Here is a 123,833-nt window from a genome sequence, read left to right as displayed (position 1 = left end):
TATAGATACAGATTATTCGGCCGCGATTTCGTCATGTACAACCTATATATCTAACTTCTTCCAAAGTCAATTGATGGTCTTTTGATTAGGAACAAAGGACATCATCTGCCAAAGATAGTTGGACCAAGGTTTTTGCTATTTCATCCAATTCTTTCCACTCTTCATAATTCATAGATTTTAAACGCTTCTCAACACTAAGGAGTGCATGTTGTAGCCCCTGCTGAATTAGGCCTCTCATCTTCACGTTTCATAGTTCGAAGTTGTTTTTTCTGAGGAACTTCTTCGTTACATACTTCATATTCAATCCCTTAATTGTCATGACGTCAATCCAAACTCAAATCCAAACGTTAGCTATAATACCATTTATTGGGAATTAGAAAAAGCAAACCTCGAATTTGTATCACATGACAATAAAGCAAACGTAAACAAGCATGCACAGGAACACATGAGTTTTATGTGTAAAATTTATTACGAAAAAAAAAACCACAGCATAAAGCGACAACGAATCACTATGAAAGCAAAAGTACAAGAGATGGATGGACTTACAACATCGAAAAACCATCATTTTCTCCTTCCCAAGCCCTAGAAATGTTTAACTCTCTATTAGAATTGCTTATGTTACCCTAATCCCGTAATTACACCCATACAGTACACTTACACAGTTCCGCGCATGTTGTCGATTGATTAACCCGATCTTTCGATCAATCGAGTAGAACATCGACCAATTGAGCACCCATGTTCGATTGATTGAACATACTCAAAATAGTCCAGAGAGTTTACACATGTTTCCAAATTTCTATCGATCAATCGACCCAACTGTTCAACCGATTGAGGATATCCAAAATTGTATAGAGACCAATCTGTATAATTTGGGGCTAGTTCAATCGATCAATCAGAGTGGTCGATCTATCGAACCCCTATTCCATATACAGATTTAAGACATGTCATATATAACATTCACAGCTTTATATTTATAAATTAGATAGCATATATACATCAAAATGGGTCCCACATAATGTGGATAATTTGATCAGTCTCCTCATCTCAACTGTTTTTAGTGGTGTAGTCCAACTGCACTTTCGATTGCCTAATTTTTTTGGACCATGTAGAAACACAAGATGTCACACGTTATAGATGGGGTAGACTTCATCAACATCGACAGGGAAGCACACCAGCGTGTGTCAACGCGAATAACAGGTCCCTCCAGAGTCTAGGGATGTGCTCCTCTTAAGATGTTAGCAATCATCAACGTCCACCAGGTGTGCACCTCGATCCTTAGGCCAAGGCCTAAAAAGTAGCCAGGTCCACAGCTAAGGTTAGCCATAAAATAAAAACTCCGTTTGGTGGATTTCACACATGACTTGTGGGGTCCAAAGAGCTTGGGTGCTCTCCATGCTGCGGACTGTTGTTGGAGACGATTTTGGATCCGTTAACAAAACAATGAGCTAGGTTTATTTAGAGTACTATGCACCCGTGACGCATTCATACAATCCATCAAATCGATCACATGCTTATGTTACCTTCAACGCTTTATAATAAGGCCGCATCAGTGAATTAGGTGGGCCACACTACAGAGAACAAGTTGAGAGGGAACGTTCATCATTGATTTGCATGGAATGTCCAGCATACTGTTTATGTCAAATCTCTAACATGAGATGAAGCATCTGATGAACGAGTTAGACTGCCTTAGTAGATCTCGTGGGTCCCACATCGACAGGTACAGTACCTCTTGAGCACGTTACTGATTAAAAAGGGTAGTTTTGTCATTTAAATAATCTTATTTTGACCACGCTCATATTTTTTTTTTTTAAAGTATTATTTTGATTGTCTGTTTCAATGCCCTACTTTTCTCTCCCTGAACTTGGATTGCGTGGCATAGAACATGGCAACTGAAGTGTTGACATCGCAAGCTTATTGATGTAGAGCGGGTTGCGGACAGTTTCATGGCCAAGATGGATCAGAAAAGGCCCGGTCGACAACAGAAGTGATCCGGACCATCGGACCTTAGATCGGGCGTATCTCGCAATCCGGAATGAGTTATCTGACGTAAAATATATGATTTTGGGGTAGAACGAGCTACTTTAGCCAACCAACCCCACTACGCATGGTTATGCAGCCCAGAATTGCGAAAAATCCCTAGATCGACAAATCCCTAGATCGACGGTCGTTTCCCTGTTTTAATTTCGTTTTTACTATAAATAGTAAGTTTTAGTTTGATTATAACTCTTCATCCGTCGGGCTTTAAGAGTTGCGCCCAACGTGAAAAGAGCTTAGAATAATTAGGAGAACGGTTTGGTGAAGCCAAATAGGACACTTACTATTTTTGGCCGAAAACCTTGCGCACTAGTAGACATCACGACCGTCTATAAATAGTAAGTTTACTATTTATAGTAAGTCGCGGATTCTAGGAGTTTGAGTTGTAGTTTGATTCTAATTTCTTTCTCATTACTTGGTACCCTTATTTAAAGGGTTGTGAACTCGTTTTTAATTATTCATCAATCAATTTTGAATTTATTAGAATTTATTTCTACTTTCGACTTTCTTTCCTCGTGGATTCGAGAAATCTCTGTGAGGAGTCCAGAGAAGTTCCGTGGATTCGGAATAGCTATCCTCTTGAGGATGACGGTGCTCGACCTCACGTCCTCCCCTGCGTCACTTATGTAGACTCCACCACAAGTATGTGTTATATCCACACCGACCATCCATTTTGTAAATTCATTTTAGCATATGAGCCTATAAATGAGGCATATTCAAAGCTCAAGTGGACCACACCACATAATGCAACAAGGACAATGACACCTACCATCGAAACCTTCTTAGGGCCCCATCCAACCTGTTGGTATAAGGTCAAAAAGACTTGAATGAAGGGTAAACAGGCGCCCCGGAGTGGGCTATTTCAGAAATTGGAGAGTTTCAAAGTCTCCTCATTGATAGGTCCCTAGGCATGAGTTCTTTTTCTGCTGCTAGGCACGCAATTGTGTCTTCGTAGTTTCTTCTTATGAGGCTGTTTGTATATTGGGTTGTGTTAATAGAGTTGTACATGAGTAGAGCCGAGTCGAGCTGTGAGCTTGGCACGGCTCGGCTCAGCTTGTCCAATAGCTAACCCCAGTTTGAACTCAGCTAAGCTTGGCTCGGTCCTCAATCTTGACTAGCTAGCTTGGCTTGGTTTGATCAGCAGCTTGGGTCAATTTAAGCTGAGTTCAAGCATGTGTGGCATTTTTACAAAAACAAAATGCATTTTTAATCTCTTACTTAATGCAAAAAAAGTAACATTACTTTAAATGTATTTCATCAATCAATCCATGAGTAGTATTAAAATTAAGATACGAGGATAGTCTTATAATATAAAGTTTTTTTGTAGTGATTTATTTCGTATTCATTCCTTCATTGCCACCAATCAATCCTGCAGAGAATGTACGCACTTGAAACAACACTTCATTAGGTCATTTCATCAAACACTCGGCAAATAACATCAATATCAAAATAATTGAGTCACAGAGCCGATTCAATTCAAGTCGAGGTTCGATTCAAGTTGAGTAGAGCTCATGCAAGCTTGAACTCAGCTCGACATTTTTCCAACCTCCAAAAACTAGCTCGGCTCAGTTCTAATACAATATTAAACCAGGACAAGACAAGTTTCTTTAAGTTGAGTCAAACGAGATGACCAATCTAATTCCACTCATGTACAGCTACAGTTGTTGAGTGATTATAAAATAGGCAAGGTGCGTTGTTTTTTGCAGAGCTGCACCAAGTAAACGAGTGTATATCCCTTTTTATCAATAAATTCCAGGTAGGTATCCCCACCTTTTTTTTTTTTTTTCAAGCTTTTGTGGCCCCGTGAAGTTTTCAATGGTAGGCATTCAATCACCATTGCTTTCTATGGTGTGGTCCACTTAAGCCTTGGATATCCTTCAATTTTGGGATCATCCCCTAAACTGAGTTCGCAAAACGGATGGATGGAGTGGATAAAGCACGTAAATCATAGTGGATCCCACATGGTCCTTAAACGACCAGAACGGAAGGCCTGTTTGGCCAGCAATCCCAACACCATCCAGTTAGCTTGTTTCAAAGCTCCGTGGAACACATTATGACGTAGGTGTTTTATCCTCACCGTCCATCCATTTTTTCAACCAGGCATAAGCCCAAACATGATGCAGAAGCGAAGCTCAAGTGGACCACACCATTGAAAACAGTGGAGATTGAACTCCTATTGTTGGAAATCGGTATTTTTTTTAGTTTTCTCAAATGATGTCAGCCGATGTCATCAGCTGTGGCGTGGACTTATGTCACAGGAATTCTCTGTGAATTCACACAATCCGAGCATCTATTAAATGTGTGAACCGGAAGGGCCGTCAAAAGTGGGAGCGGATTGGATCCTGAACGCTTCAGTAGCCAAAACGCTACTGAAGTGATGCGGCAAAACCCCATTGGTTAGATACCAATGGCATGTTCCCTGGTTATAAATGCCACTCCGTTAGTTCCCTTAACGGATCTTTCTCCGTTTCCGCCGTGCACCCACTCGGCCATGAAATCGGACGGTCATACTCAGAAAATTCAGTTGGGCCCACTGTGAATTTATGTGATCTATCCACACCTTCCATCTGTTTTTCCATCTAATTTTTGGTGTTGAACTCAAAATTGAATCTTATAAAAATCTCAAGTGGACCATACCACAGGAAACAGTGGAAATAATGATTTCCACCGTTGAAACCTTTCCAAGCTCCACAGTGATGTTTATTTTTCATCCAAACTGTTCAAAGGATCAAAAAACATGGATGAAAGTAAAAAAAAATATAATCTTGATCCAAAACTTCTGTGGCCCTCAAAAAATTTTCAACAGTATAAATTCAATTCACACTGTTTCCGTTCAATTCATACTGTTTCCGTTGTGTGGTCGATTTTAGCCTTTTATCTGCTTAGGTTTTGAGCTAAGGCCCTGAAATTATCTTATAAAATGGATGGATAGACCGGATAAAATACATAAATTACGGTGGGCCCCACATAGTTTACTCAGTACGCAATCCGCTTCCCTTGCCACGTATTGGTAAAATCCGCGTACATTTCTTATGGACGCAGAAGTTCTTGGGAACCTAGGTGGGGCCCGCTGTAATATTTTTGAGAAATCTTCCCCTTCCATTCGTTTTTGGAGTTCATTTCATGACATGATGCAAAAAATGAGCCGTATCCAAAGCTTAAGTGGGCCGTATTAAAGGAAAAATGTGGTGAGGGGAATTCCTACCGTCAAAATCTGCGTGGGTTAGACAGCGATGTTTACAAGCCATCCGTGACATTAATAACTTTATCCTTATGGGATGAACTGAAATAAAAAATATTAGCATGACTCAAAACTTCTATAACCCACAAATATTTCAACTGTTGACATTCAATTATCACGTTTTGGCTCACTTGAGCTCTGGGAACGGTTCATTTTTGGCGTCATGTCTTGAATTGAACTCAAAATATGGATAGACAGGTAGGATTTCTCACAAACATTACAGTGGGCCCCACTTGGGTTCCCAGCGCTGGCAGGAAATCCACGCCCTTTTTTTCTTTTTCTTAAGATAAACAGGAAACGGATTGGCTACTCCCCCTGACACCAGCACCGTGGCTGGTGGTCAGTGCTTTGTGGGCCCCACCATGATGTATGTGTTTCATCCATTCCGTTCATAGATCTTTAAAGATCATTTTAGGCTTGATCCAAAAAACTAGAGGTATATAAATCTCAGGTGGACTACACCACATGAAAACAATAGTGATTGGATATCCACCATTAACATCATCCTAAGGCCCACTGTACTGTTTATTTGACATCTAATCTGTTGATTAGGTCATAAAGTCCCAGATGAAGGGAAAAAAAAAAAATCAGCTTGATCCAAAACTTTTATCGCCCCCAAAATGTTTTTAATGGTCGATGCTCATTCAAAACTGTTTCCTGTAATGTGTTCCAATCGAGATTGGGATATACCTCATTTTTAGTCTCATATTTTAAAATGATCTGTAAAAACATATGGACAGAATGGATGAAAAATATATATCAAGGTGGGGCCCATAGAGTACTGACCACCGGCCATTGGTTGGTGCCAGAGGAGTAGCCAATCCGCTTCCAGATAAACATACCTGTGCGTGGCCGAGTGCGTTAACAGCCTAAACGGAAAAACTTCCGTTAACGGATCTCCTTTTGAAGAACATTTATTGGAAGGAAACCGCCTGTTGATATCCACCGCTGCCATTTTGCCACGTCACTTCAGTAGCCAAAAGCGTTCAGTATCCAATCCGCTCCCGTCAAAAGTGGGCCCCAGTTAAATATCTTCCACTCATTAACAAGGATAGACTCTGGTGATAGTTCACAACCATTTACTTCAAGTGATGATGATTCATTCACCCAGCATATCGACCCCGTAAATGCAGTGATCCTGTCCGTCCAAATTATAGTGTCCATCGTGGAATCAGCAATGCCCGAAAATCACACTAACTATACTATCTTAAAAATCTAATCACACCCATCAACCATAAATCTGATCAGCATGACCTTCGGCATGCATGCTCCCTTCAAAATGAGCACCAATAATACAATGATTATGTTGACTTATTTACGGTTATGCCACGTCGAGAGCCCGTTATAAGAAGGCATAGTAGGGAGAGTGAGATTCAAGAAAGAAGAAGCAGCAATGATGGCTACAAAGCTCTTTCTTTTCCCTCTTCTGATATTTGTTTCTTCTTTCATCCAAACACCCTCATTTGCTAGCAATAAGAAATCTTATGTGGTGTATTTTGGAGCCCACTCTCATGGCTCCAAACCTTCTTCCATTGACTACGAACGGGTAACGAACTCCCACCACGAGTTCTTGGCGTCGTTTGTCGGGAGTAAAGAGAAGGCGAAAAATGCTATCTTCTACTCCTATACGAAGTATGTGAACGGTTTTGCCGCGAAGTTAGAAGCAGAGGAAGCTGACGAGATATCAAAGCATCCGGATGTTATATCGGTTTTCAGGAACAAGATGGCGAAGCCACACACGACTCGGTCCTGGGAGTTCCTAGGGCTGGAGAAGAACGGCAAGATTCCTGAAACATCGTTGTGGCAGAAAGCGAGATTTGGCGAAGATATAATCATTGGGAATCTTGATTATGGGGTTTGGCCGGAATCGGAGAGCTTCAATGATGATGGAATGGGGCCCATTCCAAAGAGGTGGAAGGGATCATGTGATAGTAAGGGTGGAGTTCGTTGTAACAGGTAATTTTCTCTCTACTATTTTTTGACTACCCTTCCTAATCAATGTGGTTTTGGGGTTTACCGCGGATTTCCGGCATAAGGCTTTGGCAGGAAGCTCCTGCGCTGGAAGCCTAGGTGGGGCCCACCGTGATGTTCGTGAGAAATCTACCCAGTCCATCCGTTTTGTGAGCCCATTTTAGGACTTGACACCGAAAGTGAGTAGGATCAAAAACTAAGTGGGCCGCACTAAAGGAAAATGCTGGTAGGGAAATTCCTACTGTCGAAATCTTCCTAGGGTCGAAAGTGATGTTTAAATGTCATCCATACCATTCAACGTAATTCCTGATGAGATGAACTGTTCAAAACTTCTTTGGCTCCACGAATATTTAAACCGTGGACGTTCAATCCTCACGTTTCGGCCCACTTGAGTATTGGATGTGGTTCATTTTTTTTCCCGATTTCTAAAATGAGCTCACAAAATGGATGAACGGCGTGAATTTCTAACAAACATCACAGTGGGCATTCGCATCCGAAAAGCGAAACGCAAACTCACTCCGCTTGGGGCCCACCATGATGTATATGTAATTATCCACTTCATCCACATGTTTTTTCAACTCGAGCATGGCCGAAAATTTTGAACGGTATCCAAAGCTCAAGTGGACCACACCAAAGAAAACAGTGGGCATAATGTCCACCATTAAAACTTTTATTTGTCATCCGACCTATCCATTGTGTCACAAAGATCTATAAGACGGGAATGCACAAATATCAGCTTGATCCAAAACTTCCGCGTCCCAAAGAAATTTTCAACTGTTCACATTTCATTCCTTTTTTTTTTTTTCTTTTTTCTGGCAATCCATGGTCGTACCATACCGCGACTCCTGATTTTACCAGAGAAAGCTTTCACCTTTTTTTTTAGACGTACACGGATTGTCTACGCCCTTGGGCACACAGAGATATTCATGTGCCCCTGTTGCCGGAAGCTGTGTGGGGCCCACAGATATGGGCGTGATAAATCCATTCCGTCCGTCAGTTTTGCGAGAACAAAGCAGAATGGGGAATTAAAAAACAGGCAGACACAAACTTAGGTCCGCCAAACCAATCCAAACGCGGTGGAACAGTTGAAACTTTACAGTAGCTGACCATTATATTTTAACGCCATCCAAACCGTTCACGAGGTTATTAACCCTATGATAAACTGTAGGCACAAATATAAACCTAACATAAAGGTTATACATGTTGGCTGATCGGTTTGATTTTAATTATGCGGGCAGCGTAGAATCAATACAACGGCTCAATCTACCCTATCAACTTTGACCCTAGGGGCATAAATAAGCATATAGGCAATGAATGTATTTGAACAAATTCTAATAATCCGCCACTTGTAGAATTTGACATTGATCATATGATAATTAAAGCGTGGGTTCTTCCTAGGTTATTTCGTGCCTTTCAGTTTTTTTATTTTTTTAAAGACTTTCAAAATGCCAGTACAAATCAAACAAAAAGAAAAACTCACAATCAATCATTAGCAACATGTGTCTTTTGAAAGAATTATTTAATATTGGATAGGCAAAACATCAAGTGTATGAGCGTAGAGTTGGATTACAATTAAAAATTATAATTAAGAATTATTACTCATTGATTACAGTTACTTTTAAGATAAGCTGAGATAAAGTAAATTGATAGATTTATTTGTTTGATTTTATTGGGGTGAGATGATATTGCTCTCTTAATTTCCTCTCCTATTTATAGATTTATGTTGCATAACTTATTCTTCTAAATATTTATATCATTAATTACTCTAGCAATTAAGGTAGTTGAAAAGACTTTGTAGATCATTCTCTTGTTATGTTTATCTTTTGTGATTGTTTCTCTTTTGAACGCCTTTCGGCCGCTCACTTTACCTTTTTCAGTTAAGGTTTTACTTTGATTGCCCTCTATCATTTTATATCTTAATCAACTCGATTGCACTTTGTGTATATTGTTAGTAACATTCTGTCAACCATCTATTGACTTGACATGTAGAATTAGGCTAGCACGCTGTAAGTCTACAAAAAGCACTCCAAATCGTTGAAATTCTTTTTATCCACTTTTTATTTCTCATACAATGTCACATGTCACTCTTTTACTAGTTTTCTCATAATTGCCAAAAATATTGTACGATAGTACGATCCTAACAAAGTTTTTAATGGTTAGCATTTAATCCTTATTATTTTATGTTGTATGGTCTACTTGAGTTTTGGATCTTCTTGATTTTTAGATTCATGTCTTACCATAGTCTTAAAAAACTGATGGTCAGAGTGGATTTGCTACAGGCATCTTTATGGGTCCCACAACTTCTGATAACGAGGGCATATGAATATTTTTGTGCCCAGGCCACATGCAATCTACTTCCCGGGAAGACGTGTTAATTAAATCATTGAGATTCTCTTATCTTACATTATTTTTTATAAAAATAATAATAGTCCAAGTGGTGTGGGACCTTTCTTTTGGCATGTTAAAGTCATTGAAATTCCCTCATCCACATTACTTTTCTAAAAGAAAAAGGTGATACAGTCAGAGTATTGCCAGATGTAACATTCTCATGAGGTCCAACACCTCCAATAATTCCATCCTATCATGATGTCCATATAAATCAATGTGGAATCTAATAATTGCTAGAGGACACACATGGGTCCTTATTTCAGCTAAAAGACAAATAACACCCTCACATAATCATTCTGCTTTCCATTTTCAATCAAAGGTAACACAGGGATGTGGATAGTGCATTACCCCTCCTGTCCTGTGCACGGCACAAGTTGGGGCTCTAAGTGGCCACCGTGATGTATGAGTTTTATCCACACCATTTATCCATTTTTTTCATATCATTTTAGGTCATGTGTCAAATAAATGAGACAGATCCAAGACTAAAGTGACCCTCAATGTAAGGATTAAATGCTTACCCTCGAAAACTTCTCGGAGGCATACTATTTTGTATCAAGCTGATACTTGTGTTTTTCCTTCATCCAGGTCCACATGGCTTATATGAACATGTTGGATCCCAAAAAAAACATTACGACTGGCCTAGGAAGGTTTCTATTTGGGCATCATTATAATTGACGCTTTCCATAGTGTGTTCCACTTGATTCCGGCATATTCCTCATTTTTGGGCTCATGGCCTAAATTTATATGTAAAATAGATGGACGGTGTGAATAAATCCCATACGTCATGGTGACCCAGGGCCCTAGCTGATGCCCAACTCAGGACAGGTGAGGATTGTACCCAAGCCTTGTCTTTTGAGTAGCAATTTGGTTGCACATTTAGAGTAGATCTCACTTAATTGCCCATGTCCAACAAGTTCCAGGCCCAAGGCCTGCCCACAACAAGGCCCAAGTTTAGTATTAAAAAAAAAGAAAAAAAAGAGAGGAGAGGCTTGGGTTAAGTCGAGGCTTGGAGATTTGGGTAAGACTTAATGCCATTTGTTCAAAATGTTGATAAACGCAACCTTGGCTTCCTAGAAAAATAATAATAATGATGTTGCCCTCAATTCGATCAATCAAATTCACTAGTTTGATCGAATGTCTGGATTGGAAGTATGTGTGTAGTTGATCAGCGTGTCAGAGTTTACTCAACTCAAAGGTATTGATTAAGTTGGTCGGTACGTTTACATAGAGACGAATAGATTGGATACTAGAACGGATCCCAGGGTCCTCTCAATCACCAACTATTTTAGAAGTGTGCACCATACTTTGGAGATTCGAGTAAGGGAAGAGGTTACGCCTCACAAATGAGTTCATTTTATCATGTACGGTCAATCATGATGTATTAAGGACTTTTACCTCACCACTGCTTTAACGTGATATTTCCCAATTATAATAGAAGATTCACATATAAAAAAAGGATAAATACTAGCCTTACACCATCAATCTTTATTGATATATTGGCTATGTTATAATCGTTGTGTCATGCACTCTTAATATTAACGTGAAAAGAAAAGAAAAGAAAGATAAATACCTAACACACCTATCGGAACAGGTGACCAAGGCTAATGATTAGTAAGATATGACTAAATTATGAACAATTTAATTAAAGGTCAGATGAACATGGGGATCTAGCAACTTAAGGTTGCAAATATTTAATCTATTCCTATGATAAGCGTATTGCCGCGGGAGTCACTAGGTAGTATCGAATTAAGCTAAGAAAAGTAAAATAAACATAAATGTAAAGTAGATATGTAAATTAATGTATTTTGTATGGGGCCCAAACTCTTCTTTGGAAGTTCATTTTATAACTTAGGCAGTGGAAGCCCCTCGCTAGGCTTGAAGATCCTTATGGATTCTTTGTATGGGCTTTTCGAACACATAATTTTCTTAGCAAATCCAAAGGATCTCAACTATGAAGGTCTTCGAAACATTAGTGGTAGCTGAATCTCATGTTTTCACTCCTACACATAGATGTTCTACTAGAAGACTCTTGTTCGATTAAGAGAGCATCTTTCGCTTAATCACAATTATTTATGGTGGTAACCTGATGTAGATTACACAAGCCTTGGTAGGAGTAGGGTTTGACACCTACTACTAATCTATCAATTGGACCCATTCTCTTAATTCCAATCATCATGCGGAATGTGTCTCAATATAAATCTAGCCATTCCTTTTCGATCTTGATTCGAGGTTGTGTCCAAATTGTCTTGCATACTAATTCAATCTTTCAACCTTTGAAATCTTCTAGATTGTTGTTGGCTCCTTTGAACGTCTCTAGGAAAATCTTCTATTTTGAAAGGTTTGTGAGAGCCGACCTTCCAGATAATATCATATCCACTTATGAGATAGAATACGCTTGTCCAATGGGTAATTTATATTTGTGCCAGCCACGTCCCTCATTTAAATAGACACTTTTATCATTGCCATGTGGCGTGCGACAACTTGCTCTCCTAATAAGGCATTGTAGGAGTCTGTAACGTCGCAATAATAACAGAATATGTAATGCTAAGGAAAATCAAATACAACTCTTCTTCAGGTGCAAGTATATAATTTTGACTATTCCAAACTCATGTGTCGCTACATGGCATCTTCCCGTTGGTCTATGTTAAGACACTGAAAATGATGATAAACAAATGACACATGGCCAAAAGTGAGCTTTTATCATAATTAGAAAATGCAAACTGTTATTTAGGGAAATATAAGACGATATTATTTATTACTGGGGTAATAAGGGAGGGTATTATATACCAAAACTTTTTTGGTAATATAAACAGCAATTGTGACCTTCTTTTTAATGATGATATTGGTTATAGGTGGTCCCACTTTTTGGTAGGTGGGACCTATTTATAAAGGAAAGATGGCTGTAAGAAACAGATGGATGCAATAAAGAAAATAAGCATACACAAAACACTATATTTACATTATCTGACGTTATGCGTATCTCCACAAAATAAGTTCGTGTTGAAATCAATATCTTATTAAAAGAATTATAGTCCTAATACGCTCTAGTACCTATAATCCTTATTCACCTCTCATAGAGAATATATATATCCATACATTAAAAATTAAATAAAAATAAAAATAAAAATAAAAGTCTCAAAAATACCCTATTCTTTGAATGAGGCTTAAGATCATCTTCAAAGACATGTTCCACGTGTGATACGTTTGTGAAAAAGTATGTTCCTTAAATTATGATATAGCCACTGTATCTGATCATTCCGACTAATTGATTCACCAGGAAGCTAATCGGAGCGAGATACTTTAAGGAAGGGCACGAGGCCGAACATGGCCCAATCAAAGCCACACTCTCGGCACGTGACACCGATGGCCATGGGACCCACACTCTCTCAACGGCTGGCGGTCGCTCCGTTCCCGTAGCAAACTTCTTCGGTTATGGCAACGGTACAGCAAAAGGCGGATCACCCAATGCCCGTGTGGCCGCATACAAAGTCTGCTGGCCCGGGTGCTCTGACGCGGACATCCTCTCAGGGTTTGAAGCAGCAATTAGCGATGGCGTCGATGTGTTATCGGTCTCCCTTGGTGGTGTTGGTTCAGCTGTTGAATACTTTCAAAGTGGCATCGAGATTGGATCCTTCCATGCTGTCATAAATGGTATCACAATCATCTGCTCGGCTGGGAACTCGGGCCCCACGAGTGGTACGGTTGATAATGTAGCCCCTTGGATCATAACTGTGGGGGCCAGTACAATGGACAGGGAATTCCTATCATACGTCCAGCTCGGCAATAAAAAGCTCATCAAGGGACAGAGTCTCTCCCAAACAGCCCTTCCACCCAACAAATCATATCCATTGATTATATCCCGCGATGCTAAATCTGCCAAATCAACGGTTCGCAATGCCACCTTCTGTCTACCTGGTTCACTCAATCCTAAGAAGGTAACAGGAAAGATTGTTGCCTGTCAAGTTGGATTAATCGAGAGTGCGGAAAAGGGCGATGTAGTGAAAAGGGCAGGAGGTGTCGGTGCCATCATTATGAATGTGCCCATTACCGATGCCCATGCCCAGCCTCATCTCCTCCCGGCTACTGATATCGCCTGGGATGGGACTCTTGTATTATTATCCTACATTGGATCCACTCCATCGCCGACAGCTTACATTACCGGACCCACAACACAGCACGGAACTAAGCCCGCTCCCATTATGGCTGCATTCTCATCACGGGGGCCCAGTCGAATCACACCAGAGATCCTCAAGGTACGTACTAAAGTGCTATGAATGTGGTCGAGTTTCTTAGATACTCAATTCAAAATCTCACCAAATCGGGTCGACTTGGCCTACTTTCAAGTCCTAATGAGATTTAGAACTATAGGCTGGATTAGTTGAAAATCATATTTGGAAAAATGAACAAAAAACAATTTGGTCAAGTCGTCCCATGAGTATCTTATCTTACTTTCCATTTATTTAATAAATAATAAATAAGCATATTGGGTTAACAACACACTTATCAGCTAAAAAGTAGAAAAACATGTTTGGTTTCCCTCCCCCCCCCCCGACACTTCCACCATTCATCATATGGGGCCAACCTTTGATGTAGACCATTCATTGCGTGGCACCATCTTCAGTGTGGGTCATCCATCATGTGGCACTCACCTTAAATCTAGAGCATTCATCCCCAGGGGCAACTTTTAATGCGCACCATCAATTATGTAGGGTGCACCTTTCATGTTGGTCTTCCATCATGTGGGGCCCACCATAAATTTTATTGTCCATCATGTGGAATCTAACTTCAATATTCATCACCCATCATGTGGTGTGGGCCTCACCTGTGGGACGTCCATCATGGATATAAGTCACTCATCATTAAGGCCAACCTTTAATATGGACTCTCCAACATGTAGGTTTGATGCCAATCATCCATCATATGTGGGGCCCCTCATTGTTAATTGCCCATCGCTTGGAGCCCACCTTAGATATGGATTGTCCATCATGTAGGCCCACTTTCAATGTGTGGTGCTTGTCATGCAAGGCCTACCTTGGATGTGGGCCATTCATTATTAGGAGCCAACCTTTGATGTGGATCGAGGAGAGGATTGGCTAGTGTACCACACACCAGCTATATAGTTGGTGTATTGACATAAGCAAGTTTTGTAGGTCTATCCAAATTGTCCATCCATTCTGTGAGCTTCTCTTAAGGCTTGAGCTAAAAAATAAGACAGATCTAAAGATCAATTGGACCACACTGTAAAAAGCAGTGGGGGATTGAATGTCTACCATTGAAACCCATTTGGGGGTCACAGAAGTTTCGAATCAACATGAAATGTGGTGGGCCCTACGAATTTTTTAACGGTGAAAATCATTATCCTCATTGCTAATTTTGGTGTGATCCATTTGAGCTTTGGATGTGATTCATATTTTGTCTAATGCTCTAAAATTATCTCGAAAAATGGATGAATGGTGTGGATATAATAAATACATCATCATGGGGCCCATGTAACTTTAATCTACTTTAAACCATTCATACAACTCAGAGCTCTAGGAGCGTTAGCACTCATCTTTGCACGACACGTATCTACATTAGCTATATAGTTGGCGTGTGTTACACTAGCCGATCCGCTTCCTGTGGACCATCCATCATGTGGGGCTAGATTCAATGTCTAATGTCCAACATGTGGAGCTCACCGTTGATGTGGAGTGTCCATCGTGTGGGTCCCACCTTGGATGTGGCCAGTCCATCATGTGGAGCCTCCTTTGATATGCCCTGTGAGAGTGAAGCATATTTCAAATTAAATAGTTGAAAGAGTGATGGACAATTGTAAACACCTTTCCACTAGTTTTGGTGGTTCCACATGCATCCCTTTCACTTGGGATTCTATGCAACTTACCCCTACATAGTCTATAAGCATGATCCGAACTGGCCCCAGTTGCTGACTGAATCGAACCAAGCTGGCCACTCAGGCTAGGGGACCGAGCCGAGCTCACTCTAGTCTATAAGCATGATTATCTTGAGAAATTGACTATTTTGCCCCTATCTCATTGATATTAATTATAGGCATGTGGACCTACCATATTGTGTGGGTTATCTAACTCAAAAGAGAGACCCCAGGAATCTAGCTGATTTGACCATCAAGCATCACACTAATTAAAATATAGAGATTTTTGGCATTTGAATTTTTATGAAGGGAACCAAAGTGGAGGGGCTGGAAACATTTACACCCACAAGCAAATGAAATATACTCCTCAATATCAAGATACTTTTGGCATTGGGTGGAAATTTCTTTAATGGAGGAGAGTGTTTACAATTACTTCAAAAAATAATTGCACACAAAATAAAGGAAAATTGAAATCGACCATAATTTCTTGTCATTTTCTTTTCTACTCTCCAAATAAAAACAATGTTTTTTTTTTTATTTTTGTTAGTGTGAACCGTTAATTTTCCATGCCATACATTAATGTTTTTTTTTTATCTTCTTCTATTTCTTTTCTATAGCCGGATATTACTGCACCAGGAGTGGATGTCCTTGCGGCTTATACCCAATACACTGGGCCCAGCGATCTCCCTTCTGATCCACGCCGAGTTCCCTTCAATATAATATCTGGGACGTCCATGGCATGCCCTCATATTGCTGGCATTGCTGGCCTTCTCAAGGCAGTCCACCCCAAATGGAGCCCATCGGCAATCAAATCAGCAATCATGACCACTGCACGAACAAAAGACAATGTAGGATTGCCCATGAGAAACTCTACTTTCTCTAAGGCCACCCCTTTCAGCTATGGTGCAGGACACGTGAATCCTAACCGTGCGGTGGACCCTGGCTTAGTCTATGATCTAACTGTTAAGGACTACTTAAATTTCTTATGCGCCATCGGATACAACAAGACTTTTTTTGAGGGTTTCACCGGTTTACCCTACTCATGCAATCGGAAGTCTTTAAATCTCTTAGACTTCAATTACCCTTCAATAACCATCCTGCATCTCTCTGGCCTCACCACTGTAAGTAGGACCGTGAAGAATGTGGGCCACCCAAGTACCTACACAGCCAGGATCCTTGCTCCACCAGGAATTTCTGTATCAGTCAAGCCAATGAGCTTGAAATTTGAGAAGATTGGTGAAGAGAAGACATTTAAGGTTAGCCTACAGGCCAAGGAAGGTAGTGTGGCTGGTGAGTATGTGTTTGGGAAGCTGATATGGTCAGATGGCAAGCACTACGTGAGAAGCCCTATAGTTGTGAAGTTAGCAAACACTAAAAAGGGTTGAATTTGCTTAATGGCTTTGGATTGTACGTGGCTTTTGGTATTGTACAAGTTCATGACTAGCATGAATTATTAAGCTAAGGAAGAAATTATCCTATCTATATTTAAGTAAAAATTTCCTTTTAAGGGGTCGTTAGACAAATGTTTTATTCTTTTTTACAAAAATCCACTGGCTATCTGGTCAACCAAAGGGAAATTGAGGCAAACCTCGACAAGATCCAAGCTCTGCTAGACATGATCTCGCCCAGGTCAACGAAAGAGATCCAGTGCCTCATTAGAAGAGTCACCGCCTGTTGACAACCCCAAGTGCAAGGTTGCACTATAGTAATAATTCGGTAAGACCGAAGTCGAATCCACAGGAACTTACCTTATACATATTTTGAAAATAATTAGAACTAGAACTAGAATATATAATAAGAGAGATTAATTGTGAATAAACTATCAATAATAAAAGTGAAATTAGAGCGCCAAGGATCCACTTGTATCTATTAAGATGCCTTCTTACTTGATTCAACAAACACAAATAGAATCAAAGTCTTATCTTATCCAGTTAGATGACACTACAAGAAAAGGGAGCTTTAGCCTGGGTTCAAAACTGTGGCTAAAAAGGTTAAAAACTGAGGCTAAAGCCTTCAGCCTCAGTTTTGCCTCAGTTATCCAAACAGAGGTTGAAACCCCCGTGGCTAAAGGCTTTAGCCTCAGTTTTAGCAACCGAGGTTAAAATGATTTTTATAGCCTCGGTTCTTCAAATGAGGCTAAAAGAACCTTTTTAGCTTCAGTTTTCTCGAAATGAGGCTAAATCAAAATTTTAGCCTCCATTGTTTCCAACTGAGACTAAATCTAAATTCTAGCCTCAATTGCCTCCAACTAAAGCTAAATCTATTTTTAACCTCGGTTCTCAACAACCGAAGCTAAAACCTTTAGCCATAGGAGTTATAGTACCAGTTTAGGTAACTAAGGCAAAACTGAGACTAAAGATAGATTTAGCCTTTCTTAGCATCAACTAAGGCTAAATTCAATTTTTAACATCATTTATCAATAATCGAGGCTAATCTAGTTTCTATCAACAAAAGCTAACAATATTTTAATAAACCAATGATTGAACATGTGCATGTTTCACCCATTTAACATCCATCAAGACAACAATCAACAAAATTAATGGCCTATTTAAAGTTTTCAAAACAAATAAACTGCCACATAGCCTTCCACATGAATTGTTTCCGTAAGGTCCCCTTCCACGTGACTATTTTCTCTCAGATCGGATCAATCGGTGGGTTTGTAACCTGAGTAAACATCTGCTTGAAATACTCAAATGTAAGTTTCTCTCTATTGGACATCATAGCCAAAGGAGCATCATTTCCCTTTGAGCCAAGAGCCTGGGTACCATCTTTTACCATGGGCAACAACAGCATCTCCAGGGCTTCTACAGTGTATCTGAAAAAGGAAACTCTACAAAAGCAATTTCACTCATTGTCAACAATAGAATAATGAGAAAACATTTTCCCATGATGCTAAAGCAGCTAAGAATTGTTGCTATTTTAATGAGAAGAGAGAACTAACAATGTTGAGAGACCAGTTAGTTGTCCACCAAATTGGCCACCCAATTCGCCTTGAAGTTGATTGCAACTCACGTTTCTACACTCACTACCAATACCACTGCTTAATTCTCAGGTTTTCGATATAAATTCATAATAGAATTAAACAAAAAAGGTGCCAAACTTACAATCAGTGTTCGAAGTATTAACAAATCTTCCAAGACAATTGTTTAGTCGTGATAAAATGATGTTGAAGAGAATATTAACAAATCTCCCTTCCTAACGTAGCGATTTTCTCTATCAGTTTTGCCCAATCATATCTGCAGTAGTGCCAGTCCCTGCCCTTCTGGTACAAGAAAGATCATGAATTCATCTTTTCTAGGCCATTGCTACCTATAAATAGTAACATACAGATCAAGCACAGAAATATGTAGCCATCATACCAATCAACTAACTGCATTTTGCACAAACATAGAAATATCATAGAAAGTAACATTTAGGTGAATGCCAACAGAACACCCAACTGCAATTAAATTATGTCGTATGACATTCGAATTACATTTCGGCAACTGCCATTATGACAAGAAAATCCAATGAAACATTCAATCTGCCATTTGTCTATTGATAGTCACTGAAACTTTACCCTGATTTGAGTTTAACTGCTATATTTAAGTACTGATACATTCTGGTTTACTAAAATAACAGGAATGGAAAATGAAAGAAATTGATAAAAACAAAGTCGAAATGTGGGAGTTACAACAATAATTGGATAATAAAATCACCACCTCAGTGCCATCAAAATTACAATGACCAAGAAACGGGAAAATTTGGATTCCTATTGCAACTAATCTTTATCTGTGAATTTACAGGAAAGAGTACACTGAAATTGCCAAGGTTTGGAAGATTAGACTGTCAATAAAGGGAGGGACAGAAGGAGAGACCATCTAAATTGTAGACAGAGATAGAGGCCTGTCGGTGGTGAAATAGCCATGTTGAAGGTGACATTCAACCTAACTGGAGAGAGAGAGAGAGAGAGAGAGAGAGAGAGAGAGAAGAGACAAAGTTTGTACCAAAGATAATTAGTTATTGGTAATTACCCACAACTACAAACAGGGATGACAAATATAGATGAATTCCTTTACTATTTGTGATATTCATATAGTCACCATTCAATGTAACGGCAACTTCATAGGACTCAATTGCATATCAGCCAATATTTTAGATTCTCACAGAATATTGTTAAGAAAACATGATTCGAGAATCCCTCACCTCGATAATCCAATTCACCATCAGCAGCCGCTGCTGGAGCACAACATCTCCATACTCCGTCGTCGGGCCGTATTCCTTGGCATAGTTGTGTCGATACTCGTGTCTCCTCTCCCTGTTCCTGAGCTTTTTGTAGCTCTCTTCATGCTCTTCATTTTCGAACCTCAAAAGCTAAAAATTACAATATCGATTTAGACAATATAAATACAAAACAACTAAACAAATTAAAATTTTTTATGGAAATTGAAGATCTGACTGTAAATTCATCAGAGTATTCGTCTTCGATTCCATCAGACACTCCAAATTCCAGACGCGAGCTCAACCTCGACAATTGCTTCGTGTATTGTAAAAATAGTGAAAAACAGACTGATGGAGTGGAATTACAGCCGGATGTTTCTGAATCAACCAACGACTCTCTTAGGATCGACGAAAGCAATGGCTGATAAAACTCAACATACTCTCCATCCGAATTTTTACAGAGATTGAACATCTCTGACCATCCAATTGTCGCGAGTTTTGTAGCTGAATGGAGACTGCTGCTCATTATTTGAGCTAACCATCTCCCTTTTAGGCAACTAATCAGATGACTATGAGTTTGATCGAGTTACATTCTGAGGTCCAGCCATCCATGATCCATGTGGTAGCCACCAAGCTGATAGTCTCGGTTGCCATACACAAGTGCTCTCATTTTTCAGGCCACTAAAAGGATGACCATGATAGGCAATCAACTTGCTTTCTGAGCTCTGGCCATCCACAATCCATGTGGTAGCCCTTCAAATTGACAATCTACATTAACACACATAAATGCCAGGCATGCAATAGATGTATTATGGTGTGCACTTGGAACTCCATGAAGCATGGACATCTTGCAATCAATCCTCATCACCATGTTTTGCTTCAACAAGAGAAGGGGGGTGTCTACTCGGTTGAACAAGGAGGATTTAAAGAAATCCTTATTCAGCAGACATGTATGGAACACCAAATAACCTTTAATTTGCAACAAATACCTGGCTTTATGAGGCATTCCCACCAACATCTAGAAAATTGGCGGGTGTACCCCCATGCAGCTTAATTATATCCATCATAGCCATCGCCAGCCCAGCACCATCCACCATGCATCCAATTTCTCCATGTAAGCCAATATAGTTCAAATCTGCTTTGGCGGCAGCAACCTGCAAAAGTAAAAGAACGTGAGAAGAAATCACATAATCAATATGCAAGGACTATCTCATTTTAATTACTTCACCCCATGTATGTATGAACTAGAAAATCCAAATCAAGATGTATGTATAAGAAAGGGGTTTTCTAACATCCACCATGCAGGTGAACAGCATTAATGTTCATGAGACAACATGCTCATTCATCTGGACCATCCAATATCAATTTGCTTCTTAGATAAGGCTTGCGATTCATGCAATTTAGATGCCTCTTAACTATCCGATCAGTGATCTTTTGTGGATCCTTATTGAACAGCCAAGAATTGGGTGAATGGTAAATATGATAATCCAACAACTGCCACATTTAGGCTACGATCCATCAAGAGGTGGCCTATGAATTGGACAATCAAAGCTTGAAATACATTTGCCCGTGTCAACCCAATTTTGACGCATCAACAAATCACACACACACACACACACACACACACACACACACACACACACACAGAGGAAAAAAAAAGAAAGAAAGAAAGAACAAACAAACAAACAAACAAAAGAAAAGTTCCATTGGATAACTTCAATCAAAAAAATACTACATGTCTAGTGATGACTAGTCTAGGTCAGGATAGTTAGCATTTTTTTTTAAACGAAGGATTAGTATATGTTTTGGTTCTACCAAACAGACCATAAACAAATAGAATACCATTCATGTGACATTTCTATCATCCCTATAACCGTTTATGGTGTTTCACGTGGCCAGTGCAAAATCTATACGATAAAGATATAAGAGCCAGCCTGTCCTTTGCATCCTCAATTCAACTGAATGGTAACACAATGATAATCCCATAAGACTTACCTGACATTTCCTGGCAATGCAATAGAAATTTATCAGGTATCACACTCTGGAAGATGAACTGAAACCCACTCCAAGCTCATGAAAACCCACAACAATCTACACTGGAAAAATAAAAAATAATAAAATAATAATTTAAAAAAAAACAATAGAAGCAACCAAACAAATATTCAAATGTTAATATTATAATAATAATAATAAAATCAATGACTGAAAAAACCAAAGAAAAAGAAAAAGAAAATAAAGAAACGAAGAAGAAGAAAACAAAAACAAAAACAAAATAAAATGCCAAAATCCACACGTCTTTTTGTATCGTTTAACAAGAGCAGGTCATGTTAGGAATAAACACCGAAAAAATAAAAATTAAATTGAAAAAATATTTCACCAGGCTAAATCACGTATAATATACACTGTCCTTAAAGCATGATTCACCCCCTTATTAATTGCTGATGGATTACAGGCGAATTGCTTCCAGGATAAGAGAAGCCTTATCTAGATCCAGTGTGCAGCAATCACGATATGTCCACTATGGAACAGTTTTAACGCAGCAAATGTCTTCTGGTAGACTTTAGACGGTAGAGATGATCAAAGTATTCTATAATGGAGATTTGCTTTGTATCTAAGTTGATGGGAGAGAGGTATGTTGAGGTGATGAAATCAGACTGGAATGGTCCAGTTTATATAGGCATCAGGTATAGCACCGTTGCTGTGTGGTATTCAATGGTCTAGAAAGTTTGAAAAACGTTTCTGGTCGTTATCCATTAATCCCAAACGTTTCTGGTCATTAGATCAGAAAATCTGACCGTTGGATCATCCTGACCCGTCCGTTTTCAGACCGTTGTGGCTTTCAAGGTAGCTATCCGTTTTTAGAAACGGCTGGACGTTTCGGATTTAAGATCCGACCGTTCTCAGTCACCTATAAAACCCGTGCAAAGTGCAAAGTGAGCCATCTAGCGCCACTACAGCCACACTGCCTCACTGCCCACGCCCGAGCACGAGCCCGTGCGTGTGTGCGCAACCCGAGTATCACCTCCTCCAAAAACTCCAAGTAAGAATACTCTTCACAAGTCCACATATAAACCACAAAAGGATTTCAACCATTTCCAATGTGAGACAAAGCACACACCGCACTTTTGGATTTAAAATTTTCGGTAAAGCATTTTGGCGACAAAATTCTAAAAATTTGAAAATTTTTAATTTTCTCTTTTTATTTTTCAAAAACCACTAATTTTCTACAGGTCATCAAGAAGAAACATCACACTTCTTTTCTTTCATCAGTTCTTTTCTTCTAAAAATTGTGTTTTTATTTTCTATCAAACCAAGGGTTCCGAGAAATTTTTAAAAAGAAAAAGAAAACAAAAAAAAAATGTTTTCCATAAATCTAAACCTACATCTTCCAATCCAGCAAAAGATTCAAACAATAGCCAAAGGAATCAAACATACCTCGTCAAAAATTTCATGATCCAGCAAATATTGTGAACGTCCAAACCTAAACCTGCATTTCTCAAATGATTACTCAGATCAGCTCACCATTAAATAACCATAAACAGAAGGCATTGTAGTTGTTAACTCTCACTAACTCTTATAAGATTGGATGATTCTTGGCAGTGAATGCATAAAAATGGTTCAGCTGTGCATTTCCTTTTTTAATCAATGTGTCCTTATGCAAAAACATTATCTCAAAAAAAGGAGAAAAAGAAAGAGCATATCCATTGGGCGAATTCAAAGCCAAATTTCAAGCAGAAGTAAATAAGTATCACGACATCAACAAGCATCCCAAAAGGTTAATTCCTGCAACCAAATATTGGAGCTAAACCTACAATACAGCAGTAGTAAATCATTCAAATGCAGTGAAAATTTAAAACACTACTCAAATCCTCACTATATTTTCTTAAACTTGGAAAACACATTATACATTTTGCTAATTCTATGATTTTCTTCTTTTTTTTTTCCGTCAAAACAAATAAAACAGTAAAGATTCATATATCCCACCCTAAAACAAGATCGAAAAATGAAAAATATTCCATCAAAGAAGATCTGAAGCTAAATTCCAAGTAGAAACAGAGAAAAAAAATACCCTAATTCAAGTGTGGAAATCAGCAACTTCCAAACACAAAATCTTTCAAACCCACGCTTTCTTAAACCATTACTAGACGTTATCTTTCCAGAAGTAGGAATTGCATTAAAATTTCCCTAACTCCCGCAAAATCCATTGAAATCTCGGCATTTGAATCCTCTCAAAACCGAGAAGGAAAAAAAAAAAAAAAGCAAGTGCAGATCCGCATTTAAGTTCTCAAATCGAAAGAATCTCCTTTAAAAATGAGCAAACCAAAAGAAACGTTTCACAAAACCCAAACCGGAGAGCAACAACCCCGATTCAGGAGCTGAAACCCGCAAATTAGATCTTAAAACTTAGAGAATCTCCAGAGAAAAGGGATTATGGGCTAAAATCCGATCAGAAAAGACAATTATTTGAAAGAAACCTCTCAGAAACAAAATTCTAAGAGCGGAATCGCCGGTTCCAGAGCTGAAAGCGGAAATTCGTCAGAAAATGCTCCACTGTTTTACGTGGTGTGGCCCACTTGAGTTTTGGATATCCTTCGTATCTTGTATCATGTACAAAGATGGCCGAGTTATTAGGAGGAACGTGGGGAGTATTTAAGGTTCTGTGGTCTGCAAGCTATTAAAGTAGTATATTTTTAGCCTCAGTTTCTATACAACTAAGTCTAACAAGTAGACTTTTTTTAAAAAATAGACTTTTGGCCTTGGTTTCTATGCAATTGTTGTCAGTTTCTATGTAATTGATGCTAAAAAATAAACTTTTTGCCGAGGTTCCTGTGCAACTGAGGCTAAAAAAAATAGACTTTTGGCCTCGGTTCCTATGCAACTGAGTCTAAAAAGTAGACTTTTTGCCTCGGTTCTTATGCAACTGAGGCCAAAAAATAGACTTTTCGCCTTGGTTCCTATGCAACTAAGGGTAAAAAGTAGACTTTTAGCCTCGGTTCCTATGCAACTGAGGCTAAAAAGTAGACTTTTGGCATCGGATCCTATGCAACTGAGGCTAAAAAGTAGACTTTTAACCTCAGTTCCTTTGCAACTGAGGCGAAAAATGAATTTTTAGCCTCAGAAATGAATTTTTAGCCTCAGTTCCTTAGCAACCGAGGCTAAAAAACACATTTAGCCTCCATTTTTCAACTGAGGCTAAAAAATTGTGGCTAAAGGCCTATTTTCTTGTAGTGTGATAAAGCAGTTAAACCATAATCTCAACTTTCCATTGAATTAGCTCCCATATGAAGCACCATTGCGTTGATCATAAGAAATTAAACCATCCCCACCATGCTTAGGAGACAATCGTGGATCACTAATTTTATAGATCTGACAATTACAAAACAAGATAAGAAGATATCAAAAGTGTTCTAAGCATCTACTGTAATTGAAGTCATAATAAACCATTAAAAAAAAAACAGAAAATATTCCTTCACTCAAACTATAAATCAATAGAAGTTTCATATAAACGTGAATCAAAGTAAGATAACTATCTAAACAAACTATGAGTTTCACCTCTTAGTTCTAGGTAAGATGTTTAGCAAACCAAAGACATAATTGAAACTAAAACTCTTAAAGAAAATATAAAAACTAACTAGAAGAAGAAGATTGGGGAAGAAGGAAGGACTCATTGAAGTTCTCGATCAACTTGCTCCACTCTTGTAACCATAATTTGTGCCTAGAAACTTCTAAAAGACTCATATTTATAAGCATTGTTTGGACCGACTTTGAAACCACCTCAATTTTGCACAAAAAGCTACGCTTCAGTTGGACCCAATTAAGGCTGAAAATCTCACTTTCTCGCTGTACTATTCTGTGCAATTTCGGTGGGACCGAAATTGAACTTCGGTGGGACCGAAGTCTGTTTTGGAATTATTTTAGGACCTTTTGTTTTAAACTTAGAATTTCATAATACGATTTTTCTGGCCAATTTTCAGGATTCATTTTCTTCACTTCAAATATTTGATTCTCTTCATTTCTCACTTAGTTTCTTTGGATCTTTGGTATATGAATTCTTCATTAATGACTTTCAAATATCCAAATCTTCATTTAGTAATCTTTTGAGCATAAATCTTCTCTTTAAGCATTCTTTTCTCCATGGCTCTCAAAATCACCTCACAAGAGAAAACATGTGAAAATAGATCAATTAAGCGTATTTATGTTTCCAAAACCAATGAATAATAAGGCAAAAATATGTAATATTTGACACTCAATACACCTACCAACTAACATTTTGCTAGTCCCGAGCAAAACATGCGTGAAGCTTAATCCTCGAGTTTGAAAACCTCTCTTGGAAAAGAACATTTTGTGCAATCAAGTATGAATGAGTAGGATTTCAAAGACAAGATAGTAAAAATTAAAAACTTAGAGCTAAATGTCATGAGTAAACAATTGAAGCAAGTCTTCCTTCATTAATTAATAGTATAAGTTCATATATCAATTTCTTATTGTGCTCAGTTATTCTCGACTTACTTTCAATAGTGAACAACTATTGTTTCGTAATGTTAGTAATGCACATCGTTTCAAGGCAATTGGATTAACGCAAGTTCTAATTCTGAACTTATCCCATTTTTCTTCTTTTTTCAGTTTTTTGATTTTATATCGACGACTCCTTTTTATATTAATTTTAGTCTTTTTATTCTTCTTCAGAGAATTTCTCATTTGAACATATGGCCTTTTTGTCAATCTTACTGTTATATATATATATATATATATATATACACTGGTTTTTCTCTCTTTTTAAGGTGGATGAAGATATCCAGACTTGGTTCTCAATGCTTATCAGTGACATAGATAATAACAATCAGAAATTCTAGTATTCTTCAAAGAAAATAGATCAAGTGTGAATGTATGAATTAGATCAAATTAATATAGGTCTTATCAATGGTCTACTCAATTGTTCGAACTCCAACAATTCAATGTTCAATTTTATATCATATCATCATACTCAAAACATTCTTAATTACACAAACTATCACTTTTCAAATAAGTTTTTAACTTTGAAATTTTGAAAATTTTTAAAATTTTTGCTAGAAAAATAATAAAACACTGATTAGTTTACCTAATCCACACCCACCAACCTAAAATCTACATTATCCTCAATGTAACAGATATAAACATGTAATGCATATGAGACAACAAAAGTAAAGGTAAGTGGTGGAAGTATAGTACGTGAAGAAGAAGAAGTTGAATTTTTTTCAAGCAGCATGTAATGGGTAAGCGCGAAGACTAAACAAAAATTAAAACAGCTATCCTAATCCTAGAAAAGCAAGAAATATAATCATAACGTAAGAATTATCCAAATGCGTTGATTCTTCCTTTAGAAAATATCTTAACAAATATTTCAACAAAGTTTTCAACAAGATCATCCAATACACATGCGTTAGAGCAAGTTTGGATGTCCTGGACCAGAGAAACTTGATCACCTCATTAACGAATTTCTTCTTTATGTCGTGAGGTGTCCAACGAATGTATAATTCACCTGTAGCAGACAATTTCTCAATATTAGTAGGCTGAGGTGAATGAGAGACTAGAAACAATTGAATAATAGAAATTTTGTTTGTCGTGGTTAAAATCTGAAGTCGTAGGCCTCAGTTCAGAATGCATCTCCTCCACCTGTAATGGTGAAAATTTAATGTTAGTGGAGGGAATGTTATCAACTTCCCGAGAAATATCAAGTACCGGAACACAATCTCACTAAGCATTCACTATGTCTTGTATTATGGGATCATTTAAATCCGCAAAGTGAGCCAAGTAGCCTTCTAGTGATTTAGGAGTTTCAATTAAAAGAGGCTCTTCTTGAAATGTTTTCATCAAGTTCACCTCATGACTCATGTCCTCATCCTCTTGTGGTTTGTGCAAGTTAAACACATTCAAATCTACAGTCATATTCCCAAAAAATATTTTCATAATTCTATCCCGGCAATTAATTATGGCATTAACAGTGGCTAAGAATGGTCAACCTAATATGACAGGAATTTGAGTGCCCACATTTGTAACCAAGTATGTGTCTATGACAATGAAATCTATCGGGTAGCAGAATCTATTAACTTGAATCAACACATCTTCTACCATTCCTCTTGGTATTCTAATCGAGCGATCGGCCAATTGTAACATTGTTTTGGTGGATTTCAAATTACTAAGGACCAATTACTCGTATACCAAGTATGGTATCAGATTAACACTAGCCCTAAGGTCTAAAAGTGATTTATCAACCCGAAATTTCCTATCACACATGAGATTGTGGGACTTACAGGATCCTTACATTTTGGGGGAGTGTTTTGATTCATGAAGGCACTCACTTATTCAGTCAATAATGCTTTCTTATGTATGTTCAGCTTCCGCTTCACTAAACATAAATCTTCTAGGAATTTTTCTTAGGATGTGAATTGTTTAATTGCATCCAACAAGGAGATGTTGATCTTGACTTGTTGGAAAACTTCTAAAATATCTTGATTCTCACTTGGCCTTTTTGATGTGATGAGACGTTGGGGAAATGAGGCCACATGTTTGTGTTCCTGCAATGGCTCTTTGTCATATGGAGCATTGTTAGATTCATTCATCCTTTGAATTTTTGGCTTCCTTAGGTTTCTCAACCTTCCTCGGAATTTCTTTGTCAATTTCATTTCCACTTCTTAAGGCGGTGATGGCTTGAACATGTTTCATATGTTGAGTTGAAGAGTTGAAACCACTTGTTTGAACTTGACTTTTTGGGTTAGGTTGAGGCTGGGCTGGAACGGTCCTAGTCTCCCTAACATTTAATCGTGTCTCAAGTCTTGCAATTGATGTTCTAAGTTCATTCATAGCCTGCAGTTGCCCTTGCATGAAAGTGTCTAAAGTATCCTTGAGGATTCTCTTGGGTGGGGGTCCATTAGGTGGCCCTTGGGGACAAATGTTTACATTTGCAATTGGTCCATTTCTTCAATTAAATTTCTGCCAATTAAGAGTGTGCGTGTTGGAATTTGGTGCACTAAAGGGTCGTTGGTATGCATTTGTAGCACTTGCTTGAATGTGCAATACCTCTTGAAAAGCTGGGATTGTAGGACAATCTTTGGTTATGTGTACATCAATCTCACAAATTCCATATATAGTTTCAATGATTGTTTTAAGTCGAGTTGATTCCTTCCTATATTCCAAGTCCTCAATTTTCCATGTGAGGTTATCCAGCTATGCACTAATGTCATCCTCCTCCTTGAGTAAATGAACTCCTCTCTCTCTCTCTCTCTCTCTCTCTCTCTCTCTCTCTCGGCACTTCCTTGGGATTACTAGCTCAGTTTGATGTGTCCCATGGTAGGTGTTGCTATGTTAATTGCTATAAAACCGAAATCAAGGTTAGTTTCTAAAAACAAATTGAGAAAAATCTAACCTAAAAACACAGAAAAAAGTTAGCCTTACTCCTAAACTAATTCCAATACTAATCAATCTCAGAAAAACGTAGTCAAAGTCCCCGGCAATGGTGTCAAAAACTTGTTAACAACCCCAAGTGCAGGGTCATATTATAGTAATAACTCGGTGACACCGAGGTCGAATCCATAGGAACTTATTACCTTGTACGTATTCTAAAAATAATTAAAACTAGAACTAGAATAAGATCTAAACTAGAATCTGGATTAATTGTGAATAAATTATCAATAATAAAAGGGAAAATAGAGTGTCAAGGATCCACTTGTAGCTATTAAGATGCTAGCTTACTTGATTCAACAAACACAAGTAGAATTAAAGTCTTATCCTATCCATTTGGATGATAAAGCAGTTAAACAATAATCTGAACTTGTCCTTGAATTAGTTCCCACATAAAGCACCACTGTGATGATCGTAGGGAATTCAACCATCGACCATACCTAGGAGATAATCATGGATCACGAATTTTACAGATCCGACAATTACAAAACAAGATAAGAAGATATCAAAAGCTTTCTAAGCATCTACCGTAATTGAAGTCATAATAAACCATAAAAAAACTAAAAATATTCCTTCATTAAAACTATAAATCAATAGAAGTTTAATATAAACGTGACTCAAAGTACGATAATCATCTAAACAAACTGCAAACTCACCTCTTAGCTTTAGCTAAGATGTTTAGCCAACTAAAGACATGATTGAAACTAAAACTCTTAAAGAAAACATAAAAATTAACTAGAATAAGAAGATTGAGGAAAAAGGAAGGACTCCTTGAAGTTCTCCGACAACTTGTTCCACTCTTCCAACCCCAATTCATGCTTACAAACTCCTAAAAGACCCATATTTATAAGCTTTGCTTGGACTGACTTTAAAACCGCTTACGTAAAAAGTTACGCTTCGGTCGGACCGAAGTTGAACTTCGGTAGAACCAAAGTCTTTTTTTGGAATTATTTCAGGACTTTCTATTTTAGAGTCGGAATTTCATAATATGATTTCTCTGGCTAATTTTCAGGATTCATTTTCTTCACTTTAAATCTTCGATTCTTTCATTACTTGATTTTCTTAGATCTTTGGTATGTGAATTCTTCATTAATGACTTCCAAATATCCAAATCTTCATTTAGTAATCTTTTGAACATAAATTTTCTCTTTAAGCGTTCTTTTCTTCATGGCTTTCAAAATCACCTTGCAAGAGAAAACATATGAAAATATATCAATTAAGCGTATTTATCTTCCCAAAACCAATGAATAACAAGGGGCAAATATATATGAAATATTTGACACTCAACACCACCCTCAATCGTTTCATCTCTCGGGCCACTAACAAGCGTTTTCCTTTCTTCTAGCAATTGTAAGGCAAAAAGAAGGTGGAATGGATCAAAGGACTACGAGCAAGCATTTCAACAACTCAAGCAGTAGGTTCACCTCCTTTACTTTACAAACCCGAGCAAGGAAAACCATTACTGCTCTACCTATCAGTTTCTACCATGGTGGTCAACTTAGCCTTTATCCGGGAGCAAGGGAAAAAGTAGCTTTCAGTGTACTATGTCAACAAGGCCTTGGTCCCATCTGAGACCAGGTACTGTTGAGGGTCAAATATTGCATATTGGACCCCCTTTTTTACTTGGTTTTAAGAACATGATAATGCTTAATGTTCTATTTTAATCATGTTTGTGTTTTAAGGTGAATTTAAGAGCTTGGATTGAAAAAGATGCTAAAAGCATGGATTTAACGCTCAAGAATCACCAAAGCCAAGGATGGATCTTACGAGATCAAAATTGAAGAATTCATATGCCAAAGATCCAAGAAAACCAAGTGAGCAATGAAAAAAATTGAAGACTTGAAGTGAAGAAAAGGGACCCTAAAAATCTGCCTGCTTCGACTAGTCTAAGTCCTTCTTCGACCAGTCGAGGATCCTGCTCGACTAGTCGAAGCTTCCTCAACTCGAACTCCAGCCACAAGATCCTCTAATTTTGTCGTCATCCTCAACCAGTCAAAGGAAACCCTCGACCAGTCGAAGGTTTTCCTTGACCAGTCGAAGGTTATGCAGACAGCACACAGACTGCATAAATTTGAGGCGGTTTCCGGTATTTTCTAACTTGGTGCAAAAGTTTGAGTTGCAAAACTATAAATACGGGTCCCTATGATGTTCCTAGGCATCTTTTAAGGTTTGAGGAGTGGAGCAAAAGTGTAGAGAAGCCATCGCCAAGAGTTTTTCTTTCTTTTTCTTAGTTATTGTTATGTTTTTCTTAAGAGATTATAGTTCAATCATGTTTATGGTTGGCTAAACCTCTTAGCTAGGGCTAAGAGGTGAAGCTTGTAGCATGATGAGATGTTTCTTTTACTTTAATTCATATTTATGTTGAACCTTCTTTGATTCTAGTTTGATTTTAAAGGAATACGTTCAGTTCTTAATAGTTTATTGTGACTCAAATTACAGTAGATCTGCGAAAGCTTTGAGTATCTTCTTTTCCTGATTTTGAGATTAAATTATGTTGTTAGCCATCGTCTCATTGGCATGGTTTGGTGATATAATCTCCTCCAATTATCACAATTCTCTTCCATTAAGAATTAGGTCAAGGAAAGTTTAGATTCATCTTAATTATATATCTTCCAATTGGATAGGATAGGACTTTAATTCCAATCGTGTGACTTGAATCAAGTAAGAGGGCTCCCTAATCTCTACAAGTGGATTCTTGGAAACCCTAGTTACCACCTTTGAATTTGTTAGTTTTAATCACTTTAATCATAATTACTCTCTTAATTAATTCAGATTTAGATTCACATCTTCTTTTAGTTCTAGTTCTAGTTATTTTCAGAATACAAACGAGATTAGTCCCTGTTAGAACTGTACATGAGCAGAGTAAGCTCGGTTACTCGCTTGACTCAACTCAGAATTACTTGACTCCGCTTGACTCGTCATGAGTTTGAGCCGAGCACGAGCGGTTTTTTAATACTCATTTTTTATTTCGAGTAGAGTACGAGCTGGGTAGTACTCGACTCGGTACCCAACTCGATACTTGACTCGGTACTCGACTCGATACTTGACTCGTACTAGAGGGTATATATACGCACCCAAAAAAAAAAACAAACCCTACTCGACTCCAGTCGTTTTCAACAGCCCGCCGAAACCCAATACCCCTTTCCTTCCCTCCCAGCGCCCGTTCGAAAAAAAACCCCCTCTTTCTCTCTCTCCTCTCATTCCCCTCCCCTGTCCGGTGTTGTCCGTTGTTTGGCATGTCCCTCTTCTTCCCTCTCTCTCTCTCACTCCCCTGTCCGGCGGTGCTAGACCTTGCCGCTCGTCCCTTCAGCCTGCCCGGTGCCCTTGTCCGGTGCCGCAACTCGTCCCTACCACTCGTCCGTCATCCCTACCCTGCACGCACGGTGCCGATCGTTCCTACCGCAGCTCGCCTGGTAATGTGTGGTATTGATTTATTATTATTATTTTATATAAATTGTTAATATATGTCAGAAATTGATTTATTATTATTTTTTAAATATTGTGTGGTGTTGATTTATTATTATTATTATTTGTATAAATTGTTAATATATGTCATAAATTGATATCAATATCATATATTGCTAATATAGCTAATATATGTTAATATAGAAATTGTTAATATGTTAATATATGTTAGAAATTGTTAATATAAAAATATGTTAATATGCTAATATAGGTTAAAATTGTTAATATATGTTAATATATGTTAATATAGAAATTGTTTATATGTTAATATGTTAATATATGTTAATATTACTAATATATGTTAAAATTGTTAATATATGTTAATATAGCTAATATATGTTAATATAGAAATTGTTAATATGTTAATTATTGTCCTCTACTATTTAAGTGTCATGCCTTAATAGTTATTTTTTCTATGTTTCTTAATTTACTTTATAAATGACAGTTTACTTGTTACTTTGTTAGTGTTGAATGTTAACACTTTAAGATGCCTTTGGTTTTTCATTTTACATTTTGTTATTAGTTAGCTAGATGATGAATGTCAATTTTAGCCTGCTCCTTTGTTTGCATAGATATAAATTATTTGTATTGTTCTACTTGTAGTATAGGATAATCAGTTGCCCATTTGAGGATTTCTATGTTGCCAGACATATATTCAGTGTGTTCTTGGATGCATAGAAATTTTCAAATTGTCCCTTTTTGGGTAATTCAGGGTTAGATAAATTGTAATGTCTTCATTTATTTCAATTTAAATACATATGCCGTTTCGGGTTTCGTCTCTCCTTTTTCTCTCTGGATATATTTCATGTATTTATTTCCATCGTCAAATGTCCACACTTTATGTTGATAATTGACATAGGAATCAAATACAAATTAATATATTCTAGAGAGATAAGGGGAGATGCTCCCGAAATTTCGATGTAGCATTTAAATTGGAAAATGAAGGCATTACAATCTATCAAACCTTGAATGGGTGACTGATTTAGACAGTTAAGTAAGTATGCCCGTCTACCCGTCTAGCCGTCTAGGTATAGCCGTATAACATATCGAGAACTTTATTTTATAGATGACTAGCCAAAACAAGAGCTCCAAATACCCCTGGAATAGGTGCATCAACCACATCTCCTTTAATCATAAAGGGAGACACAAACACGTCAACCGTATACAAAAGGAATAAGAAGAGATCAGTAATATGGGATGATTTCGAAGATGTGATAGTTAACGGTGTACAGAAGATAAAGTGCAATCATTGCAAAGGGTTATACAACAAAATTTCAGGAGGATCTACGGCACATCTAAATAGACATTTGAAGACGTATCCTAAGAGACCAAGACATCCTCCTCCCGGCCAACAGTTGCTGTCATTTACGAAATTAGAAGGGGACGACTCCTAAGGCATAGTGTCCACTCATAAGTTTGACAAAGAGAAGCTGAATGAGTGGTATACTAGATCAGTGATTCTGCAAGAAATTTCAAATGATAGAAAGTAAAGGGTTTAAGGCTTTCTGTCAATTCCTTAACCCTTGAGCTGAGAATGTCTCCCGTATCACAGTACAGAGAGAGTGCATGAAGATGTATGCAAAAGAGAAGATTAAACTGAAAGAAGTTTTGGCTTCAGTGTCCAGAATAACTTTGACGTCTGATTTATGGACGGCGTCCAATCAAAGAAAAGGATACATTTCATTAACCGCTCACTATGTCGATAAGGATTGGAAACTATGCAAGAGAATTTTAAACTTCCGTAACGTTCCTCCATCACATACTGGTTTACTTATTTCAGATTGCATCTACAGTTATCTAGAATGTTGGGGCATTGAGAAGAAAATTTCAGCAATAACTTTAAACAATGCTTATGTAACCAGTTCAGGGCTATAGAAAATTTATTTTTTTAAGGAAAAATATTCCAAGTCAGATGTTGTGCCCATATTATAAATTTGATTGTACAAGAAAGGCTGAAAGAAATTGACAATACTATAGAGAACATAAGAGAAAGTGTAAAATATATAAAGGGGTTGCCATCGAGACTGAGTGTATGGAATGACATCATCCAACGTTTGAATGTGCTATCTAAAAAAACGTTAAAGTTGGATGTGTGAACACGTTGGAACTCGACTTATGAAATGTTAAATACGGTAATGGAATTACAGCTTGCATTTCCTGAATACGCGGCGCGTGGCAGAACATATTCTTGGTTGCCGAGCACAGATGATTGGGCCAAAGCAAAATAAGTTCACACATTTCTCAAAGTTTTCTACGATTACACGAAGATTTTTTTTGAGAATCGGTATCCAACCGCGAATCTATTTCTTCCGTCTCTTTGGAAGATTAAGGATGCTCTATAGAAAAATGCTAGTGTGGGTCCAGATTTCATACACCAGATGACAGTTGGTATGAAGACGAAGTTCGATAAATACTGGGACGAATGTCATCTGCTGATGTCTTTAACAGTTGTTCTTTATCCTCATTGTAATATAGGGTTGGTTAGCTTTATTTTCATAAAGCTTTATCCTACTGAAAGAGCGGTAACAGAGATGTCCAAGGTTCGTCAAGCCCTTGAAGATTTGTACAAATCGTATGTTAGTACTTTACCTGCAGCGGGTGTTAAAGAAAGTAGAGATGCAGATATTTCTATACCTGGTAATCCGGATGTGCTAAATGAATACATATCATACTTGGCACAAGAACGAATGAGAGTTGATACTAAGGAATCAGAGCTAGAAATGTACGTCAATGAGCTCATCGTAGTGCGATCCAAATTTGATGTGTTGGAATGGTGGAAGATGAGGGTTAGTGAATCAAAATACCCTACATTATCTGTGATGGCACGAGACATATTATCAATACCAATTTCAACACTGGCATCAGAATCCGCATTCAGCACAAGGAGCAGAGTTGTGAGCAAGTATCGAAGCTCACTTTCGCCAAATACAGTTGAAGCGTTGATTTGTACGGAAGATTGGTTGCACCCGATATGGGGAGGAGATATGAATGATGATGATGAAGAAAATGAGGTTAAGATTTGTAACGAGTCTTTACCTGCAGATCAGTAATTATTTTCAATTTTTCAATTCTTTTTGGTTGAAAGTTGAATGATTTTGATCTGTAATATTATTTCACCGCAACTGCAAACATGAAAGAGTTGGAATGTGGTTTGGAAGACTTTGAATCTTTGATATTTATTTACATATGTCTGTTCATTTGCTTTGATTTTTGATACATTTATATTGCTTTATTTTGTTTCTATATCAAGTTCAAATTATTTATCAATATTCTGATTTTTTTATTAAAAATTGAGTATAGATATGTCCTCATTTGACCCATCGACAAACATTTGGGACTACGCTTCCCTAGTTGAATCACCTCCAAGGTCTGAAAAAATAAAGATTAAGTGTAGTTTGTGTGGCGTAAAGTTTGTGAACAAGACTAATCGGTTTTAGTTACACTTGTCATGTCGAGGTGGTGATGCAAAACCATGCCCCAATGCCTCAATGATGTCCAAATTCTTTTTCAAGCCCTATTAGATTCGAACCAAAAACCTTCCACTCCATCCAAACCTTCTACTTCTTGATCTAGTATACGAATGGCATGCATAAAAGATGCAAAGGAGGAAGTCAGATTAAAAGCTTTAGAGGAAGAACAATTCCAACTCGCCTTAAAATGCAGTATAGAAGAAGTTTCTAAACTTTAGCGATAATCGAGTCAAAGACAACATGATGTTGAAGTAGGATCGAGTATGACAAATAAGAAGAAAAAAGAGAGTAACAAATTCAAATTCCTAACCCATCTTGATGAATTTTATAAGGCATTGGGTACTACATACAATTCTTCACATAAAGAAAGTTTGAAAAATCTAGTTCAAAGTGTAAAAGAGCACAAAGGAAATATCTCTTCGCCTTCTGACTCAGAGGAAGTGAACCAATATGTATATGAAAAAATAGATAGCAGTTCTGATGGATCAGATGACAATACAGGAAGGCACTCCTCTTATGGAGGTTGTTAGTTATAAATTGTTATTTTGAACAATGTAATGTAAATATGTAATTATCGAAGCTTTTTAATCATAAATTATGTGCATTTTATATATTTTATTGCTTTGTTCAACTTCGAATTTCAATTGACAATCGAATTGAAATTCAAATGAATATCAATTTATAACTCGAACTTGGCTTAAAGCTCGAACTTGTTGCTCGAAAACCCTACTCGAATTGGGCTCAAATTCGGACTCGGACTCGATCTTCACTCGAAAACTCGGACTCGACTCGACTCAATTTCTGCTCGTACTCGGACAAGTAGAGCACAAGCAAGGAATCCATGCTCGATGCCCGAGCAGAGCCAAGTACGAGTAGGACTCGGGTAGTGTGAACCGAGCATGAGCTGGGCAATACTCGACTTAGCTCGACTCGTGTACAGCTCTAGTCCCTGTGGATTCAACCTCGGTCTCACCAAGATTATTACTACATCGCGACCTTACACTTAGGGTTGTGAACAGGTACCCAGACATTGAGAAGCTCGTCCTAGATTTGGTCGTATCGTCTCGTCACCTCTGTCCTTACTTTCAAGCCCACACAATCATAGTCCTGACGAATCAACCTCTCTGTCAGGTACTCTAGAAGCCTAAGGTGCTAGGGAGATTCACGAAATGGGCAATCGAGTGTAGTAAATTCGACATCAAATATCAAGCTTGGACTGCCATCAAACATCAAGCGGTGACTGATTTCATAGTCGAGTTTGCCTATGGCCAAAACTTAGAAACTTATCCCAGCAGAACTCACCCTGATTAACTGGTCGAGGCTGACCCACTGACCTAGACATTGTATGTACATGTTAACGGCTGATTCAATTCTAAAGATAGTGGGCCCAGGATATTCCTTGAGGCACCCGACTAGACCTACATATAATATGCCTTAAGATTTGGATTTCAGTCATCACATAACGTAGTAGAGTATGAAGCACTACTCACCGGGCTCAAGCTAACTACAATAATGGAGGCCTAGATTCTAAAAGTCCACAGTGATTCATAGCTCATTGTCAACCAGGTCACTAATGAGTACCAGGCAAAAGAAGAAACAATGATTGCTTATCTTCAGAAGATCCATGAACTCATCAGAAAACTCTAAAAATGTGAACTCTCCCTAGTCCCTAAAGCAGAGAATTCTAAAGTTGATGCACTGGAGAAGTTAGCCATGAAGACCGAGGATGACATTCCGAACTCAATCCCCATCTAGTTCTTGTCTAACCTGGGCATTAACGGGCCCAACCTGAAAGTCGTTTGTCCTGTCAGCTCAGCCTCGAGCTGTGTGAGGCCCGTATCCTAGCCCACACCATTCAGTAGATTCCCACAGTCCTCACGGTCGAATTCCGGTGACCCGCAATCTGTTATCAACGTTTGCGCGTGATCCTGAGCCATGTCCCGTTATCAGAGTTGGCTCAACTCGAAACTTATACCCTTGCGACCGCACCGTCGCAGCGTCTCACACGCCGAGGCGATACTCAGGCCAGGAGATGTGAGCCCGCGTTCAATTCAAGGAGAAACACTATGCGTTACAATCCCTAGAGAGCATCACATTAATCACATCAATCAAGTACACATCACTCCCATCACTCACACTCATCCTCAAGTACAACCACCCTCCCCAAAGTCAACTTTCTCTTACAACAAAGTACACCTATCACTCACTCACCCATCACACCCCATCCCTCTCTCTCTTACAACCTCTCTCTCTCTCATCTCTCTCTCTCAATCTCCAAGCAACCCACGTCCAAGCTTCCATGAGAGAAGCTAGTGTGGCTCACCTTCCTACCTCCCATCTCCACCATCTAAGCTTCATCTCGACCGTTGAAATGCATTCCATGGAACTCTAGGACGCATCGGTGGGAGAAGAAGTCCAAGAAGATGATCAGTGGGTGATTTTATTAATTGATTTTGTGATTTAAAGGCCCACATATGTGGGACCCATCTTGAAGTATACACTATATAGGGAGGGCGCATAGTGGTGGGGTCCCTCTCTCTCTCTCTCTTTGTTTTTGAGTGGTATTAATGTGGCCCACCTGATCAAGAAATCCAGGACGTCCAATCCCTGGACGTGGTGTGTGGACCCCACCTTAATGTATTTTATATCCCAACCGTCCAGTAGTTGTTAGACGGTGGGTACCTTCCATGATGTGTTTGTGATCCACACCATCCATCTGATGGTGGACCCCATTCATATGGGATGCACCTTAATGTTTATATGTCATTCACCCTGTTCATACATGGGACGTGGGGCCCACCTTGATGATGTGCTGCTCAGCATGTGGGCCATCATACTGTATGTGTTTTATCCCCACCGTCCATTTGTTTGGACGGTGGTAGGTGAATCCACCATGATTTACGTATTTTATCCCCTCTGCGCATCCGTTTTCTAGGTGAGGGACCCACCTCACACGTGCTACACGTGTGAGGGTGGGGCCCACCTTGTGATATGTATCCTGCCATCCACATGGGCAGTGGGTCCTAGCAGCAGCAGCTGTTGGATGGACGCCAATAAGTTCTGTGATCCCATCACGATGTATGTGTTGATCCAAACCGTTTGTTCATTTTCCTGGTGGGCCACACGTGTGGCCCCCACCATGAGGTGTGGGTTTTATCCAAGCTATCCCACAGAAGGAGTCACCCCACGTGTGGGTTTACACTTAATGTATATGCCTTGCATCCAGACCGTTCGTCCAAGACGCTGGATGCTAGCTGGCGTTTAAAAAAAGAAGTAATAATAATAAAATATGATATTATATAATATAATATATTATATATATGGTATATATAACTTATATATCTGATGGGCCTCACGTGGGACCCACCTGCTTTTGAACCGATTGGCTGGTGTCAGTGCACCGTCCAAATGGTTGGACGGTGAGACCCACCTGTATGAGTCTCATCCACATCGTCCGTTGTATGGGACAGTGTGACCCCTGTGATATATGTATCTCATCTCCACCGTTCAGTGATCTGGATGGTGGACACTACCATGATGTATTTATTTCATCCACACCATCCAGATCGTGCTAGACAGTGCTGGACAATATTTGGACAGTGCTAATGAGCTAGACAGTGTCCAGATGGTGCTGATTTACATGGGAAATGTTTGGTTGGTGCTGATTTACATAGACAATGTTTGGTTGGTGTTGATTTACCTGGATAATGTTTAGACAGTGCTGATCATCATTAGTGGGTCATGTGCCCCATGGAATGATAGTGTACAGTGATACACATGTTACACCTACAACTATTGAAATGATTTTTTGTGTGGTCCAAGCCCACTTGAGGCCCATTGGTGCGGCCCATTCATAAGGCCCATCATGATGTATATTTGAGGCCCATGTGATAGGACCCACCAGCCTTATATTTAAGGCCCATATGATGGGGCCCACCTGCTTGAATCTGAGGCCCATGGGCAAGGCCCATTGTGATGTATTCGAGGCCTGTGGACAAGGCCCATTGTGATGTATTTGTGGCCTATAGGCAAGGCCCATTGTGATATGTATTATGCCTATGATGTGTGGCCCTCTTGATGTATTCGAGGCCCAGATACGTAGCCCATTTGATGCATATGAGACCCATGTGTAGGGCCCACATGTTATGTATTTGAGGCCCATGGGTTGCGACCCATTATGATGTACTGAGGCCCATGGGTCGTGACCCATTGAGATGTATTTTCAGCCCATATGATGTGGCTCAATGTGATGTATTTTTGGCCCATTTGGTAAGGCCCAATGAGATGTATTTTCGGCCCATATGCGTGGCTATTGTGATGTTTTTGTAGGCCATTTAATGAGGCTTATTATGATGTGCATTAGGCCCATGGGTTGGGCCCGTGTGATGTATTTGAGGCCCATGTGTAGGGCTCACCTGTTGTGTATATAGCCCTTGTATGAGGCTCATTGCGGTATATATTAGGCTTTTGTGTAAGGTCATGGGCCCACTTTATATTTGGCTCTATGTGGGCCACTGCTTGGGAGCGATGTTGGTTGAATGTCCACATTGATAGGCAATGATGGTTAGATGTCCACATTGTGACCTTCCCTTATGCCTTATTAGGCCCATTGTTGAGACTCAAATATTGCATAATTTTCCCCATTTACATCTTGGTTTTATGAACATGAATCAGCTTAATGTTCTATTTTACTCATGTATGTATTGCAATGTGAATTTAAGAGCTTGGATTGAAAAAGGGTGCTAAAAAGTATGAATTTGATGCTCAAGAATCACCAAAACAAAGGATGGATCTTAGGAGACCAAGATTGAAGAATTCACATGTCAAAGATCCAAGAAAACCAAGTAACGAATAAAAAGAATCGAAGATTTGAAGTGAAGAATCCTGAAATCGTCCTGAAAAGTGTATTCTGAAGCTCTAAAGTCTATTTTGGAAAACTGTGCAGCGAAAAATATATTTTAAACAAACTGTGCAGCAAAAAGTCTATTTTGAAAAACTGCGTAAATTTAATGCGGTTTATAGGGTTTTTCAACTTTGTACGAAAATTGGAGTTCCCTACTTATAAATGGGGCTTCCTAGGGCATTCCTAAGCATCATTCAAGGCATCTCAAAGTAAAATTTAGGGTTTTTAAAGAGTTTTTAATTTTATTAAAGTTTTATAAGTTATTTTTTTAAATCTTTTCTATTTGCATTTATTTCTTTCTTCTTATTTTTTTCTTTCTTATTTTAATTATGTTTTTTAAGTTCCTTCTGGCCCAAGCTAGAAGGGAAGCACATGGGTTTAATAATTCTTTAAGATTATTTTAATGATGAGAAGAATGATGTATGCATGTTATCTATTATTTAGGTTTTGTTTTTTATCCTCTTGTGAGATCCATATGTTTCTATCATATGAGATCCACATTGATGGGTAGGCTTACCCTAGATCAATCAGATTTTCTAGATAGGAGAGGTTCTCAACCTGTTATATTTATTTGATTTTCATTATATCATAGACATTGAATTCTTAAAATCACCGACGCTTGAGAATATATATCAATGGTGCAAATCCATGATTTTCTAATATTTTATATCATTTATTAAAATATTTAAACTGTTTTTTTTTTCTGATTAGGCTAACCATAGTGCTCAGATCCTAGTTGTGTTATCCAAGTCATCATGATTTTGAAACATTAACTTATGTGTGGAACTTTGAAGCATGAGTGTTATTTTATTCAGTTGAATTACATCCATTCAAAAATCTCACAATCAAATCATCAGTTTAGTTTTTATTACTTAGTTTGTTTTGCATTTGATTTTTTCCTTCTCACAATTCATCTCCCTGTGGAATCGACCCTGTATTCACGGGATACTACTTACGAATCTCTACACTTGGAGGCAAGCAATCACCCATTCTCACCGATTCTGATTGTCAAGGCGATTTCAATTATCGAGGCTGATTCCGATTGTCGAGGCCGATTCCGATTCCGATTGTCGAGGCCGATTCCGACTATCGAGGCCGATTGTTGAGGCCGATTACAATTTCAATTATTGAGGCCGATTTCGATTGTCGAGGTCAATTATCGAGGTCGATTCCGATTGTCGAGGCCGATTGTTGAGGCCGATTCCGATTCTGATTATCGAGGCCGATTTCGATTCCGATTTCGATTGTTGAGGTCGATTCCGATTATCGACACCGATTCCGATTGTCAAGGCCAATTGTTGAGGCCGATTCCGATTCCAATGTCGAGGCCGATTTCGATTCTGATTGTTGGGGCCGATTGTCGAGGTCAATTATCGAGGCTGATTCCGATTGTCAAGGCCGGATATCGAGGCCGATTGTCGAGGCCCAATGTGATGTATATGCGGCCCGTATTTAAGGCCCTTTGTGATGTGTTTTCAACCCATGTTTAAGGCCCAATGTGATGTCTCAATCGGGGTTCAGGTTTTAAGGGTGGGCATAGAGAAATATTTTCAATCTTCGGTATTGTCCCATTTCTCTGTTTTAAACAAAGGGCCATTGATTTAAGATCTTAAACTTTATGCTAAGGCTGGGGCATGTCTCACTTGGCAAGTGCCGATTGGACGGTGCAGATATTTTATTTCCAGGCATCCTCTGAGTCCGTAGTCCGTGACGGACCATAAGCCCAGTGAGGCCCACGGCTTCCCCAAATTTTAGATTTTTCTACCCTTCCTTGGCCGTTACACGGTCCGCACAGGCAGTTGCCAAGTACAATCAGGCGAACCGGCTTTATGGCCAGTGCTCGGTCCCAACATAATCGAACTCGCCTGCATTAATGGGATAACCTAAGTTAATTTATTGGTGGTATCCCTCACACAAGTGGTTTTATCGAGCGGTCCTACGGCAGTTCCCATGTGGATGCCTTAGGACACTGTTCTGAATGGGCTGGGCGTTACATCGGGTTGGGCCGCTTTGGTTCGCTCGACGAGATTGGGTGGTGGTGGTCTAGTGGAGACGTGCGGGCAGCCGACGCCTGTAGGTGGTGGTGGTCCGATGGATTGATGTTGCTCATCGGGCAGACAGGTAGTAGGCTGGGTGGGGTGGAGATAGAGAAGAAAGGGAAAGGGAGAAATGTAAAGGCGTCTAGGTGCAGGTGAGATTTTTAATGTTTTAACTTCTTTTATATATATATATAAATTCCTATTTCTAATCGAGCCGAGTTGAGCTTGAGTTCGAGTTTTGAGTTGAGTCGAGTTCGAGTCGAGTTCGAGTTAAAATGACCCATGGTCGAACTCGGCTTGAACTCAACTCGAGCTACAAGAATTAAGCTTGACTCGGCCCGACTCATCCATTCAAGCTGAGTTAATCTGAGATGACTCGAGCCGAGTCGAGCGAGTTATTCAAGCTAGCTCGACTCGTGAATAGCCCTACTTCCAATCCCCTCCATAACATCCTAAAAGAGAGGAAGCAAGAAAAAGATTCGGCGTTTGCCGATCTCTCGCACAAAACAACTGCATTACTATGCAGAGCTACGGAGGTCGTAACCCATTCGACTAGGAGTCCCTTTCGTTGGACCAAAAACTATAAAAGCTAGCATGGATTAGTAGAGAGAAACATAATCCGATCTACGAGAAAGAAAGAAAAAGGAAGCAAGAATGAAAGAAAGGAAGAAACGAAAGAAGGATGAGAATGAGTGAGAAAGAGAGTTGCCTCATCAGCTCAACTCGCCAGGTTCGAGCGGAGCTGTCATGACCCATTGCTAGTGTATCCTAGGAAGAAAAGAGAAAGAGAGAGAGATAAAAAGAAAGAGAGAGAAGAAAGAAAAGAAAAAGGAGAGGAGAAGACAAAAAAAGAAAAGAGAAAGACGCTAGAACGGCCGCCTGAAGCCACTGAGTCGTTGACGACATCGGTCTGAGTCCAATCAACCACCTAGATGCGGTTCAAATCCGACCTCCCCTAACTTACTTAGGGTGCATATCTTTTTTTCTTTTCCTTGCTAAAATCCATTAATAGGATTCCATCTCACAAAAACAAGTGGACTCCATAGTAAGATGGACCAAAACGTGATCGATACCTAACTTATATAGGGTATAATATGAATTAAGTTCCTTAAGACTTATTAAACCTGATTGAAATCTAATTTAGACATTCTGAACTAGGTAATTTAGAAAAGAGAAGACATCCAACAAGCTAAGGTGAGGGCTTTTATCCTTTAAGCTTATTTGATTTAAAATGTTATTATTTTACCATTTACAAGTTTTGATGACACTGTGATACTCTCGGCACTGTTTAAACCTCAATTATTTATCCGACTATTAATTATCACTAAAATAAATGACCAAAGCCAATGGCCTTGTAGTGATTTCCCGACAGCGAAAATATGGAGTCTTCTAACTTTTTAATGTGGACATTCAATCGCTATTGTTTTCTATGGTGTAAGTCCGTCTGAGATTTAGATCTGAATCATTTTTTGGATCAAGCCCTAAAATGATCTTGAGGAATGAATGGATGGCATGGATAAATCACAGAGATCATGGTGGGCCCTATAAAGCACCGACCCAAATGCTCTCTGGGAAGCAGATTGGCTGGTGTACCGCACACCAACAATGCGGCTGGTGCTGGAGTCGACGTCACCAAGTTCTGTGGGTCCCATCATGAGGTATGTGTTATATATCAACCGTCCTTTATTTTGGCGAGATTTTCCTAAGTCTTGAACCGAAATATAAGATAGAATCAAAGATCAAGGGGACCACACTACAAGAAGCCATGGGGGATTGAACGTCTACCATTGAAACCCTTTTGGGGGTAACAGAAGTTTTGGATCGATGTGATATTTGTTTTTCCTCTTCATCCAGGTCCGTGTGACCTTATGAACATATTGGATGGAAAATAAACGCTATGGTGGGTCCTACGAATGTTTTAATGGTGAGAATCATTGTCCCCACTGCTATTTCTGGTGTGGTCCATTAAGTTTGGCATATGAATCATTTTTAGTACCATAGTGTAAAATGCTCTCAAAAAATGGATGAACGGTGTGGATATAATAAATACATCATTTTGGGGCACATGTAACTTTGATCTCCTTTGAACCGTTAGTACAAACCGGAGGTCGAGGAGCTACCACGAAATCGGATTGCGTACTTACTCGGTATGCTTTTATTGTACCGAGTAAACTCAGTTTGGCCTACCGTGAATGTTTTTATGTTATCCACGCCGTCCATCCGTTTTTACAGCTCATTTTAGTGGTCTACCCGAAAATTGAAACATGCCCAAAGCTCAGGTGGACCACACCACAGGAAACAGTGGAAATAATGACTTCCACCGTTGAAACCTTGGTAGCGCATCCAACCTGTTCATAAGATCACACAGAGATGGATGAAGGTAAAACATAAGTAACAGAACGATCCAAAACTTCTGTGGCCCCCAAGATCTTTTCGACGGTAGAATTTCAATTTACACTGTTTCCCATGGTGAGGTCCACTTGATATTTGGATATACTTCGTTTTTGGTATAAAGCTATAAAACTATTTGTTAAAATGGATGGACGGAGTGGATGAAATATATTAATCATGGTGGACCCCACTGAGTTACTCAGTACGCAATCCGCGTCCAGCTACCACGGCGGTCTGATCCGCTTCCCTCTCCAAACCCTTTCCAAAAAATGATCTCATCTTTTGAAAATCTATCCGTCAAAACCCCTCTTGCATTCCCTCTCTCTCTCTCTCTCTCTCTCTCTCTCTCTCCCTTTCTCATTCCCTCGCTCTGGATCTGATCTGACCGTGATTCGTGTCGTCGGGCACAAACGCGATGTCAAGAAGGACGACGCCGAGATCAACCGGAAGGAAAACCCTCTCCCATTCGGAGAGGCCGTCATCTGAACTTGCCGGTTGCTCGAAACCGAGGAGAGGAACGAGAGAGGCTGCAGAGATCGCCGCAGTTTCAGCGAGAAATTGCCGTCGACTCGAGGAAGAAATAGAAGGAGAAGCAGAAGAAGCTTTGGGAAGGAAGCGAGCTTGAGAGGTGCGTAAATGGCGATTTGTGTAGATGGAAAAGGGATTTAAAGAGGGTTTGAAGCGAATCGGGTTTGAATCCGTGAGTTGCAGAGTCGCCATTGCAACTCAACTCTCTCTCTCTCTCTCTCTCTCTCTCTCTCTCTCTCTTATCCGTTTGGTTTGGGGATTTAATTCTGAAATTGTTAACTCTTGATAAATAAATAAATAAATAATCTGAAATTGTTAATCTCTAATTGGATTGGGTATTTTTATTTATTTATTATTATTATTTTTTAATTGTTAGTCGCTAATTAGATTGAGTCTTTTTTGAAATTCAAAATCCCTAATTGTAGGTGATTTAGCCTAGAACTTTAGTCATACTCTCATATTCCTATTTGATATTTAACGTAATGCGCTTACTATCCCATTACTATTTGATTTATTAGCCAATATGCTTCTCATCGTTGCTATTTCTATAGGTGTTATTATTCTTTTGTAAGGGAGCTTTAAGAAAATGATGATATACAAGCTAAAATTAACAAGTAACAATGAAGTATTACAGATGGGACTGTAAACTTGAGATTTTATGTTTCAAATCTCAGTAATGATTGGAGAAACATGATTCATAAAGCTGACCCCAAATAGTTGTGACAAAGCTAAGATGATGATACACATATGTAATGTGTAGGAGTTTGAAGAGGCTTCACTTCATGAATAAATTCATAAGTAATTATAACTTGATTTCAAACACACGCCTGCTGGATTTGGAAGATCCTAGCCTTCGATCAATGGCCTAGAAACACACAGTCAAGACAGTATGGTAACACAGTGAACAGAAAAGGCCAAAGATAAGGGCTAATACATTCCAACCTGGGGATTTTCAGGCCGACCGTTATCGTAACACATTTCTTGATTCTTGTTTGTCAGAGAGTGCTGTCTGTAAAGATCTAGTGTACTTGGTGCTTTGGCCCTTGTTGCACTCTTGCAAAGAAGTTTTCAAGCTTTAGTTTTTCTTCTTTAGAACCGTTAAAAACTTAGCATACAACATTCTAATTCAGCATTCAGTCTTTTATAAGCCTTGACTTTTTGTTGCTTGCCAGAGAGTACTGTCTGTAGCTCAATCTCCAGTTCCAAGATTTTCATAGAAAGCTCTTCATTTCTTTTCATGTGATTGGCCTCACCTCTCTTTAGATTCTCAATCTGATCAAGTGCATCTTGCAATTTCAATAGTTCATCTTGCAGCTTAATTTCACATTGTTCTCTAATAAAAGTAACCTGCATTGCAATGGCTGATTCTCAATCTGTTTCGGTTTTTTTCTTGTCTTTTTTCTGATTTTTTCAGTGCTTCTTTTTGTAATTGTTGTGAATTTAATCTTTTAAGCATGCCTGTTTTTTTCCCCCCAAAATCAGCTTGGGTTTTGTGGTTTTCTCTATTTTCTTCTGTTTTGGCTTTTCTTTTGGTATTGAATTTTTTCTTTTAATATATCTAATTTCTTTTCTGTTTTTCAGGGTTGTAATTGACAATGATGCTTGTAAGAATGCAACCATTATTCAGGTAATCTGGAATTCATTTTCACTAATTACTGGCTTGGTTTTGTGTTGGGAATTTGAATAAAAAAAAGAGAAATATTCAGTTTTTCTGTTCTTTGATTTTCCAAAAAGTTGTTTATATATAGAGTGCATCTGGTTGCACCAAATATTGTGAAATTTCTTGATGTTTTGCACCAAACTAGACTGATTAATCATGAAATATTATGATATTTGGTACACCCAAAGACACCGTTACTGATTTTTTGTTCTTCCATGTATTAGAAACCTTATTAAAATGATACTAAATGGGATGTTTTGTTTTTAGGTTGATAGTGTAAAGAAGCATGGGATTCTACTGGATTTTACTATTCAAGATCTGTTGGAAACAAATTTCAGCCCAAAGCTTGCTTGCTTAAATAATTCAAGTCATGTTCTACACCTAGCTATATATATATATTTTTAAAAATATGCATAACGAATTTAAATGTGGTCAAAACCTGGATTAAGGTGTTTAAGTGGCAAGAGTTGATTTGATTGTTCTTCTAGAGAAATCTTGTTTTACTGTCGGAAAAAAATTATCCTTAAAGACGGCCCCAAATGGTTGAATAAAGGCAATGGCATGTGGGATCACATAATATGTCTTATAGAACTTTGTGGTTTTCATGTTACGTAGGATACCTTGAAATGTTGTTACTGGAGCTTGCTACTAATAACATCTGTGACAGATAATTTGTCAAGGAAATTTAGAGAACTGTTTACCGTATTTACATTTGTTATTCCATGATAAATCTGCATATAACTTGTTGCAAATTGACTCATTATTTTTCTTCTTCTTGTTTGTTTCTTAGCTCCGGTTTTACTGGGATTATTTATTTTCATGAAGATCCAATGAACAGATTTACAAATAACATCAGGATCTTCTTCTTTGGTAGAAACGATGAAGGAAATCATAAAAAGGTATTAAGAAAGAGATGAAAAACCATATGATTTATTTCTTATGAGAGACCATTTATTTGGTGGTTAATCAAGCTTCAGTTGTTCATGAGAAATCCAGCTATAGGCACTATGACAGTTTAGTTGCAGCCAAACATCTGGTGAGCAAAGGTCATTTTCAAAATTCAACATGATACTTGTTTTTTAGTCTGATTTTTTACATATTTCCCTTCTATGATACTCCTGAGTTAAAGGAGACTGTTTCAGTGGCAAACAATGCATGTTGGGAAATTGGAGATCTGGAAGTTAACATCAGTTATCTTGCGCTATGAAATTTCCAGTTAACATCTCAGATTTGGAGCTGCTTAGAAATGAAGTGCGGGTCATACATCCTTGTCTTCAATTGGGACACATTTACATCGAATCGTGGCTAGTGCCTTTTAACTATCCACTTTTTACATACACGTCGTGCATGTGATGACCTGACAGGCTTATTTTGGTCATTGCACATATACTGCAGGGCCCACCTGATGAATGGCCCAGATCTTACAAACAGGTCACATGTGTGGGAGAGTAGGAACATAGCCATCACATACTCTGTTGCTTATTTGTTCTATAGACGGTTCTTTTAGTAGCCCCTTAAGCTGAAGTAAATTGAACTTGTGAAGTAATGCTGCAGGGCGAATTACACCTCTTGCTGAAGGATGCAGAGGTTCATTATCTGAGGTATGCTCTATAATGATTTTCATGATTAATGCAAGCATGGCTGTAGCTTTTACTTTTTCCTCCAAACTTTTCAGGTCAATATTTCAATCCTAACTCATTAATTGAGTGACACTTTCTTTCTTATGATGTTTGCAGAAAATAATCAAAGACCACAAACTGTGAGAGAAGGGGCATGCACAACATCAAACATATGCTTTGGGTATCAAAGACGTAACTGGTAACTGTTACTCTTTTTTTTTTCATTTATACCACCAAATGATGCAAATCCTTTCTAAGATCTTGTTTTCGTATGCTCTTTTAAAGTTGATTCAATGCATCTGTGATTAATGTCCTGAATCTCCTGATAAATCCATACGAGTGGCCTATGTCTGTTGATGTGATTGGTCTTGCCATGCACAGGATTCCCCCCGAAATCTTCCAATCTGGAATAATCTAGATATCCAATATGTTGGCTATTTGCACTCTTTTCTTGCTTGAGAGTCGAGTTGGTGAGTTCATCTGTAATCAAAGGCATGACCTGAAATGGAGTCCTGGTTGGCTACACAATATCCTATGGGAGAAAACAAAAATAAAAATCACACTCGTATAATTTTCTTCTCGAGAATGAAGATAAATGCCTTTCTTATATCTAGAGAATGCCTCTCTTCTTTATATCTGTAGCTTAGTATTCAATTCACACTAAAAAAGAAAAAAAGGAAAAAAAGAAAAAGAAAAAAAGAGAAGAAACTATATGAGGATGTGGTTTTTGCAGGTGTGGGAAATTGATGAAAGAAAGCACAAACCTGGCTTCATGCTTCACACATTGGGTTGGCCATTGGACAGCAAGACATATGGGGGATCCTTTCTTTACCACATGAAAGATAGGCAGGTAGTCCCGTTTTCTTTTCTGCCTTTTCTTTTTTCATTTCTTAACTGAATAAGCAATGAAAATCTCAACTAATGGAGCCACAAATAAATCAACATAGCATTTTGATGATTGATTGTCCTCATTATTGATAATTCCTGGAACATTTGCTTGAAGTTTTATGGAAAATTGGTGAATTTGGGCCAATGTAAGATTATATAAGCATGAAACGAAATCTTGCTTAGTGTTGACTATGCCTTACTCAACGATAGCCTTATTGAGTTGTGAATAAGAGAGCCAACGCAGATGCTCTTGCGATCCTCTTTTTTTTCACACTAGTAGAATAACCATGAATGTGAAGAGATCTCTCTCCAGTCTCCATTGCCATTGCTAAACAAACTCACACTGTAGATATATTCTTCAATGTATTGCATTTTTGTCACTTGTCTTTTGATAATATAGTTATTTGTTTTTGGTAGTGCATTGCTCTCATAAACATGATCTGAACGTCGATTAGATTTGTCTGTTTTGGGTGCATGCACATACAATAATGCCCCATATATGAATAGATAGGTGATGTCTGTAAAATGGGGAAAGAAACTTTGGTATTCTCGTGCCAAAATGTGTTTTCCTTCTAACTCCTCCATCTTTACCTTGAAACTAATGGTTTTTTATGGAAATACAAATTTTATATGTTTGGAATTTGGATGATATATCTGATTTTGATTTCTTCATTTTCTTGTGTAGACTTATCTTCTCAAATAGGTTGGTAGGTTTAGGGCTTTGGAGAAATGGGTATATCTAGTTTTGGATGTGTGCGTTGATTAGGCAATTGATTTTCATTATTTATTTTTTAAATTAATGAGAAACACTGACGATTTTAGATTTGGCCGTCGAACTTAGTCATTGGAAAGGTCGACAGCTTTTGTCGTCGAAAACGCCGACGTTTTTGGCCGTTACCCCTAGCAATCGGAAACGCTGACGCCCCCTTTCCCGACGGATTGTCCGACAGCTTTTAGTTGTCGGGAAAGGTCATTGCTAACAGTTTTTAGCTGTCGGAGTTGCCCTGTTTTTTGGTAGTGATATGCGTGATCTTTCTGAATTTACGTAAGGCGATGGATTCAAGCCTTATCCTTGTCTTTACCAATTTTATTGACTTGGCCGTTGCCGCTCTTTTCTTTATTGAGTTGGCTATTGTCACTCACCCCTTTATTAAGTTAGTCATTGCCGCTCTTTTCTTTGTTGAGTTAGCCATTACTACTCTCTTTTTTGTTAAGTTGGTCATTTTCACTTTTCTCTTTGTTGAGTTGACCATTGTCACTCTTATCTTTATTTTATTAGCCTTGTGCTATATACCTTTAAGGCTTGGGTAAGTGTCTTGATATTCCAGAACTCTCGTGATTCAGTTTATATTATCTATCAATGCAAGTGATGTGTTAAGAGGTATTACAACTAGTGACTCAATATTTATCATGGTCATAATGCGTTACGGGTAGCGACCCTTTTGGTTGGCATGTAATTCCATGGGTTGGTTGGCGTGGTGCATAATCGAAGTAAGTAAATCGCTATGAGTGTTACATCACTTTTTTTGGATTGGATATTGCCATGAGATGTTCGTATAAATCCACGTCAGCGTTGTCCATGTCGGCAAATATTTGTAGTTATAGATTGCGGGTCGAGTCGGGTTTTTTATGATTACATTTTACATTGTGATAATCACTATGTATGATAAGCCGCACACACTTTGTTAGGCATGCATCTCATGTAGGTTGTTTGCACATATTGATACCCTCGTAGTAGTGCAGTACGAGATGCATTAGAACCCTTACATTACTTTTATGAATATCTTGAATTATTGTTAATCTTAAATGATAACGATCACTATGAGTAGGGCGTTGACCCTATCCAACTGTATAGATGATGCAGGTGAAGTACATATTGAAGACCTAGAGGACCATCTCCTTATGGAAGACTATACTGAAAGAATATGAAGATAATTTTATAATTTAGTTTTATACTTCTGCCGCAAACTCAATAAATGTAATAAGCTTCCATTGAGAAGGTGTTTGATTATTTATTGAATTCTTTTACTCTGATAAACTAATCAATGCAGTCGATTTTATTCTCATGAATGTATCTGGATGTTATATATAACACACGGTTTTCTCGTGCATGAGTACAAACTCTGACCGTGAAAATTCGGGGCGTTACACATAAGTCGGGAACCGAAAAGGTGCCTTACGAGCGCATTGTTGAGAAGTGGAGCTACATCTATGGCCGCGCACGACCGGTCGTGGGACCTTCTCGACCGGTCGTGGCCCCCTGCTCAACCAGTCGTGGATTGGCACGACTCGAACTCCAGGGAGCATCAGTTTTTGTAGGTCCGAGGTGCTTGACCGGTCGTGGGGTCTGCTCAACTGGTCGTGCAGTCTGCTCGACTGGTCATGGTTACGCAGATTCGTTTCCGAATCTGATGCGAACTGCGGATTCCTGTGTCGCCTTTCACAAGGGTGCGAAAGGGAAGTTGCCAAAATTATAAATTGGGGTCTCTAGGGCTATTCTAGGATCAAGGTGAATATTGGAAAATATTTCTAAGGTGTGGGCAAGAAATTTTCTATGTTCTTCCAAGGGAGAGGTTAGTATATTACCTTGTAATCTTTGTTCTTCATAGTGGAAGTTTGCATCCGTGGTTTTTTACCCTAGTTTAGGGTTTTTCCATGTATATCTTGTCTTGTGGTTTGTTTGTATTGCTTTGATCTGTTTCTAGTTTATATTTCTTCTTGTTTATCGTTTGTAGGTGAGGCCTGAGATTGGATTTAGGCTCACTGTGCTGTTGGCGTGCTGCGCAACAATTGGTATCAGAGTTATTGGTTTAGTTCTATTGGGAGCGATGACAAAAGAAGAGAAAACTAGAATTGAGAAGTTTGATGGTTCAAACTTTGCCTTCTGGAAGATGCAGATAGAGGATTATTTGTATCAGAAGGACCTCTATATTCGTCTAGGAGGAAAAGAGAAGAAACCAGAAAAGATGACAGATGATGAATGGTTTTTACTAGATAGGAAGGCTTTAGGAACGATCCGACTCTCTTTCTCTAAGAGCGTCGCCTTTAACATATCCAAGATGAAAACTACAAAAGAATTAATGGAAGTCATAGCCACCATGTATGAAAAGTCCTCAGTGTCCAGCAAGGTTCATCTTATGAAATAGTTATTCAACATGAAGATGTCAGATGGTAGGAGCATGGCTGAACATCTAAACGAGTTCAATATAGTCACGAGCCAGTTGGAATCCGTTGGCATTGTTTTTGAGGATGAGGTCAGAGTGTTATTGATCTTATCCAGTTTGTTAGACAGTTAGGATGGTTTGGTGATTGCTGTGAGCAATTCTTCATGGTCAACAAAACTGAAATTTGATGATGTGGCCGGTCTAATTCTCAGCGAAGAATCTAGAAGAAAGGCATCAGGAGTTTCAGGGGATTCAGGGAATGCTCTAAACATTAAAGGAAGAGGAAGATCGCTGAACAAAAGAGGCAATAAACACGGTCGTTCTAAGTCAAGGAAGAAGTCCAAGGGACCGAAAGAAAAAGACGGGTGTTGGCATTGCGTCAAGAAGGGGCATATAAAACGTGATTGTAGGGCGCTCAAGAAACAAGAAAGAATCTCTCAAGGCGGGAAGGATTCAGTGAATTTATCTGAGGAGAGTGACACAGAGGCGTTGATCTTGTCTCTTAATGTGAAAAATGAGTCTTGGGTTATAGACTCAGGTGCTTCGTTTCATGCCACTTCGTGTAAGGAAGTTCTGCGTAACTATGTATCAGGTGACTTCGGGAGAGTCTACCTGGGTGATGATGAGCCGTGCAGTATTGTTGGAAAGGGAGACGTTCATATGAATCAGAAAGACGGAACGACGTTGAAATTAAAGGATGTCAGACATGTACCGAGTTTGAGAAGGAATCTGATCTCAGTGGGGCAGTTGGCCGATACCGGTTATGTGACGACATTCACCAGTGATTCCTGGAAGATCACAAAAGGTGCCTTGGTGATATCTCGAGGCAAAAAGGAAGGTACTTTGTACGTGACTTCAGGATCGTATAGTTCACTCGCAGTTGCATCAACTGGAGTGAATGGGCAGTTATGACATCAGAGGTTGGGACATATGAGTGAGAAATAGATGAAAATGCTATTGTCAAAAGGGAAGCTACCAGGGCTGAAGTCTATTGACTTGGAATTCTGCGAGGACTGCGTGTATGGCAAGCAGAAAATGGTAAGTTTCAAGAAGACGGGACGTGCTCCAAAGACGCATCTGTTGGAGCTTGTACACACTGATGTGTGGGGACCGGCACAGGTATTATCTCTTGGTGGCTCACGTTATTTTGTTTCCTTTATTGATGATGCTAGTAGAAAACTGTGGGTCTATTTCTTAAAGCATAAATCTGATGTATTTGATGTATTTAAGAAGTGGAAAGTTGTGGTAGAAAATGAGACAGGTAAAATAGTAAAATGTCTTCAGATCTGATAATGGGGGAGAGTACTGTGATAAGAGGTTTGAGGAGTGTTGTACAACAAATGGAATCAAACATCAGAAAACGATTCCAGGGACACGGCAGCAGAACGGTGTGGCTGAATGCATTAACAGGACCATCCTTGAGCGCGCCAGGAGCATGAGGTTACATGCAGGGTTGCCCAAGACTTTTTGGGCAGATGCTGTGAATACTGCTGCATATCTCATCAATAGAAGTCCCTCAGCACCATTAGATGGTGGGCTACCAGAAGAAACGTGGACTGGGAAAGAAGTGAACCTTGCACATCTCAGAGTGTTTGGTTGCACTTCATATGTTCACATTGATGCAGAGCACAGAAACAAGCTAGATGCGAAGTCCAGGAGGTGCACGTTTATAGGCTATGGGCAGCATGATTTTGGTTACAGGTTTTAAGATGCAGAAAACAGGAAAATCATCAGAAGCAAGGACGTAGTCTTCAATGAAAAAGTGATGCATAAGGACAGTGTGCAAGGAAATAAGGCCGAGGAAAAGGAATTCGTAGAGTTGGAAGAGTTACCGGACACGGGTGTTACAGCGCCACAGGATGATCATGCACTGGAGCACTATGAGGCAGAGCCGCATACACCAGGTGTGAGGAGGTCTACTCGGGAGAGGAGATTCACGGTCCGATACTCACCCTCCTTACATTATCTACTGCTGAAAGATAATGGTGAACCAGAGTGTTTTAAAGAGGCATTACAGTCGGATACACGGGTTAAGTGGGAGCAGGCCATGGATGAGGAGATGGACTTTCTTGAGTCTAATCGTACATGGGAGCTAGTCACTCTATCCAAGGGTAAGAAAGCTCTTCATAACAAGTGAGTTTACAAACTGAAGGAGGAGCACGATGGTTCGAAATGGTACAAGGCCAGATTGGTTCTGAAAGGATTTCAACAAAAGGCAGATATCGATTTCACTAAAATATTTTCACCTGTGGTGAAAATGTTTACGATTCGCATGGTCTTGAGTATAGTGGTTATAGAGGACTTACATCTAGAGCAACTAGATGTTAAGACAACCTTTCTTCATGGGGACCTTGAAGAAGAGATATACATGCATCAGCCGATAGGATACGTGACACCAGGAAAGGAGAACAAAGTGTGCAGACTGAAGAAGAGTTTATATGGCCTGAAGCAGGCCCCGAGGCAGTGGTACAAGAAGTTCGACAGTTTCATGTCGGGAAATGGTTTCAGGAGATGTCATGCAGACCACTATTGTTACTTGAAGAAGTTTGATACGTCGTTCATCATCCTTCTTCTGTACGTTGATGATATGCTTGTGGCTGGTTCAAGCATGAAGGACATCTCAGATCTCAAAAGACAACTGTCTAGAGAATTTGCCATGAAGGATTTAGGAGCTGCAAAACAAATCCTAGGCATGAGGATAAAGTGTGACAGGGAAAACAAGAAATTAGTTCTGTCACAGGTGGAGTATATAGCCAAGGTAACTGATCGATTCAATATGGGAGGTGCTAAGCCGATTAGCACTCCATTAGCCAACTACTTCAAGCTATCTAAGGATCAAGGGGCAAAGACGCAGGAGGAACGGGATTACATGGCTAAAGTCTCATACGCGTCAGCTATTGGGAGTCTCATGTATGCTATGGTGAGCACGAGGCTAGACATTGCTCAAGCAGTGGGAGTTCTTAGCAGGTTCATGAACAACTCCGGGAAGGAACATTGGGAAGCTGTGAAGTGGATTTTTAGATACCTTGTAGGTACTAAGGATATAGGGGCTGTGCTATGATGGATCGGAAATCAAGCTACAAGGCTACGTGGATTCAGATTTGGCAGGAGATATCGACAGCAGAAGAAACACTACAGGTTATGTCTTTACTCTGGGTAGTGCTGCAGTTAGTTGGGTCTCTTAGTTACAGAAGATAGTATCTATTGGTACGACGAAAGCAGAATATGTTGCGGCTACAGAAGCATGCAAGGAGATGGTGTGGATGCAAGGTTTCATGGAAGAGTTGGGTAAAAAGCAAGCAGATTGCAAGCTGTACAGTGACAGTCAAAGTGCAATACACTTGGCTAAGAATTCAGCCTTTCATTCAAGGACCAAGCATATTGCCATCAGATATCACTTCATATGTTCGTTACTAGAAGATGGATCGATTGCTCTGGAGAAGATTCATATAAGTGAGAATCCTGTAGATATGCTGACCAAGGCGGGCACACGGGAGAAGCTGAAGCTCTGTTCAGCTTTGATTGGTCTTCAGACTTGAAGACGGGGAGGTGGTGCACTCCGGATGAAGAAGACGAGGTTTATGGCGATGTGTCTCTAAGTGGGAGATTGTTGAGAAGTAGAGCCACATCTAGGGCCGTGCACGACCGGTCGTGGGACCTTCTAGACCGGTTGTGGCCCCCTGCTCAACCAGTCGTGGACTGGCACGACTTAAGCTCCAGCAAGCATCAGTTTTTTTGGGGTTCGAGGTGCTCGACCGGTCGTGGGGTCCGCTCGACCGGTCGTGGTTACGCAGATTCGTTTCCGAATCTGATGCGGACTACGGATTCCTGTGTCGCCTTTCACAAGGGTGCGAAAGGGAAGTTGCCAAAACTATAAATTGGGGTCCCTAGGGCTATTCTAGGGTCAAGGTGAATATTGGAAAATATTTCTAAGGTGTGGGCAAAGGATTTTCTATGTTCTTCCAAGGGAGAGGTTAGTATATTACCTTATAGTCTTTGTTCTTTATAGTGGAAGTTTGCATCTGTGATTTTTTACCCTAGTTTGGGGTTTTTCCACGTATATCTTGTCTTGTGGTTTGTTTGCATTGCTTTGATCTGTTTCTAGTTTATATTTCTTCTTGTTTATCGTTTTTGGGTGAGGCCTGAGATTGAATCTAGGCTCACTGCGTTGTTGGCATGCTGCGCAACACGCACGTCTCCTCGAGTGCATCGTACCATCATTGCATATCCTCCTCGATCTTTGTGTTTGCCACCTCACTCTGCATTAATAATGAACAGCCTCGACCCCTCATGCGTAATATAATCTGACCTCACTATACCGACTTTCTTCCTGAGCTTACGTAGTCAACTCAGAAGTAGGGGGTACTGTAATGGGTAAAAATGGACTGATCAGAAGTGTGAGGTTAGCTCAAACATCTGTACACGTCCTGTGGTCAGTTAGTGCCAGTCATGACCAAGGAGCTCCTTGACGACCAGAAGACAGTAATGTGTTGTGCAAGATCATCCACCTGATGGCCCTACTCGCCAGGAGATGTACTTCCATGTCCGAGATGCTGTTCAGGTCTCTTAGAGAAGCCTCCAAAGCGTGATCCCATACATGACCGAGCACGCCTTGCTCGGATACTTGTAAAGGGGTCCCTGTTTTGTATGATAAGATGAAGAGGATGGTCATCCGCGATGTCACATGTTTCATCGAAGAAGGGAACTCGAAAGCTCGGCTCGATCTTAGTGCCGGGAACAATCTTCACGGGCAAGTTAGTAACCTACTCAAATGTTGAAGGGAAGCTCAACCATAGCAAAGAGCCCAGGTCGAGATGACTATGAAGATCAGCTCAGTTGCTCGACTTGAACATCCTGGTATACGAATCTTCTGACCCCGACCACTTGATCTTGTTGTTATGGGTAATGAGGGACCGACTGAGGATGATATGCCCGAGAGAAGGTGCAGAACCCCAAGGAATGGTTCGGCTCTGGTTGCCAGACTCGAGCCCTGCGAACGACTGGACACTTCGACTATCAACGAAGGGGTACAAGCTTCTACCTAGCTCGGGCTAGCTAATAGACTGTCGTCATGATGCATCAAGGCCGACCTCAGGTACTTCAGGTATCGGTCTTGGCCTCAGATCTTCAATCTCAAGGTCGTCTTCTCCTGTTCGACCTCAACCGTGACCCGACATCCACCTTAGGACGGCCTCGGATCTTCGACCTTAAGGTCAGCCTTGTCTAATCAAGCTCAGCCATCTAGCGCAACCTCCTCCCGCTGATTTCGACTTGTCAATCTTATCACTAAGGTTGTTCTAAGATCGGCATCGAGGATTTCGGATCCGCACCGAGGATCTCAGAAGACAACTACTAGCTCAAACGGGAGAGCTTTCCGTCTGAGGAGGACATTCCACATATATAAATAGAGATCCATTCTATAGAGAAATGTACGCACCAGTGAACCCTCGACTCTACTGGACCCAACTTGCTTGATTCTGACTTTGGCATCAGAGTGTCCTACTATAGACAGGGTTTCCTTTATCTTCTTCGTAGGCAGGTATTCAAAGTTCCAGCGATAGTTAACTAGATTTCTACATCAACATTACCTTTAGCGCTTTACAATAAGGCCGTATCAATGAATTGGGTGGGCTACACCATAGAGAATTAGTTGAGAGGGAACTATCATTATTGATTTGCATGGAATGTATACTGTTCATGTCAAATCTCTAACCTGAGATGAAGCATCTGATGAACGAGTTAAGCTGCCTTCGTAAATCTCGTCGGTCCCATATCGACAGGTAGTGTACCTCTTGAGCGCATCCCTAGTTAAAAAGGGTAGTTTTATCATTTATCATCTTATTTTGACCGCAACAAATAAAACAAAGTATTATTTCGATCGTCTGCTTCAATGCCCTACTTTTCTCTCCCTTGTCTGGGATTGCGTGGAGTAGAATATGGCAAAGAAGTGTTGATGTGGCAAGCCTATACGGACTCCACCATAATATATATGTTATATCCACACCGACCATCATTTTACAAAATGAGTGTAAAAAGGAGGCAGATCCAAAGCTCGAGTAGACCACACCACATAAAACAGCAGGGATAATGACACCCACCATTGAAACTTTCTTAGGGCCCATCCAACCTGTACATGAGGTCAAAAAGACCTGAATGAAGGGTAAACAGACGCTTGATAATGCTGGAGTGGACTGTTTCAGAAAGGGGAAGGGATCAGGGTCTCCTCTTTGATAGGTCCCTTGGCGTGAGTTCTTTTTCTGGCCTGCTAGGCGCGCAGTTGGGTCTTTGGCATTTCCTCTCGTCTTTGTATATGGGCTGTGTAGTGATTAAAAGGTACGCGAGGCTCGTTGTTTTTCGTGGTGCTGTACCAACTACATCAGTGTATATCCCTTTTTTATTAATAAATTCCAGGTGGTGTCTTCACATGCTTTATTTAATTTTATTTTATTATTTTTTTTTAAAAAAAAAAAAAAAAAAAAACTTGTGTGGCCCAAGAAGTTTTCAATTCTAGGCGTTCAATCACTATTGCTTTATGCGGTGTGGTCCACTTGAGCTTTGGATATTCTTCAATTCTGGGATCATCCTTAAACTGAGTTGGCAAAACGGATGATGAGTGGATAAAGCACATAAACCATAGTGGATCCCACATGGTCCTTAAACCACCAAAACGGAAGACCTATTTGGCTGGCAATCCTAACACCATCCATTTAGCTGGTTTCATAGCTCCGTGGGCCGCACTATGATGTATGTGTTTATCCACACCGTCTGTCCATTTTTCTAACCAATTTTAAGGCATGAGCCTAAACATAGTGTAGAAGCAAAGCTCAAGTTGACCACATAGAAAACTTTCGAGATTGAACTCTCATTATTGGAAATCGGTATGTTTTTTTATCTTAGTTTCCTCAAATGATGTCAGCCGATGTCATCAGCTGTGGTATCGACTTATGCCACGGGAATTCTATGTGACTTAGACCCACACAAAAAAGCATTGTGGTATTCCCAAATGCCCTTAATATTAGAAGTATTAAACAGATGTCATACATCGTTCACCTGGCACCTTTTTAAAAAAAGTTGGAACGAAAATTATTCCTGGCTGCTTTTTGCATTGAGCCAACTTGTGAGAACTGCAGGAGCGATTCAGATAGGTAAACACTGTGGCCACTATGGTGTTTGTGAGAAATTCACACCGCTTACATGTTTTGTCAAATCAATTTATGACATGAGCTCAAAAATAAGGTAGCTAGATTCAAAGCTCAAGTAGTCCACACAACGGACAATAATCGAGATCATATGCCCACGGTTGAAATATGCATGGGGCTGCAGAAGCTTTAGATCAGGCTAATATTTTTATTCTTTTAGTCCATCCCTATGGTAAGGAGTTTATGAGCATTTTGGGCAACTTTATAAACAGTTTGAATTGCATGTAAGCATCATGGTGGAGCCTAGAAAAGTTTGAATGGTAGGCAATTTTTTTCCACTATTTCTAGTCGTGTGGTCCACCTGAGTTTTAAATCTGTCCAATTTTTTGTCTCATATCTGGACATTATCTTCCAAAATGAATATACAGTGGATTTGCCACAAACATCATGGTGGGCCCAACATAGCTTACTGTAGTGGAAACCCCCTTCAAAATTCTCTTCTGCGAAATCTGAGTTTTTAGACCCATGCCATAAAATGAGGTTACAAAACAAATGAACAGTTTAGATATAACACGTGTTATTCTCCATAATTTCAAATGATGGTGGGTATATCCATTCAATGTACCACCGTATTACCAATAAAACATGTAATTAATCTTATCCCATGACAACAGGGGACAAACCCTGCCATGAGTAATAATTATGTTTTTTAAATCCTATCCCACGTGATCCCTTCTAATCCCACCGCCCAAACACGCCATTAGCGGATTGGCTGGTGTACCACACAGCACCTGGCTTGTGTGGGTAGGTGTCGCGCGAAGACGAGCGCTGCCTCTCCTCGAGCTCCAGCTTGTACGAACGGTCCAAAGGAGATCAAAGTAACATGGCCCTGCAATGATGTATTTATTATATCCACACGGTTCATCCAATTTTTTTCGAGATCATTTTAGAGCATTATCCAAAAATGAGTCATATCCAAAGCGCAAGTGAACCACACTACAAATAGAATTGGGGACGAAGATTCTCGCCGTTAAAACATTTGTAAGGCCCACCATAACCGTTATGTTATTCATAAGGTCACACAGACCTGGATGAAGAGGAAAACCAAATATCATATTTATCCAAAACTTTTATGACCCCCAAAAGGGTTTCAATGGTAGACGTTCAATCCCCCACTGCTTTTTACAGTGAGGTCCACTTGATCTTTGGATCTATATTATTTTTCATCTCGGTCCTTACGATGAGCTCTCCAAATGGACAAATGGTTTGGATATAACAAATACCTCATGATGGGACCCATATTATGGGTCAATGATTCAAAGGCCTCCGCGCCTTTTATCCACGTGGTTCTGGAACCGTGTACCTACACGTTCCAATTTCCCATAAAATCAAGTCCAATCAACAACTGGGGACCATCATAGATTGCCATTTTTGTTAGGCAATCTTAACCATCCACATATGACATGAAAAAGGATGGCTACAAAAATAAGGACAAATGTGTTGAGAGCTTAACGGATATTTTGGACCCATTGATTGGACTGTACAAGTGGTCAGACGCAATTAAGAGCACTAACAATGCTCGAGAGGATTCACTCCTGAATATATCCTTAGAAGTTACTCATTTATCCCCTTGCACATTCTCTTGCGTATTCTCCTGCTTGTATGCCATGGCACTTGCTTATTCATTCACATACCCAAACATTATTTCCTTGTGTGGTCCATTGTATTGTATACGTGCCATCGAACCCTTCATCAGTGAGCCATGCCATGATGTGGGGTGCCCTAAAAAATCTTCAAAAATCAGATATATCTAATTATTAGTTGAATCAAACCTTAGAGGTACAGTTGCTACATGAGTTCCACCGGCGCAAAAGTGCATAATCTATCGGGTCCGAAAGTGTATAATCTATTGTCAAAGAGTTTTGAAATGTTCATTCACCAACTTATCCCTGTTTCATCTTCAATGTTAATGTTACTCATGGAGAACATGACATGGCCATATTTTTTTATGACTAGCATGATGATGAGAGGTGCCTGCACTTACTCATCTTTTATCTTTAATGTTACTCATGGAGAACGTGATTTGACTGTTTCTAATTAAATGCAAGTTTGGGTTTGTCAGCTTGCACCTAGCCAAATCATGATTATCATCATCATATTGTTGTCACGGCAGTTTAGGGTTTGGTGAATGGCTGCCCCCCTGATATCAACACACCTTTACCCAGGCTAGTGTTGGAGGCAAGCCAGCCTTTAAAATCTTGTACAACGAAAATATTAAAAGAAAATTATTGCAAACTATGAAAAATGCTACAATTTACCAATATAGTATCTAATGGTATACATACTACAAAAGCTTGATATACAACTTAGCTAAAATACTCAAAAGAACTGAAAGGGGTATTGGATGAAGCATTTCTTCAAATGGCTAACGTGCATATTTCAAATCAAATAAGAGACTTGAAAAACACATTAAAAATTCAGCAAAACTGAAAAGAACAATTCAAACCTCCAATTGGGAATTAGATGTCCCAAATTTTATAAGCAAATAAGAAAAAGGAAAAAAGAGAGAGAACAAAAGAAAACAAAAACTAAAAATTCTGAGAGAGAGAGAGGGAGGGAGGGAGGGAGGGAGGGAGAGAACAAATGGTTATTTAAAAAAACCCAACTACATTACCCAAAATCACTGCAAAATCCAGAGAACAGATCTACACTCATTCAAATTAGTCCTTGCATTTGGGTTTTAGGAATCCCAGCCACAGATTGAGGTTTCATTGGAATGTAGTGAATCGGGAAGGAGATGAAGAGACATGAAGCCCTAGGGCTTTATGCGAAAATGGAATATCCAATAACGTACCTGTATCAAAGGAAGGAGAAACGAAAAGATTGCAACTACATGAGAGGGAGGGAGGGAGGCAGAGGGAGATCAAGTGGAGAGGGAGAGGGAGAGAGGGAGTCAGCGGTGGGGAGAGGGGAATGCATCGAATGAGGGTTAGGTTTTTTCTTTTAAAGCATTTATATCAATCCTTTGCCGGCGGCCGGTTTTACCTAGCGCCAACAAAAGATACCCCAAGCTGTCGCCTAATCCCTGTTTTGTTGTAGTGTCAGTGACTTGCAAAAAGACAGTTAAAACCGTTTCACTATAGTATGCATGCGTGTTACAGAATCCTCCTTACCCATCATAGCATATTTATCGAGTGGGTGCGTTTGGGTAATAAACGTCGTAGTCAGAAACTATCAACGATGGTTGTTGGTTGTTTGTAAGTGGTCGTTTCATTGATGGTAAATAGTTGTAATCAATAGTTTAAAATAATAATAATATTTAAAAAAAAAAAAAAAAAAAAAACTGCTTTCATCTATTTTCGGTCGACAAATGGATAGTTACAAGCATAATTGTAAAACTGCATTTTATTTTCTTTTAAGAAGGAAATTTTATTCACAGAAGGGACTGTAAAAGAAGGAGAGACATTCTTGCAGCCCAAAGGAACAAAAATCGCCACAAGTTGCCTATCGTAAAGACTCTATAGCCACTAAACTAAGGCAAGGCAAAAGACTCTCTAAAATGGCCCAAGCCTCTGGTTAGGGGTTTGATTTTTCCAGATAAAGTAGAGCTAGGTTCCAATAGGAAATCCCCGATGAGATCCTAAGGTGGGTCGACCCACCTTAGATACCCACCTAGATTTTCTGAGTCAGTCGATGCATTTGCATGACATATTCATGATTTGCATGCACATGTTAGACAGCGAATAAATGTGAGTAATGATAATTATAAATGTTCAGCTGACCAACATCTTAGGTGGACAAAATTTAATGAAGGGGATTATGTGATGGTTAGGATTAGACCAAAGCGGTTTCTTCCAGGTTCCGCTTACAAACTCGCAGTACTGGATCATTCAGAGTATTGTGTAAAATTGGTTCTAATTGTATAGGGTAGACCTTCCACCTGAAGTGAGAATAAATTCGACGATCAATGTGAAAGATCTAGTCCTCTATCCTAATTCTTCCATTGTTTCTTCTTCCCACCATTGGCCACTTTCCGCCTTTACTTCTCAACCCACTCCACCCCTTCTACCATCAATTGACTGTAAGGAAGAAATTGAAGGGATAATGGATGAGGAGATTGTTTCCACACGAGATGGGAGATTCTAAAGGTACCTTTTCAAATGAAAGAACAAGCCACCATCCGATTCCACATGGCTTACAGAAGTGGAACTGTAACGGATTGATTCGTACCTTCTTGAGATGCATAAAAGTTTTAACTCATCGGAGTCAAGTTCTTCTCAGCCGAGGGGAGTTGATGAGAAGATTGGACCCTTCAAAGTTTATCAAAGACAAAGGCGGCTGATGAATACATCTTTATGACTCAACGATGGTTCATGGCACAACCAATGATGATTTTAAAGATCTGGTTAATTGCACAACTAAGAATGATTTTGATGACCTGGTTAATGGTACAACTAAGAATGATTTTGAAGACCTTACACGTGTCCTTGGATTAATTGAAGGCCCATATTAGGAGGACACACGTGTAGAATGAGTTATACAATTGATCTATTACGCATGATTTTTTTTTTAGAAAGTTTTTTGCACGGTTTTTTTTTTTTTTTTTTTTCCTTTTGTTATAGGGGTAGTTTAATCATTTTCTTTTAAATCTGAATTTTATAAATAGGGTGCTTTTACCCTAAACCTAATCATGTTTTTTTCATTGAAAGCGTGGTACCTTTTTTCCTTTTCTCTTTGTGGTAAGTTCTTCTCTTCCCCTAATGTCTTCTCTTCTTCTAACTTCTATTTCTAGCCCTCCAACCTTTTTATTATCTTTCTATGCCTAGTCCTTTTTTTTTTTTTTGTTATTGACCTTGAAAATTTGAGAGTTGATCTCAACCCTCTCTCAGACTTTCCAACTGTCCCTATTCCAGAAATCTTTTGATTTCTTAGACTAAAGAAGCTGCATTGATTGTTAGATTAAAACCATGTAAGATCGAGAGGTCCAATCCATTGCCGGATTCAATCCACACATGATTTAAATACGGTACCGCATAATTGTGATGATGGTCCGCAACCATTGCATGACCTATCTATGAGACGTCTCGTAGATAAGTGACCATTTTTGTTTAGTCGTTATGAAAGGCTCCCTCCAGGTTTTGCCACTGGGGTAGCCCAAATTGTTCAAGTGGCTGTAGAACAATATACATGAAATGAAATTACCATTTAAAAAAAAAAAAAAACAAAACAAAACAAAACTTGGCCCAAGCCTAGGTGATCCACATAGAGGAAACCATGGATGGATCCAGGGAGATCGCCTTCCCTATCAATGACTACAGGCTTGTAAATGCACTACCATGCCTCGCCAAGGTGTCTGTAACCGAGTTCACCTCCCTCCGGGTGAAGGCAACTAACTTAACCGTGTCAACTAGATTATGAGATTTTGAGCTGAGTCACCAAAAAACTCGTTTCTTGAGCATGACCCTGATCATTCGGCAAGACTCATCATGTCCACTTGTTGATTCAGTGCAACAAGGATAACCCAAGTTGAGTCACTCGCAAGTTCAATCTATTTGTTTATTTTAAGGGAATTTAAGATACCCTATTGATTTAAGTAAATGATTTTATAAAGAACTACCTATTTAATATGGAATTTATGTTCCACTACCTTCCATTATGTTTGTTACGTTAACGGCTGGTTGGGTGGGGGTGCAGGTAAATGGGTCAGCTACTTGAGTGAACCCCACTATGATATTTATGTAAAATCCACCTTGACCATCTGGTGTATCACCTCATGTTAAGCAAAGGGCCTGAAAATCACTCCCATCTGTAACTAAGTTGGACCACATGATTGACAAAAGTGTACAGGGCAACGATCGCCCTCAAAGCAATTTCCTTTGATATGGTACACCTGAATCATGGATGAAACTGAGTTATTGAGAACATGCCTAAATTTCAATGTCGCATCTAATGGTTGGAGTAGATTTCATATAATCATTATGGTGGGCCTACAATAATCAAAGGTGGATGTCTCTTCCCCAACTACTTTCTTTTGTGGCCCATTTGAATCACAAGTCAGCCTGATTTTTTATTATTATTCTTATTTTTATTTTTTTTGTCTCTGGGTCTAAATTAGGACTGCCCATCTAATGATCCGAGTGGATTTTGCATACACATCACCGTGAGCCCCACGAAAAATCAAGGCTTACACTCCAATATGTAAAAAGAGAGATTTGGTTAAAATGGAATTCTATGCTATTTGGGTATTGATTTTGATGGGTGCCACTGTGATGTTTATGTAAGATACACTCCAACTATTACATATCTAGCCTCATATTAGGCTGAAATATAAAAATTCAGATTGACCTGTGATTTTGGTGGGCCACACCAAAGAAAATAGTGAAGAGAGAGATGTTCCCACTTGATTTTTAGAGGACTGTCATGATAATATATGAAATCCACTCCAACCATTAATTTAAACATAAAAAATTAGGGTTGTGATCTAAAAATATACCCATTGGTGATTTAAGTGAGCCACACTAATTGAAACAATTGGAGGGCGAGTATTGCCCTATACATTATTTCAAATAAGTGGTCCACCTTAATCACAAAAGGTACTAATTTTTTGACCCTTAACCTAAACATGTGGTGATGCACCTGATGGTCCGAGTCAATTTTAAATAAACATCACTTGGGGCCACCAGAGCCATTGACCTATTTATTGCATGACCACTATGATGGAATGTAGTGGAATGATAACTATACCAACAAATGAGGTAGCTTTCTAGAAAGCATTTTAAAAAGGTACTAAATTGTAAATTCCATATTAATTATGTAGTTTTTTTTAAGATTCACTTTAAGTAATTATCATCTAAATACCTTGGTTAGATTTCTTAATGGAAGGTGGGGTTGGGCCGTGCAAGCAAAGGGTTGACAGCTTGGATGGGCCCCACCATATTGTTTATGTGAAATCCACTCTGACCTCCAGGTCCATCACCCCATTTTAGTGTTAAGGCTAAAAAATCAGCCACATCCATGGTTCATGTAGACCATATCAATGAAAATAGTGTAAGGGCAATGCTTAACCTCTGAACTATTTCCCTTTGTATGGCCCACCTAAATTACATATAGATTTGATTTTTTTGAAGGGACCAAAGTCTAAATTTTGTTTGCAATTTAATGGTTGGAGTGGTTCTTATATAATCATTATAGTGGACCTTGTACAAATCAAGGGCGAATGTTTCTATCCTAACTATTTCCTTTTAACGTGGGCTACTTGAATCATGTGTCGGTCTGACTTTTTGTCTTGTTGTTAGAGGGTCAAATATTGCATATTAGACCCAGCTATTGCTTGGATTTACGAACATGATACCGTTTAATGGCCCGCTTTAATCATGTTTGTGATGCAGAGTGTATTTACGAGCATGGACTGAAAAGGGAGCTTAAAGCATGGATTTAATGCTCTTATGACATTAAAGGCAAGGGACGGACTCCAGAGGACCAAGATCGAAGAATTTACACGCCAGAGATTCGAGAAAATTGAGAAACTGAAGCTCAAGTGGCCCGAAATTGGTCTAGAATGCAAGATCACAGGGTTCTCACCATCTGCTTGGCTCGAAACTTCATACATGGCCTGAGGGCCATAAATTAACCGTACATGTCAAATTTTAGCCATTGGATCCCTCTGAAAGTGGCCCAACGGACAGATCAGACCATAAATCAGTTATTTGGGGCCCGCCTGGTATCTGAAAATGCTTCAATTTTGTTCTCAACGCCTTAAATGAAGTGACGCAGCGAATGGACGGAGCAGATGTCTCACGAACATCACAGTGGACCCTACATGTATAGTGCGTGTACATAGTGTACACGCACCGGTCGTGCACTGGACGGTCAGCCCGGTCAAAGACGGGCTGACCCGTCTTCTTCTTCCGCAGCAACAGCGAACGGATGTTGTCCATCCATTTTTCATCAGTGGGCCCCACTCGCTCTCAGATGATAAATCTGGACCATCCATCAGATTCCCACGATCTATGTTACCATGGCCTAGGTGACAGATTTCAAGAAGGAAGCGAGGAACGATTTCCAATCGTCCAAACAGAGGTTGGATGGTCATATGATCAATCACGTGGGCCACACCGAATACAAACAGAAACTAGTCATCCCCTACTGATTTTTCGTCATGATTTCAATGGACGGTGTGGATTTCCTAATTGAATTTAATCATGGGACACATTTAGATGGGTCCCATAAAAAAGCAAGGGTGGGTGTCCGATAGTGTTTTTTTTTTTTTTTTTCTTTTTAAAAAGATTTTTTCTTTTTATAAAGAGAATGTGTCAAATCCGATGGAGTTGCACCACAAGTTAGGATCCACCAATGGATAACTTCCAACCTATTAATCGAATGCAACATCCCATCCTCCCAATAGGTTCACCCCACAATAAAGATCACCTATTAAAAATCAACCCCATCTAATTAACCAATGGGAGATGCCAGAGAAAACCATTCTTACCATTGATAAATAGTAAAATGCAAGTGAAGTCCAAAAATGAGTAGATGTGACTAATTTTTGCATGGATAAATCATCATGGTGATTCCAATCTATTGACGGGTTGGACATTGCACACATATGAAAAGTTGGAAGGTATCTTTTGGATGAACTGTAATTTGTGGTCCAATTGATTGGGTATGAGACCTTTTCATTTCTAAATATATCAGCAAAAAAAATTAGTAGTGCAATTGATTTTTTAAGAGGCCCACCGTAATTTATATGCGTAGTCCACTTCAGCCTTTAGATGTGTAATCCAACATTAGGCCTCAAATAGAAAAAAATCATGTTGACTTGGGATTTCAAGTGGGCCACATCAAACAAAACAGTTGTGATAGAGACGTCCACCCTCTATTTTTACAAGCCCACCGGTATGGGTATATAAAAACCACTCTAACCATTAGATTCTAAACTGGAGAACTTAGGCCTTGGGCCAAAGATTAATCCAACCTATATATCTGTGATTCAGATGTGGTGATGCAAAGGAAACAATTTTGGGTAAACATTGCCAGTGCATTGTTTCCAATTGTATAGTCCACCTAAATCATGGATGGAGCTAGCTGTTTTTTATCTTTTTGACTTGGGCTTACATTGGGCGATGCATTGTTGTTGGTCAGAGTGGATTTCACATAAACATCATGGTGGAGCCAACCCAAGTCACCCAACCCCTTGCCCACACAGCAACCCCAACTTCGGTTAAAAAATCCAACAGAAGCTACTCTAATGATAATTATTTAAATTAATAGAATTGCTTATTCAAATCCTTTTTTAAAAAGGTGGCAGGATGTAAATACCGAATTAATGAGGTAGTTATTCCTTATTTTAATGGAAGTTAAAAAGTGTTAAATGAGTTTCAAGCTCATGACTTTAGCCATAGAAACAAGGTCGACAACTCATATGGTATTGGTGGGTCAGGATCAAATCCCTCATGGATAATATGGAAGTTTCTATCTCGTACTCCCCAAGGGAAGCCAATGTTGTGGCGGATAGGCTTGCTCCTATGGGCAGTGGTGGCCAACTCCATTCGTTTTTCTGGTCCATCCCCAGGTTTCCCCCTCTCAGCAGAGGCCTCCTTTTTCTAGGCAGAGCAGGCTTAGGATAATTGAGAGAATCTTAGTGCCTGTGTATTCCCCTTCTTGGTTGGTGGGCCTGCTTATTCCTTTTTGTTAACAGGCCCATCCTTGCAAATATAAAGCTTCTATTCTTCCTATATATGAAAATACCTTTTTTGAAAAAAAAAAAAGGTCGATTTACACTGTACTATGCCTTCAATGGGCCTAAAATTTCAGAAGAAAGTGAATTTTGTGACGGCGGGTTTGATGATCGGTTCAGATTTAGAGCTATGGCCCAGGTTTGGATGTGTTTGAGATGAAATAGTTCACAAGGGTGGCCCAACATCCAAATAGAGCCAAGTAAAGACTTGGTCGACTCTTCTGACTCACCTGTGAATACCATTGGGCTGAGTTTTTGGGTTTTCTGCAGGAGTAAAACAATAAATAAATGGGTGCTGCATTCAATGCATGGACCAGATGGTTAGGATTGCCAATGGCCGGAAAGCTACTTAAACACATTAGACTGGCCTTTCAATCAAGAATAGTACTGCTCTGGTTACTACTAATGTGATTCACGTTTCCACTTGGGATGTGTGATCCACTGCGACAAAAGACGGCCCTATCATATTCGTCTTATTCTAGCTCTACCACATATCTAGAAAAGAAAAAGCTAATGCAGAGCAAGAAATCCACTCCAAAGAAAATTTAATACCACACAGGTGAGAAAACGATCAATGAAATGATTGATTACAAAGGACACTAGAAGTATCCAACTTGGATGTGTAACCACTATCGATGAATCAAATTTTGGAAGTTGGATTGGTTAAGAAGCAGCAACCTTTTATTCATGGACTTTAGCTTTTTTGAACGAGGTCATTGATGTTTTTTACTTTGACCTTTCAATTATTGATTACATAGGACACAAGAAGCAAATGGCTCGTGCGAATCCTACAAAAGAAACTCCTCCACATACGGCCAACAATAATTACGGCCAACAATAAGTCTTCTGCAATTATGCTTCATAATAGCAGGCATTTCAAAGGTCCATGATCACTACCACTTGAAATGTTATCTTATAGGCCTAGAAGTGTGGATAAGAACCATATCTATGTACTCGGCCATCATATAACTAAATGTTTTTTTTTTTTTTTTGTCCAAATTTGGATCTTTCAGCCTTCCGGTGTATTCACATTCACTATTTTTTTTAACATCTCGAGTCATTTTGTTGAAGAGACACAATTGTACACCAGCATATTCTGACATGCCCCAAAAAAACTCTGGAGAAGCCTATCATATTCCTCCCCACCACTGCACAAAATAGAAAAAAAAACCAACTAAAAAAATAACCTTATTTCTTCACATGCATGAAAGTGGCCACCCTAGCTGAATCTGGATGCAGTCAGAACATCACTAGTGCCCACGTCCTCACTTGACTCCGCTGCGTTGGCCTCTTTTGACATCATATGCTTTATCTCCTTTTTGGGCTTTAGGATTTTGGTAATCCTTCTTCATATGTCTATGTTTTCCACAATTCTAACACTTCATCTTTCCCTTGCCCTTAGACTTGGACGGTGAACGCGATAAATTTTCATTCTCCCACTCTAAATTCATTCCCTTATCTACCAAAGCATCCATAGAGGAACCTGAACCGTTGCCCTTCTTTCTCAACACCCTCGACCGAAGGGCTGAGATGACAGTCTCAACATCACTGGTCTCTCTATCATTGCACATAATATCTACCAAGGTATTATAAGACTCTTGAAGAGATTTCAACAAAATTAGAGCATGATCTTCCTCACCCATCTTCACTTCCACATTTATCAATTTGCAATGGATCTGATTGAATGCGCTAATTTGTTCATTAAGATCTGACCCTTCTTCCATATTCAGATTATAAATTTTATTTTATAGATACAGATGATTTGACCGCGATTTCGTCATGTACAACCTATCTAACTCCTTCCAAAGTCAATCGGTGGTCTTTTGATCAGGGACAAAGAACATCATCTACCAAACATAGTTGGACCGAGGTTTTTGTTATTTCATCCAATTCTTTCCACTCTTCATTATTCATAGATTTTAAATGCTTCTCAACACTAAAAAGTGCATGTTGCAGTCCCTGCTGAACTAGGCCTCTCATCTTCACCTTGCATAGTTCAGAGTTGTTTTTTCTGAGGAACTTCTTTATTACATACTTCACATTCAATCCCTTAATCGTCATGACGACAATCCAATCTCAAATCCCAACGTTAGCTCTAATACCACTTATTGGGAATCAGAGAAAGCAAACCTCAAATTTGTATCACATGACAAGCAAACATAAACACGCGTGCACAAGAATACATGAATTTTATATGTAAAATTCCTTACGGGAAAAAATCACGGCACAAAACGACAACGAATCACTATGAAAGCAAAAGTACAAGAGATGTATGTACTTATAACATCAAAAAACCATCATTTTCTCTTTCCCAAACCCTAGAAATGTTTAGCTCTCTATTAGAATTGCTTAGGTTACCCTAATCCTGTAATTACACCCATACAGTACACTTACACAGTTCCGCACATGTCGTCGATTGATCTAACCCGATCTTTAGATCAATCGAGTAGAACATCAACCGATTGAGCACCCATGTTTGACTGATTGAACATACTCAAAAATAGTCCAGAGAGTTTACATATGTTTCCAAATTTCAATCGATTAATTGACTTAACTGTTCAACCGATTGAGGATATCCAAAATTGTATAGAGACCAATCTATATAATTTGGGGCTGGTTCAATCGATTGATCAGAGTGGTTGATCTATCAAACCCCTATTCCATCTACAGATTTAAGACATCTCACATATAACATCGACGGCTTTATATTTATAGATTAGATAGCATACATACATCAAGATGGGTCCCACATAATGTGGATAAGTGGAACAATCTCCTCCTCTCAACTGTTCTTAGTGGCGTAGTCCAATTGCACCTTTTGCTTGCCTAATTTTTTTGGACCATGTAGAAACACAAGGTGGCACACGTGATAGATGGGGTAGACTTCATCCACATCGACAGGGAAGCACGCCGGCATGTGTCGACGCAGGTAACGGGTCCCTCTGGAGTCTAGGGATGCACTCCTCCAGGGATGTCAGCAATTATCAACGTCCACCAGGTGTGCACCTCGATCCTTAGGCCGAGGGCTAAAAAGAAGCCAGATCCACAGCTAAGGTGAGCCATGAAATAGAAACTCCGTTTGGTGGATTTCACACATGACTTGTGGGGTCCAAAGAGCTTGGGTGCTAGCTCTCCATGCTGCGGACTGTTGTTGAAGACGATTTTGGATCCATTAATAAAACAATGAGCTGCGTTTATTGAGAGTACCATGCACCCGTGACGCATTCATACAATCCATCAAATAAATCAATGCTTTACCTACGACGCTTTATAATAAGGCCACATCAAATCAATCACATGCTTATGTTACCTTCAACGCTTTATAATAAAGGCAGTATGAGTGACTTAGGTGAGCCACACCACAGAGAACAAGTTGAGAGGGAACGTTCATCATTGATTTGCATGGAATGTCCAGCATACGGTTTTTGTCAAATCTCTGACATGAGATGAAGCATCTGATGAACGAGTTAGACTGCCTTAGTAGATCTTGTGGGTCCCATATCGACGGGTACAGTACCTCTTGAGCACGTTCCTAATTAAAAAGGGTAATTTTGTCATTTAAATAATTTTATGTTGACCGCGCCCATTTTTATTTTTATTTTAAAGTATTATTTTGATCGTCTGTTTCAATGCCCTACTTTTCTCTCCCTGGACTTGGATTGCGTGGCATAGAACATGGTAACTGAAGTGTTGACATGGCAAGCTTATGCAGAATCCACCATAAGTATGTGTTATATCCACAGGACCATCCATTTTGTAAATTCATTTTAGGATATGAGCCTATAAATGAGGCAAATTCATAGCTCAAGTGGACCACACCACATAAAGCAGAGGACAATGAAACCCACCATCGAAACCTTCTTAGGGCCCCATCCAACCTGTTGGTAAGGTCAAAAAGACTTGAATGAAGGGTAGACAGGTGCTTGATATATAATGCTGGAGTGGGCTATCATTTTAGAAATTGGAAAGTGTCAAGGTCTCCCCATTGATAGGTCCCTACGCATTAGTTCTTTTTCTGGGCTGCTAGGCACACAATTGTGTCTTCGTAGTTTCTTCTTATGAGGCTCTTTGTATATTGGGTTGTGTTAATAGAGTTGTATATGAGTAGAACCGCGTCGAGCTGTGAGCTTGGCGGCTCAGCTTGTCCAATAGCTGACCCCAGTTTGAACTCGGCTAAGCTCGGCTCGGTCCTCAATCCTGACTAGCCAGCTCGACTTGGTTCGATCAGCAGCTTGGGTCAATTCAAGCCGAGTTCAAGCATGTGTAGCATTTTTACAAACACAAAATGCATCTTTAATTTCTTACTTAATGCAAAAAAGTAATATTACTTTAAATGTATTTCATCAATCAATCCGCAAGTAGCATTAAAATCTAGATATGAGGACAGTCTTATAATATAAAGTTTTTTTGTAGTGATTTATTTCGTATTCATTCCTTCATTGCCACCAATCAATCCTGCAGAGAATGTACACACCCAAAACAACACTTCATTAGGTCATTTCATCAAACACTTGGCAAGTAACATCAATATCCAAATAATTGAGTCACTGAGCCGATTCAATTCGAGTCGAGGTTTGATTCAAGTTGAGTTGAGCTCACGCAAGCTTGAACTCAGCTCGAAATTTTCTCGACCTCCAAAAACTAGCTCGACTCGGTTCTAATACAATATTAAACCAGGACAAGACAAGTTCATTAAAGTTGGGTCAAGCAAGCTGACCAATCTAACTCCACTCATGTACAGCTATAGTTGTGGAGTGATTATAAAATAGGCAAGGTGCATTGTTTTTTTGTAGAGCTGCGCCAAGTAAATGAGTGTATATCGCTTTTTATCAATAAATTCCAGGTAGGTATCCCCACCTGTCTTTTTTTTTTTTTTTTTTTTTTTTTTTTTCTTTTCTTTTTTTTAAAAGCTTTTGTGGCCCTGTGAAGTTTTCAATGGTAGGCATTCAATCACCATTGCTTTCTATGGTGTGGTTCACTTAAGCTTTGGATATCCTTCAATTTTGGGATCATCTCCTAAACTGAGTTGGCAAAACGGATGGATGGAGTGGATAAAGCACATAAACCATAGTGGATCCCACACGATCCTTAAACGACCAGAACGAAAGACTTGTTTGGCTAGCAATCCCAACACCATCCAGTTAGCTTGTTTCAAAGCTCTGTCGACCACACTATGATGTAGGTGTTTTATCCACACCGTCCATCCATTTTTCTAAACAAGCATAAGCTCAAACATGTTGCATAATGTTGGTTTTAAAATATTTTTTAATAATAAAATATAAATATATATTATATAAAAGTTTGAAAAAATACTTTTTTTTGTGGGTTTTGGGAATAGTCCCACATTGGAAAAAGAGGAGAACTTTTTTAGGTTTAAATGAAAACAGTGGAGTATTATAATATTTGCTTACCTAGTCCAAGGACTATGGACCTTGTGTAACTGGAACACCTGCAAGTGCGCTCGCGCTCGGGCTCGGGCACGGGATCGGTGCGAGGGTGTGGGCATGTGAAGCAATGTGGCTGTAGAGGCGTTAGTGGTGCACTTTGCACTTCGCACGTCCGCATCGTGTCGCTCCTTCGTGAATCAAAGCGAGACGTGTGCGAGTCGCGGTGTGACCAAGTGGCTAAGGTGAGTAGCTGGTTGGCAGAGTGACTAGAGGACTGAGAGAGAGATCCCTCAGTATATATAGAGAGGCTGGAGATGATTGTTGCAGCAGATGTGTAACAGCTATTCAATTCATTATAGAGTCATGCTGTAAATGCTGCATGACTAGCCCAAAAACTAGAAAACGGCTAGCCAGCTCTCACAACAATCAGCATGCAGCTGCTGTTATGAGCCATGCAAAAGTTAGAAATGACTTAATGAAATTTGTCTCTGGACCATAACCCCCCAGCCACCATAACCTATAAATAGAGAGTCTGGATGAGTTTCAAACCATCTCAACTCACTCTAGGATACCTATACAAATCAGAGCCCATTGACCATACACTCTAGCAATATAGCAAGGTTCTTCTGAACCATTGCCTAAAGATCAGACCAACAGAGTGGTCTAAGAACGGTTCATCTAAACCAACTTTTGAAGAACAGACCAATGCAGTGGTCTAATATCAGAATTCTTCTTCTCTCTTTTCTAGGATTTTTCCTTTTCTTTATTTCTGCTGGACTGTGTAATAGAGTTCCATTAGTGGGCCTTCGTGTTTGCTGAACGCAAACCCACATCAGGCTTGTCGTATTCTAGAAGCGGTTTGCCTATAACCTTTCAACATACTTAATTCATTTGAGTAGGGGCAAATAACGCTTTAAGGACAACTAGCATTTCAAACGTGCTTCAGCCTGTCCTTGTTTTATTTTATCTTGAATTTTCGGTTTTCATATTTTACAGAAAATATAAATCTATAATTTTTCAACAATCTTAAAGCATTATTTGTGATGGAAGCCGATAGTGTATCATCTATCAAGTTGATGAATCAGGACTTGATTCGTCTTGACCAGTTTGATGGAACAATTTTACAAGGTGGCAAGATAAGGTCAATTTTTTTCTGATGGCGCTGAAGATCTATTACATTTTAGATCCAAATCTGTAATCATTACCTGAAGCATCCGACAAAGATACGCCTAAACAGGAAGCTGCCCGCACTAAACGAGCTGAAGACGAACTACTGTGTCGTGGACACATTTTGAATGCACTCTTCGACTGTCTGTACGATCTGTACATACAAATATCATCAGCAAAGGAAATCTGGACCGCTCTAGAGTTTAAATACAAGGTTAAAGAAGAAGGTACTAACGAATTTCTCATCGCCAAGTATTTTAACTTCAACATGGTAGATAACAAATTGCTACTACCCAAAATCCAAGAACTGCAGCTAATAGTAAACAAAATCAAAGCTATAAAAATTGATCTTCCTAAATCATTCTAAGTCGAGGCTATAATCGCCTAATTGCTACCGATGTGAAAAAACTATAGTAAGAAGTGAAAAAACTATAGAAAGAAGTTGCTGCATAAGACTGAGGACTACATACTGAAATAAATCTGGAAACATCTCAAAATTGAGAAAGAATCCCGCAATCGCAACAAAAAGAATGACAACGGGAATGCCTCGTCCAAGGTATATGTAGTAGAGAACACTAATAACAAGAATCCCGAGAAGGACGATTCCCTGAAACCCAATAAAGAAAAATTCAAGAAAAACACCTAAAAGAAGAACGGAAAGTTTAAAGGCCTATGCCATGTCCGTGAGAAAAACGGGCACTATGCTCGAATATGTCGATATTGCAAGTCTAAAAAAGAGGCAACTGCAGTAGAAAAAGGTGATATTGTGGCCATGATCACTGAGATGAATACTATCCAAGGAAAGGTTCCTGGTTGATGGTATGATACTGCTATCACCGTACATGTGTGTTACGATAGATCAGCCTTTAAAACCTATGATGAATTGACCGATGGTCAAGAAATCTAAATGGGTAATGAAGTTATATCGAAGGTTGTTGGCAAAGGATCCGTCGAACTAATATTCACCTCTGGAAAGAAAGTGATTCTGACAATTGTCCTGCACGTCCCAGACATGAGGCGAAACTGGGGACCTTCTGGGTAAAGCAGGAATAAGGGTAGTGTACGAGTCAGGAAAACTGATTATATCTAAGACTAAGAACTTTGTTGGAAAGGGATATTCTTATAACGGTGTAGTCAAATTTTCTCTAAATAAAAGTAGCACTTCTGCGTATATGGTTGAATCCGTTGGACTGTGGCGTGATAGACTAGCCCATATACGGTATAATACCTTGAAGTTTATGGCTAATAATGGTTTAATTTCATACACAGATAATGAAACCGATAAATGTGAAGCGTGCATACGATCCAAAATGATGAAAAAATATTTTCCAAGTGTTGAAAGATCGTCTTAAGTATTAGATCTTATGCACAGTGATATATGTGAGTTAAACGGCATTCTTACTCGTGGAGGTAAAAGGTATTTCATAACATTTATTGATGATCGCTCTAGATATGTATATGTATACCTATTAAAGAGTAAAGATGAAGCATTGAACATGTTTAAAATATATAAAATAGAAGTAGAGAATCAATTAAATAAAAAGATAAAAATTCTCCGTAGCGATAGAAGAGGAGAATACTTCTCCAATGAATTCGATAACTTCTGTGAAGAACATGGACCAATACATCAATGTACTGCGCTATACACACCTCAACAAAATGGAATAGCTGAAAGAAAAAAATAGAATATTAGTAGAAATGATCAACTCAATATTAATCAGATCAAAGTTGCCACTAAGTCTATGGGGTGAGGCACTGCTTGCAGCATGTCATATACTAAACAGAATTTCGTCTAAAAAATATAAAATATGTTCATATGAAACATGGAGAGGAAGAAAATCTAACCTACGATATTTAAAAGTGGGGGGATGTCTTACATATTGCAGAACCCCTAATTCAAAAAGAACTAAATTAGGACCCAGAGCTATTAAGTGCGCCTTCTTGGGGTATGCACAAAATAGTAAAGCTTATAAACTTCTAGATCTAGAGTCTAATACTATAATAGAATCAAGAGACATTGAGTTCTTTGAAAACTCACTATCCTTGGAGTCAAAGGATAATGAAATTCAAACTCCTGATAGAGAACCAAATACTACAGCTCCACAAGTAGTGGAAGTTCCTGTTGAACCTCGTAGGAGTCAAATGACAATAATAGATAAGAGTCTAGGAGATGACTACATAGACTCGTAACACGTCATTTTTCATCTTATAGAATGAGATAGAGAAAATGTTATAAGAAAAATACTTATAGTAATGACTGTATAAGATGATCCTAAAATATATAAAGAGGTTGTATCCTCTAAAGACTCAGCTTTCTGGAAAGAAGCTATAAATGATGAAATAAAATTCATAATGTCAAATTAAACATGGGAACTAGTTAACTTACCTCCAAGTTCTAGACCCATAGTTGCGAGTGGGTATTTAGGAAGAAATATCACATTGATGAGACTATCCAAACCTTTAAAACTTGACTAGTAGCTAAGGATTTTAGACAAAAAAGAAGGGATATATTACTTTGACACATACTCTCCTATAGCTAGGATAACATACATTAAGATATTATTTGCGCTAGCTTTTATACATCATCTTCACATCTACCAAATGGATGTAACGACTGTATTTCTGAATGGTGACCTCAATGAGAGGGTATATATGGAACAACCTAAAGGATTCGTTGTACAAGGAAATGAAAATAAAGTATGTATATTAATCAAATCTTTGTATGGATTAAAATAAGCACCAAAACAATGGCATGAGAAGTTTGATTCTAAAATACTTGGTTTCATACATAATGTAGCTGATAAATGCATATATTCTAAAGTAGATGGTAGCTACATGATTATTATTTGTCTATATGTTGATGACATATTAATAATAAGTAATAAAATGGAAGATGTGAACGAAGAGGTTTTTATCTTTCATATCTAAAATAAAGGATCTTGGACAAGTTGATACCACATCTTAGGTATCAAAGTTAAAAAACAGTGTGGGGATTATGCTTTAAATCAATCTCATTATATTGAAAACAGACTAAATAAGTTTAACCATCTAAATATAAAAGAAGCAAAAACCTCATTTGATCTAAGTATCAAGCTAAAATAGAATAACGGAAGGACATTTGCACAACTAGAATATGCGAGTACTATAGGAAGTCTTATGTATGCTATGCAATGCACTAGACCTAATATCGCATATGCTTTGAGTAAATTTAGTAGGCTACTAGTAACCCTAGTACTGAACGTTGGAATGCAATTAGTAGAGTCCTTGGTTACTTGAAAGCAACCAAAGACTTAAGATTATTTTGTTCAGAGTTTCCTACCGTATTGGAAGGATATACTGATGCGAGCTGGATATCGAGTGCAATGGATAACAAGTCTACTACAGGGTAGGTATTCACCCTAAGAAGTGCAGTTGTATCTTGGGATCCAAGAAACAGACCTGCATAACGCATTCGACTATGGAGTTTGAATTTATAGGCCTGGCTACAACAGGTAAAGAAGCTGAGTGCCTAAGTAGCTAAGAGATCTTCTATTAGAAATCCCTTTCTGTGTAAAGCCTGTATCGGCTATGTCACTACATTGTGATAGTGAAGCCACATTAGCTCGATCCTATAACGGCACATAATGGTAAGTCTAGATATATAAGTCTTCGACATGATTATATCAGACAATTGATTCGAGATGGAATCATTGTTATTTCCTATATGAAATCAAGTAATAACCTGGTAAACCTTTTATCAAACCTCTACCGAGAGAGGTAGTAAAGGCTACATCTAGATGGATGGGGTTGAAACTCTTCAACTAAAGTTCCACCAGTAATGGTAACCCAACCTAAAGTTAGAAAATCTCTAATTTCGGGTTTAATGGGTAAGAACAAGTCACTGATATGTAAAAAGTTTTTCAGTACTAAATTATAAAACCTCATCCATAATAAATAAGTGTTGAGCATTACGAAAGAGGGTTGAGTCTTAGAACTCTTAATGAAATCCAGTCTAAAGGACAAGTGTCTTATAGTAACGAAGACACTAGAAGGATTTCACCTATATGAACGTAGAGATGATGTCGTCTCTCATGAGAGTTAAGAGTTTTCTCTCGGAATCGTTCACGAATTAGGGTAAGCACATGGCCATTAATTGTGTCGAACAAGATTGTGGGAACTCTAATAACACATAGCGAATATGTATGTAGTTTCCCCGACTTTGTTACTAGGAATAACTGGAGTTTAACGTTGCAGCTACCAGTCATTTCGATAGAGTTTTGAGATACTTACATTAAGAGAAGATTAAAATCGAAAGATATCTTTCTTTATGCATATAAGCTGATTATTCTGGTAGAAATGTTTAATCGAAAAAAATATATTTTTAAAAATCAAGTGGGGGATTCTTGCATAATATTGATTTTAAAATATTTTTATTAATAAAATATAATATATATATATATATATTATTTTATTAATAAAAATATTTTAAAATCAATATATATATATATTATAAAAGTTTGAAAAAACACTTTTTTTGTGGGTTTTGGGAATAGTCCCACATTGGAAAAGGAGGAAAAGTTTTTTAGGTTTAAATGAAAATAGTGGAGTACTATAATATTTGCTTACCTAGTCCAAGGACTAGAACACCCCCGCGTGTGCTAGCTCTCGAGCTTGGTCTCCGGCACGGGCACAAGCTCGGTCTCGGTCTTAGTCGCGTGATCGGTGCAAGGGCATGGGCATCTGAGGCAGTGTGGCTGTAGTGGCGCACTTTGCACTTCGCACGTCCGCATCGTGTTGCAGAGGGTTGCTGCTTCGCGACCTTACGCGAACCGAAGCGAGACATGTATGAGTTGCGGTGCGACTAAGTAGCTAAGGCGAATGGCTGATTGGCAGAGAGACTAGAGGACTGAGAAAGAAATCCCTCATTATATATAGAGAGGCTGGAGATGACTGTTGCAACAGATGTGTAATAGCTATGCAATTCATTACAGAACCATGTTGTAACTGCTGCATGGCTAGCCCAATAGCTAGAAAACGGCTAGCTAACTCTCACAACAGTCATCATACAGTTATTGTTATGAGGCATGCACAACAGTTAGAAAACGGCTAGTTTTCCAACAGGTAGAAATGGCTTAATGAAATTTATATCTCTGGACCATAACCCCACAGCCACCATAACCTATAAATAGAGAGTCTGGATGAGTTTCCAAACCATCTCAACTCACTCCAGCAGACCCATACGAATCAGAGCCCACTGACCATATACTCCAGCAATATAGCAAAAGTTCTTTTGAACCATTGCCTGAAGATCAGACCAACAGAGTGGTCTAAGAACGGTTCATCCGAACCAACTTTTGAAGAACAGACCAGTGCAGTGGTCTAATATTAGAATTCTTCATCTCTTTTCTGGGATTTTTCCTTTTCTTTATTTCTGTCAGACTGTGTAACCGATTTCCATTAGTGGGCCTTCGTGTTTGCTGAATACAGACCTACATCAGGTTCGTCGTATCCCAGAAGCGGTTTGCCTGTTACCTTTCAGTATACTTGATTCATTTGAGTAGGGGCAAATAATGCTTTAAGGACTGCATTTCAAACGTGCTTCAGCCTTTCCTTGTTCTATTTCATCTTGAATTTTCGGTTTTCATATTTTATAGAAAATACAAATCTATAATTTTCCAACAAAACATGATGTAGTAGCGAAAGCTCAAGTGGACCACACCATTGAAAACAGTGGAGATTAAAGTCCTATTGTTGGAAATTGGTATTTTTTTTTTCTTAGTTTTCTTGGATGATGTCAGCCGGTGTCATCAGCTGTGGCGTGGACTTATGTCACAGGAATTCTCTGTGAATTCACACAATCCGAGCATCTATTAAACGTGTGAACCGGAAGGGCCGTCAAAAGTGGGCCCCACTTAAAATGTACTCCACTCATTAACAAGGATAGACTGTGGTGATAGTTCACAACCATTTACTTCAAGTGATGATGACTCATTCACCCAACATATCGACCCCGTAAATGCAGTGATCCTGTCCGTCCAAATCATGGGGTCCATCGTGGAATCAGAAATGCCGGAAAATCAAACTAATTTTACAATCTTAACACTCTAATCACACCCATCAACCATAAATCTATCAGCATGACCTTCGGCATGCATGCTCCCTTCAAAATGATGCGCACCAACAATACGGTGATTATATTGACTTATTAACGATTATGCCACGTCGAGCCCATTATAAGAAGGCATGGTGGGGAGAGAGAAATTCAAGAAAGAAGAAGCAGCAATGATGGCTACAAAGCTCTTTCTTTTCCCTCTTCTGATATGTGTTTCTTCTTTCATCCAAACACCCACATTTGCTAGCAATAAGAAATCTTATGTCGTGTATTTTGGAGCCCACTCTCATGGCTCCCAACCTTCTTCCATCGACTACGAACGAGTCACGAACTCCCACCACGAGTTCTTGGACTCGTTTGTCGGGAGCAAAGAGAAGGCAAAAAATGCCATCTTCTACTCCTACACGAAGCATGTGAACGGTTTCGCCGCAAACTTAGAAGCGGAGGAAGCTAAGGAGATATCAAAGCATCCGGATGTTATATCGGTTTTCAGGAACAAGATGGCGAAGCTACACACGACTCGGTCCTGGGAGTTCCTAGGGCTGGAGAAGAACGGTAAGATTCCTGAAACATCGTTGTGGCAGAAAGCGAGGTTTGGCGAAGATATAATCATTGGGAATATCGATTCGGGGGTTTGGCCGGAATCGGAGAGCTTCAATGATGATGGAATGGGGACCATTCCAAAGAGGTGGAAGGGATCATGTGATAGTAATGGTGGAGTTCGTTGTAACAGGTAATTTTCTCTTCTAATTTTAGATTGCTTCTCTTCATAATCAAGATGTTTTTGGGGCAGGGGTTTATGTGAGCTTGGGGACTGCTCGAAGTTGAATATCCTGTATAGCTTCGCTTTCTTTGGCTCAATAAAGCTTTTTCTTTCTTCCAAAAAAAAAAGAAGCTGTTTTTGGGTTTACTGCAGAGTTCCTCGCAACTACTGACTTTACCAAATGATGTCCGCTTTCAAATGCTCCAGTGTGCTTTTTGGACGTGTAAAACAAGTGCTTTTGGACGAGTAAAATGAGTGAGATTCCCTCCTCCATTATCTTTTGGGATACTGACTTTGTGGTATTTGAAAAACGCACCAAAAATTAAAAGGTTTAAACAAATGTCCTAACTAGTTTCTTGACACTTTTTTTTTAATTGAGATGAAATTACCCCTCACTATTTTTTTAATTTTTTATTTTTATTTATTATTATTATTATTTTTTTATTGAGTCACTGCCCCATCTCACCATTCCATCGGCCACCATATTAACCTCTCTCGGAACTACACTGACCCTAACGTAGGTACCACTGGTACCACATCTCTACATGGACGGCCACGCTCTATTGATCATGTCTACCACCAAAAAGAAACACTTTCCAGCTCCACTTTGGAGCAGCCCCTGGTCACACAAATAGATAGCCCCTCCACTAACGCTTTGATTTCGGCCCAATTGTTAGAGCCGAACCTGTACCCTGAAGAAAACGTAAACTGATATCTTCCCTCATGATCCCTGCACACACACCCACCTCCTGGGAGCCCCGAGTTACCCCGTGATGAGCTGTCAACATTCATCTTAACTCAACCCTTGGTGGGCTTCTTCCACTTGACAATCTTCAAGGAGTGTTTCATTTGATGGACTTTTGCAATCCCTATTGCTTGAAGAGTGATATGCCTTGCCCCTTTAACATAATTTGGAACTGGGAGGGAAGCCCCAATCCTCCTCATCCATATATAGACTCTGGATATTACGGTAGCAACATTTACCCGATTCCCCTTATACTGGTTTCCATTTCGCTCGTCCCAAACCTCCCAAATGATCTGACAAGGGGCGAGCCCCCGTATAATCTTGAAATTGGATGCTCTCATCCACCATTAATGGGCCTTGTCCGCTACTCCATGGTCCGCCCCCATAGGAATTTCAAACGGTGTTAAAATGGACCCACACCTAGTTCGCTAGTGCTCCCTTTGAGAACAGATGGTCCAACGTTTTTTCATCAGAAGCAGAGCCCAACGTTGGGCCACAGCAGTAACATTTTGAAGCCATCTGAATTCCCCTTGATTGCACTATTTGATTAATCGGGACAACCGATGAAGTACTTTCCGAGTAAGTAATCCTTCGGTGGCAGCTTAGCGTGCCAAATCTAATTAACCCACTTTTTTCTATCTCCTAGTGTTTTACAAATCTTCCAAGCCGAACTGACCGTAACTTTGCCAGTCGATGAGCCCATCCATATCCTTCTAACTTCCCCAATCTGCACAGCCTCTCCACCCATATATGTTCAATCACCACCTGTGACAGGCACGACTCAAGTTGAACTTCTTGTAACGCCTTTATCCAGGCCGTTCATCCATTTTTCCATTTCATTTCAGGATATGAACCCAAAAAAGAGGAAGATAAAATACTCAAGTGGACTACACTATAGGAAGCAGCACTGATGATAATGCACACAGTTGAAACCTTTCTATGCCCCACCGTGACATTTATTTGCAATCCAACATGTCATAAGGTTACACAAACTTGCATTTTGAGTTAAAATGTAAATTTCAGCTTAATCCAAAACCTCTATGACCCTTAAGAATTTGTTAATAGTGGACGTTTAATCCCGACTGTGGATCTACTTGAGCTTTGAATGTCTAAATTTTTGGGATCTTACTCTAAAATGAACTGAAAATCATAAAATTAACTGGAAAAAAAACATGACTTATATTTGATCTTACTCTTAGGATATGATCTCTTACATTAGTCATTATGATCGATTTTGTCTAGGCAGTGGCAAGATGCAATCCGCCTCTTTTAGAGAGAACTTAATTATGCCTCGAAAATCGTGATTTATTAAGGTTAAAATCAAACCTCTATTTCGTGGTCGCGGATTAGCTACTGATAGGTTGAGTAGCGCGAGTTGCTATACTGAAGTTGATTTTTTTTTTTAATAGCTACTGTACCTGATCATTCAAATGGATGGATTCACCAGGAAGTTGATCGGAGCCAGATACTTTAAGAAAGGCTACGAGGCAGAAAATGGCCCAATCAACGCCACACTCTCAACGGCACGTGACACCGATGGCCATGGGACCCACACCCTCTCAACGGCTGGTGGTGGCTTCGCAGCATAAATAGAATTCTTCTCTAACAACTTTCATAGATTGGACACTATCTAAAGCAACACTGATCTATAGACGACTATTATCTAACAAGTCTCCTAATATAGCTTGGATTCTATCTTTAGAGAACTCTCCATACATAGAGATCATTATTGACAAATAAGCAAATCCTGACACATGGCAGTGCACATTGTAACATGCAACTAGTTTTTTTATGATAAGGAAAAAAAAATAGTTAGCTGACATATGTAGACCATCCTTGTCTCTTAGGAAGCACACAAAATCTCAACCGTGGGTTGTTAAAGCACACGGATGGAATCACCTACAAATTATATAAATACCCTCTTAAAACAAACCTTTGCCGCAAGCTACGTCAGGTGTAAGTTTCCCAAATGAATCTGGAAACCCAAGATTTTTTATAGATCATGATCATTCATGATCGTGGGACCCACCAATTCTCTCAGACACGTAAACCTGATCGAGAAGAACCATGTCTCGACCATGATCCTCGCCGTAATTCATGACGTCGTGCGGCGAAGGCCGAATCTTTCTAACTCCAAGCGCGAGTTGCTATACTGAAGTTGATTTTTTTTTTTAATAGCTACTGTACCTGATCATTCAAATGGATGGATTCACCAGGAAGTTGATCGGAGCCAGATACTTTAAGAAAGGCTACGAGGCAGAAAATGGCCCAATCAACGCCACACTCTCAACGGCACGTGACACCGATGGCCATGGGACCCACACCCTCTCAACGGCTGGTGGTGGCTTCGTCCCAGGAGCAAACATCTTCGGTTATGGCTACGGTACAGCGAAAGGCGGATCACCCAATGCACGTGTGGCCGCATACAAAGTCTGCTGGCCTGGCTGCTTTGACGCGGACATCATCGCAGCCTTTGATGCCGCTATCCACGACGGCATCGATATCTTATCAGTCTCTATCGGTCCGAATGAGATATACACCGATTATCTTCAAAATGGGGGCGAGATCGGATCGTTCCATGCAATAATAAAAGGAATCCCCGTCATCTGCTCTGCTGGCAACGAAGGCCCAGGTAATGGTACGGTTCAGAACGTGGCCCCTTGGATCATGACTGTAGGAGCCAGCACAATGGATAGGGAATTCCCATCATACGTCCACCTCGGCAATAACAAGCACATCAAGGGACAGAGCCTCTCAGCAACATCCCTTCTGGCAGACAAATCCTATCCGTTGATCATATCCATTGATGCTAAATCTGCCAATTCAACGGCTATTGATGCTCAATACTGTGAAAAAGGGACACTGGATACTAAGAAAGTGAAAGGAAAGATCGTTGCCTGCATTGGTGGACGCATCGATAGTTTGGAGATTGGCGAGGTAATCAAAAAGGCAGGTGGCGCTGGGGTGATAATCGTGAATCAGCCAGATACTGATTTACTGGCCAACGTTCATGTTCTTCCAGCTGCAAATATCGATTGGGATGATATAGTTGCCTTATTGTCTTACAATGCATCTACTGCTTCGCCAACGGCTTATATCAGCCGTCCCACCACGCAGCTTGGAATCAAGCCCACACCTACTATGGCTGCATTCTCATCACAGGGGCCTAATCTCATCACACCAGAGATCCTCAAGGTGAGTACTAAAATGCTATGAGTGGGGCCCATATATATGTGTGAATTCAATCTGGTTCAGTAAATAGGCAAAGCCTCACCTAAGAGGTGATTGTGTATTGAGTAAATCCTTTGTGGGGTCCACTATCATTTTTATGTCTTATCCACACCGTCCATCCATTTTTTCAGATCTTAGTGGAGGAGCCCAAAATTGATGCATATCTAAAGACCACACCACAGGGAACAGTGGGAATTGAAAACATACCGTTGAAAGTTTATTGGGGTTACAGAAGTTCTGAATTAAACCGATATTTGTGTTTTCCCTTCATTCATGTCATTCATGTCTGTTTGACCTTATGAACGGGTTAGAGGACAAAGGAAAACATTACTGTGGGACCTAGGCAGGTTTCAACTGTCGTTCCACTGTTATTCCCACTGTTTCTTGTGCTATGGTCCATCAAGCTTTGGATATACTTCAATTTTGTGGTCATGCCTATAATGAGCTAGTAAAATGGATGGACGGCATAGATAAGTTACATACATCACCTGTGGGCCCCCACTGAGTTTACTCAGTACGTACACTACAGGGTACTGAGTTACTCAGTCCCGAATTTACTGTCCCATGGGGAAGGCAAAATCAAAATTTTGAATAGGGTAGACCCTTCTATAGTTCAAAAACTTAAAAATCGACTGGACTCGTTGTCGGGTCGGGTCAAGACAACTGGAAGATTGAAATGAGTCTTAGATTAAAATCATTATAATCCATAAGTATATTAATAGGAAAATAAAGCATAACTGACGCATGTGGATTGCTGGTGAGAGCTTTTGGAGGACTTGGTTCAAGTCATGTTGAGTCATATTGAGTTGGCTGAGTCGTCGAGCTGACTCAAAAATTCTTGCTGAGTCTGAACTGAGTCACACTCATGGCCATGTTTCTTAGAGACTCAGCTCAAAATATCACTGAGTTGGGTCAACTCAGCCAACTTTCAAGTCCCGCAAGTGAGTTTTAGAACTATGGCATGACTAGTTGAATATCTGGGCAGGTTTGTTGCCAGCCTGTTATGATTGAATATATATTGTTGATCTTTTTATAAGTAGAGCTGGGCAGAATCCAACCCGATTTGATCTGATCCGAAGGTTAGGATCGGGTCGAATCGAGTACGCCCATTCAGATCCGACCGTATATCGAGTCGAGTTCGGATCAATGGCCAATCTGGACCGATCCGATCCGATTGGATCTGATCCACACAACTTTCATTCAACACTATTTCTTATAATGTTGTCCACTTGAGATTGGGATATACCTCATTTTTCATTTAATACAATAAATTGATCAAGAAAAATAGATGGACGACGCGGATGAAATAAATACATGATGGTGGGTCCACAGAGCACCGACCACCAGCCATTAGCTAGTAGCTGTAGGAGTAGCCAATCCGTCTCCTCAGTCATCTCAACCGGCATCTCGAGCACCGTTCTGACTTCGAAATCGGATTGCGTTACGCAGTACGCTTTTATCGTACTAAGTAAACTATGTTGGGCGCACCATGAATTCATGTTGTTTATCCACACCGTCCATCAGCGTTTCTATCTCATTTTAGCGGTTGAGACCAAAATTGAAACATATCCGAAGCTCAACTGGGCCATGCCACAAGAAATAGTGGGAATAATGATTTCCATCGTTGAAACCTTCCTAGGGCTCACAATGACGTTCATTTGTTACCTGACCTTTTCATAATATCAAAAGGACATGGATGAAGGGAAAACACAAATATCAGCTTGATCCAAAACTTCTATCGCCCCAAAGAATTTTTCAATGGTAGATGTTCAATTCACACTGTTTCCTATGGTGTGGCCCATTTGAGCTTTGTATACAATTGATTTTTAGTACTGAAAATAAAATTAAATTATAAAATGTATGGAAGGAGTGGATAAAATAAATACATCATGGTGGGTCCCACATACTTTACTTAGTAGGCTTATGGTACTGTGTTACTCTGTATGCAAGCTTCCTCTGATTTCTGAGTCTGACTACTAACAGACGTGAGGAAGTCTGATGGGCAGGTGTAACATGCACCAGCTGGTGCATTGACCTCAGTAAGTTCTGTGGGTCCCATGAGGTATGTGTTATATCCAAACCGTCCATCCATTTGGCGATTTCGGATTAAGTGGAATACACTACAAAAAAGCAGTGGGGGGTTGAATGTCTATCATTGAAACTCTTTTTGGGTCATAGAAGTTTCGGATCAATACGAAATTTGTTTTCCCTCTTCATCCACGTAGTTGTGACCTTATTAACGGACTGGATGGAAAATAAATGTTATGGTGGGCCCTACGAATTTTTTAATGATGAATTTTTTTTTTTTTTAAATTTTCAAAAAATAAAAAGTTAGAGGCAAAAACGCTACACCTGGCGGGAACACTTTCATACGAAATTGTTAAACCGATCACACATGTCCGGAATCCGACGGTTCTAAGCCTCTATCACCCCATGATTCCATTTCTGTCAATCCAATCAGAGAAATCTGCTCGAAGTTTAAACCCACTTGCAATTTCAAGAGATCTCGTTCTGACCAAGGTTAGAGAGCGAAATATCCCAAAATGATAGAAAGGGATTTGAATCTCATCGCACTTTCCGATTGCAAAATCTCACCAATCGATGGCTTGGATCTCACGGTAATGCTTCAAATCCTGTCATCTCTCCAATCTTTATTGGTTCAAATCACTGCAATGTATGTGTTTCCTCAAAATGATTTTGAGTAGAAATGCGACGATTTCTGCTATTAGAAACCATGGATTTAGGTCTAAGAAACTTCGATTCCTGGATTTATGCTTTAGATTCGTGTCCTAATGGATGTTTTCTTTAATTTTGACTAAAACAGAAGACTCGATCCGAACCATAGCTAACCTGATCCAACTCGGTTCCCCTGACCGAGTCGGACTCGGTTCGAATCAGGCTAGCAGTGCAACGGATCGGATGGAGTCAGATGACCCGGACTCGGTCCCAGATCGGATTGAGTTCGGGTCAGTTCATTGAAAATTTTGGACCGAGTCGAGTTGGACCCAATCCAGTCCAACTCGACTCGATGCCCACTTCTATTTATAAGGAAATATCAGATTTTATTTCAAAGACTTGGAGACATGGAGAAAAATCAATGTGGTCATGTGACTCTACCTTACACAATTTCGGTTGACTCATTAAAATAAATAAATAAACCTCTCAGTAAATCAAAAGGAAGAATATTTAAACATATGACTTGTCATTTTAAATATTAAGGAAACATGGTAATCAGCACCAAAGGAAATTCAACTGAGTTATGACTCGACTCATTGGTCCATGTCTAGTTTTAATTTCAATGTGGCTCACCAGATTGGACGCTAATTGCATCCTACCCCCATCTCTAGCAGTGCTGGCAATAACAGTGATGATCTGAACCAATCACTACCATAGAAAATAGGATTTTCTGTTTGTAGCATGCAGAGGATCTGAATTCTAAACAAAAACATTAAGTGCTTTTCTATTAGTGTAAATGGTTAATTTATCATTCCATCCATTAATGGATTTTTTATATCTATATAGCCAGATATTACTGCACCTGGAGTCAATGTCCTCGCGGCCTATACCCAATACGTTGCACCCAGCGATCTACCTTTTGATCCACGACGAGTTCTCTTCAATGTAATGTCTGGGACATCCATGTCATGCCCTCATATTGCCGGCATCACAGGCCTTCTCAAGGCAATCCACCCCAAATGGAGCCCATCAGCGATCAAATCAGCAATCATGACTACTGCACGAACAAAAGACAACACAGGATCTCCCATGAGAAACTCTTCTTTATCTAAGGCCACACCTTTCAGCTATGGCTCAGGACATGTGCATCCTAACCGTGCAGTGGACCCTGGCTTAGTCTATGATCTAACCGTCGAGGACTACCTGAATTTCCTCTGCACCAAGGGATACAACAAGACTCAATTCGCAAAATTCACTAAACAACCCTACGCATGCAATCAAAAGTCCTTAAATCTTTTGAACTTTAATTACCCTTCAATAACTATTCCTCATCTCTCTAGCTTGACTACTGTAAGTAGGACAGTCAAGAATGTGGGAAACCCAAGTACGTACACGGCCCGCATCCATGCACCGCCAGGAATTTCTGTATCAATCAAGCCCATGAGCTTGAAATTTGAGAAGATTGGTGAAGAAAAAACATTTGAGGTTAGCCTACAGGCTAAGCAAGGTGGTGTGGCTGATGATTATGTGTTTGGGAAGCTGATATGGTCAGATGGTAAGCACTACGTGAGAAGTCCTATTGTTGTGAAGGTGGCAAAAGCTTGAAAGGTGCAAATTTGCTTAGTAGCTTTGTATTGTGGCTTTTAGTATTGTACAAGCTCATGTCTAGCATGAATTATTAAGCTAAGGTAGAAATTATCCTACTTATATTTAAGTATAAATTTCCTTAAGAGCCTGTTTGGTTAGAGGTAAATTGTCACGCCCCAAATCCAGAATTCAGGCCCTACTACTTCCTAAGTCCCGAACTTGGTGAACGGTTAGCGAACTTCCCGAACGCCAAACCCAACTCATGGTGGGGGAGTTTTTTTTTTTCTTTGGAATGGTTAATCTGATTAGGTGATTGCATATTTAATAAATGGTATCAACACATATCCAAGAAACGAACATGTTTGACATGTTACATATAAGATGGTGCATCCGAAAAGGGAGAATAGATAACAAAGCCCCTAAAACTCTTGCAGGCACGCGTTTCTACTAAATGCATCCTGAAGAAATTGTAAATCATCTGTATGAGCAAACCACAGCTCGTGGGTCTAGTTCATACCAGGAGTAAAACACAGCTTCTCAAGGCACTCCCATAAAGACATTCAAAACAACCACTGGCATATTATCAACCAAGCATGCATGTTATCATATGTGAGCATGTTATCAACCAAGCATATTATCACTACCAAGCTAACAACCTAACAAAAAAAAAAGATTGTGTGTGTGTGTGTGTGTGTGTGTGTGTGTATAAATTAAAGTTCGTCAGGTTATCATAAATCATGTAACCAATTTTAGGCATACTACTCAGACGAACGATCATGAATCATAAGAATAGTCAATCATCATGTACAAGATAATCAAATTATGTATTCCATTATAGAGCATATGATGGAAAAGGAATAATAAAGCTGGTGTGTGTAGTCGGGATGATAGTATACGGTATCACAAGCCATAGGGTTCATCAGAAGGGACTTTTATCCAAACAAGTCTCATACCTGATTTGGATAGCTATACTCAATGTGATAAACTCCAAAATCATGACCATTTTGAAGGTACACATAATGATTTAATTACGCACCACCAGCCTGAGTGGATAGTGGATGAATGAATGTATGAGTCAAATGATGAACATGCAAATCCTACTCAGTAAGTCCACATTTCAGTATGGTTCAATCTGGAAATATCACCAGGGTCTAATACACTTCCGACACTGGTTACCACCCATTGTGTGCAAGACCAAGCGATTGCAAAAGATCTCACTATCCGCCTCGTTAATGGTACACAAAAACTACCTTGTCCGTCGATAGTGAACCCATTTCACAAGCTAATCAAACTCAACCTAGCATATAACCCTCTGTACTTAGGTGGGTAAGGTCAAACCCCTTCCAACCGACCTTGACAAAGTGGGGGATGCGGTCTACTAGTATGTAGCCATCGTGCGCTTATAAATCCACTCAGTTTAGACATTAGAACATCTTATTGGTACCACAGGGTTTAGTTACTTTCACACAAGGATGCCTATGACACCGTGTAACATCAGTAGTTTCCGGTGTCCATCATCTGCCAGCCACAACAAGGATACGGGACCACCTCCCCGATGACTCTAGGGAGAAGATGTACGTGTCATACATAGTGCAAAATATATGAATCACACGATCGAAGTCATGTATCAAACCTACGCGTATAGCATGAATCATGCGGGGCAACCTTGTCTCATATAGAGTCCCCTAAGTGTCTCAAGCCGAACGACATATATTATGAACAATCATAATTCACAATAGGCATACAAATGATGCGTGTGAGATATGATAATGTACAATCATAAGCACTATGCATGAAATGTGTAATACCGCATTAAGCATAAAGTATGGTTAAATCAATAAAAAGCAATGCTAACTTAAATACAAGAGCAATGCTAGCTCTCATATAAAATAAGTGTTGCATCAATATAAAGAAAGTACGATATCAATATAAAGAAAGTACCATGTCAACAAAAAGAAAATGTTATTAGCAAACATCAGTGTAACCCTCGCATAAATCACTAATCTAATGCCACAAAAATCATCAGGTGACATACCAACATTTTACGTCGAATTATCCAAGTCATGCAAGCATGTGCATGAAGTAAATAACATACAAGCATTCACATGCATCATCAATATCATGGTCATCATCTAACACTAGCATAATACATGCCCTAGACATTAGGCTTCTATCATGCATGAGGTTATCCTTACGTTCACTAACATCATTTATTTATCATCGTTTCGGTATAAAGTAAAACATGGTTATCTTATGTTATCTTATGCATGAGATTATCATGACCATTAACGTGTGCATTATTGTCACTTTGATATCAATATCAACTAATGCAACAATATTAAGCAAAGCATAGTAATTATACACACATTATCGTCATGAGTATCAACACGTGCATGATTATCAACAAGGATATCAACCTCATCATCCAATGTAATGATTATCAAGTAAAGCATGGTAATCAACTAGTATATTTTGTCATCATATACATGTACATACTATCATTATCATTAGCATGAAGATCACTTTCACTTCATAATTAACATAGGCAATGTCACAACTACCATAAACAATTAATTCATCATCAATGCATATGTCATCAATTTACCATTGATTAAATCATCACCATAATCGATAGTAACTCTACCATAATCACCATGAATTAAATGATATCTATCATTTCAACCAACAACTCACGACCATCATTATCATGTTATCATACATGTATCGTCATCTGGACCATTACTAGGTGCGTCCCACTTAGTGTGACTTCCATATTGACCTTGGACTACATGCAAGGCATGGGGTCGTATAAGTCAAGTGTGAGTCTCACTTAGTAAACCACTGGGCCAACTCTAAGGGATAAACTTTCAACCACAAGGCCATCAATGGCATGGATCCAACTCCACAACTAAGTGGAACCCACACATCCAACCATCAACTAAAAACAATGCATAATCTCAAACATAAGGACAACATGCTAACATCTCTCATGTCATACATCATATTGTACCCACTAATCACATATACAAGCAAACCAAGAAAAAGCATAATTATCCAGCTTATGAAATCTAAAATAGGCATCGTTAAGTGTGGTCTAATTGACTAGAGGTAGTGTATAAGACACACTGACCACTAGGCAATAGGCCTGCCCAATGGGCTTAAGAAAGGTTACCATGGTGGGTTTCTTACTCCCCAACAATTACTCTTAGTGTTGGGCCCACTTGGGCCTTAGGGTTGCCTCATTTAAATGGGCCCAAGGCCATTCATACCTTAAGACAGCAACTGGGCCCAAGGCCATTCAATGAAGGCATTGAAGTTGTACCGTTTTGAGGAAGTGTTGTCATATGCGAAATAGGTTGTCGGAATCGCATGTGGGGAGCTTTAATGCGGGGGCATACATCATTACTTGTATCCCATTTTTGCATTAAAAAGAGTAGATATGAAGTGAATGTTTATGATTATTTTATCATTACTGCTTTGATTAACTCGATAACATATGTAACTTTTGCCTTATAGAACCACTGAGTTGATCACTCACTCCCACTTTGGGAGAGTGTTTTAAAATACCAACCAGACGCTGATTTGGATGCAGGTAAAGATGACGTCTATGCTCTGGAGTAAGACTTCTAGGATGAGGCGAGTGAATTCTCCTACTTCCAATTCTCAAGCGGGTCGATGTAGACCTCGTGCCGTCACGCAGGAACCACTGGGACATTTGGGCTTAGCTACACACTTTACATACCATTTTGTTTATTTTGAAACAGTACATGTATATATAATGAACCCGGTTGCACACTCGTACTCTGGAAGGGACCTTGTGAAACATCTGTGTACTTATACAGATATATATTTAGACTTTCGCTCTGGCTTAACTTGATTAAATCCAGAGTATGATGTATTGTTTAGTATATATAATCTCATGCATGCGTAATTCATGAAAGTGAAAGAAATCTGAATATCATCATCCATAATGTATAAGTGATGTTCTAAATCTCGGGAGTAGAGCTTTGCTCGACCCTTAAAATTCGGGGCGTTACACCTTAGTGGACACATTAGGCGATACAAGATGTGGGCTCTTGTTGAGGAATAATATTACTGGCCATAATTAGTACGTGACGTGGGTAAAACAGTGCAGCGCTGTCATTTTGTCAGACTTTCCAGGGGCAGTCTCAAAATATGGACCTCTACACCCCGTTACATGTTCTCGATGGCCTTTGAGAGGACTTATCTATGGACTTCATGATTGGTCTCACACGAACACATCAAATCATGGATTTGATGTTCGTGGTGGTAGATAATTTCTCAAAGATGATGCACTTCGTCCAACGTAAGAAGACACTTGATGCAACACTTGGCTAATCTATTCTTCAGAGAGGTCGTGTGATTACACAAGGTTCCAAGACCATTACTTTGACTGTGACACAAAATTCATTAGCCACTTCTGGCGAACTTTGTAGAATCAGTTTAGTATGCGACTTTGGTTCAATAATGCCTACCACTTGCAAACCGATGGGCAAATTATAGTTGTGAATCGTACGTTAACTTCCTCTGGTGTATTTCAGGTACCAAGTCGAAATAGTGAGATTTGGCCTTGCCTCAAGCAGAGTTTGCATTAAAAAAATATGGTGAACTGTTCAAAAGGGAAGTCCTCATTCTAGATTGTTTATGGTCGAGTGCCCTACCACACACTTGACTTAGTCTATTTACCCAAGCTCTCGGATATGAGCATTGCCACATAGCATAGTACAGAACAAATCTTGGGCATTCATGCGGATGTACAAGCTAAGATGCAAGCTTTGAATGATAAGTATAATGAGTAAGCTGACAAGCATCAGTGGCAAAAGGTATTTGAGGTGGGCGACAATGTTATGGTTCATCTACACAATGAGATATTTTCGACCGGGTCATACAACAAGTGGAAGAACAAGAAGATTGGACTGGTACCGATCCTCTGAAAGATCAATTTAATCTTCCAGATGATATGGAGATCTCACGTACTTTCAATATTGTGGACCTAAACAAGTATCATGAACTGAAACTGAACGAGAGCTCGAGGTCAAGTTCTTTTAAAGTGGAGGGGACTGATATAGAGTGGGTCGCAGACACTTTCATAGTAAAGATGGACCAGAGAAGGCCTGATTGGAGACGGAAATGATCCGATCAGTCATGACCTTAAATATGTCGTATCACGCAAATCAAGATGAGTTTTTCAACATATTATATATGCTTTTTGGGTAGGAGAACCTACTTAAGCCAACCAACCCCGCTATGCCTTATTGCCTGTTAAGGGTCAAATATTACATATTAGACCCCAGTTATTGCTTGCATTTATGAACATGATACCGTTTAATGGCCCGCTTTAATCATGTTTGTGATGCAGAGTGTATTCACGAGCATGGAATGAAAAGGGAGCTTAACGCATGGATTTAACGCTCTGATGACACTAAAGGCTAGGGATGGACTCCAGGGGACCAAGATCGACGGAATTACACGCCAAGGATCTGCGAAAATCGAGAAACTGAAGCTCAAGCGGCCTGAAAGTCAGCCAGAATGCAAGATCACTGGGTTTCCATCATCTATTCGACTTAAAACTGTATACATGGCTCGAGGACCAAAAACTAACCGTACACGTCAAATTTCAGCCATTGGATCCCTCTGGAAGTGGCCCAACGGACAGATCATCCCATAAGTCAGTGATTTGGGGCCCGCCTGGTATCTGAAAATGCTTCAATTTTGTTCTCAACCCCTTAAATGGAGTGACAGAGCAAATGGACGGAGTAGATGTCTCACGAACATCACAGTAGACCCTACATGAACAGTGCGTGTACATGGTGTACACACACCGGCCGTGCACCGGACGGTCAGCCCGGTCAAAGACGGGCTGACTCGTCTTCTTCTTCCGCAGCAACAGCGGACGGACGCTGTCCATCCGTTTTTCATCAGTGGGCCCCACTCGCTCTCCAGATGATAAATCTGGACCATTCATCAGACTCCCAGGGTCCATGTTACCATGGCCTAGGTGGAGAAATTTCAAGATACATCGGAGATAGATTTTCGATCGTTCAAATGGAAGATGGACGGCCGGTTTAAAAATTCAATGGGCCACACTCAACCCAATCCAAAACCGACCATCTCAAAATGGTTTTTTTTGAGGAGAAACTAATGGACGTAGTGGATTTCGAAGATACCAAGTATGTGGACCCCACCAACTCTCATTCAAAAAAACAGAGCCATCCGTTTCGGTCTCTGTTGCGAAAGCTTGAACAGGGACTTGCGGCGGATCTCTTTGGGCCAACACCGTGCATCAACGGTCAGATCCGAACCATTTATGAGACTCAAACTGCTCCTCTCACTCAGGCCTAGGTGGATAGATTTCAAAATACATCGGAGATCGGTTTTTGATCGTCCGAATGGAAGATAGATGGAGGAACTGTTTCAATTGATGGGCTGCACTAAACCTGAGAAAAAATACTCCTTCTCGACTGAAATTCCGAGAGGTATTCAATGGACGGGTCGGATTTCTCGTCTGACATCAATCTTAAGCCCATCAATCATCACAGATGCATAAGGCTTGCTTTTGATTCCACTGCGTAAATAGGGAGTCCGGCTCCATTACAAACTAACTGCGAAAGAGAAGTCGGTGCTCAACTCCAGCCAGGCCTCTCCTGCTCTACTCCAGCTACAGTTCTATAAAGAGAGAGGGAAAGTGGGAGGATGGGGATGATCAACCGAGGACGGCTTGAAACCAGAACGTGAAGACAGGGAGAAGAGAGAGAAGTTTTTTTTTTTCCTTTACTTTAATTTCTTTGCTGTGGTTTTTTTTTTCTCTTCTTTTTCTTTTGTTTATTTGTTTATTTTAGCCCATTCATGTGTAGCTAAACCCCTTAGCTAGGGCTAAGAGATGAAGCCTGTAGCGAGATGGGAGATACTATTTCAAGCTTTTAACTTAAATTCATGAACTGAATTTGATTTGTGTTAATTATTAAAGGAATATTTTTCTTAGTCTTTAATGGTCTGTTGTGACTAAAATTATAATGGGTTTGCAATGGCTTTGAATATTTCTTTTTCCCTTTTTGATGTTTATGACGTCAGGAAGCCCTGTTGTTCACCATCGTCTCCTAGGCATGGTTGGATGATGGTACCCTTCCTAACTTTCATGCACTGTTGATTGGTTGGTAATTAGTTTAATCCTGTTGTTTGCTTTGTCTCCTGGGCATGGTTAGATGATGGAATCCATGCTAATTCATATACCTTTCATCTCTTGAAAATCAGATCAAGTAAGTTCAGTTTAAATTCCATAATTCTTGATGCAGGCATAAGATCTCCCTGATCCCTACAAGTGGATCCTCTGAATCCCTAGTTTCCTTCCTCTGAATTACTTAAGTTTTAGATTAGTGTTCACTCTTATTACTCAAATTACAACTCGAATTAGATTTCATCTCATTCTAGTTTTAGTTCTAGTTAGTTTCAGATAACGTACAGATATCAATCCCTTGGGATTCGACCTCGGTCTTACCAAGTTTATTACTACATCACAACCCTATACTTGGGGAGTGAACAAGTTTTTGGCGCCGTTGCTGGGGATTGAAGGTTACGTTTTCTGAAATTAATTAGTTTTAGAATTAGGTTAGGATTAGGATTTTACTAACTTTAGGTTAAAGGTTTTTATTTTATTTTGTTTTTAGAAACTAACCTGTTTTCCTGATTTTGTAGGACCCTGAAATGAGTTTCTAAATTGGTAATTCCTTCCTAATTTCTCTACTTTTTCTACTCTTAAAATTAGGGTTTAAATTTTAGAAATTTTCTAATTCTAGTATCCTCCTATCTATAGGAAATAGTTTATTTTTAGAAACTTTCCTTTTTTGTTTTTAGAAACTAGGTTAGTTATTTTCCTTTTTAGAAATTAACTTTCTATTTTATTTTTAGTAACTTTCTAATTTTAACTCTTTTAGAATCTAATTTTGTTTCCTAATTTTCTACTTATAGAATTTTTGTTTAGAAACTAACTTTCCTATTCTGTAGGCCTTTAAGATAGAAATTTCTAATTCGGTGAGTTCCTTCTCTCTACGTTCTATTTTTCAATTCTCTTTTAGTAATTTACTTTCTAGTTTAGGACTTTCTTCTTTTTGAAATCAGTTTACTGCTATCTCTGTTTTAAGGATTTTTCTTCTCTTTTTTAGAATCTAACTTATTTTATCTTGTTTTGCAGGTTTTTAACTTAGGGACTCCAAGTTGGTAACTTCTTTCCAAACCCCTCTTTCTTTTGTAGATTTTATTTTCCTTTCTTAGGGTTAGGTTTTAAATTTGATTGAGGGCTACGAGTGTTTCATACCCAAGTGGGCCCGTGACAACACTCGACGTCTCTTGACTGAAGGAGGATTGGTTGAGGGGTTGACTATCCAACGCAGGACTAGACACCACTCGAAATCCCCTAAGTTAATTGAAGTTATGGCTGAAGACCAACCTCCTCTACTTCAACCTAGGGTGGAGGATACCCAAGATGAGAATGAGGTGCATCAGGCACCCCTGCCTCGTACTTTACGAGATTATCTACAACCAGCGGGAGTAAGTACGCCCTCATGCATGATTTTCCTTGAAAACACAGGACAAATGGACATCAAGCCAGGAGTTATCCAACTCCTTCCCAAATTCCATGGACTTGAATCAGAAAGTCCATATTTACATTTGAAAGAGTTCGATGAGATTATAGCTACATTATATTTTCCTAATGTATCTGAGGATACAATTAGGCTGAAACTCTTTCCTTTTTCCTTAAAAGAGAAGGCTAAGGCGTGGTTACATTCACTGCGTCCTAGATCCATTGGCACATGGAACGACATGCAGAGGGAATTCATAAAAAAATTCTTCCCACATCTAAAACGATTACCCTTAGAAAAGCAATCATGAACTTTGCCCAAAAGGAAGATGAAACATTCTTCCAATGTTGGGAAAGGTTCAAAGATTTAGTCAGTTCATGCCCACAACACGGATTTGAAACGTGGCGCATTACAAATTTCTTTTACGATGGACTGACATCTTCCATGCGCCAAATGGTCGAGACAATGTGTAATGGAGAGTTCATTAATAAAGATGTCGACGAGGTATGGGACTACCTTGACAGTCTGGCTGAAAAAACACAATCTCGGGACTATTACCCAAAATCAAACACCACGTCTAGGCCGACTCAATTAAAGGAAAAAGGTGGATTATATCTCTTGAAAGAAGAGGATGATCTCAAGTGTAAAGTGACTACGCTCATAAGGAAAGTTGAGGCCATGGAAGGAAAGAAGGATAAGGTTAATGAAATTGTTTGCGGCATCTATGATTGCAACATTCATATAACTGAAAACTGTCCTACAATACCCGCCTTTCGAGGAGTGTTGAATGAATAAGCTAATGCCCTAAACAACTATCAAAGACCTTTTACTGGACCTAACTCCAATACGTATAATCCTGGTTGGAAAAATCATCCAAACTTTAGTTGGAGGAATGGATAAACGGCTACCCCTCAAGGTTTCTTCAATCAAAATCCAAATCAAGTGAAACCTCAAGAGGAACCGGTTCAAAATTCCATACAAGAGCTGGCTCAGGTAATGCAGGGAATTACAGATTTTATGCAAAAGATAGATTCTCGTATGACGGTTATAGAAAAGGGGATGCTTCCTGCACAACCTCTCCCCAATCCTAAACCGCAGTACTAGATTAGTGATCTCAGCTCTTCAAATCAGATGGGGCATGCTAAATCCATCACCACTCTTAGGAGTGGAAAGATCATTGATAAAACTCTTCCGGTTAGGCCCGAAAAGCCTCAAGAACCAGGAGAGGACAACAATGATGGATCTAGTGATGCCCCACAAAAATTAGAACCGGAACTTCTAGAGAAGTCAGTTGCTCCGTTCCCCCAATGGTTGGTTGCACCAAAACGTCTTTCTAACTCTCAGGATATTCTAGAGGTGTTGAAACAAGTGAAAGTTAACATTCCTCTACTTGATGTCGTGAAACAGATTCCTTCATATGCCAAATTTCTGAAAGACTTATGCACGACCAAAAGACGGCAAAGTATTCAAAAGAAAATCTTCTTGACTGAGAAAGTGAGTGCCATCCTGAAGTAAGACGTACCGCAGAAATTCAAGGATCTCGGTAGCCCAACTATATCATGTGTAATCGGGAACCATCGAATTGATCACACACTTCTTGACTTAGGAGCGAGCGTAAATCTGATTCCCTACTCGGTATATAAACAGTTAGGTTTGGGTGAATTAAAACCCACCCTGACCACACTACAACTTGCTTATCGCTTTGTTCGTGTACCAAGAGGGATAATTGAGGATGTGTTAGTCCAGGTCGATAGATTTTACTACCCTGTAGATTTTATCATCCTAGACAACGAACCCATCAATAACATGAGCACTCAGATTCCCGTCATTCTTGGTCACCCATTCCTTGCCACGTCAAATGCAATTATCAATTGTAGGAATGGTGTCATGACTATGTCTTTGAAAATTTGACATTGGAGTCAAACATCTTTTTCAATAACAACAGCAACTCAGAGGATGATGACGATTTCCACGACATTAACATGATCGACTCTTTCGTGGAAGATACGACACCTCTAATCTTATCCTCCGACCATCTAGAGACATGCCTGGCCCACTCCCATGATTTTGATGATGACATGATTAGGGAGACGTGCGCCTTACTTGATACTGCACCGGTACTTGAAATTAACCGGTGGATGCCACAATTTGAAGAATTGCCACAAACTGATGTAGTGCCTCTACCGTCTAACCTCAAGCCGCCGAAGCTTGACCTAAAACCTTTGCCCTCTGATTTAAAATATGCCTATTTAGGTCAAGATGAGACATACCCGGTGGTGATCTCTACACACCTGGAGAAAGAACAGGAGAGTATGCTCGTATCTACTCTCATTGAGCATAAAGGAGCCCTGGGATGGACGATAGCGGACCTCAAGGGAATCGATCCCTCAATTTGTACTCACCGCATATATCTTGAGGATAATGCAAAAACCGCTCGGCAACCACAACGTAAACTAAATCCAAACATAAAGGAAGTGGTTAAGGCCGAGGTTCTTAAACTATTGGACGTGGGTATCATATACCCTATATCTGATAGTCAATGGGTGAGTCCAACTTAAGTGGTCCCTAAGAAGTCCGGAATCACCATCGTAGCCAATGCTAATAATGAACTCGTGCCAACTAGAGTCACTACTGGTTGGAGAATGTGCATTGACTACAGGAAGTTGAATACCATCACGAGGAAAGACCACTTTCCTTTACCATTCATTGATCAGATCCTAGAAAGGTTAGCTGGTCATTCCTATTACAGTTTTCTTGACGGGTATTCGGGCTACAACCAGATAGAGATAGCCCCTGAAGACCAGGAAAAGACCACATTTACATGTCCCTACGGCACCTTTACCTACCGAAGGATGCCATTCGGACTATGTAATGCCCCTGCCACCTTTCAGTGATGTATGCTTAGTATCTTTTCTGATATGGTGGGGCAATATCTAGAGGTCTTCATGGACGATTTCTCTGTTTACGGTCCATCTTTCAGCAAGTGCTTGGAAAGTCTTAAATGTGTGCTGAAAAGATGTGAAGAAAAGAACTTGGTACTTAATTGGGAGAAGTGTCATTTCATAGTTAGAAGGAAATTGTCCTTAGGCATATCATCTCGTCCAAGAGAATCGAGGTAGATAAGGAAAAAAATGATCTTATCTCTAACCTACCTCCACCCGAGAACATCAGAGACGTGCGATCCTTCTTAGGACACACAGGATTTTACAGGCGATTCTTAAAGAACTTTAGTCTCCTCTCTCGTCCTTTATGTAATCTTCTTCAAAAGGATGCGAGTGGACTGAGCAATGCCAGGAAGCTTTCACCAAGCTTAAGGGCACGTTAACCACTGCACTTATCATGCAGCCACCCGACTGGAGCCTTCCTTTTGAGCTTATGTGCGACGCTTCTGATTATGCTCTTGGAGCAGTTTTAGGCCAAAGAAAGGATAAGAGACCCTACGTCATCCATTATGCGAGTAGGACTTTAAATCCAGCCCAAGTGAACTACTCAACTATGGAAAAAGAACTCTTAGCTGTAGTGTTCGCCTTGGACAAATTTAGGTCCTACCTGATCGGATCTAAGATCATTATCTAAACAAATCACGCAACACTGAAGTATCTTCTTTCTAAGAATGATTCTAAGCCCCGCTTGATATGATGGATCCTTCTACTCCAAGAATTTGATTTGAAAATTAAAGATAAAAATGGAGTAGAAAACGTTGTGGCCGATCACCTTTTTCGCCTTAATACCTCTGATTCCCTTAAGATGACCCATATCAACGACATGTTCCCTGATGAACAACTGTTTAGAGTCTCCCATTCACCTTGGTTCACTGATATTGCTAATTATCTTGCTACAGGTGCCATACCGACACAATGGACTGCGCAAGATAAGAAGAAATTCTTCACCGAGGTGCGCAACTTTTTCTAGGATGATCCTTATTTAAATATTGCCCAGACCAAATCCTAAGGAGACGTGTACTAGACGATGAGCATCAGAGCGTCATCTCTTTCTGTCATTCACAGGCCTGTGGTGGTCACTTTTCTGTTAAAAAGACCACGGCCAAGATTCTGCAGTGTGGCTTTTATTGGCCCATTATGTTTAGGGACACTCATGAGTTTTGCAAAGCTTGTGAGCGTTGTCAGAAATTGGGAGCATTGTCCCGTCGAAATATGATACCTTTGAATCCCATCCTTATCATTGAAGCATTTGATTGCTGGGGCATCGATTTCATTGGACCATTCCCCCAATTGTTTGGAAATCTGTATATTTTGCTCGCTGTGGATTATGTCACTAAATGGGTCGAAGCGATTCCGTGTCGAACTAATGACCATCGCACAGTCATTAAATTCCTAAAAGAAAACATCCTTTCTCGATTCGGAACGCCTCGAGCCATCATTAGTGATGGGGGCTCACACTTTTGTAATAAACCATTTGAGAGCTTAATGAAGAAATATGGTATCTCTCATAAGGTGAGCATCCCATACCACCCACAGACAAGTGGGTAAGCCGAGATTTCTAATAGGAAAATTAATACATTTTGGAAAAAACGGTTAACCCTGATCGTAAGGATTGGTCAATCCGATTGACCGATGCCTTATGGGCATACCGTACTGCCTTTAAAACCCTATTGGAATGTCTCCCTTTAGACTTGTCTATGGGAAAGCTTGTCACTTGCCTGTGGAGCTGGAACATAAAGCGTACTAGGCGATCAAAATCTTAATTTCAATCTGGACAACGCTGGCTCGCTACGCAAACTTCAATTGAATGAACTTGAGGAAATCCGGAATGATGCGTATGATAATTCGAGAATTTACAAGGACAAGATGAAAGCAGTTCATGACCAACACATTTTGCGAAAATCATTCACGCCTGGTCAGAAGGTCCTTTTGTACAATTCTCGATTACATCTTTTTCCGGGTAAGCTTCGATCTCGTTGGACCGGCCCTTATATTGTTGTTACTATTTTTCCTCATGGGGCCATTGAGATAAGAGATCCCGACAATGGCAAGGAGTTTAAAGTCAATGGACATCGATTGAAACCATTTGTCGAGAAATTTGATTCAGAGGACATATCCATGCCCCTGACTGCTCCTGTTTACCAGGATTAATCTCCTAGTCTGATGGAGGTATAGGTAGGTTTATCGCTTTCATAGGATTAGGGTAGTTGCTTTATTTGTCTGGCTGAAGACGGTAAACTTAGCGCTCCTGGGAGGCAACCCAGCTCTTCATTTCATTTCGTTTTTATCACTAGTTAGTTCAATGTTTGTGGGTAACATTACTGCAAACCCTCATGAGACTACAACTCGTCCACTAGGGGCAACCTAGGGGTTTAAAGGCTTGTTGCATACGCTAAATGCAATCGAGAGCACCTACGAAAGTGGTATAGGTAGGATTTTATTTTTGTGTTGCCTTCTCTCTCATGCTGACCGACGTCCATGCTGCGATCTTTGGGAAAATGTCTCTCGATTCATCATCCAGGTACTATCTTTCCATCATTTCATATTTACTTTTCGTTGTCCCAAGTGCATTACATGCTCATATCTTTTACATTGAGGACAATGTAGATTTTAGGTTGGGGGTGGGAGATTAGGTGACCTAATTAGCATGTTTTTGGTCTTGAACAAAATTTGTGGAAATTTTAATTTTTTTTTTTTTTTTTAGGATTTCTGATGAATTCGAAATGATTTTGACAGCCATCTAGGGCACTTAGAATTTCAAGATGCATGATGTTGGTACTTTATGACTCTTAGATTCAGTTATCTATTAAGATTTCACAGTTAAATTTAAATTGTTAGTCCATGGTTAGAGGTTTTAAACATTGATGGAATCATGATTTCACAGGTCACATTTCGCTTACACATTAAGATTTCAGTTTGATACTGAAGGGTTAATTTGGTGATCAGTAAGCATGAAAGGAACCATCTTGAAAAATTGCCCGTCATGATCAGTTGAAAGGAAAAGATACCGTTGAAAGAGTTTAGGCAAGGACTCTTCAGTATAGGTTTGCTCCCTTTACGTGTGGATTTCATTCCCTAAGGATAATACGTAAAAAGGTTTGAGTACGTAGTCTTCACCATAGGTTTGCTCCCTATAGGTGAGGATTTGTTTTGGTATTACTTTTAATGAAAAAAAAAAAATCAAAAATCAAAAGCTGAAGGAATGAAAAGATGATCTTCGAGGCAAGTTTTGGTTATCATGGACTCTCTTACTAGTTACCAATGATATCCTGAAACAGAGAGTTGCGTATTAATGTTAAAAGTCGAGATTACACTATACACATGTGGAACTCAATGTTGAGGATTATTCCAATTGAGGGACTAATACTTTGAAATTGATTATGAAATTTACCGTGTGTTTGAGTCTAAAAGAGAGTAAGGCCCAGCGTTCATGCAACGTAACAGTCTCGTATCTGAATTATTTGGCAAAAGTCACTCGAATTCATACGAATTGTCCTAGAATTCTCAATTTATTTTCGCATATTTTGCTCGGGACTAGCAAAATCTTGGTTGGGGGTTGTGTTGAGGGTCAAATATTACATATTAGACCCCAGTTATTGCTTGGATTTACGAACATGATACCGTTTAATGGCCCGCTTTAATCATGTTTGTGATGCAAAGTGTATTCACGAGCATGGACTGAAAAGGGAGCTTAAAGCATGGATTTAACGCTCTGATGACACTAAAGGCCAGGGACGGACTCCAGGGGACCAAGATCGATGGAATTACATGCCAGGGATCCACAAAAATCGAGAAACTGAAGCTCAAGCGGCCTGAAAGTCAGCCAGAATGCAAGATCACTGGGTTTCCATCATCCGTTCGGCTTAAAACTGTATACATGGCTCGAGGACCAAAAACTAACCGTACACGTCAAATTTCAGCTATTGGATCCCTCTGGAAGTGGCCCAACGGACAGATCAGCCCATAAGTCAGTGATTTGGGGCCCGCCTGGTATCTAAAAATGCTTCAATTTTGTTCTCAACGCCTTAAATGGAGTGACAGAGAAAATGGACGGAGTAGATGTCTCACGAACATCACAGTGGACCCCACATGAACAGTGCGTGTACATGGTGTACACGCACCGGCCGTGTACCGGACGGTCAGCCCGGTCAAAGACGGGCTGACCCGTCTTCTTCTTCTACAGCAACAGCGGACGGACACTGTCCGTCCGTTTTTCATCAGTGGGCCCCACTCGCTCTCCAGATGATAAATCTGGACCATTCATCAGACTCCCAGGGTCCATGTTACCATGGCCTAGGTGGAGAAATTTCAAGATACATCGGAGATCAATTTTCGATCGTTCAAACGGAAGACGGACGGCCGGTTTAAAAATTCAATGGGCCACACTCAACCCAATCCAAAACTGACCATCTCAAAACGTTTTTTTGAGGAGAAACTAATGGACGTAGTGGATTTCGAAGATACCAAGTATGTGGACCCCACCAACTCTCATTCAAAAAAACAGAGCCGTCCATTTCGGTCTCTGTTGCGAAAGCTTGAACAGGGACTTGCGGTGGATCTCTTTGGGCCAACACCATGCATCAACGGTCAGATCCGAACCGTTTATGAGACTCAAACCGCTCCTCTCACTCAGGCCTAGGTGGATAGATTTCAAAATACATCGGAGATCGGTTTTTGATCGTCCGAATGGAAGATAGACGGAGGAACTATTTCAATTGATGGGCTGTACTAAACCTGAGAAAAAATACTCCTTCTCGACTGAAATTCTGAGAGGAATTCAATGGACGGGTCGGATTTCTCGTCTGACATCAATCCTAGGCCCATCAATTATCACAGATGCATAAGGCTTGCTTTTGATTCCACTGCGTAAACAGGGAGTCCGGCTCCGTTACAAACTAACTGCGAAAGAGAAGTCGGTGCTCGACTCCAGCTAGGCCTCTCCTGCTCTACTCCGGCTACAGTTCTATAAAGAGAGAGGGAAAGTGGGAGGATGGGGATGATCAACCGAGGATGGCTTGAAACCAGAACGTGAAGATAGGGAGAAGAGAGAGAAGTTTTTTTTTCCTTTAATTTCTTTGCTGTGGTTTTTTTCTCTCTTCTTTTTCTTTTATTTATTTGTTTATTTTAGCCCATTCATGTGTGGCTAAACCCCTTAGCTAGGGCTAAGAGGTGAAGCCTGTAGCGAGATGAGAGATACTATTTCAAGCTTTTAACTTAAATTCATGAACTGAATTTGATTTGTGTTGATTATTAAAGGAATGTTTTTCTTAGTCTTTAATGGTTTGTTGTGACTGAAATTATCTGCAATGGCTTTGAATATTTCTTTTTCCCTTTTTGATGTTTATGACGTCAGGAAGCCCTGTTGTTCACTATCGTCTCCTAGGCATGGTTGGATGATGGTACCCTTCCTAACTTTCATACACTGTTGATTGGTTGGTAATTAGTTTAATCCTGTTGTTTGCTTTGTCTCCTGGGCATGGTTAGATGATGGAATCCATTCTAATTCATATACCTTTCATCTCTTGAAAACCAGATCAAGTAAGTTCAGTTTAAATTCCATAATTCTTGATACAGGCATAAGATCTCCCTGATCCCTACAAGTGGATCTTCTGAATCCCTAGTATCCTTCCTCTGAATTACTTAAGTTTTAGATTAGTGTTCACTCTTATTACTCAAATTACAACTCGAATTAGATTTCATCTCATTCTAGTTTTAGTTTTAGTTAGTTTCAGACAACGTACAGATATCAGTCCCTTGGGATTCGACCTCGGTCTTACTAAGTTTATTACTACATCACAACCCTATACTTGGAGAGTGAACAAGTTTTTGAAGAGTGAACACTAATCTAAAACTTAAGTAATTCAGAGGAAGGAAACTAGGGATTCAGAGGATCCCCCTGATCCCTACATTGCCCACATTAGATTTTCTAATTCCATCATACCGATGGTCAAAAGTCCCATTTAGTTTTGGTTTTACTAAAAATAATAAGTTTTTAGTTCGAATATAACTTTTGATCCTGAGTTGAAGTCGTGCCTAACATAAAAAGGGCTTAGAAACATTAGAAGAATAATGTGGTTGAGCCAAATTGGACACTTGCTATTTTTTAGCCAAAAACCATGAAGTCTAGTAGGAATGGAGGTCGTCTATAAATAATTAGTTTTTATTTATAGTAAGTCAGGTTTTCAGGGTGTTTGAGTTGGAGTCTAGGTCTAAAACTCCATCTTAGATTTGAGTTCCTTATTTAAAGAGTTGTAAATTTTTATTTTTATTTTTTTTTATCAATCAAATTATTTCAAATTTATTAAAAATTATTTCTACTTTTATCTCTTGTGAATTTAAGGAAGCTCCATGAATAGTCCAGTGAGCTCTCTGAATTCGGAGTAGACATCCATCCCTACGTCACTCCCTACAAGCCACTTTGAGCACGTCCCTTGTTTTTGTCATTTAGATAATTTTATTTTTAAATGTGTACGAAACAAAGTATTATAAAATTCCTGGTACATAATTGTACTTAGAGACAAAAGACATGAACCAGAGCTGTGGAGCATCTCTTTCTGTAAGCATTGGATACTTTGCCAGTGGCCAAAATTACGTCTGATCCGGTTGGGCAGTGAATAGTAGGCTCCATTATTTAAAGTGTTCTACTCATTGAAGGCTTAGACTGCGGTGATAGTTCACAGACATATTTCAAGTGGGGATGACTCAAGCACCCACATATCAACACCATAAGATCCAGGCCGTCCAAATAACGGGGTCCACTGCAGGAGGAGCATCGCCCGGAAATTTTATTAATTATACACTGAACTATTTTTTTCTGATAAGGTGAGAATACACCATCTATAACTCTATGAATTCAGAAAAAATAATTTATAAACATTCGGTCAGGCGTGTGAATGATGCCCTTTTTGTCTTTACAAGATCGGACCCAAGAAGAGAATGAGGGCCGGTCGGAAACATGATCTGCACATATCTTATCTTATCAGCATGACCTTCGGCACATATGCTCCATTCACAGTGGGCCCCACCATTAGGATGACATTTATTTATTTACGGTTATGCCACGTCGAACCCATTATAAGAACCCTCAGTGGGGAGAAAGAGATTCAATAAAAAAGAAGCTGTAGGCTATTGTAGCCTTTTTACTAAGTAAAAATAACTTAGAAGAGAATAGGAGAAAACTAATTTTTGTTATAGTACTTCTTCATATATGAAAATGAAATCCATACACATATTTATAGTATATAAAAAAAAACTAATGGACATGACTCTTCAACGAAGAGACATGAACCTTTTCAACTAAGGGACACGTGACTCTTCAACAAAGAGACATGAACCCTTTCACAAAAGTGCATTAATTCAATAGAAGCAGCAATGATGGCTACAAAGCTCTTTCTTTTCCCTCCTCTGATATTTGTTTCTTCTTTCATCCAAACACCCACATTTGCTAGCAATAAGAAATCATTTGTCGTGTATTTTGGAGCCCACTCTCATGGCTCCCAACCTTCTTCCATTGACTACGAACGGGTAACGAACTCCCACTACGAGTTCTTGGCATCGTTTGTCAGGAGTAAAGAGAAGGCGAAAAATGCTATCTTCTACTCCTACATGAAGCATGTGAATGGTTTCGCCGCAAAGTTAGAAGAAGAGGAAGCTCACGAGATATATCGAAGCATCCGGATGTTATATCAGTTTTCTTGAACAAGATGGTGGAGCTACAAACAATTCATTCATGGGAGTTTCTAGGGCTAGAGAAGAACAGCAGCGAGATTCCTGAAGGATCGTTGTGGCAGAAGGCGATGTTTGGCCAGGATATAATTATTGGGAATCTTGATACGGGCGTTTGGCCGGAATCAGAGAGCTTCGACGATGATGGAATGGGGCCCATTCCAAAGAGGTGGAAGGGATCATGTGATAAGAAGGGTGGAGTTCGTTGTAACAGGTAATTTTCTCTCTACAAATTTTAGATCACGTCTCTTCCTAATCAAGGCGGTTTTATGTTTACGGCGCAGTTCCTCAAATAACCAAATAAAGCCTTCACCCGTGGATTGTGTAGTTAGCAACTCACCATGCGATATGTCATTATCCACGCGCGCCATCCATATGTTTTTTTTTTTTTTTTCAGCTCATTTGATGGCATGACTTGAAAATTGAAGCATATCCAACACTAAAGTGGACCACACCGCATAAAACAATGGGCATAATGACATCCACCGTTGAAACCTTCTCAGGGTCCATATTGATGTTTATTTGCCATCCAACCTCTTCGTAAGGTCTCAGAGACCTGTACGAAGGGAAAACAGAAATATCAGGTTAGATCCAAAACTTCTATGGGGACCCAAGAAGTTTTCAACGGTACTCATTCCATTCTCACCTTTTCCTGTGGTGTGGTCCACTCGAGCTTTGGATATGCTTCCACTTTTGTTCCATGCCCTAAAATAAGCTGGAGATACGGATGGACCGCGTGAATAAAAACACATACGTCACAGTACATCACAGTGGGGCCGATAGAATTTACTGAACTCACTGCACCATCCATGTTCGTACTATAGGCCCACAACGATACCGCTGACAGACCCACTCCGTCCATCAGTTTTTCAAGACGACAATAGTCAGGATTAGAAAAACGATGCAGACCTAAGACTCAGGTGGGCCACGCCAAATGAAACCGTGGGAACAGATAATCCACTGTTGAAACCTTCCTGTAGCTGACCATGATGTTTATATGCCATCCAGACTGTTGATAGGGTTATTGCCACTATTATAAACAGTAGGCACAAATATCATCCTGATACAAAATATTTATGGCCCCCACAGTTTCAAATGGTAGGCGTTCAATCCCTACCTTTTCGTATGGTATAACCCATCTGAGTTTTGAATCTGTGTGATTTTTAGATTACCGTCTTATTTCTATTATTGTGATATTTAAAAAGTGATGGATTAGGTGAATTTGTCACGGCATCTCTGTGGCCCCACATAACTTCCCACAACAGTGGCACAAGCAATCTGCAGTCCGCTACCCTTTTGGACATGTTAAATCATTGAAATTCCCTCAGCTATATTACTTTTTTTTTTATAAAAAATAAAGTAATGGAGTCCAAAGTCTCATGAGACCCCGAGTGACGTGTTCACGACGTCCAAAAGGTTCACCCTTCCATTATATACATATGAATCAATGTGCAATCTCGCAGTAGTAGACCACGTGCATATTTATTTGGGACTTTGGATTGGCTAGTGACCTTGGCTAGTGGTCGGTGCTCTGTGGGCCCACCATGATGTATGTGTTTCATCCAAATTGTTCATCTATTTTTCCAAATCATTTTATGGCATGAGCCCCACAATGAGGTAGATCGAAATCTCAAGTGAGCCACATAGTAAGAAGCAGTGTTGATTGAACTCCCACCATTAAAAACTTCCGGGGCCACAAAAGTTTTCAATCAATACTGTTATATGGTGTGATCCACCATTAAAAACCTTTGAGGGCCACCATGATGTATGAGTTTTATCTACACTGTTCATCCATTTTGCCATATTATTTTAGCCCATAAGCCCAAAAATGAGGCAGATCTAAGGCTCAAGTGGTCCACAAAGTGGAGATTGAATGCCTGCCATTGAAAACTTCTTGGGGTCACATAAGTTTTGGATCGGGCTGATATTTGTGTTTTCTCTTCATCTAGGTCCACGTGACCTTGTGAATTGGTTAGGTCACAAATAAACATCAGGTGGCCCAGGAGAGTTTTTGACACAGGGATGAGGTCGATCACCGTCTTCCTCAAGGATAATTACGTAGACTTCACAGAGCTTCTCTGAACTCCTCACGAATACTACTTGAATCAACGAGGAAAAAGCAAGAAAAATTAGAAATAAATTTTATAAAATTCGTAATTGGATTGATGATTGAATTTTCAGAATCAAACTACAATTAAAACTCCTATAAATCGCAACTTCCTATAAATAGTAAACTAACTATTTATAGACGGTCATGATGTCTACTAGTGCACTTGGTTTTTGGCCAAAAATAGTGTGTGTTCTGTTTGGCTGAACCATGATGTTCTCCTAATTATTCTAAGCACTAACTCCTAAAGCTCAATGGATTAAGAGTTATTCTTACACTAAAACTTATTATAAATAGTAAAAATGAAAATAAAATGGGATTGCGACTGCAGATCTAATGGTATTTTGCAAATTCGGTATGAATAACTCGGCATAGCGGGGTTAGGTGGATAAAGTAGCTCGTCCTGCCCCAAAATCATATATAATTAATACATCCGATAGCTCATTCCGGTTTGCAATACATGTCCATTTTAAGTCCTGACGGTAGGAACCAATTGATCCTTTTCTGATCATCCTGGCCATGTAATTGTCCGCGACCCGCCATACATCAACGGACCCTTGAACGCACGTGGTTGTTTCTGATTCTAATTACTTGGTACCTTATAGTTCTGATAGAGTCATTATTTTCCCCAAACAAGTTACATATGGAGCATATCCTACCCGTAGATAAGTGGGCCACACGATGATGATCTTATGGAACTAAAATCAGACCGATCTACTCACTGGGGGTTGCCAGAGACACAGATGGCCATGGGACCAACACCCTCTCAACGGCTGGCGGTGGCTTCGTTCCCAGAGCAAACATTTTCGGTTATGGCAACGATACAGCAAAAGGCGGATCACCCAATGCACGTGTGGCCGCATACAAAGTCTGCTGGCTTGGCTGCTATGACGCGGACATCATCGCAGCCTTTGATGCCGCTATCAACGACGGCATCAACGTGTTATCTATCTCCCTTGGTGGGACACTAACGCAGGGATGAACGTGATGAGGATAACTACTCTGAATCCACGGAGCTTCTCTGGACTCCTCACAGAGACTTCTCGAATCCATGAGGAAAGAAAGCAGAAAATAGAAATAAATTCTAATAAATTCGAAATTGATTAATTCATCAATAAAAACGAGTTCACAACCCTTTAAATAGGGGTACCAAGCAATGGGAAAGAAATTAGAATCAAACTACAACTCAAACTCTTAGAATCCGCGACTTACAATAAATAGTAAACTTACTATTTATAGACGGTCGTGATGTCTATTAGTGCGCAAGGTTTTCGGCCAAAAATAGTAAGTGTCCTATTTGGCTTCACCAAACCGTTCTCCTAATTATTCTAAGCTCTTTTCACGTTGGGCGCAACTCCTAAAGCCCGACGGATGAAGAGTTATAATCAAACTAAAACTTACTATTTATAGTAAAAACGAAATTAAAACGGGAAAACGACCATCGATCCAGGGATTTTTCGCAATTCCGAGCTGCGCAACCCGGGGTAGCAGGGTTGGTTGGCTTCAGTAGCTCGTTCTACCCCAAAATCATATATTTTACGTCAGATAACTCATTCCGGATTGCAAGATACGCCCGATTTAAGGTTCGATGGTCTGGATCACTTCTGTCGTCGACCGGGCCTTTTCTGATCCATCTTGGCCATGTAACTATCCGCGACCCGCTCTACATCAGACACCCCGTCCTTACTTTAGACACGGCATCTTGATCGGTTCATTTCATACTGTGATGAACGACATCCTTGTCATCTGCTCGGCGGGGAACTCGGGCCCACGTAGTGCAACGGTTGGGAATGTGGCTCCTTGGTTCATAACTGTGGGAGCCAGTACAATGGATAGAGAATTCCCATCATATGTCCAGCTCGGCGATGACAAGCACATCAATGGACAGAGCCTCTCGACAACAGCCCTTCCAGTAAACAAATTCTATCCGTTGATCATATCCACTGATGCTGAATCTGCCAATTCAACGGCTCGCGATGCCCTCCTCTGTCAACTAGGGTCCCTTGATCCAAAGAAGGTAACAGGAAAGATAGTTGCCTGCACCGCTGGATTAATCAGTAGTGTGTTGTAGGGCGATGTAGTCAAACAGGCATGCGGGGTTGGGGTGATCATCATGAATGGGCCCACTACCGAAGTGCAGGCACACCCTCACATCATCCCAGCCACAGATATCGCTGGGGACAGCCGTGTTGCCGTACTGTTCTATAATAGATCTACTGCATCACTAACAGCTTACATTACGCGGCCAACCACAGAGCTAGGAACTAAGCCCGCTCCAACCATGGCTGCATTCTCATCACAGGGGCCCAATTCAATCACACCGGAGATCCTCAAGGTTAGTGGTAAAATGCTATGAATTGGGCCTACATTTGTGAAGTCAATCCGGTTCACTAACTAGGCAAGGCCACACCTAAGATTCACGACTTGACAAAATCAATATTTTGAATAGGTCAGGCCCAACCATCGCTCAAAAACCTAAAATCCCAACTGATTAGTTGAAATTCTGGGCCTTTTGCCAGCCCATGTATGATTGAATATAAATCGTTGGTCATCTTTTTCCTGCCCATTTTCTCCTCCATTTATGAGGAAAAATCAAATTTAGTCAAGGATTTGGAAAAATGGAGAAAAACCAAGGGATTTTGCCTGTACTGTCTTCGAAGTTTGGTCGGATTACCTAACGAGATTCAACCGTTCAAATATCCCAAGAGTGCCTTTCTAACAAGCTTCCATAAATTACTTGGACCAAAATGCCTTTGTCCTTGTTTCAGTAGTTGTACAACTTTTAAGGGAATAAGATGTTACGTCATATTTAATGCCAAGAAAGTGATGTGTACGAAACCCTTTTTGTGCATGTGCAAGGACCAAACTAGTAGGGCCCACATTGATGTTTGTGTATAATCCATGCCGTCCATCCTTTTTGTCGTGTCATTTTAGGGCTAGTGCCCAAATATCAGCCTTAGTCAGAGCTTGTGTGGGCTACATAATAGAAAATAATGGTGACAATAGAACCCACTGTTGAAACTTTCCAAGTTCACTGTGATGCTTGTTGGAACTGGACACTGCCCAAGTTAGGACTTGTTGGGCCCATGACGAGCAAGCCGATAAAGGGAACGGAACGGATCACCCCATTGTGGGCCTTAGGCCATATCATTTTAGGGGTAAGGCCCAAATATCAGCCTGATCCAGTGCTCGTGTGGGCCAGAAAATAGAAAATAATAGTGGGGCCACATTGATATATGTGTATAATCCATGCCGCCCATCCTTTTTGGGCCCAAGGCGAGTTGGCAGATAAGGTGGACGGAACGGAAGTGAACATGGAACAACCGCGGCCTATATAACATGACAACCACGACCCATATAACATGATAACTACGATCCATGACAACTACAACCCATATAACATGACTACCACGACTCATATAACATGACAACCATAACCCATGCAAACCACGACCAATATGAGACCCATAAAGCAACTACGACCCATAGGGCTACTCCATGGACAATCACGACCCATATAACATGATAACTACGATCCATGATAACTACAACCTATATAACATGACAACCACAACCCATATAACATGACAACCACGACTCATGCAAACTACGACCCATATTGCTACTCCATAGGAAACTATGACCCATATAACAGGACAACCACGACCCATATAACATCATAACTATGACTCATGAAAACCATGACCCATATAACATGACAACCATGACCCATATAATGTGACAACCACGACCCATGACAATTACGACCCACGACAACTATGACCCTTGCCACATTACAACCACAACCCTTACCATATTACAACCATGACCCTTACTACATTACAACCACCTGATGCGATGTAACGCCCCGTGTTTTCAGGACCCGAGTATACAACTCGTTTCCTAAAAACCTGAGTATTAACCTTAAAGGATGGTCAAATTCAATATATAATTTTTTTTCTTTTATTAAAGTTAACAATTACCATAGGATGGACAAATCAACATAAAGGGAAAAATTTATATTTATATTTAGGATATATAAGAAGTTGCCCATAATGACTTATACAAACCAATGTCTCGATGAAACATATACAAGAATTACAAAATTTAATACATGATAAATATTAAAATGCATTTAAACATAAGCCGTAAGATTGCACAACTTCTCTTGACAATACAGCCATGTATCTCTGGCACTTGTACCCAGCTCCTTATCAGTCTGAACCTGTGAATCACTTAAGCCACCTGTGTTACCTGTACGGTTATATATTTGATGGATGAGTGGTTAACTCAGTATGAATTTCCCTTAAGATTTCACACCGACGCATTAGGTAAGCATAGTTAAAACCAACAAGGCATTCAATACAACACACGATGCAGTCTTTTGAAATGCATGGATGCGTGAATGCACATTGACTTGGGGATGCTCATCTAGTCGGACTTGGGCTAGTAACGATGCAATCATCGACTTGGGAATGCTCATCTAGTCAGACTTGGACTCGTCACCTAGAAATAAGCCGATAGTCGGTGGTTTGGGAGCTAGCAAAACGTACCCCGATAAGCTTAGGGCACATGCTATAACATCTAGAATTAGCCACTCGTCATCGCTAATATGCTATGAATGTATGATTAGCTAAACCATTATTAGTTCAATTACAATCAATCGATTTAAATAAGCTCAATGTCACTACAGAGGCTTATCACCAGTGTGGGCCGACAGCTCAGGCATAGTGTCCGACTCCACCATCCTTGGCTCATGAGGCTACCACCTTAGGATGTTTAATGAAACCCAATTGACTAGTGGTCAATCACATTTAGTTTATGAGGCTTACCATCGCATGACACAAAATAAAACGTCAAACCCTTTATGGCAAATTCTAAAACAAAGCCACGTAGGGCGAATATCAAAACTAAGCCACATAAGACAATTATTAAAACTAAGCCACGTAGGGCCAATATCAAAACCATGCGATAAGAAACCGTCCTTAAAAACCATTGGGCACATCAACCCTAGATGGTAGGCCCACATTAATGATCAATTTAAAACACCACTCAATAACCACTAAGTCGAAGGTCCATTACGATCACATCCAGTTGAGTTACATCCCAAGCATGAGCGTACATTCCTGGGTAAAGGCTTCCCACTGATGTACCCGTTTAAGTCCCATAAACAATTTACAAATAATGCACAAGCATGAAATAAATATGCAGGATAAACATTAAGTATGTAATATAGTGATTCATTTCCAACAATTAACACATGTGATTATAAAATGTGGATACCAATTATAAATTAAAATAAAAACTATAGCTTAAGCTAACGGGAAAATGGAAAGCACAATGGGAAGAATCATCACCTGATGAACTGAAACACCTTCTAGTGTCGCTAAGTGCTTGCGCCCTTAGAATTGAATCTTATCACAAATATGAACTTGTACAATTAGATCCAAGGTCTATACACTATTTAGGGTTAAGATCATATCATAGGGTTTGAATTATTTATTTTTAGAGTTTTGCTTGTAGAATTATGGTTTCATCCTAGGGTTTAGTTCTAGGCTTAGATTTTAGGTTTTGAATACTAATTGATATACAGTTGGTCACAATACTGATTATATTAAGAATCATCATGAATATTAACAATATGATTAATATTAGCTATCGTGATAATTATAATCATTATGATGGACGTACAGGGTATGACCTACTATTTAATGATAACATTTTTGAGAAATGAATAGAATATAAATATCTAATAATTGTAACTTGTCTATAATAACTAGTATTCTAAGCATGAACGAAACCTACAACCCTCTACTCCAAAATTAAGAGGAACTTAGCTACAAGGTTATAGAGTAGAAGTTGCCTAGCCCGGCCATCTACCAGAGCCATGAGCAGTTTGTGGGCTAAGTTCGGCCCAAAATGCAGTTGGATTTTAGTCCAAACCTGGCCCAGATTGGTGGCTGGGCCTGGTCCAAATTACAGCCCAAAATGAGGCTGGATTCGACCTGCATTTCAGCCCAGCTGCAAGTTATTTTGTAATATATTTCTGAGGCATTTGACAAAGATATTGTTGAAGTCCTATTGGTAGTATTGAAGGTGGTTGGCAATTCCCAGGCTAAGCCCATCCAGAACGTATCACAGATAAGTTCCCACCATGGTTGAGACAAAAGAAGATGGACGGTGAATTAACCATAACTTTTGATCCGGGTATTGTTATGGGGCATGCAACCTATCAATCTTTACTGAAACGGGCCATCCGAAGTGAACCAACCCACAAAGTGGGTCGCATCTATCAGAAAACGTGCGCTTTCAGCTCAAAAACGAATTTTTAGAATTTTTTTACTATTTTTAGTAATTCCGATTTTTAATATTTTTAGAGTTTTAGATTTTCTTTCCTTTTAGAAATAAATTTTAGTTATACTAGGACTCTTCTAGAGAAAGTTTATTTGCAATTTTTATTTTTAGAAATTAGGCCTTAGAAGAGTTTTATTAGAATTAGGATTTTTATTAGAGTTAGAATTTTGCTATTTTTGGTAATTACGAATTTTAGTTTATTTTTTCTATATTAATGGTGTAAGGACACACATTATGCAATCATCAAATATTCATTAATCAATTATTGATAAATCAATTTCGAATTTATTAGAATTTATTTCTATTTTCTTCGAGAAGTCCCAGAGAAGTTCCGTGGATTCGGAATAGTTATCCTCTTGAGGAAGACGGTGCTCGACCTCACGTCCTCCTCTGCCTCCCCAGGCTAAGCCCATCCAGGTGGCTGGGCTTTCTACCAAAATATCAGAATGCATCTCCCTAACCCTTCAGGAACAGTGCAGGTTCCTTTTTGTTTGCGACGTGGTCAGGGATGTAGCGTCGAGTCTAAAGATTCTAAATATCTTGTTTATACCCAAACCAAGCTTCATTGATCCTAGCGCCGTTGAGCTCACAACCTAGAGCACAAAGTATTTCGTTTCTCAGGTGGGCGTATTTACCCATTGATCAAAACCTCTGGGAAGCCTGGAATAGTTTCCCCTGCCTTTTTAACTATCTTTCTAGTTTCAATAAATTGTCATTATTCATCAATAAATAAATAAATATTTTGTTAAGGCTCAAAAGAATTACACGTGTAATTTTTTTTTTTTTTGAAGCAAGCCCATAATTACAAGAAAATAACTGTTAGAAAATTCATTTAGTTTGACCAGGTTCTTGATTTCTTTAGCCTATATCAAAACATGCAGAAAATGTAAACTTAGGACGTGTCTGGATGCACGATTGAACTAGATAGCAATGTTGACTTCATTGCATTTACTTCCATTTGAAACAATGCAATTCAAATGCCACACGATTTTATTGAACAAGGATTTGCGGTTTGTTTGGATCAAGGTTTAAAGCATCGTCCAAAATCGGTCTGTATCGAACAATACAAAACAGTATCGGACAGACGATTCAGGTGTGTCAGGCCAATACAGGCCTGAAATGCGGCAATACAGGGCAATACAACCATGTATTGGTGGTGAACTATATGATACGCTAAAAACAATTTTAAACCTTGGTTTGGATCAGTCAAACATGTTAGTTCTGCAACTTTGGCTATGCACTATTCAGTCGGTTTCCCAAAGCATGAAGTGAAGCAGCAACAGATTCGGATGAGGGGAAGTGCCTGTTTCAAAATGTTCGTGGTTAGAAACAGCTAGCAAGTGGGAGCACAAGTCCAAAGCCAGATTTAGAGTGGAGGCAGCACCTGGTCTCAACAATCGCCCAGCGACTCGACAATTGCACCAGCAGCTCAGTTCGCGCTGCCTGTGCTGCACGATGGTAGACGCCGACTCCTCTCTCGAACTCTCTCCTCTTCTTTCATTTGCTTCCTCTTTCTTTCTTTCTTTTTTCATTGCAGGTGGGTCCAGCCAGCACGCCCCAAGCTCGTGAGGCTCGGATCGAGTCTCGGTGCAGTGCAATGATTGCAACCCCGCTCTCGAGCTCTCCTTCTCCTTCTTTCTTCCTTCTTCCATCCTCTCTTCCATTCTCTTTCTCCCTAAGCATGTACAGTCATGGCCAGATACGTCCCAGTCCCCCTGTAACTCGGCAGACTCAACGGAGAAGAAGACAAGCTCCAATGGTGGAAATCATCCTGACACTTCTTTCTCTGATCCATCGGTTGGGGAAGGCCTGTTGTCTGCGTGCCAAGGAGCTTGTGGAATAGGAACTTGAAGGTTAGAGGAAGTTTGTGTTAGTGGGTTCGAAGGAAGGAGAGAACGGCTGGTTTTAGATCTTTATGCTTTCCCTTTGCAAAGCCCTAATGAAAACGGCTGGGATTGCTTGAGAATGGAGGGATGAGATGGCACAGGAGCCAGCGCAGGTGGATTGCTGAGCTGGTTGTGAGAGGCATTTTTTATTTTTGAAAATGTTGTATTTCCATGGTCCGAATGTGCCTTAATTTGTGTCCATACGTACATCAGATACATGTATAAATCTTAGGGTTTCATCAGAAGGACCGTCCGCACCAGATGGATGGATCAGATCGGTCTTCCGATCACGTGTGGTGGGCCACACCTCAAAGAAACGGACGCTCGTCTGTCCGCTGTCAAAACCGAGCGAGCGAGAGAGAGAGAGAGAGAGAGAGAGAGAGGGTTTCTCTTTTCAGAGATTTTTTTCGGTCAAGGGAGCTTTGACCACTCTGCTGGTACGGTGCACAGCGAGTGCACGTCCCTCCTGTGCACTCTCACCTCAAGGTTGGGTCCACCATGATGCTTGTGATAAATCCACTCTGTCCATTCAGTTTAGGGGGCCTATCAAGGCCTCATACCAGAAAATCAAGCAGATCTAAAGTTTAGGTGGGCCCCACAACTTGGTTTAGGTCATATTTGTGGACTCACGTCGATCTGACGATCAGGTCATCTTGAAATCGATCATCAAACCCGATCGTCAATGGTTAAAAGGATCCAAGAGACCATTTAAGGTAGAAATCCATGGCTAGATTTTGGATTTTATGGCCTATTATGTTTTTAAAACACGCTACAACACTTTTAATAATAATAATAATAATAATTATTATTATTATTATTATAGTTTTTAATGATAGATTATAGATTTTTGAAAATCAAGGATTTAATTGATTTAAATTTTGTTGATTTCTATCAATTCTATGTGCGGATAGCTCCTAACTTGACCTAGGGTGGTTTTAAGGGTCATGTACTATTATAGGTGCATCTGAATGGTCACCTTTACATGATTCTTAAGCTATCAAACTCGCATGCTACAGTGCATCACTCCATCCAACCATTTGATTAAGTTATTTTAGGCAAATGTGCATCTCTAAAACTCAACCACAACGTTTGCTCTATAATTCAATGGTCGGTTTGCCTCAAAATCTTTTGTCAATGGTCCTAAGGTTGTCTAGATGAAGGCCCAAAGTCGAATTAATGATATGATGCCTTAAGTGTAATAATCAGGTAGTAGGCCTTCAAGTTAGATATTATGGATCTATGAGTTTGGTCTCGATTCTGGTGAGTTGCAATCCAGCTTAGGTATGGCATGATGGTCCGCCTTGAGAGTCAACGGTCAGATGACTTAATATTTTAATAAGATTGTACCAGATGGTCGAGATGGATAGATTGAGGGCCATTGGATAATGATGCATAAGGTGAGTCATGTGTGTTCCCATACATGTGCAAGCTAATTTAGATCTCTATAGTAACACCCGAGTACTGAAAGTATAGAGTGTTATATGCGACTTATGCTACTATATAGATATCGTTTGCACGACTAGGCGTGACTTGCATTAACTTGGTGACGTGCCCATACATACGCACGACGATGGCGTGACTTACACATAAGATCCTTACCATCCATCAAAGTTAGAAAAGTAACATGACAACCATAGCCCATGGAGTTTCATCTGATGGATGGTAAGGATCTTATGTATGTTTATCCTATGTAGTCACCAAGTTAGTGCAAGTTATGCTTTAGTCATGCAAACAATATCTCTATAGTAGCGTGGGTCGCATCAGGTGGTTGTAATGCAGTAAGGGTCGTGGTTGTCATGTTACATGGATCGTAGTTATCATGTTATATGGGTCGTGATTGTCATGTTATATGGGCCGTGATTGTAATGGGTCGTAATTGTCATGGATCATAGTTATCTTGTTATATGGGTCATAGTTGTCATGTTATATGGGTCGTGGTTATCATTTTAGGGCCAAGGCCTATAAAATGAAGACTACGACCCATATTGCATGACAACCACGACCCTTACCTCATGACAACCGTGACCCTTATCACATTACAACCACGACCCTTACCGCATTACACTAACTTGGTGACGTGCCCATACATGCGTGCAACTACGGCATGACTTGCACATAAGATCTTTACTGTCCATCAAAGTTAAAAAAGTAACGTGTCCATCCGTATGAAAACTAACCTAGCATTTTTCGAATATGAGATAACTATTGATAGACTACAGGAGCAGGAAATGCAGGTTATATGAGTCCTGGTTGTCATGTTATATGGGTCGTGGTTGTTACGTTATATGTGTCGTAGTTGCCATATGGGTCCCATATAGGTCGTGGTTTACATGGGTTGTAGTTGCCATGTTATATCGGCCATGGTTGTCATGTTGCTTGGATTGTGATTATGATTTTCAATGTGTTCACTTCCTTTTCTACCAAACCATTGG

At 39.6% G+C, this 123,833-nt stretch overlaps 3 protein-coding genes, 1 non-coding gene and 1 pseudogene across 10 annotated transcripts; 3 read left to right on the top strand and 2 right to left on the bottom strand.

The window, feature by feature from the left end:
* Positions 1-6,641: 6,641 nt before the first annotated feature.
* Positions 6,642-91,933, top strand: LOC131231567 (subtilisin-like protease SBT5.3). 3 transcript variants are annotated; one of them, XM_058227801.1, is made up of 4 exons: positions 6,642-7,231; positions 12,912-13,887; positions 16,121-16,784; positions 91,711-91,933. In XM_058227801.1, the coding sequence occupies exons 1-4, from the start codon at positions 6,669-6,671 to the stop codon at positions 91,806-91,808; spliced, it is 2,301 nt and encodes a 766-aa protein (XP_058083784.1). In that variant the 5' UTR covers positions 6,642-6,668; the 3' UTR covers positions 91,809-91,933. The 3 variants fall into 3 exon arrangements, with proteins under 3 accessions (XP_058083784.1, XP_058083783.1, XP_058083785.1); XM_058227800.1 differs by lacking the exon at positions 91,711-91,933 and having other exon boundaries at positions 16,121-17,010; XM_058227802.1 differs by lacking the exons at positions 6,642-7,231; positions 12,912-13,887; positions 16,121-16,784 and adding exons at positions 82,901-83,521; positions 86,513-87,491 and having other exon boundaries at positions 91,050-91,933.
* Positions 17,976-47,077, bottom strand: LOC131231568 (cyclin-SDS-like). The gene is made up of 8 exons (XM_058227803.1): positions 46,880-47,077; positions 23,139-23,190; positions 22,918-22,983; positions 21,699-21,799; positions 19,942-20,857; positions 19,689-19,856; positions 18,445-18,519; positions 17,976-18,333 (listed from the first exon to the last, which is right to left on the bottom strand). Exons 5-8 carry the CDS (start codon positions 20,227-20,229, stop codon positions 18,238-18,240), a joined length of 627 nt encoding a protein of 208 aa, XP_058083786.1. The 5' UTR covers positions 20,230-20,857; positions 21,699-21,799; positions 22,918-22,983; positions 23,139-23,190; positions 46,880-47,077; the 3' UTR covers positions 17,976-18,237.
* On the top strand, positions 45,901-50,306 carry LOC131231569 (electron transfer flavoprotein-ubiquinone oxidoreductase, mitochondrial-like). Of its 5 annotated transcripts, XM_058227808.1 has the most exons (7): positions 45,981-46,109; positions 47,519-47,564; positions 48,388-48,496; positions 48,594-48,643; positions 49,152-49,198; positions 49,334-49,356; positions 49,950-50,306. In XM_058227808.1, exons 3-7 carry the CDS (start codon positions 48,477-48,479, stop codon positions 50,053-50,055), a joined length of 246 nt encoding a protein of 81 aa, XP_058083791.1. In that variant the 5' UTR covers positions 45,981-46,109; positions 47,519-47,564; positions 48,388-48,476; the 3' UTR covers positions 50,056-50,306. The 5 variants fall into 5 exon arrangements, with proteins under 5 accessions (XP_058083788.1, XP_058083790.1, XP_058083789.1 ...); XM_058227805.1 differs by lacking the exons at positions 48,594-48,643; positions 49,334-49,356 and having other exon boundaries at positions 45,901-46,037; positions 49,950-50,288; XM_058227807.1 differs by lacking the exons at positions 47,519-47,564; positions 49,334-49,356 and having other exon boundaries at positions 45,914-46,037; positions 49,950-50,288.
* An 8,742-nt stretch (positions 91,934-100,675) lies between the features above and the next one.
* Positions 100,676-100,782, bottom strand: LOC131232035 (small nucleolar RNA R71). Its single transcript, XR_009164641.1, has one exon. It is a non-coding gene; the product is annotated as a small nucleolar RNA R71 (small nucleolar RNA).
* Positions 100,783-110,699: 9,917 nt separating this feature from the next.
* Positions 110,700-123,833, top strand: part of LOC131230605 (subtilisin-like protease SBT5.3) — a 16,299-nt pseudogene continuing 3,165 nt past the window's right edge.

The sequence above is a fragment of the Magnolia sinica genome, chromosome 17 (genome assembly GCF_029962835.1).
Source record: "Magnolia sinica isolate HGM2019 chromosome 17, MsV1, whole genome shotgun sequence".
Taxonomy (NCBI): Eukaryota; Viridiplantae; Streptophyta; class Magnoliopsida; order Magnoliales; family Magnoliaceae; genus Magnolia; species Magnolia sinica.
The sequence above is the reverse complement of the archived record's forward strand: the minus strand, read 5'-3'. Positions and strand labels throughout refer to the sequence as shown.

Excerpts from the sequence above, each read along its gene's own strand:
- LOC131231568 (XM_058227803.1), bottom strand. The coding sequence starts at position 20,229 with ATGAGCAGCAGTCTCCATTCAGCTACAAAACTCGCGACAATTGGATGG. Across the intron at positions 19,857-19,941 it reads AATACTCTGATGAATTTACA|CTTTTGAGGTTCGAAAATGA; the intron begins GTCAGATCTTCA and ends TGTAATTTTTAG. Across the intron at positions 18,334-18,444 it reads CTAACTGGTCTCTCAACATT|AGTTTCCTTTTTCAGATACA; the intron begins GTTAGTTCTCTC and ends TTGCTTTTGTAG.
- LOC131231567 (XM_058227802.1), top strand. The coding sequence starts at position 82,920 with ATGGTGGGGAGAGAGAAATTCAAGAAAGAAGAAGCAGCAATGATGGCT. Across the intron at positions 83,522-86,512 it reads GGTGGAGTTCGTTGTAACAG|GAAGTTGATCGGAGCCAGAT; the intron begins GTAATTTTCTCT and ends TGGATTCACCAG. Across the intron at positions 87,492-91,049 it reads TCACACCAGAGATCCTCAAG|CCAGATATTACTGCACCTGG; the intron begins GTGAGTACTAAA and ends ATATCTATATAG.
- LOC131231569 (XM_058227804.1), top strand. The coding sequence starts at position 47,533 with ATGATGCTTGTAAGAATGCAACCATTATTCAG. Across the intron at positions 47,565-48,387 it reads AGAATGCAACCATTATTCAG|CTCCGGTTTTACTGGGATTA; the intron begins GTAATCTGGAAT and ends TTTGTTTCTTAG. Across the intron at positions 49,199-49,949 it reads GCAGAGGTTCATTATCTGAG|GTGTGGGAAATTGATGAAAG; the intron begins GTATGCTCTATA and ends TGGTTTTTGCAG.